The sequence below is a fragment of the Sturnira hondurensis genome, unplaced genomic scaffold (genome assembly GCF_014824575.4).
Source record: "Sturnira hondurensis isolate 20B ecotype Veracruz unplaced genomic scaffold, ASM1482457v3 Scaffold0015596, whole genome shotgun sequence".
NCBI classification, from domain to species: domain Eukaryota; kingdom Metazoa; phylum Chordata; class Mammalia; order Chiroptera; family Phyllostomidae; genus Sturnira; species Sturnira hondurensis.
Window position 1 is genome coordinate 24,753,385 of NW_028088227.1, and position 138,320 is coordinate 24,891,704.

General features: G+C 51.7%; 9 protein-coding genes across 15 annotated transcripts; 3 read left to right on the forward strand and 6 right to left on the reverse strand.

The window, feature by feature from the left end:
• Positions 1 to 6,735: 6,735 nt before the first annotated feature.
• On the forward strand, positions 6,736 to 21,669 carry SUMO3 (small ubiquitin like modifier 3). The gene is made up of 4 exons (XM_037065229.1): positions 6,736 to 6,889; positions 12,548 to 12,676; positions 17,955 to 18,026; positions 20,269 to 21,669. The coding sequence occupies exons 1-4, from the start codon at positions 6,869 to 6,871 to the stop codon at positions 20,359 to 20,361; spliced, it is 315 nt and encodes a 104-aa protein (XP_036921124.1). The 5' UTR covers positions 6,736 to 6,868; the 3' UTR covers positions 20,362 to 21,669.
• A 1,926-nt stretch (positions 21,670 to 23,595) lies between these two features.
• UBE2G2 (ubiquitin conjugating enzyme E2 G2) lies at positions 23,596 to 53,208 on the forward strand. Its single transcript, XM_037065230.1, has 6 exons — positions 23,596 to 23,708; positions 36,452 to 36,487; positions 36,580 to 36,625; positions 45,075 to 45,193; positions 49,214 to 49,354; positions 51,926 to 53,208. The coding sequence occupies exons 1-6, from the start codon at positions 23,666 to 23,668 to the stop codon at positions 52,036 to 52,038; spliced, it is 498 nt and encodes a 165-aa protein (XP_036921125.1). The 5' UTR covers positions 23,596 to 23,665; the 3' UTR covers positions 52,039 to 53,208.
• A 33,374-nt stretch (positions 53,209 to 86,582) lies between these two features.
• LOC119000259 (keratin-associated protein 10-7-like) lies at positions 86,583 to 87,404 on the reverse strand. Its single transcript, XM_037065238.1, has one exon. The coding sequence runs from the start codon at positions 87,402 to 87,404 to the stop codon at positions 86,583 to 86,585; it is 822 nt and encodes a 273-aa protein (XP_036921133.1).
• A 3,532-nt stretch (positions 87,405 to 90,936) lies between these two features.
• On the reverse strand, positions 90,937 to 91,632 carry LOC119000263 (keratin-associated protein 10-8-like). The gene has a single exon (XM_037065246.1). The coding sequence runs from the start codon at positions 91,630 to 91,632 to the stop codon at positions 90,937 to 90,939; it is 696 nt and encodes a 231-aa protein (XP_036921141.1).
• Positions 91,633 to 96,968: 5,336 nt separating this feature from the next.
• On the reverse strand, positions 96,969 to 97,515 carry LOC119000264 (keratin-associated protein 12-1-like). The gene has a single exon (XM_037065247.1). It carries the CDS (start codon positions 97,513 to 97,515, stop codon positions 97,195 to 97,197), a length of 321 nt encoding a protein of 106 aa, XP_036921142.1. The 3' UTR covers positions 96,969 to 97,194.
• A 4,512-nt stretch (positions 97,516 to 102,027) lies between these two features.
• Positions 102,028 to 102,813, reverse strand: LOC119000071 (keratin-associated protein 10-3-like). Its single transcript, XM_037064843.1, has one exon. The coding sequence runs from the start codon at positions 102,808 to 102,810 to the stop codon at positions 102,028 to 102,030; it is 783 nt and encodes a 260-aa protein (XP_036920738.1). The 5' UTR covers positions 102,811 to 102,813.
• A 6,135-nt stretch (positions 102,814 to 108,948) lies between these two features.
• On the reverse strand, positions 108,949 to 109,767 carry LOC119000260 (keratin-associated protein 10-3-like). Of its 3 annotated transcripts, none has more exons than XM_037065241.1 (2): positions 109,620 to 109,767; positions 108,949 to 109,514 (listed from the first exon to the last, which is right to left on the reverse strand). In XM_037065241.1, exons 1-2 carry the CDS (start codon positions 109,765 to 109,767, stop codon positions 108,949 to 108,951), a joined length of 714 nt encoding a protein of 237 aa, XP_036921136.1. The 3 variants fall into 3 exon arrangements, with proteins under 3 accessions (XP_036921136.1, XP_036921135.1, XP_036921134.1); XM_037065240.1 differs by having other exon boundaries at positions 108,949 to 109,528; positions 109,610 to 109,767; XM_037065239.1 differs by having other exon boundaries at positions 109,590 to 109,767.
• A 10,672-nt stretch (positions 109,768 to 120,439) lies between these two features.
• On the reverse strand, positions 120,440 to 121,697 carry LOC119000258 (keratin-associated protein 10-12-like). Of its 5 annotated transcripts, XM_037065236.1 has the most exons (5): positions 121,544 to 121,697; positions 121,274 to 121,459; positions 121,147 to 121,218; positions 120,939 to 121,047; positions 120,440 to 120,866 (listed from the first exon to the last, which is right to left on the reverse strand). In XM_037065236.1, exons 1-5 carry the CDS (start codon positions 121,680 to 121,682, stop codon positions 120,440 to 120,442), a joined length of 933 nt encoding a protein of 310 aa, XP_036921131.1. In that variant the 5' UTR covers positions 121,683 to 121,697. The 5 variants fall into 5 exon arrangements, with proteins under 5 accessions (XP_036921131.1, XP_036921132.1, XP_036921130.1 ...); XM_037065237.1 differs by lacking the exon at positions 120,939 to 121,047 and having other exon boundaries at positions 120,440 to 120,853; positions 121,139 to 121,218; positions 121,301 to 121,459; positions 121,535 to 121,697; XM_037065235.1 differs by having other exon boundaries at positions 120,440 to 120,822; positions 120,943 to 121,047; positions 121,132 to 121,218; positions 121,301 to 121,697.
• A 3,431-nt stretch (positions 121,698 to 125,128) lies between these two features.
• On the forward strand, positions 125,129 to 125,869 carry LOC119000262 (keratin-associated protein 10-4-like). Its single transcript, XM_037065245.1, has one exon. The coding sequence runs from the start codon at positions 125,129 to 125,131 to the stop codon at positions 125,867 to 125,869; it is 741 nt and encodes a 246-aa protein (XP_036921140.1).
• Positions 125,870 to 138,320: the final 12,451 nt, after the last annotated feature.

Consider the following 138,320-nt stretch of genomic DNA (forward strand, 5'->3'; position numbering starts at 1 on the left):
GTGGAGACGTGACACTGTCACTTCCACTTGATTCCATTGGCAGGAGGGCACTCCTGGCTGGGCAGCTGCCTGCCTCACCAGGGCCGCACTGGGAGCACGTGCAGGCTGTCGGGGAACTGCGTCCACTTGAGATGATTCCAGTCTACCAGCACCTCCGCTCCCTTGGGAAAGCTGGTCACAGAGGCCAGGTGCGGGCCCCTCCCTGTGCAGAGAGGCTGGCCTTGCCAATTCAACGGGGACTTGGCTTGGTTTGATGGGCTTTCTCTCCAGAGCTAAAAAACATCAATCTGTAGTAGTGGAGAAGTCTCATTGTTCTAAGCCTGAGTGTTAAGGACAATGCCTGTCTACAGGTGAGTCGCAAAATACAGTCAATGTAACATCCTCACACAATTCTACAAGTTCCCATTCTCTAAGGTTAGGGGTAACGGTACTGAGTCCACAAAATGAAGTTTCTTTGACAGTGGGAGTGGCCACGGGGCTTTTGCACTGACTCGGAGGGAGGCTGGGGTGCTGGCCTGGCCAGAGGCAGCACTTAACCCCGACATTTCCAAGACGACGCTGCCCACCTCCCGGCTCTCGGTGAGAGGCAATGGTCGACCCTGCCCCTGTCCTCCACTCCCCGCTGCCCAGCTGGGGTGGGGTGAGTCCTGTCCCGCTCCGGGGCTCTCCACCAGCCGGCTGGCCTTTCTGGACACTAACTCTCAGTCATCGCTGGCACTTGTCTCCAGCACTGCCCCTCTTGGGACTTCATCTCATGTTTTGTGTGTTCTGCGTGTTTGTTCCTCTCGACTACTTTACAAGGGATCACATTTGGCCCAACTAAGTCGACAGGTATCTCATACTGAGGGTGAAGTGTAGCATTTTCTTCATGCCTCATGATTTTCAACTTTGTCCTAGTGAACAGCGCCGCCCTTTTTGTTTATTCAACATTTTTACGAGATCACGGTGGCCACCTCCAGTTACTCACACAGTCTTAGGGACCCACGTGCAGAGGGCGACAGTAGGGAGGGGGCTGCCCCTGTGTCAGCTCAGGTGCTGGGGCCCAACACAGAGAAACCAGACTGGTTTCTCTGACTGGAACCCGATCTGAAGAGTTGTTAAGTTGGCATAAAAGGGAGTTAATTTGGTCAATGTAAACAGTAGTGAACCCAGTACTAAGAATTGTTAAGTCGGCATAATGACTAATTAACATGGTATACAGAGAATTTAACCAGCCATAAAAGTAGCTAACCAGGGCCCTGGCCAGTGGGGCGCAGTTGGTTGGTGTGTCACCCCATAACTGCGAGGGGTGGGTCTGATTCCCAGTGGGGCCACGTGCCTGGGTGTCAGGTTCGATCCCTGGTCCAGGTGGAAGCACGGGCAACCCCCGGTCTGGGTGTGTACGAGCCCAGTTTGGTACCTGTGAGAGGCGACCAGTTGATGCTTCTCTCTTGCACTGAAGTTCCTCTCTCTCCCTCTCTCTGAAAGCGATGGAAAAAACAAAGTGTCCTTGGGTGAGCATTAAAAAAAAATTAAGTTAACCAGGCATGAAGAATAGTTAACCAGGTATACAGAATAGTTAACCAGGCGTGAAGAATAGTTAACCAGGCATAAAGAGTAGTTAACTCTGCTTGCCACAGAGATCCCAGCTGCACCCAGGAGGAGGTTGGGTGACTCACACCGAGGACCAGAGGGGTGAGCCCAGCCCCAAGCAGGAGGCGCCCCGTCCTGGAGCTGGCTCCAAAGCCTCACCACGCCAAGTTCTTCAGAACGGAAACTGCAGGGTGGGTGCGTGCATGCAGTTGGGTGGCTTGCTCAGGAGACCTAGGCCCGATTCCCAAGAATGGTGCCATGGCCTGCCCCTCCCCAAGTGGACACTGACCCAGGGAGGCGGGAAGGGCAGGGAGAAGTAGGGCCAGCCCTCGAGAAGCCTACCACAGGGCTGGGATAGGCAACTGAATCCCAGGAATCCAGACACCAAAATCAGGAGAGGCTATTTCAGAGGGCACAGGGAGCTCGGTGCTGTGCTTTGAAAGCGTATAGTGATGTGTTCTGGGATCCTGACTGTTCCCTCTATGTCAGGTGTGTGAACTTATCCTAGCCACCTACCCAAAGAGCCCTCCATTGCTATGATCTGTTCCCTAACCCAGATCTACTATTCTGCTCTGGCCACCAAATGCAGCAGGGTTTAACCACAGAAGCAGAACCAGTAGGCTGTCTGTCCAACCATCCACTCATCCATCCGTCCACCAACTACCTCCCACCCATCTGTCTATCCCTCTTTCCATTCATGCACCTGTCCATCCATCCATTTTCTATGGATCTCTTACAGGGAATTGGCTTCCACAATCATGGGGTTATAAGTCCCATGAAGTCCCTGTAAAGCTCTCTCCTCATCTGATGCTAGGGCTTCAAGTCCACAGGGTGGGCAGACAGAAGGGGCCTCTCAAGAAAGGGTTGAGCCCCAGGACAGCATAAGCCCCTGCTATGAGCTCACCAAGCACTTGTGAAATGGATTAATAGTTGGGTGGATGGATGGGTGGATAATGAATGGTTGGGTAAATGGGTGGATGGCGGGTGGATAGATGGGTAGATGGATGGGTGGATAAGTGGTTGGATGAATGGGTGGATGGGCGGGTGGGTAGTGGGATGAGTAGTTGGATGGATGGATGGGTTGGACGGAGGGATGGGTGAATGGGGAGGGGGATGTATGGGTAAACGGGTGGATAAATGGATGAGTGGGTGGATTCCATTCACAAGACATTTTTGTTATTGTACAAAGTCGGTATTTATTTAGACTTCTCTATAAATGTGTGCTCTTTATTGTGTTTCCATGCTTTCTTCTCCCTTCATTCCCTCCTATTTTTTTTCTTTATGTTTTTTTTTCTTTTTTTTTTATTTTAGCAGCATAAGCTTTAATTCAATGGCCAGAGAATGGAGAGGCAGGTGTTAAATTCACAGATCAATTTCTCATTCTAGAGAAGTCTGGGGGAGATCATAGGGGTAACGCAATGAGGGGGAGGCATATGCGTTAGTTTTCCAGGAACGGGTGGGTCCCTTCCCAGAACTGGGGCACCATCCCTTTTCTCCTCTCACATTCCAAGTCGGATCTGTCACGGCGCCAGTGGGTGTGGCAGTTAGCAGGCAGGGAATAATGGGCTTCAGGGTCTCCTGGGGGTCAGACTGTCTTGGTTCAGGCTGGCTTTAGTCAGTTTGTTATGCTAGTCCTCTTCCTTTGTGTTATCCCAGTAAGAACAACCAACACAGGCAAAACATGGTGGTAGGAGTCCCAATTGGGAGTGTTGCTTGTTTGGGTGGCTGACAGCCCAGTGAGTGGGAACAGGCATCATGACGACTACATGACAATATATAACTTAATTATATCTTGGCCTTTATCTGTTCATCATAATGTTCCTATTTCCCTTGGTTTTGGATCATTTGTCTTTGGTTTTCTATGTAAACTTGTATTCAATTCTGGGTATAGGTTATGACAATATTTTTGTTAATTTGAGAAGCTGGACGATGCCTTTTTCCTCCAGAAACAAAAGTAGACTTTGTTTTCACGCTGTTAATAGGAAGGAGAGCCGATGAGCTTCACCTAACTCGGGAGCGAGCTGTGTGGATGCTGGGTTTCAGTCTTCGTGAGGACTGACCTCTTTACACCTCAGCCTGACTCCTTTGCTCTGGGCCTCAGCACTTTAAGTCAAGGTCCAGGTTATTTATCAGAGCCACCACCCCACAAGTTTATCCTGTTGTTGGCCATGCCCATTCTGTGAGACTCAAAAGCAGCATTCAGTGTCTTAATTTCTTGTCCACTGCATGTATTTATGGGCTGCATCATATGTCTCTCTCCCCCTCTCTTCCTCTTCCTCCCTCTCCCTCTCTCCACGCACACACAGAGGAAGACACAGGGATGTGGTGGCCATCTACAAGCCAGGGAGAGGGGCCTCACCTGAAACCAAACCTGCTGGTGCCTTGATCTCAGACTTCCAGCCTCCAGCACTGTGAGAAAAAGTGTCTGCTGTTTAAGCCACCCAGTCTGTGTATTTTCTTATGGCAGCCCCAGCTGACTAACACATCATACTAATCACCAAATGTATCTAAGGGAAAAATCACTTCCCTCCTTTCTGGGATCTTCGCTCCTCAGAGAAAGTGTTCTGTGTTTTGGTAGCTATCTAATGCCTTCAGATCTTCCAAATATTTCATACAGTTCTTCTGGTTGCTCAAAACCACAGAAGAAACTTGCTTTAAGAAACTTACTAACATCATATGAGCATCTTTTCTTATCAACTATTCTTTTTTAAAAATCCTCACTCAAGGATGTGTTTATTGATTTTAGAGAGAGGGTAAAGAGAGAAAGAGAGAGAAAGAGACAGGGAGACAGAGAGAGAGAGAGAGGGAGAGAGAGGGAGAGAGAGAGGCATCGACATGAGAGAGACACCCAGCAGCTTCCCATTCGCACTGACTAGGGATTTAACCTGCAACCTAGGTATGTTCCCTGACTGGGAATCAAACCACAACCTTTCGGTGTACGAGACAATGCTCCAACCAATCAAGCCATCAGGCCAGGGCCATTTTTTTAGACATTTAATAGTGACATAACCTTTCATTATATGAGTAGACCATAGTTCAATTAATTTATTGTAACACATTTAAATGCGGTATTTCATCAATTCTAAGTTACATATTTTTCACACTTTAAGTCAGAAACCAAGATGTGTCTTCCATCCGTAGCCCATCACAGTTTAATGTGTATGTGGCTCATACGTTATCTTTTAAAACTGAGGCTGTCTTAGAGTTGTCGATGGATCGGAGCACTGCTACCCCCAGTCACACCACAGCCAACAATCTGGGGTTTGATTCCCATCTTCCATCTCTGTCTTAGAAGAGGCTGGTTCTCAAAGGCTGCCCTCTTTTAGAAGCACAGCTTGAGCTGGCCATTCTGCCTGGGGATCCGCTGGCAGAGGAGGGTCACTGTCCAGGATGAAAAGGACCTAACCCTCTGACCTGGCTGAGATGGGAGGTTGGCTCTTAGTCTTTTCATGGAGAGACTTGTCAACATGTGAAATGACAGCCCTATTTGGGGGAGCCCCCTCTCCTCTCCTAAATGTCCCTCTGGTCAAGAAGGGAATTTTTAAGAGTCAGAGATGGTTTGTGAAACTAGAGCCCATAAAAACTTGGCACCATGGCTTGCGATGTGAACAGGAAATAAGTGGAACCCAGTTGGCTGGGTCTTAGGATGGACATTGTTCTGTCACTTAGGTTCAAATTCAAACCCTGCTATTTCTTAGCTGTGTGATCCTATACAGCCCACCCTCCCTCTAAACCTTAGTTTCTTAATCGGCAAAATAGGGATCATGAGGGTCCCTGCTTCTGTTTTGTGATGCTAGAGTGGTACTATGCTTGGCACACTTTTGAGTGATAGATAAACGTTGGCCATCACCTGTCCATTTCATCTGAAGGCATTAGGATTGCAGACAGGGAGAGCAGGAAGAGCCAGGGCTTTCTAAGAATGTGCACCTCAAAGTAGTGAAAGGACATACTGACTGTGGCCCCCATTCTCTGGCACATTTTTGGTGTCCACTGGAGCATTCCTGTAGCCCATCTTGGTGGGGTCTAACCCTGAGTTTGCCCTGAGGGGCAATAGGGCACATCAGTCAATCTCATTGACCAACTGCCTGTTTTCATATCTCAGTCATACCACTTACAAACTCTGGGACCTCAGGGTATGGAACTTAATTTCAGAGTACCTCAATTTCCTCTCCTGTGAAATGGGTTGCTGTGAGAATTAGGTTCAGAGTACTAGCATCTGGCGCAGGGTATGCACTCCAGCAATGTCAGCTAGCTAGTTACAACAAGGTCTCCTACTCCCATTGCCTCACCTCCCCAGGTGCTCAGCTTCCACTTGCCAGGTTCAGAAGCCTCAAGTGGGGACCAGAAAAAAGAAGAGGAAGCCTCAGAGGAAAGCCCAACTAAGCTCAGAGTGAGACATGGACAGGAAAAAGACATGCTATGTCCCTGATCCTTGTTTATGCATGTCCACTTGCAGCTCTGGGTGGAGGTCTGACCTGAGTTTTTGTGGGTTTCAAAATGAATAAATGCCATGTGTCTTTGGTGGATGGAACTGATGCGAGGGTCAGCTTTGGCCTGCCTTCTAGTTCCGGAGTTCCTCATGACCTGACCTTTGGCACCTGGGTGAAGGCTCCTTTTCCAGTAGGCACCCTGGCATACCCAGGTCCTCTGTGGCCACTGAAGGTGGTTCACCAGACTGGCCTTATTTTCCTTGGAGAAATGCATTCTCCATGTGGATATTGAGTGGCGGTACTGGGGCTTCGCTGGCTGAGTTCAAGCAGGCGGGGACTAGGTCTGTGGATCAGGGCACCGAGGCAGGCAGACCCCAAAGTATTGCATCAGTCGTCGTCCCTGAGGCTGCATCCGACCCAGCTTTCTGCCTAGGTCTTTGTGTGCCACTCCCATTCCCACGCCCCGCCCCCGTCACCCCCAACCTCGGAGTTCAGAACGATTCCGCCTTGGGTGCCCTGTGCAGCTCTAAAGTCCCAGCACGCCGCACCCCCACCCCTCGGTGCCCCGAGCGCCCCCGGGTGTTGGGGTGCTGAGATGGCGCGGAGCCCCGCCCCGTGACGCATTCCTAATCATCGGGAACCTCAGCCCAACCAGGCGCGCGCTCGACGCCCCGGGCGCGCGCTTCGTGCACGCGCGCCCCCACGTGACCTCGCCCGGGCCAACCGGTGCGCGGGGATTTGGGGGGCAAAGCGCGGTCCCGCGAGCAGTTGCGGCGGGAGAGCGGCGGGCCGAGAGCGTGACTTGCCCGCTCCCGCGCAGCCTAATTCCTCTCCTCCGCTCAGCCACCCCGCCACCGCTCGCAATCATGTCTGAGGAGAAGCCCAAGGTAAGTGCTGGTGGGCGCGGGCCATCCTTCACTCGACCCCTTCCCGCCCCGTTCTGCTTCTGCCGCGCAATGGAGGCCCTCCGGGTCTTGGCACTGCCTCCCGGGCCAGGGTACAGCAGCGTATTCTGGGCCAGCCCGAGCCCGGGCCTCCCGCCCCTCCCCCCCAGGTCGAGCTGCTCTGCTCCCCTCCCCCAGCCCGCCTGCCCCGCCCTCCGCCCAAGCTCCGCCCCACCTTCAGCCCAGGCTCCGCCCCACCCTCCACCCCCACAGCCCAGCCTGTCCTCTGCTCAGGCTCCACCCCTACATCCCAGGCGGGTCCTCACACCCTTTGCCCAGGCTCTGCCCCAACTGCTCGAGCCTCGCCCCACGGCGTGGCCCTTAGGGTCTTGCGCCCACTTCCACTAGGTTCAGGTCCACCACTAGGACGGGGGTGGGTCCTACACGGAACTCGGAAATACCGCGGGGAGACTCGTCACAACCCTCTTGGCTCCAATATCCCGTTGTTGCCGCCCCTTACCTGCCGGGCTATATACCATGTCCTAGACCACCTGCCGCATCCAGACTGCCCCTTCCAGACCCCCCTCTCCCTCCTGGGTTCCTTCTACTGACATTGCTCCCACCACCTCTGGAAAACCAGCACCCCTTCGAACCCCATCTCGAACCCCAGTTGCGGGAATCTGGGACCCTGCCACCCCCTTTCACGGAGAAACACTCTTCCCTCGCCACGACCCTTCTCCTGGACCTTCTCCAAGACAGCGGCCCTTCACCCACTAGCGCCTTCGCTCAGCGATCTGTATGGCTACGGAACCTGTCTGGGCGAACCTGTCTGGGCGCGCTGCCGACCTTTACCTTACAGCGCTTCCTGCCTCACCCTCAGGCGTGCGCTCACCCTTTCGCGCCAGGCCCTGCGGGTGTGCGCCCCTCCTCCCCACGTTGTCCCCACTAGTCCCCATGGCGCCCTCTGCTGTGTGTTCCTCCAGGGCAGTGATTTTCCTTTCCTTTTTCCTTTCCTTTTCCTTTTCCTTTTCTTTTAAATTTATTGATTTTAGAGGGAGACAGAGAGTAGGGGAGAGAGAAAGGAAAACGTCAATTTGTTTTTCCACTTATTTATGCATTTGATTGGTTGATTCTTGTATGTGCTCTGACTCGGGATGGAACCTGCAACCTTGGCTATGGGGAGGATGTTCTGACCAACTGAGATACCCTGCCAGGGCCTGGGGCAGCGATTTTCAACCTTTTTCATCTGATGGTGCACATAAACTAACTAATGAAATTCTGTGGCACGCCCCAAAATATATTTTTTGCTGATCTGACAAAAAATAGGTGTAATTTTGATTCATTTACATCTGACGGCTATTATGTTGGCTGTGTCATTTTTTTATTTGACAATCGAAGGGACAAGAGGTGAGTGCCCTGACCAAATAGTCAAGTATTGCGTATTTTAAAAATTCTTGTGGCACACTGGTTGAAAATCACTTTTCCAGGGTATTGGCTGTCGGTCCACAGCGGTTGTGTAACTGCTCTTACTAAAAACAGGTTTCCAAAGTTTTTGGTCTGCACTGTCAGAGTTTGTTTTTCTGACCGAAAGGAAGCACTGCTGTTGAGTTGAATGCTCTGCACACAAGCTTCCTCTGATGCCAGCCTAGGGCTGGAGATTGCAGCCCTCAATACCGTGGGTGTGGAAGCCAGCCCCCCTCTGCCCTGCTTTGAGGCAGGATGCGTTCTAGGCAGACTTCCTCTTTCCGTGTTCGGTTGGAGCTGCCTTCACCTTTTGTACCACCCCTCCCAGCCTGGTCATTTGGCCAAATATAAATGCCTTTCTTTGTTTTCTGGGTGGCTTCCCCTTACTGAAGTTTACAATGAAGTACACACAGTACTCGTTTCTTCACTGGGTTTAAACTTAACTCTCCCACATGGTCAACTTCCATGGCCCTTTAGTTGAATAAACGTGTTTGGATTGTGTACAAGATGACTAAGTGGTTTGCAGTGCTTTTGGTGCCAGCCGAGGAGCCCTCTCTGCTCTGGATCTGGCCAGGAGGGGCAGAGGCGCACTCCCAGGCCATCGAACCGGCGGGAAGAAAACCTTGTGGGTCAGCAGGGAAAGCAGCTTCTCCTCGGTGTAGCTGAAGCAGGGAGCTGACTACAATGAATTGTGAATTGTGTTAGTTGTTTTTAGGAGTTTTTTTCTTTTTCCTTTTTTTTAAAGACTGTATTTTATTTTAGAGAGAGTGGGAGGGACAGAGAGGGAGAGAAACATTGATGTGTGAGAGAAATATCGATTGGTTGCCTCGTGCACACCGCTACTGGTAGAGAGTGGGGAGACCTGGCCCAAAACCCAGGCATGTGCCCTGACCAGGAATCGAACCAGAGAATTCTGATTCACAGATGAGCACTCAGTCTACTGAGCCATGCCAGCCAGGGCTGTTTTTCTTTCTTCTACTCCTTGTTTATTAGGAGCTCCCCAGGGGTCTGGTACAGGCCATTATTCTTGGCCTCCCTCCTTTGGAGGAGAGAGGTACCTGGGGCCTTCCCTGGCTGTACTAGCCCCACCCCCACCGCCACCCCCCTGCCGTCCCCCTAGGGAACCGGTGCCCACCTCATCCCTGGTGAGGAGGCCCACTGCCCAGTCCTGCTGCCTTTCTCTGCCTGGTCTGCAGCTGCTGCCCTGTGTTTCTGTTTGTTTTCTATTTTGGTTCCTGCATCTGTTTGTTTGAACACATCCATAATTTTTCATTATAAAAACGAAGGTTTCCTCTGTCCACATGCACAAGAATTAAGTTGGACTCTTCTTAACACCACATACAAAAATAAACTCAATGGATTAAGGACCTAAATGGAAGACCTAAAACAATAAAACTCTTGGGAGAAAACAGGACAAACACTTCTCAGCATTGAACGTGGCAACGATTTCTTGGGTATGATGCCATAGGCACAGGCAACAAGAGTAAAAACAGACAAACTGGACTTCGTGAAAATTTAAAAATCTGTGCATCAAAGGATACTATCAACAGTAAAAAGGCAACCTACGGAAGGGGAGAGGATATGTGCGAATCATCTACATATAGTAGTAAAGGGGTAATGTGTGGAATATGTACAGAACTTGTAAAACTCAACAAATGAAAAACAGTCCCATTCAAAAATGGGCGAAGGATTTGAGTAGACATTTCTCAAAAGAAGATATACAAAAAGTCAATAGAGTTCTGGCTTTGCCCAGGTGGTTAGATCGTCCTCCTAATACACCAAGGCTGCGGGTTCAATTCTTGGTCAGGGTACATACAAGAATCAACCAATGAATACATAGTTAAGTGGAACAATAAATTGATGTTTCTGTCTCTTTCTCTCTGGCTCCCTTTCTCTAAAATCAGCACATACAAAAATTTAAAAAACCACCAATGTTCAGTAAGGACATGAAAACATGCTTAAAATCACCAATCATTGGGGAAATACAAATTGAGACCTCACACCCGATGGGATGGTTACTATCAAAAACCCAGAAAACGAGTGCTGGTGGGGACATGGAGCAGTCGGAACCCTTGTGCAGTGGGGGTTGGAATGTAAAATGGTGCAGCAGCTGGGAAAACAGTATGGAACTTCCCCCCAACATTAATATAGGACCACCCTATGACCCAGCAATGCCACTTCTGGGTATGTACTCAAAAGAATTGAAAGCAGTTTCTCAAGAGGTACACTCGTACTTGCTGCAGCAGCGTGTGCATCGATGGATGAGTAGACTACAGAATGTGGTCCATGCATACCATGGAATGTTATTCAGCCTTAAAAAGGAGAGAGGTTCTGACATATACTATGGTATGGATAAACCTTGAAGACATATGCCAAGTTAAATAAGCCAGTCACAAATAGGTGATTACTGTGTGATTCCACTTATATGAGGGACCTGGAGTCATCAAATTCAGAGGAAGAAAGTATATGGTCGGTGCCAGGGGCTGGGGGAGGGGAGTTAGTGTTTAATGGCGACGGACTTTCAGTTCTGCAAGATGAAGAGAGTTCTGGAGATAGATGTTGGTGATACTCCCACAACATTATGAATGTGTTTCATACCACTGACAATGGTTCAAATAGCAAATTTCACGTTATGTGTTTTTTAACAATAAAAAATGGAACATTTTTCTAAGTGCAGTGTGGTGCCCTGGACTGGATCCTGGACCAGAAAAAGGACACTGATGAAAAAACTGGTGAAATAGCAGTGAAGCGTGGAGCGTTGTCGCCGATGATGTGTCAGCCAGCATTGGTTTCTTAGGTGTAGCAGGTGCTATGAGTGCCAGATGCTAATATTGGGGAGATGGAGCGGTGTATAGGAGCTCTCTCTGTTTTGCAACTTTTCTGTAAACGTAAAAATTGTTCCAAAACAAAAACTTTATTTGAAAAAAAAACCCAAATGCATGTTTAATCTTTAGGGGATGAGGGGTACTCCTAGAGGGGACCCCACAGCCCATCCTGGCCTCGGGTCCCTGAGCATTCCCGGCTTGTGTTGCTGGGTTTGCCCGCACTGGAGTCCATGCTGTAGATGGGGGTGTGTGGTGTCTGGCCAAGCCGCCACCCAAGGCTGCAGTGGGGTAGGCACCACGACAGGGTGACCCTCTTCAGGCTCCTTGCTGGGGACTTGCCTCCTAGAGGCACTCCAAGCTCCCTAGATAGCTGCACCGCCATTCAGCCTCAAGCCAGAGTGTGGGATGTTGCTGCTTGCCCCCCCGCCACCAGCACACCCTCTGTTAGGACAGAGGGGAGCAGGACCCCAGCCCTCCCAGTAGGGAGGGAAGGATAGCAGATATGACCCCACAAGACTGGCCAGTAGCCCTGGCCCAGAGCCCCGTTGTGGAGGTCAGCTCTTCTGGGGATGCGCTGACAAGGGACACATGGGGAAAAGAGCGTGTATGCCAGCCTGAGAAAGTACAGTCACTTGGAGTTCCCTCAAATCTTTTTATTTTCAGATTGACTCGGGTCAGCTTCATCATTTTGTTCAGAAATAACACCTTTATTCCCAAACAGTGCCAGATAAATGAGGTGGCCCTGTGCCTGCAGGACCCTTACTGCGCCCTGCAAGCGTGTCACTCTGGTTCTCAGGAAATGCCTCTCAGACTGAGCTGCCGCTCCAGGACACAGACTTGGGCATCCATTTTATGTGCGATTGCTCGGGCTGTGAGCAAGTCAATGATCAAGCATCTCTTGAGTGTCCGCCCAATCAAACAGGGCAGACCGAGCCACACGAGGGAGGGCTGGTGCCCTACGCCGTGTCAGCGCGCAGGTGGAAGCTGCCGCACACACTGCTGCCCCAGAAAGACTAGCACGCGATGGCTCGTCTTTCCCTCGGCTTCACAGAGCAGTCTGTGGCAGACATGGGCTTTGTCTCAGTTTTTTCTAGATTGAACAGATTTTTTTCTTTGAAGGACCAATCTGTGAGCTCTGTATATTTGTATTGAATTTCCTTACACATGGATGCTTCACAAGTAGAAGTTAAAAATAAATTCTTTGTAAAAATAAAACCATCACATGAGTGACTGGATTGCTGGAGAACTTTAAGAAATAGGTTGCTTTTAATGACTTAATAAAAACCTCCAGCAATCACCTAAAAGGCTTGCCCTTTAAAACGGTGGTTCTTTTGGGACACGGTGTTGAGGCCCAGTGTCATATCTTTTGCAGGAGGGAGTGAAGACAGAGAATGACCACATCAACCTGAAAGTGGCCGGGCAGGACGGCTCTGTGGTCCAGTTCAAGATCAAGAGACACACCCCACTGAGCAAGCTGATGAAGGCCTACTGTGAGCGGCAGGTGCGCTGGTGGGCTGGGTGCGACTGCTGTCACCACATGTGCAGGCTGTTCAGGGCTCCGCTGTCCTAGAAGAGTGTGTACCCATGTGTGTATCTGCACATGTATGCATTGATATGTGTGTTGTGTTTGCATGTATGTGTGCATGTTTGTGCATGTGTGCGTTGCATGTGTGTCTGTGCAAAGTGCACGCTCTGTGGTTGTCATCTCTCTTCAGCCCTCTTAATCTCCAGGTCATGCCCATTAGCTCTTGTCTCAGCATGCAAGATGGAAGGCCGCCCCTCCCCCTGGGGGCTGAGGGTGGTGGCACATCGCTGTTGGAGTCAGTGCATCTGTGGCCGCTTCCTTGGAGGCCACGGAACGGCGGAATGTGTGCAGGGCCGTTGCTCCTTCACACGGTAGCTGGAACGTGCTTTGGAGACACAGCCCTCATCACAGTTTATTTTTATTTTACTTATTTTTTTATTGTTTATGCTACTACAGATATCCCATTTTTCCCCTTTCACTTCCATCCTCATCAGTGTAGATTCCACAACGTTTGATTCCTTTTTTTTTTACCAGTTTTCAAAATAAGAAGCCGACTCACTTGCATCTTCCCACAGTGACCAGTTAAGCTGAGCACTTAAACATTTTTTTATATTTATTGATTTGAGAGAGAGAGGGGAAGGGTAGGCGGGGGAGTGGGGTAGGGGTAGAGAGAAAGAAAAAGGAAGAAGGAAACATTGGTCTGTAGTTCCATGTATTTCCTTCTTATATGGTTCACATATAAAAGGAAGGTTCACCATCACATGCTTTGAGGTGTGTGATTTTATCACTCGTTTCTCAGGCTCTTTCAGTCTAGAAACTTTAGTTCAGGAGGTATATCTTCTGTTAGTCCTTTATAGGATGTGCCCTCTCTGTCTCTGCTCTCTTGGAATTCCTGTCTGTAGTGCATGTGCCGTTGTAGAATGTTAGCTGTGACCACCTCCACTGTTCTGCATCAGGTTTCGTCATTGCCGTTGGTTTCCTATCTGGGAGCTTTTTTCAACTTTATGTGGACAACTTTGTCATGATTTCCAGTTTCCAAAAGTTCTGGTTCTTTGAGGCTCCTTCTTCCCTAGTGGCAACATACTATTGTTTACTAACTCCCGAAGAATTCCATATATGTGCATGCATGTGTGCATGTGCATGCATGTGTGCATGTGCACGCATGTGAGTATCCATACATGCACGTGCATTTGTGCATGCCTGTGTGTGAAGTGTCCTTGGATCCCACTCCCTCTCTCGCCTTCCATGTTTCTCCATCTTAGGTTTGGTTTCTCACTTATTTGAGTCTTTCCTTAAATACCCTCTGACCCTTGGTTAACTACTCATATTTAAGACTGAAGCACTGAAAAGCTGATGGAAAACTGCACACACAGGTGTGTAGACAGGGCTCACACATGGTGGGGCTGGCGACCTGCCAGGGTGGTGGTTCTGTGAGGGGCTTCCAGATGAGTCTCTGAGTTTTCTGGAAGTTGAGCCCTGCCCCTCCACACTCCCTGTCTGTGCTCTGGGAGTGCAGGGGAATCGGGGAGGGGGCTCAGAGGTGGCCTGGGGTGTACCTGCTGCTCCTTACCTCATCACTCAAGCCCGGGGCTCCCTCTTCCTGTGGAAGGCACAGTGCCTGGCCTCTTGGGCTTGGTGGCCCTAACTTGGGGAGCTAATAGGAACTTTCAGGCATTATCCAAAATCAGCTGCTTTCTGCATCTCTGCCACCCCAACCTTGCTGCCTGTGCCTGTGCCTTGCCTCTTGGGGCTGTGTCTTGTTGCCCCCACCCATCTGGACCTTGGGGTCCCGCATCCAGGACTTTGCAGCTCCCAGCCCATTGGTGACACCCCTTTTCTGCTGTTGCCTTCCTGTTCTTTGTCCTGATGTTCATACTTTTTATTTCTTTATGTCTTTTCAGTAGAGTTTCAGGAGCAGCAGAGATGCGTGTTTTAATCCTGTTTCTCCTGTTTAAGCAAAATCAAAGCTGCTTTTAAAAAGGCTGGTGTGGCTCAGTGGATGGAACGCCGGCCTGCAAACCAGGGGCGTTGCCTGTTCCGGTCAGGGTACATGCCTGGGTTGTGGCCAGGTCCCCAGGTGGGGTGAGTGAGAGGCAACCACACGTTGTTTCTCTCCCTCTCTTTCTCCCTCCCTTCTTTTCTCTAAAAATAAATAAATAAACACTTTTTTAAAAAAGGTAGTGCCTTTGCCCTGACTGGTATGGCTCCGCTGGGCGTCGTTCCACAAAGTGAAAAGTCCCTCGTCCTGTTCCCCGTGGTTGGGGTATTTGTGAGTGGCACAGGTTGATGTTTCTCATGTCAATGTTTCTCTCCCTCTCTTTCTCACTCCTTTCCCTCCCCTCTCTCTAAACAAATAAAGTTGAAAAACTACAAAGGCACTGTCCTTGCACCCTGACCATGTCACCATCCCCTCAGGATGCAGAACATCAGCAAGTGCTCCTTTTGGGAGGGAAAATGCCCTCCCTTCTGTCTTTCTCAAGGCCATAGCCATCAGGACTGTGTCCCAGTTTTATGCAGTCTTCTTGTCATGTGACTCCTGTCATCTGACCTGTTTTCAAGAATGTTTTTTAAAATATATTTTATTGATTATGCTATTACAATGTTCCAGTTCCCTCCCCCTTTTTATTGCCCTCCACCCTGCACACCCCCTCCCACCCACATTCCCCCACTTGAGGTCATATCCATGGGTTGTACATGTAAGTTCTTCAGTTTCTGCATTTCCTATACTATCCTTAACCTCCCCCTGTCTATTATCTCCCTACCATTTATGCTACTTATTCCCTGTACCTTCCCCCCCTCTGCCTCCCACTTCCCTGCTGATAACCCTCCATGAGATCTCCATTTCTGTAATTCTGTTCCTGTTGAAGTTGTTTGCTTAATTTGCTTTTGTTTTCCATATTTTTAATCTTCTTTTTCTTAGATAAATCCCTTTAACATTTCATAAAGTAAGGGCTTGGTGATGATGAACTCCTTTAACATGACCTTATCTGAGAAGCACTTTATCTGTCCTTCCATTTTAAATGAAAGCTTTGCTGGATAGAGTAATCTTGGATGTAGGTCTTTGGATTTCATGACTTGGAATACTTCTTTCCAGCCCCTTGCCTGTAAGGTCTCTTTTGAGAAATCAGCTGACAGTGATGGGAACTCCTTTGTAGGTGACTGTCCCCTTATCTCTTGCTGCTTCTAGGATTCTCTCCTTCATTTTAATCTTGGCTAATGTAATTATGATGTGCCTTGGTGTGTTCCTTCTTGGGTTCACTTTCTTTGGGACTCTCTGAGCTTCCTGGACTTACTGGAAGGTTTTTTTTGTTTTTTGTTTTTTTTTGCTAGTTGGAGGAGTTCCCCTTCATTATTTATTCAGATAAGTTTTCAGTTTCTTGCTCTTCCTCTTCTCCTTCTGGCACGCCTATGATTTGGATATTGGAACGTTTATAGATGTCCTGGAGGTTCCTAAGCATCTCCTCATATATTTGGATTCTTGTTTCTTCATCCTGTTCTGGTTGACTGTTTCTTTCTTCCCTCTGGTCCAAACCATTGATTTGAGTCCCAGTTTCCTTCCTGTCATGGTTTGTTCCCTGTACTATTTCCTTTATTTCACTTAGCATAGTTTTCATTTTTCCCTCTAATTTGTGACCATATTCAACCAATTCTGTGAGCATCCTGATTACCAGTATTTTGAACTCTGCATCTGATAGGTTGGCTGTTTCTTCATCCCTTAGTTGTATTTTTTTCTGGAGCTTTGATCTGTCCTTTCAGTTGGGCTATATTTCTTTGTCTTGGCGCACCTGTTATGAAGCAAGGGGTGGAGCCTTAGGTGTTCACCAGGGCAGGGCAACCCATGTCACTGTGTTGTGACACTGTATGTGGGGAAGGGGCAGAGAGGAAACAATGGCACTTGCTCTGCTCTCTGCCAGATTTCAGTCACTTCCCCTGCTTCCCACGTGCAAAGTGGGCCCTTCTCATGCTGATTCCCAGGTGGACTTGTGTACATCCTGGGACCCTGTGAGTCTCTCCAACAAACTCTCCTGTGAGGCTGGGAGTTTCTCCTGCTGCTGCCTCAACCCCCACAGGTTTATTCAGTCAAGAGGCTTTGAAGCCCTGGCTGGTGTAGCTCAGTGGATTGAGCGCGGGCCTGCGAACCACATGATCGCGGTTGGATTCCCAGTCAGGGCACATGCCTGGATTGCAGGCCAGTTCCCAGCAGGGGACTCACGAGAGTCAACCATACATTGATATTTCTCTCCTCTTCTTCCCTTCCTCTCTAAAGATAAATAAATAAAATCTTTAAAAAAAAAGAGAGAGGCTTTGAGGCTTTATTTCCCTGTACTGGAGTCCTGGGTTGCACAGTCTGTGTTGCTCCCCAGTTATTACTCCTGGTTTATCCTCACGCAAATTTGGGACTGTGCAGTCCGCCAACCGCCACCTTGCTGAAAGCCTCTCCGCCCTGGCTGCCCAACTCTGCCCCTCCTACCAGTCTGTTTGAATGTTTTTTGTTTGTTTGTTTATTTATATTGATTTTAAGGCGAGAGAGAGGGAGACATCGAATTGTTGTTTTACCTATTTATGCATTCAGTAGTTGATTTTTTTTTTAAAGATTTTATTTATTTATCTTTAGAGGGGAAGGGAAGGAGAGAGAGAGAGAAATATCAGTGTATGGTTGCCTCTCATGAGTCCCCTGCTGGGAACTGGCCTGCAACCCAGGCATGTGCCCTAACTGGGAATCGAACCACAATCCTCTGGTTCACAGGCCTGCACTCAATCCAATGAGCTATACCAGCCAGGGCTGAATGTTTTTTCTTTAACTCCTTGGTTGTCGGACTTCCATACAGTTCAACTTTGTCAGTTCTGGTGTTTCTTGTTTTTTAAGTTTTTTGTTGTCCTTCCTTTGTTTGTACGAGGAGGCATAGTGTGTCTACCTACACCTCCATCCTGGCCAGAAGTCCAAACCCAGCTTTTCCCGAGAATGTTTTAAAGGGGGAAAGTGGTGGTGTCAGCAGTAGAAATCCTGTTTGGCCTCTAAAGGAAGTGGGAAGGATGAGTGAGGGCAAGTTCCTGGGGCTACATTCGCTGGAGTAGTGCTCTCTGAAGGTGCTGGTGCACAGGAAATGGACTGCAAGCCACCGGTAGGTTTGCAGTCTGCTGGGTCATCAGTCTGCATATTCAGAATCCTGGCATTTTGATGTAAAATATTTTATGTGTTTTAGTTTAATGACATATTTAATGACGTTTAATAACATTTGCCTTTTCTTTTTAGGGCTTGTCAATGAGACAGATCAGATTCCGGTTTGATGGTCAGCCAATTAATGAAGCAGACACCCCGGCCCAGGTAAGAAAGCGGTCAGGTGCTCTGGGCTGTTTCCCACCTGCACTTTGACAAAATGCTGTTCAAGATGCTCTTGTTGAGGAGCTACTGACTGGTGTTTATATTAGATATGTATGTTTTCTTAATGTTCTTACTTATTGGGTTATTTACCTTTCTGATTGGGCAGTTCAGTGTTTCAAATGGGAATGATGCCGCTTTGTCGGTCATCCTCCTCCAGGCTGGGAGGTGCAGCGGGTGGGCCGGGGTCTCAGCAGAGGAGGTCCAGGACAGATGGGCTGAGTACTCACACCCACTGGTGGTCTGGACATTAGTCAATTTGTAGCTTAGTGGTTTGCTTCTTATGCCCTGTAAACATTTGCGCATAAAGGATATGAGTAGAAAGGAGTGAGTTTTTATCAGTCAGGAAGTTAGTTTTTGCTAAGCACACCACCTCCCACCCCACAACCCTCCTAGCACTGGCCCAGCATGTTGCTGTGCATAGTCCCACAGTGGAAGAGCTTCGGATGGAGGAGGCTGAGGGTTGATCTGTCGGTCTTGTCATTCATCATCTGGATGACCTTGTGATGCAGTAACTTACTTGTGGGGAGGCTTTGCCTGCAGAGGCCCCCCATCCACCACAGAGGAGAATAAGTCTACCAAGACATGATCTGCTTGGTAGATAAGGTGGCCAATCTCAAAGGAGAAGGGCCAGGAGCGTGTTCCTCATTGGGCTTTTCTTGGGTTCAGTTTGCACAGGAATATGGGTAAAGCTCATCAATCATTGTCAGGCAGTAAGGATCAAACAATAGATAACATACAAAGAACTATGAGGGCTTATTCTGAGTCAAGGTCAGTTAGCTAAAGGTCTATAAAGCTTTGGGAAATAAGCTCATTTTATGCTTGGACCCTTATCAGAAAACCGAGGACATTCTTAGCAAAGCAGGTTTCATAGGATTTTATGTATTCTTTCTTAGGCCGGATCACCCCAGGGAACCCGCCCTTTCCAGCACAGGGCTGCACTGACCTTTGTCATTGTTTCAGGTTTAAGTCAGGCATGGGAAGTAAGGCAGCCAAGAAATTAGGAGACTTCTTGCATTTAGAATGAGGACTCAGGCTATGTCAAAGCCAAGGGGTGAGGGTCCATCACCTCCTTTTCTATAGCCCCCCATGTCCTTCCCTGAAGGCCCCTTTGTGACCATGCCTGTCTTAGGTTGTCCCTCCCTTGAGGAATCTTACCAGTCTCTGGCTAACTAGTTATCTACTTGGGGCCAAGCAGGGTGAAGTAAAAGGGGCAGGGGCAGAGGTAGTGCCCCTTCCAGGAGATAAGCTTTGTGTCCTTAGTGGCTTATGGTGCCTGGTCTCTCACTCAGCCTTAGCCATGGCAGAGGTTACAGCTTCTGAAACCAGGCAGGGTGGTTCCCAACACTTAATTCTGTTGGGAGTCTTATTAGGCTTGTCCTTTAGGGAGGGAGAATCAGAGTGAGAATCATGTAGAAGGGCTGCATGTTTCTGCCCATTTGAGGAACTCTTCTGCTGTGGAGATGGTGGTTGGCTTTGTGAAGATTTCTGGGAGGCCTGCCCTAGGCGGGGGCTGGAAAGCCCTCCACCCACCTGTCATTTGGCTCCTGCACAGGTAGTGTCTGCAGCAGGACAGGACTCTCCAACCCTATTTAGTGTATGATTTGCAGAAGCTTTCTTTTGTTTTGAGAATGGACAAAGGTCAGGGCAGATGTCCATGCCCGCAGTGTAAGTGGAGCAGGTGGAGAGGAGCATTTGCCCATCCTTGGCCTGGTCTTGAAGGGGAGGGATGGGGAGCAATGGTGCCACTAGCAGCAGGTCCCTGACTGAGAGGGTTCTTTTTTGACTGGGTTTGCCTTGGAATCCACAGGCACCATCCAGGCCTTGGTGCTGCTCACTGGATGTTCCTAATTGGAACATTTAAGAAGTAATTTTAGATACTTGTTCATATTTGAACAGGACTTAGTTTTTCTCTCTGTCAGTTAAAGTTAGTTTTAACTTTTGTTTTGTTAGGGGAATGTTGGTGAATATGCAGTTTATTGGAAGTCCTACACAAAGCCTCTTCTCCCTGCATATGACCCAGGAGGAAGGGCCACAGAGCAAAGGTGTGACAGGGTGGTGTGCACCAGTGCAAGGGAGACAGTGCAGTGGACGGGTGTGGTCAGTTAACAGTTTCTGTTCTTGTGATGGTGAGAAAACTAACAGCCTTCCCCTCTCTCACTGTGCCCTGTCATGTTGATCCCGCCAGCTGGAAATGGAGGACGAAGACACCATCGACGTGTTCCAGCAGCAGACAGGAGGCTCGCGGGTGACTGGCTGCCTCTTGGGATGTTGTCTCTAGAGGGACCAGCCCCACTTTGTCACTGTCCTTGCATTTGCTGTCAAATAGTGAACACGTGACCATGCCAATCACAAAGGAGTCTGCAGGAACCAAGGACATCCACCAAAATTCCTTTCCTCTCTGACATGCTGCAGGTGCAACTCAAAACCGTCTGCAGGGACAAATCCTCGCCTGAAACCGGGCCAGCCGCAGTGTCATGTTTGTTTAGGAAAATGAGTTGCAAAGTTTCTGGGGTTTGTTTTTGCTTTCATTTTTGTCTTTCCCCTCCTATGACATTTCCCTGAAGCTTGTGGTGTGAATGTCCTCTTAGTCTAGATGGGGATCATATCCTAGGTATTGAGTAAGCCCTCCTGCTTATTTTATCACATAGAGAGCTCATATCACCAAAGTGGGGGTGCTTCTGTGGGACACATTTTGGGGGCATTATGGGGATGGTAGACAAACTTCCACTTACTGTTTCTTGTAGGTTTTTTAAATACTAACTATTACAAGTTTAAGTTTTGTGGGAATACAGTAAAATTGAAGGGAGAATACTGGAATGCTTTTTAGAAGGTGAAAAGAAAATAACCAAGTCCCTCCATAGCATGGCCCTGGACGCTCTGTTTCTCTGGTGTCTGCTTGGGCAGAGGTGGGCCTAGGGCCCCCCACAGTGCACAGGCAAAGCGGGGTGCAGCAGAAATAGGCTTTTCCCCTTTTCTTTTAAAAAAAATTTCACTTACCGTTTACATTCAATATGATTTTGTATTAATTTCAGGTTTCCTCTTTTGTTAATACAGAGGAAAGTAATTCCCACGTTTCTCACCTGGTAGTATACTGTGGCCTCAGAGTTCTTCCAGTATTTGCTTCTGATGAGTACTTATGGTCTCTACATAAAAAAGTACGATTAGGTATTTCTAACTTTACAGTGACATTTTTGTGTAAAAGAGCTACTTCAAAGTGCAGTTACAAGTGGGCCCCGGGGCAAAGACGACTTCACGTCCTCATGGACTGTGCTCTGCCGCTTTCCAACCTTAGCTGCGATTTCACTTCGGTGAAACATTTTGGAACCCGTACCTATGACACGTTCAGTTCTCCTCCTGCCCTTCTGTGTGGAGCCCCTGCTGCCTGGTGGCCCTGCTCTGCCTCATTCTGGCACCTGGACAGTGCGACCTCGACCATCTCTTGCTTGCCTGGAATCTTGCCTTTCCTTTGTGTTTCGCTGTTGGGGTGTGGATGTGGTGTCTGCTGGCTCTGCTGTTTGTTCACAATTTGTACATTCTTTGTTGTCCTTTACTACTGTACACAGTAAATATAGTTTGGTATTCTGTCTCTTGTATTAAATACTGCATTTGGAGGTTGCGGCCAACTGCCCCAATGCAACACTTGTAATGACCACTTAGTGAGGTCACTCAGATTCTGATTTAAAGGCTAGTTGATGAAAAGTAAGTATTCACCTGCTGCCTCACCCCCAACACCCCCTCCACCCCAGAGAGGTCACTCGTTTTGGGCTGGCATGTTCTTGCTGAGGAGTCCACCCTCTCACGCCACCCAGAATTTTCCCATTCAGTAAGCTGAACTGGCACTGTGACAACACTCACTGGCTTGGGTGCCACATGTAAAGAGAGAATGGGTTTTGGAGGCAGCAGAGTTGGGCATCAGTCTGGCGTCTCAAGTTGTTTGGTGCCTCGTGCCTTCCTATCTTACTCATGTTCCTCTGTGTGGTTGACAACCTACTCACCTGCTTTGAAGCTGAGTGAGCTGCTACTAATTTGACAGAACTTCCCAGTGGACTCTGCTGTGCCAAAACCAGGGTTGAAAGTGACTGAGCTGTTTTAGTCCATCCAGTGAGGTGAACACAAGCTGAAAGGTCAAGGGCAGCCAGGATACAGCATGTCCACTGTCGCACCTGATCATTTACACTAGCCAAAGTAGTAGGTGGGCTCAAGAACATTACAGGGACTGAGTCATTTGCTAGATGCCCTGGAGGCTGGAGGTTCAGGTGGGCTTACATCTGCAGAGGAGAGCCTGCACTCCTCCCTCAAGTTAGGAGAGTGGAGCTAAGAATTTGGCACGTCAGAGCAGTGCTGCGTAATTCCCACCCACAGCGCTGACTTAGGAGAACTGCATGTCTTGGAGGTTGTGCCTTTGGATAATACCCTCTTGGTCTAACTCCCAGGATCTTTGAATTGATTCTTCAGGTGTAGAAGAATGCCCTATTTATCCTATCAGTGGAGCCCAGGTCCCAGCTAGCAGTGAAAGCCCCACTTTCCAGGAACCCTCCCAGGAAAACCTGGCGGGTGTCACCCTGCTGTGCTGGGCTAGCTCACAGCTGGGGAAGCAAGATACTATTAAAGTGCTACCTTAACCCGGGTTCAGCTGTGAGATACCCTTTATACTTAAGATCTTGAGTTTTTAAAGATAAAAAAGACATTTCATTCTGTACTTGCTGGGTTCCTCTGATTGCTTAGAAAGCCCTCATATACCTGCTACTCAGCACCCAGGTCATGCTGGTGAGCGGGTTGGCTGCGGCTTGGGCCCCCCGAACTCTCAGGTTCCTCGGTGGGGACGAGTCTGGGGCACCCCGAGTTCTGGCCACGCTGGCAGAATAACCCCACTACCATCGCCGACTCCCTCTTTCCAAACTTATCCCCCGTCGGAAGGTAGTTGGAGTGTCACTACCTAGGAGATGGTCGCCTGGCTGCGGTTGAGCCCAGAGAAAGTAACTGGCTCTTTGTGGTGGGAGTGACGTCGCGGCCACGCGTGATGGATACCACCGACCGCAAATGCTTCTTTCTTCATCTCTCCGACGGTGTCTTTAAAAAAAGCAAAACTATCTGAATGACGTCTGCCCAATTCGCCATGTCGTCGCCCCCACCCACGTTCATCCGACCATCGTGGGGCCGCTGTGACAGAATAGGTGGTTACCACGCACCCAACCCGGGAACCTACTGCGCAGAATCTTCGGGAAGACCGGGTCCTACAGAAACTGGAGCTGGGGCGGGGAAGACCGGGTCCTACAGAAACTGGAGCTGGGGCTGGAAGCGACTTTAACCCCACAAAGTGGCGGAAGGGCCTACCTACTCCCGGACTACTTCCATCCCGATCCTGGCGGTGCTCAGGTCCCCGCCCCCTCACCGCCCCGGCCCGGCCCACGCTCCGCCCCATTCTACTCACTGTCACCGGCGCGGTGCCGGCCTTGCCACTGCGCACGCGCGCCTCGCTGGCCGGATGAGCTTCTGCGCCCTAGCGGCGACCCGGAAGCAACTGCGTCGTCGGGCGGGCGGATACGTGCTCTGAGGACGAACGGCACTGTTTTGCCTAGAAGATGGCAGGGACGGCACTCAAGAGGCTTATGGCAGAGTACAAACGTGAGTCCCAGGCCCCTCCGCCGCTGACCCTCACATGGGGCGGCGCCCCTTCCTCCCTCCTCCCGCCCAGATCCCCGCGCCCTCGGCCCCGCCCTGGTCCCTGGTCCATCCGATGCTCCTTGAGGCCTGGGCGGAGTGCGAGGTTAAGAAAGCCGCTTGCAGAGCGTGGACTCCTCTCACCCACGGTGCCTGCCTCCCCATTTGTTTACAATTAGCAGCGAGTGAGCCGCAGTGGTCTCCTCCAGTCGCCCTGCTCCGCTGTGCCCGCCTCGGCCGCCTCCTCCTCTTCCGTGCGTCCGTGAACTTGTACGGAGGATGCGTTAATGGGTAGAAATGAACGTTACTGCTGCGCTGGTTCAGAAATGTTGACAGTTACATTCTTTCATCACTTGCTGTTTGTCTTCGAAGCTCTTTGGCCATTTTAGTAATTTAGACAGTTCCCTAGTTCCACCTTTGCCTACGTGCAGTGAGAGGAGGGGAGGAAAGCCTCAATTGCCTACCGAGAATTTAAAGTATTTTAAGAGAAGAAACGCACTGTGAAGAGTCTGAGGTGACAGTTTAACTTTTGGTTTCCTCTTTAATAAGGGAATGGCAGTCTCGAACAGTGCCACCACCTGTTACTGTTCCTGGGTGGTGTTCGGAAAACCTCAGCGCTTTCTTAGCCAGTAGATTTTTCTAACATTTGCGGGGAGCAAAGGAAGACATGAGACCTAGAAACGTTCCTTATTCTCCATTTTCATAGCAGAGTACTCCCTTGGGAGAATCGCCTGTGACAAGTCCTGGCATCACCATCGCATAGCTGGTGAGACAAGGTGGCAGCCCCCTCCTGGTTAAGGACAGGGCCTCTGGAGCTTCTACTTATTAGCATTCTGACCTTGGCCTTAGCCTTTAACCCCTGCATTTTCTTTCCCTGGAAAGACTAGTGCTTCACAGGATACCTGATAGGTAGCTCTTGATAATGTTAGCGGGTTTTGTTATAATTATATGGACAGTACCTTCAGAAGAAAGTTGAAAGTAAACTGACATAATGAAGTCGTAAAAATAATGGTAGATATGCATACAGTTCCATTTCCTGAACCATATCAGTGGCGCTGTGCAGGAATGTCAATGTTGGGTGGGAGCCAACCAGAGTGTTACAGGTGCAGGGTCATTAAAATGTATAAACAATGCTCACCACCTAGTGTCCTCCATAGTAGGAACATGTATTTAAGAGAGAAATGGGAGGGGACCGTGCAGAGAGATGGTTCACTCTGAACAGAGGTTGGGGGAGAGGCTGGTGCCCTTGTCTCTGTATGGGAAAGATGCTGGCTGCTAGGGGATGGGTATCAATGTGTAGGTATCAATGGATGGGTATCAATCATTTAGCATTTCCTGTCATCCTGGTTTCTGTTTCTGGATCTGTGTTTGTTTGGCCCAGTTTCTAGACTTCAAGCAGGTATTAGTTTCTCATTTATGTAGAGAAGGAATTATATTAAGTCCAGGCTTCTGCTTCAACCTAGTCTTTGCATTGTTCAACTTTACTCAAGAATAGCCCTAGAACTACAGAAATTTAGAGATAGTAAGGAGCTCAAATATGATTCTGTTTGAGCTTCTGATTTTATAGGAAATTGAACTAACAGAAGCAAAGTGATTTGCCTACGTTCTTAAAACCAGAAAAAAAAGAGAGCTGGGGAAAAAAACCCAAATGTTTTTAGCTGGTATCCTTTCTTGAGGTTTTATCTTCATACATCATCTAGCTTTTCCTAGGGATATCAGTGGTAGACTTAGGTATGAGTTTCTTGGGATGGCCGAAATAAAGCAGCGCAACTGGATGGCTTATTGCAACAGAAATCTATTCTTTCACACTTTTGATGGCCAGAAATCCCAGATCAAGGTGTCAGGAGGGCCACCCTCCCCGCCTTCCACGGCTCTGGAGAAGAATCCCTTCTTGCCAACTCCAGCTTCTGGTGGTCGCTGCAATCCTTTGTGCTCCTTGGCCTTTCCTAGTGTAACTCCAATCTCTGCTTCTGTCTTCATGTGGGTGGCTGTCTTCCCTTTGCCAGTCGTTGGTTTAAGCCCCACCCCAGACTGGTATGACCTCATTTTACTGAGTACATTTGCAAGGTCCCCATTTCCAGATAAGGTCACTTTCACATATTCTGGGGGACATTATTCTACCCACCACAGTATCTAATAGGAACCCCAAACTTACATGTGTAAAACTGAGTCCCTGTTCTTGCATCATTGTTGGACCGCAACCCCATCTCAAGTATTGGCAGCCTCATTCTTCCTGTTTGGGGGCTCAAAACATTGTGTCCATCCTGACTCTCACTTTCTTATACCCGTCCACAAGTAAGTTGATGTTCCACTTCAGACTTCATCCGGAGTCCCATGTGGGACTGAGCCAGTCCCCAGGCCTGGGTGACCTCAGTCTTGACCAGTCTTCTGCTTCTGTTCTTGCCTCACTTGGTTCTAGTTTTAAAACAGCAGAAAGTCAGATCATGTCACTCTGCTTAGCACCCTTGGCTATAGTAAGAACCAAAGTCCTTGCTGTGACCTGTCATGCCCAGGCCCTTCTCTTGCCTCTCTGACCTCATCTACTCCTCCGCCCTGGCACCTTGCTTTCCAGCCCCATTGGCCTTACAGCACACTCCTGTCTGGGCGCCGGCACTTTCTTTTGGGTATCTTCATCGCTTGTGCTCTGCTGCGCTGGAGAAGCTGTCCCTGAACCATCAGCCTTGACCCGACCTTCCTGGAACTGTCGTTTCTTGTCATTAACCCTTTTTAGCTTTTTACAACTTTTTTTTGTTGTGAAACGTATTAAATATGTAGAAGTACGTAAAATGTGTGTGTTCAGGTGACGAGTAAAATGAACATCCGTAGCCAAGACACCAAGCCTAAGAAACAGAAGGCTAGCAGTGACTTAGGAATCTTTGTGCACCTTCCACTGCCACAACGAGTTACTGCCAATGAATTTTGTGTAAATAATTATTCTTCAGCTTTACCACTTAATATACTTATACACATTGAATCACCTACCTTTGTCTCTTTGTGCTTAATAGAAACGTAATTTTACCGTATATGTTCTGCAGATCCAATCTTGTGCTTGGCACTGTTTCCGAGATTCATATATGTTGAAGCATATAGCTGGAGTTCATTTTCACTGCTAAGTGGTGTTTTCTTTGACAGATAAGCCAAAATTTATTACGCCATTGGTGGGCATTTAGGTTATTTCCAGCATTTCATGAATACGTAGATGGTGCTTCTAGGAATGTTTTGGTGCACGTGTGCGGGGCGTGATGTATTCCTGGAGCTCTCACGTGAGCAGCTCGACTGGTTCTCAGCACGTTGTTCCCACGCACGGTGCGTCGGATGCTCACTAACACCTCACAGTTGTGCGGTGTCTGTTTTCATCAGCCCAGTAGGTGTGCTTTGATTTGTATGTCGTAATTATGAATGAAGTTGAATATCCTGTCATGTTTGTAGAATGTTTGTCATGTCTTTCACCAGATTTCCATAGACTGGTTTACCTTTTTCTTACTGGTTTGTGGGAGTTCTTTATACATTTCCTGTCCTTGTGTATATCTCCAGCCCTTTTTTTTGGTTATTCATGTTACAGTTATCTTATCCCTGTCTGTGATTTGTCCTTTCAGTCTTAGTAGTGGTGTTTTTTACAGCCACACTTTTTTTAAAAGTAGTTCATTAAAGTATGATGGATATACATTAGGCTGGTACATTTGGAGTGTACGTGCAGTGGGTTCAGAGGTACACACACTGGTGAAGCTGTCACCACAGTCAGGATGAGGAGCCCTCTGAAGTCCCTCCCGCCTCTTCATAGCCCAGCTCTCCTTTCTCCCTTCCAGCCTCCAGGTCCCATCTGGTCTGTTATCTGTCACTATGGGTCATTTTTGCCAGGCACCTTTCTTTTTTTTTTAATTTAATTTATTTATCTTTAGAGGGGAAGGGAAGGAGAGAAATATCAACGTATGGTTGCCTCTCGTGTGTCCCCTGCTGGGAACTTGGCCTACAACCCAGGCATGTGTCCTGACTGGAAATCGAACCGCAATCGTGTGGTTCACAGGCCCGCGCTCAATCCACTGAGCTACACCAGCCAGGCCTGCCAGGCACCTTTCATTCAGCATAATTATATCGTGATCCATCCAAGTTGTCAGGGTGTAGTTGTTCATAGTGTGGTGTATTATTCCTTATATTTCTGTGGTATCAATTGTGACATCTTTTATTTCCAGTTTTATTTATTGAGTTGTCCTTTTTTTTTCTCCCTTGGTGAGTCTGGCCAAAGGTTTGCCAATTTCACGTTTTCAAAGACTCAGTCCTTAGTTTTACTGATATTTTCTATTGTCTTTTTAGTTTCTTTCATTTATTTCCCCTCTAATCTTTGTTATTTCCTTCCTTCTACTAATTTTGGGCTTAATTTGGTTCTTTTCCTAATTCTTTGAGATGTTAATAAATGCTAGGTTGTTTAGTTGAGATTTTTCTTGCTGCTTAAAGTAGGCATTTTATTGCATTTTATTGCAAAATTCCCTCTTAGAACTCCTCATGCTGCATCCCATGAATTTTGGAAGGTTCATTTCCATTTTCATTTGTCTCGGTATTTTTTGATTTCTCTTTTCATTTCTTCTTTGACCCATTGGTTGTTCAGTTGCATGTTGTTTAATTGCCACATATTTGTGAATTTTCCAGTTTTCTTAGTGTAATCAATATTTAGTTTTATACCACTGTGGGTGGAAAAGATGCTTCCTAAGATTTGAATTCTCTTGTTTTGTGGCCTAACACATAATCTATCTTGGGGAATACTGTATGGCACTTAAGAAGATTGTGTATCCTTTTGCTTTTGGGTGGAGTGTTATGTAAATATTGACTAAGCTCATCTATTTAATGCTGGTGTTTCCTTATTGATTTTCTGATGGTCTATCCATTGGTGCAAGTGGGATATTGAAGTCCCTACTATTGTTGTATTGTGATGTCTCCCTTTAGGTCTCTTGATACTCCTTTTACGTATTTAGGTTTTCCAATGTTGGATGCATAAAATATCTTTTTGTTGGGTTGCCCTGTTTATCGTTATCTACCGCCCCTCTTTGTCTCTTATTAGAGCCTTTCCCCCTCTTTTTTAAAGTCTGTTTTGTCTGATACAAGCCGAGCTTCTCCAGCTTTCTTCTGCTTTCCTCTCCAGCTTTCTGTTTGCATGGAACATCTCGTCCTAGCCCTTCACTTTCAGCCTGTGTGTTCCTTACATTAAGTTGAGTCTGTTGTAGGCAGCACAGAGATGGACCTGGATTTTCGTATCCACCTGGCCACTCCCCGTCTTTTGGTTAGGTGATTTAGTCCATACACTTTTAGAGTAGTTATTGATAGCCACATGCTTATGGCCACTTTATTGATTGTTTTCTGGCTGTTTTTGTATTGTAGTCTTTTCTGTTCCTTCTTTTGTTCTCTTCCTTGGTAGTTTGATGATTTTCGTTAGTGGTATGTTTAGATTTCTTTCTCTTTATTTTGGTAGATTTCTTACAGGTTTTTGCTTTATGGTTGCCATAGGGCTTATATATAACAGCCTATATTTCTAACAATATGTTTTATGTTGATAAGTTTTATCACATTTTAAAGCTCAACATTAGTTCTCACTGCCATGTTTTTGTTTTTGATGTCATATTTTACATCTTTTATCTTGTGTATCCTTTAACTGGTTATTCTAATCATAGTTTTTCCACTGCTTTTGTTGTTTAGCCTTTATACTAGTTTTATAAGTGATTATTATAATGCCTTCCAATAAAAATATTAATTTTTTCATACATGTTCTTCTTACTAACACCTTTTCTTTTTCAGTTTGAAAGAGTTCTTTTATTTCTTATAACATCTGACTTGGTGGTGATGAATTTCTTCAGCTTTTATGTGTCTTGGTACTACTTCTCCTTCTCTTATGAATAATAACTTTGCTGGGTAGATTATGCTTGGTTTTCAGTTTTTTTGTTTCAGCCTTTTGAATATATCATGCCACTCCCTTCTGGTCTGCAAAGTTTCTACTGAAAAATCTGCTGTTAGTCTTACAGGGGGGCCCCCTTGTATGCAAGAAGTTTTCTCTTGCTCTTAATAGTCTTCTTGATTTAACTTTTTACACTTTAATTATAGTGTGTCTTGGTGTGTTTCTTTGGGTTTCTCTTATTTGGAACTCTCTGGGCTTCCTGGACCAGGGTGTCTGTTTTCTTTTCAGGGTTAGAGGAGTTTTTAGCCTTTACTTCTTTTTATTTTCTTTTCCTTTATTTTTATTGTCGACACTGTTGCGAATGTCCCCAGTATTCCTCCCTCCCTTGTTTGCCCACCTCTACTCCACCCCCACCACCATTATTTCTTCAAATAAACTTCACTTTTTTCATTCTTTTTGCTGCTCTGGCTGGGTGGGTTTCACTACCTTGTCTTAAAGTTGACTTATCTTTTCTTCCACTCTGTCTACTCTGCTGTTGAGCCCTTCCAGTGTATTTTTTGAGGGCAGTTATTGTGTGTGTGTGTGTGTGTGTGTGTGTGTGTGTGTGTGTGTTTAGCTCTGTGACTTCTGTTTGGTGTTTTCTATGTTTCTCATCTCTTTGTTGAAGTTCATTCTTTGTTCATCCATTTTCCTCCCCAGTTTGGCGAGCATCTTTATGACCATTACTTTGAACTCATTATCAGGTAGATTACTTACCTCTGTTTAATTAAGGTTTTTTTCCTGAAGTTTATCTTGTTTTTTCATTTGCAGCATATTTCTCTGTTTTTCATTTGGCTTGACTGTGTTAGTTTTGATACAGTAGATGAAACAATCACCTCTCCCGTCTTGAAGGGGCGTGGCCTCACGTGAAAGGTGAATGTTGTCATTCAGCCCTGCCTCAGCTCTTGGTTGTCTCTCAAATTTCTGTGCTTGTACAAGCCACAGTTGAGGGCGTGCCAAGACCTATCAGTGTCCCAAAGGGGAAGGTCTCACCTCCTGGATCCGGGTTGATTGTAAGCCAGACCCTCAGGCAGCAGCTTTTAGAAATATGCAGATGTTTAAAGTTCTGTGGAACTGCAAGTGTTAGCCTCCCCGGCCACCAGAGCCAGGCATTCCGGACGTGTCCCTTGGCTGGAAGTCACAGAGATTGTGGCTCCGACATGTATCATGCACCAAGGCTCCAGGCGAGTGTAACTGGAGCTGGAGCAAGGCAGAGGGAGATGCCAAGATGGCATCTACAGCCTAGGTTCCTTGAGAGCAGCTACCGTATTTTGCCATGTATAATGCGCACCCATGTTTTAGTACTAATTCCCATGTCTAATTGGAATTAGTACTACCCATGTATAATGCACATCCTTACTTTTTCCTTAAAAATGTGGGCAAAAAGTGCACATTATACATGGCAAAGTACAGTATGGAGGCCACTAAATGTGTGCCAGACCTGAAGGCTGCCCCCTCAGGCTAAAGCTCCAGGATGAGCAAAGAAGCCTCCTTCATGGCTGGGGGGTGTGCCTCTGTCCATGGTCTCGGCAGTGCCCCGGGGCACCTTGGGGGTTATACGAATCATAAAGGAATAGGGTAGCCTGCCCAGGATCATCTCTTTGATTGCCAGTCTTGTGGAACCCAAGAATGCAGCTCCTGCCACCACAGCAAAGTGACCAAGTGGCAGCCCTTTGCAGCCACAAGAACCAGAGCACCAAGCATGCATAAAGCTCCCCTCCGAGAGACACTGGCATGCTGGAGCTCAGCGGGGAGTGAGTGCGATGTTAGCGCCTGCCTTCTGCGGTCTCCAGGAAGGAGTGCAACTCAGTTAGAAGCCTGCCCCAGGGGCTGTAGCTGTGATGACTTGCCAGTAGTTCTTTGCAGGAAGACCAACCTCTTGGGTCTGTTCCTCTTGCTGTGCTCAGGGGCGGTAGCGGTTCGAGAACTCTTTCTCTGTTGTTACACTCCAAGGGACCCATAAGTGTAAGCCCCACTGGCCACCAGAGCTAGGTGATACAGAGGTATCACCTGGCAGCATTTGCAAAAATTGGGGTGCCAGATTAGGGTATGAACTCTTTTCTGGGTGACTCTGATTATTATAGTCCCGTGTGACCAGGAACACAAGGTCCCTTGGCTTCCAGAGTCAGGAGGCATCCTCTGTGTGGCAGCTGCAAAAATTGGGGCACCAGACATGTGGGGCTCCCTTCCGGGAGATGCTGGTGTTCTGGAGCAGGGCAGTTTTTCTCTGTTTGCCCGTGTGTAGTTACCACTCAGCTAGCCTTTAAGGGTTTTTTTTTTTAAAGAGGAAATTGTTTATATGTGTTAAATGTGTGTCTGTTCAGGGTAGTGAGCTGAAGATTTTTCTAAGTCATCACCCTTTTATTGTGGTTTTAATTTACATTTTCATAGTTACTAGTGACACTGAGTATCATTTTATGTGTCTGTACGCCATCCATAATATCTTTTTGAAGATGTGTCTTGAGTTTTTTGCTCATGTTTCAGTTTGTTTTATGAAGTTGTAAGAATTATTTGTATAATGTAACTGCCTGAGGCCTGATCTTCTTTTAAGGACACCAGTCAGATTGCATTAGAGTTCCTCCAATAACTTCAGTTGTTAGACTGAATCCACGTTACACACTTTCCTCCACTTGGCTTTTTCATTTGATGTCCTGTGCCACTGCACAGAGGAGTTCATCATTCCCTTTTACAGCTGCAGGTGTTCTCTTGGTAGATGGGACATGTTTTGATGGGTCCTTTATGCATAGTATTTGGGTTGTTTCCAGTTTTTGCTATTACAAATGGTCCTGAAATGAATAGCCTTATGCGTGTATCTTTCCTTGTTTTTACCAGTGTTTCTGTGGGATAGATTCTGAGACATGAGATTGCTGGGCCAGAGGGTAAATTTGTGTTTCACTTTTTGTGGCAGCTATTTTTTAAGGTACTTTTTAAAAATGCTTTTAACAACTCAACATTGTCAAGGAATCAGTGGCATGGTGTTTTCAATTTCTCTGACGTTGTTAAGATCTTGATTCCCTTTTTGAAGTTTTTTTAATCTGTAAACATGAAACTATGGTTGTGTGTGTAGTCCAGAGCTTTCCCTCCACTGGCGAATTTCCCTCCCTCCAGTTCTGCAGCGACCAGCAGATGCCGCTGTTGCATAAGAATGCTGGTGGGAAGGCTGCTAGACGGAGGACCAAGTTCAGGCAGTCCTGTGCCTCTCTCTAAAGGGAGGGAGGCACAGAGGGAAGTTCCAAGGGGAAACTCCACAAATGAAGAAGAAAGCCAGATCCTTTTGGGGTATGATTCCATTAAAATGATTGGTGTAATTATTTCTCTGTGTTGCTTTTAGGGTACCCTACTCCCATTCTTATTCACATCATCCCCCACCGGCCTTTCTGGCTCCCCAGTGCTCCTGTTCCTCTTAGCAAGTTATAACCATCTGCCTTAATCTGTTGTTTACTTTTTGTTCTTACAAAAAGGCGATTTGACTTAGAGAAATCAGGTGAGATTTTGGATGGGTAGGGGTATAAAGCCTCAAGAGTTGGGTCCTGGGGTTACTTCTCCCATTCTGCTACAGTGAAGAGATACAGAGAGTGGCCTGTGGAGTCTGTCTTGCCAAATCCAAGGGTCTCAGCCCTGTTGGTAATTGACCTCATTTGCGCTTGGTTTTTCCCTCCTTGAAGTACTTAATGCACTTGGCATTTGGGACCAACACTCGTTGGTGTTACTTCACTGGCCTCCCCTAACATCTGCTGTCTCTTCCTCTTCCCCTTCTTGCGTACTTGTGCACAAAGTAATATGTGTAGGTGTGTGTCAGTTTTGTTTCTTCCCCCTCCCCCCTGATGCTTAGAGAGGGAGGGAGCGAGAGAAACATCGATGTGAGAGAGAAGCATCAGTTTGGTTGCCTCCTATACTTGCCAGGACCAGGGCTTGAACCCATAATTTGGGTATGTGCCCTGGCCAGGAATTGAACCAGCAACCATTTGGTTATGGGACGCCACTCCAACCAACTGAGCCACACCAGCCAAGGCTCTTCTATAAGATATTTGGGTTGATTTTTTGGCCATTATGAACAATGCTGCTGTAAATATACAGTATGTATCCAATGGAATAATACTGAGCCACAAAAAGGAGGAAATCTTACTCTTTGCTCCAACATGAGTGGAGCTTGAAGAACATTCTGCTCAGTGAAATAAATCAGAGAAAGACAGATGCTGTATGATCTTATTTATATGTGGAATCTTAAGGAAACCCAAAAGTGAACTAGATACAGAGAACAGATCGCTGGTTGCTATAGGTGGGGGGCGGGGGGGTGGAATGGGTGAAGCGGAGTCAAAAGGTACAAATTTGCCATTATAAAATAAGTTCTTGGTGTAATGTACTGAATTACATGTAATGACCTTAGTTGTTAATACAGTACTGCAGCTTTGAAAGTTGCTGAGAGAGTAGATATTAAAAAATTGTAACTGTGAGTGTGGATGGGTGTTTACTAGAGTTACTTCATTTATCCCTTTCTAATATATATAAGTATTGACTCACTCTGTTGTACCTCCAAAACTAACGACCCTGTTACATCTTATGCATCTCAGTTTAAAAAAAAAGAAAAGAGAGCGAACTCCCCTCCAATATCATTTCCCCAGCAAGGCCTGTCTTGGCCACTTTGGTGTAGTGACACTTACTCTGTCACATTCTTCACTACACTCATATCTGAAACTCGTTTTATTTGTGTTTTCTTGTTCATTACCTGTCTGTCTTCACTAGAACGAAAACTCGTTTAAGGCGGGGGACCTTGTCTGTATCTTCCACCACTACATCTCCACTGGCTAGAGTAGTGCTTGGTGGAGAAAGAGTATACTGGTAATTGATAATATGTTGGTTGATATTTGATATGTGGTTGGCCAGTTCTAGTCCTGTTGGCCAAGGAGCTATACCTGGCTTTGTGTAGCTCCTCAAAGCTTCAGCTGTGACCGAGATGCAAATGTAAAGAGAAGAAATATCATCTGGAATTGAGTGCTGTTGTGATTAGAATTGTTAACTATGTACTTTTCAATACATAAAATTATATAGCAAAATAGAGACACACACAGTCTTCTGAACCAGTTAGAGCACTATTTCCAGGGCAGTGGTAAAATATGTAAATTGTTTTTTGCTTATAAGATTTAGGGCTATTGAATGCTCACTTGCTTGAACTAGTATCCTTGGTTCTCATCTTGGTCCATCATCTGTTAAATATCAAACTCTGTAATTATTCCAGTGACATTTTACCTATTATTTTCCCATATTTTTTCAGAGGTGGATTCATAGGGGGTTATTGTAAGTTGCTCTGCACAAAAGCATGTTGTTTGCTGCTTAGAATCTGAAGCTTTTCTGAGTGATGATGTCAGCAAGTGAATAAAAAGGTTATTAGACATGTCTCTTGGTACATGTGTGCTCACATATGTATTTGTACTCCTGTGAGGAGTTGCTGGTTCATAGTAGGTGACAGCACTCTCGTTTCCAGAATAGCAATCTGCACTCCTCCCAGCAGTGTGTTTCCGTGGCTCCGTCCAGTGGACGCTTCTTAGCGTCAGTTTTCTAAACATGGGTGACTGGGTTATTCTGGTGGGGCGGCACTGCCTCACAAGGTTTTAGTTTGCATTTCCCTTTAGTTAATGGGGTGGGTGCCTTCTCAGGTTTACTGACCTGTGTGTGTGTGTGTGAGAGAGAGAGAGAGAGAGAGAGAGAGAGGTGCCTGTTCAGTTCTTATGCTTGACTCTTCTTTTGGATTATTTCTATATTTTTTTTGATTTGTAAGGTGTTCTTTAGAAGTTCAGGTGTTTGCCCTTTGTTGGTTATTATCTGTTGCAAATATCATCTTCCCCTGGGGCTCACCTTTTTGCTGTCTTAAATGTGCCTTGTAAGTTCAAATGACCTTTCTTCGTGGCAGTTTCTGTGTGGCGGAGCTGGGTCTCGAGTTTTTCATCAAGTGCTAATCTTCCGTTGCTGAGCAGTGCCGCTGCTGCAGGCTGGTTTCGAACTGTTCCTGCCGTCAGTGCTCGGGCCGGGGATTCTGTGGAGTCTCACCTTCGTGGGGCTCGGAGATTGCAGTGATGACCGCGCTGGCAGCTGGGCCGCCCGGTGCTCCATGCACTTGATTCAGAGTCAGGCTTTTGAAGCCTCAGCTCTGGTCACGTGTCTAATTTGTCTCAGAGTGACAGGCGATCCCTTTCAGTTGGGAAATAATATACTGTGTTTGAGTTACGGGCTTTAATCAGAATAACCAGCAGCAGCCCTGACTGGCATGGCTCAGTCAGCTGAGTGTCGTCCTACAAAACCAAAGGCACTGGTTCAGTTCCCGGTCAGGCACACGCCTGGGTTGCGGGCCAGTCCCCAGTTGGGGAGCTGATTCAAGAGGCAGCTGATTGAAGTTTCTCTCACACACTGATGTTTCTCTCTCTCTCTTTGTCCCCACCCTTACCTCTCTCCGAAAAGAAATAAATAAAATATTTTTAAAAATATCTGGAAAAAAAATAACCAGCAGGAGTACATTGGAAAGATGGTTAAATCTTTTTGTTTGTTTCTTCATTTGTAAAATGAAGGGATTTCTAGCTCTAAAATCCTGCTTTTTTGCTGGTATAAAGAACTGTCCACATAGTCTTTATCAGAAATGTAACTGGAGCAGGAATCCACTTCCTACAAAGAATTTTGATCTGCTGATATGTATACTATGTAATTTATAATTTGTATACTTTTTATAGTTGTTTTCTTAAAATTTCAATATAATATTCAATTCTGTTTCATAATGGTTTTACTTTTAATTTTATAGAATTAACACTGAATCCTCCGGAAGGAATTGTGGCAGGTGAGGTACTAAAATTACTCTTTTTCTAATTTACTTCTAATAGCTAAAGTTGCCTTCAGAGTGACAATGTGGATATTTTTCTTTTCCTGCAGGCCCCATGAATGAAGAGAATTTTTTTGAATGGGAGGCATTGATCATGTAAGTTAATCGTACATGTTGTTAGTCTTAAGACTCTGCTGGAAATTCGATCTGTGCATCGCATTTGGCAGTGCGGCTGTGCCCAGAGGTGTCGATTAGAAAAAAGGCGTGTCTTAAGTTCAGCTCTTCCCTGGTCCACTGCTCTCAGGGCCACAGATAACACACACGTCCATCCGGAAGACGTGAAAGTGCTTCCTTAGCACCAGTAAAAGGTTAGTGAGCGTTGTGTGTTTGTAGAGTTTTGAAATAACAAATGTTGGATGTTGTGGGCTGTGCTGAGTTAGCCTCCTACAGCAGGCGTGGCCTCAGCTTCAGGAAGTTCTGAGAGCTGCATCTTTGAGGTGGGAAAGGCTCCTTCATGCGGGGTCACCACCCTGCCTGTGCACCAGGACTGGAACCCCTCCACCCCCTACCCACTGCCTCTCCTTCCTCTGTGTGTCTGGTGTAGGCCGACCAGTGCTGTTCCTCCTACCCCATTCTAGAAAGACTGTGACTGGATTGCATGGTGTGTCCCCTGCAGTGATGATCAGTCCCTCAGTTTTCGCATTGGGGAGGTGAGGTCCCATTGGATGCAGTGCCCCAGTGGGGAGGGACTGGCAGAGGGGTGAAGTTACTGCCACAAGTGCGAACTCTGGTTTCAGGATGTGTTCTCACTGGCATCAGACTTGCTGGATTTGCCCAGTGCTGGTACACCGTTAGTTCCTAGTCCTCACCTGTTAGTCTGAGAAACAAGTTGCTGCCAGCTGTTGCCTGTAAGGTGAGATTAATGTGTGGAAGTTGATGTGAAGGTGAGTTGTTTGAAAAGCAAAACATTTTAAAAGTCAGTAAACATGCTCCAGAGAGAGTATAGCATGCTAACATTTTCCTGATCACTTGTGATACCGTCATGGCTCGGGTCCGTGATACCCACAGTTTCCTGGCTTTCGGTGTTTCTGGCGTGAGGGCCTCTGCCAGCCTGTGTCTGCATCCATGCGGGGTTGAGTCTTTCACCCACCGCAATGAGAAGTGGCTTGAGGGCTTCCTGTCAGAGGTGTCCTGCATGCAGTGGACTGCAGCACTGTGTGCTACGGTTAGCGTAGCTTTTTAAATTTTTAGAAAGATTTTATTTACTTATTTTTAGGGGGGGAAGGAAAGGAGAAAGAGAGGGAGAGAAAAATCACTGTGTGATTGCCTCTTATGTGTGACCCCCACTAGGGGCCTGGCTTGCAACCCAGGCATGAGCCCTGACTAAGAATTGAACCAGTGACCCTTTGGTTCGCAGCCCGGCACAGTCCACTGAGCTGCACCAGCAGGGGCTGTATTTTTGAAGAAACAGGAGATCGCGCTATAGGAACTTGCTGTGTACCCCGCTTTTCTCACTTACTGTGCCACACGAACTCCTTGGTCCTCACACGGACGCATACAGTGTCACCCAGTGGCAGGCTGGGTCACAGGGACAGATTTTTGGAAGGCCTTTCTGAGTGTGGAGGTCCCTGGGCACCTGATAGGCTTTTTGTCTCTGCAAGATAATGGCTACGCACAGCCAAGAGACTATTTAAAAGCCCGTAAAGGGACACATGTTTTTCACTTTGTTTTTTTAATAGTATTTATTGTTAAAAATCTGTTAGGGTAACTATTACTAATTTTAGGCAAACAGTATAAAATTAAATCAATATTTTGAGAACCTGTCTTAAAAAGTTATTAGAGCTATATTTTAGGTAGAGCACTTTTGTGTTTGAATAAGGCTTTTGCTTTAGTGTGGAATTCCCCGGCTGCGGGATCTGGTGAGTTTGTGGGTTTTGGTCCCGTTCCAGACCCTTTCACAAACAAGAGGCCGTCACCAGTGTGCTGAAAACATCTATTAAGGAATTAACTGTCCTCTCACTGGTTCGGCTCGCCCTCTTGTCTTGGCAGACAGCTGGCTGAGTTTCCCCATTTAGTGACAGGTTCTCTTTTCTTTCTTTTTATTTGACCATTCCCAGAGTTTCTAGTATTTATAAAAGCCACGCTTGTCTCATTTTCTAGAGTCTACAGCTTACCTTTAGGGCCTCCATTTAGCTGTGCCAGGAAGAAAACACCATTTCACACGTCCCAGACACAAATGCTGAGCGCCTGTTACAGGGGCCCTGTCTGCTGATACAGGCCTGCCAAGAGTGACCCCACGTCTCTACCCTGAAAGAACAAGAGTGAGGAACTGGGGTGGGAGCGCAGCACACTATGAACAGGGAAGAATTAAATAACAGGAGCGCCACAGCCTTTTCTCTAAAGCACTCTCAGGACTCTCTGCTGAGCTGATGTTGGTGTTGGAGCCTGCCACTCAGTAGGAAGGGTGGGGGCTTCCTGGCAGCCCCAGGGAGGTGGGCTGGAAAGGCTGTATGGCTGCCATGGCTTTATGGTCTTGAGCCAGTCACTGCCTCTCTGACCTTCACTTATCTGGGTCAAAACATAGCAATCCAGCATACTCATAGACTTGCAGTTTGATGTTTCAGAGTCTCTGGCTTCGTGACCTCGCTGGCCCCAGCCGTGGTGTGGGAGCTGTCTGAGTCCTTTACTGTGGGGCGCAGACATGCTCTTTCAGGGCCCTTTGGCAGGACAGAGCTCTGTGGAGCAGGACGGCTGTTTATCCTCATTGGCTGGAAAAAGCATGAAGTCCCTTGGAATTTTGCTGCCTTGTTTCTGTCTGGCCCCAGCATCCTCGAAGCAGCTGGCAATGTGACCTCCTTGCCTGGTCTATGGCCTAGCTGCTGCTCCCTGTCCAGACCAGGGGGATCTGTTGACTGGTAAAATGACACGGTCTTCCCCTTCCTGAATTGTCAGGGACCTCAGCTGACTTGCCCCCATGTTACCGTGGCACATTCGGGGCCAAGCTGCATTAGGGTGGGTGTAAGGATTCCCAGGCTGTCGTTTCTCTAGGGCTATGCTTGGCTCACACTAGGTGTGAACATCATGGTCACAGCAGCCACCCTTACTCAGGCTTTCTTGTGTCCAGAGCACTGTCACAGAGCGTCTCTCATGGGTATTGTGCCCACTGAAATAAACTGAGATGCCAAAATAGGCGCTCACAGTGTGTATCTCATGCTCTGACCCAGAAGTCCCAATCCCAGGAATTTCTTCCTCAGAGGCGCTGTGCAGGTCTCATGTGAGTACGTTCCCTGCAGCACCACCACAGTGATGCGGGCACATCGAGGTTTGGTGTGACTCACGGCCACCCATATAGTGGATGCCACGTGGCTCCGCAGAGGTTCAGGCAGAATGACACACTGGCCTAGAGCGGTGTCCCCGGAGGTTGTAGACAGAAGAAGCAAATTAGGGAAGAGCAGGCCTATATCGGTGTTGTCCACCGGGGTTGGTTTTTCCCCTGTGGGACAGGTGGCAGTGTATGGAGACACTGTGGGTTATCACAGCTGGGGAGTAGGGAGTCCACTGCTGGCGTCTGACGGGACACTGCTGAGCCCCCTGCAGTGCACACAGTGGCTCCTGCACTCGGTATGGGGGTGTCTGGCCCAAGACGCCACCATGCCAAGGTTGAGGTGCCCTGTTATGGCATGCGGCCCTGTCCCCCAAAGCCAGGCTTTCTACAGCTTTGTTGATATGTAATTTACATGACATTAATTGCCCCGTACTAAGTGTACAAGTCAGTGACATTCGTAAACATATGTGTCTCGTGGTCATCCCCATAATCCAGTTTCAGAGCATTTCCGAGAAGGTCCTCACGCCCACCTGTAGTCAGTCCCCACCCCCACCTCAACCGCAGGCAGCTCTGCTCTCCTTGCAGACTCGACAGGTGGGTCTGCCCGTTCTGGATTTCCACCGTGGTCGGAGGCATAAAACATCTTGCCCTTTGCGTCTGACTTCTGGTACTCGGTGTCGTGCATGGATTGAGTTCTTCCTCTGTGTTGCAGGGTATTAGTAGTTCTTCCCTTTGTGTTGCCAAGTTGTGTCCCGCTGTGTGATGGGCCACACCTGGTGTGTCCACTCGCCAGCTGACGGACACTTGGGTGTCACCGAGTTTGGGCTGCAGTGCTGCTCTGAAGTGTCTGTGGACCTGCATTTCCATTTCTCTTGGCCAGACACACAAGAGTGTAGTTGCTGGAGGGCAGAATGGCTCTGTGTTCAGTGTTTTAAGAAATGGTTAAACTTCCACAGTAGCTCACTCACCATTTTACGTTCCCACCAGCAGCACATGAGGGTTTTTATTTCTCTACTTTTCCCCCGACTTGGTGTCTGGTTCCAGCAGCCCTGTTGGCTATGAAGTGGGGCCTCACTGTGGATTTGATCTGCTGGTCCTTGGGGAATAAATGCATTAACTGTGCTGTGACATTGGCATCCTCACACCTGCCAGGCTCTGTTGGGGACCCTTCTGGAAGCAGAGAGTGTTTATGAAGTGGTGTGCCTTTCTTCTCTGTGCCCCAGGTGGTTATAGAGCAGAACTGTCCCTCAGTGATCCAGTTCAAGTTTAAGTACTAATGAATGGGTTTACAATCTGTTATTTAAACCTTTGTCCTATGTACGAGGCATTTTGTACGTGAGCTGTGTCAAACCTGAAAAGGGAATAGCAAAGACAGTTTCTTCACGACCTGCTGCAGCTGGAGAGTCGTGTGGGCCGAGGTGCTGGGACACGCCTGAGTGCAGGTGGCTCACACCAGGTGTGCTGAGCTCTATCGGAGATCAGTTGTCATGGATGGCGTGGAATTGGGGTACCGGGGCTCTTTGTGGTGGCAGCAGGCAGCTGTCCCCTGCACGGAGCAGGCACTGTGAACAGTGTTTAGAGTTAGACTTTGGTATTGCCTTCAGTTTTTGCTCCTTAGTATCCGACTCACCTGAGCCAGTCCTCAGAGGGAGGGATTTGGAACAATTTCCTTTGCAGAATGGAGCACAGATATTTTGTTTTAATACCAATCTCAACAAATAGATAAATACTGGTCTCAGAGCTCTGCATAATTCAGCCCATTATTTTAATCAATAAGATGGAAAATAGGCCCTGGCTGGTGTAGCTCAGTGGATTGAGTGCAGGCCTTGCGAACCACATGATCGTGGTTCGATTCCCAGTCAGGGCACATGCCTGGGTTGCAGGCCATTTCCCAGCGGGGGACTCATGAGAGGCATCCACACATTGATGTTTCTCTCCTTCTCCCCTTCCCCTTTAAAGATAAATAAGTAAAATCTTTTTTAAAAAGAAGGAAAATAATTTTCTGGCTTTGAAGATTATGTATGTGTCTCAGATAAATGTTTTGTTACCTTTTTCTTGTAAATTTTTTTTCCCTGAAGATTTTGAGATGAGGCCTCCAGTGAATGAGAAGTGAGGCTCTCGCTTCTTTATCACTTGGAGGACGGCACCAAAACTTGTCCAAAAATAACACTAATTATGTCTCCCTCTCTCGGTTCAGGAATGTACTCGCTGGTGTTTCCACTGTCAGCTGGCATGCTACTGCCCACATGGGCCCGGTTGCAGGCTGCTCCCCGGCACCCGGGCCTCTGGAAGAGACAGGAAGCCTGGTTTTAAACCCGTAGCCAACCAGAGCGATTGAAAATGGCTTTGATATTTAAGATGTGGGAGCACTTTAGGAAATGTTTGATCATGTTTATGAGGCTGCAGACGACCCAGGTTTTTTTTTTTAAAGAAAGCACTGTTATGAGAAACAAAGAACTGTTATCAAAGTATTGAGCAAGTACCATTTGGCTCATTCCAAAAACATTACCCAGACAGACTTTTCTCTACTGAATCAGAGGTGCCAGAAGGATTGAAGCACTGGCACACATTCCTGACATAGTAACACTGTTGCTTTTAGAGATAGCATCTCTGTTTGCCCAGCCTCTGGGTTAGCAGTTCGAACTGTGTTCTCCTAACTCCCGGACTGAACTGATTTAGAGCCCGGGCCAGTCACTTTATCCCAGCCTTGCTTAAGTGAAAGCAGCACTCCTTACACCTTTCATCAGAAGGACAGGTGGAGTAAGGATGGAAAGGCGCTTACCATCTGCTTTGAGTTCTCCTGCTGGAAAGGAAGTGTGGGTTGATTGGAAATCTCACACATGTGTGGGCCATGCTGACCCTGTGTGCAGAGGGAAGGGCTTCCGGGGCATTCATTGTTCGGGAAGAGCACAGCAGGGCTGGAGTGCCGGTGGTGGCCTGCAGCCCTGTCCCAGGCTGGACACCCTTCCCTGCAGTGCAGCTGGGCCACCCCTCTTCCTAGAACCCCGCCCCCCATGCTCGCCTCTTCATGTGGCTTTCCTGTCCTGGTTTTAAGCCAAGGCTCTGGGTACTGTTGTGCTGTGACACCCTCTGAAACAAAGTAGTTATTCACTGTGGCTTCTCCCAAAGTAGCAAAGACACAGTTTTCAGAACCAAGATTTGTCTCTTAAATTGAAAATAGTTACCTCCACTGAACACTTCCTGCCCTGTTCCCATTTTGACCATTTTACTGCAGCCCCGCCTCCCAGGCTAGTGACTCGTCCTGGCTCTGCCGTGGCGGTGTCATCGAGAGCCCGAGTGTCAACACCAAATGAAAATAGAGCTCTGTTTAGTTTCTTTTTGAAATTTTTGTCTTTTTCCTTTAATTGTGGAAATAAATACTGTTTCTACTATTTGCAAATTCATATAAATTTTTAAAATTTCACTGAATCAAAATAATTTTATTAAGACAGAATAAACTTGTACTTTAAAAAAACAACTCTAAAAATGTATGTAGATTGTTTTAGAATTAATATATTTTAATTTTGTTCCTGTGCCATGTCTTGTATTTATTTATTGCGTTGACCAAAAAGTCCGTTTAGTTTTTTTCCCTTAAAATAAAAGACATATTTTTCATTTTCACTGGTAACTTTATTGATTTTGATATTCCGAGTATGTCAGCCGTCTCCCACGTGGTATGACGGCAGTTGTTCTCAGTTAATGTCTCGGTGTGATCGCTGTCGACTTCAACTGGTCTTCCTGACTGTGGAGCATCGTCTGGTGAGAAATCTCTAGAGTGAAACTTCACAAAGTACTTTTGACATGTTCGATCACTCGCAGCACCTTCTCTATCCACTGCACAAATCGTTTTTTTGCGTTTCAGTTGCATTTTTATCTTTCTTGAAACAATAAACCATAATATGCCGACAATGTTGCATATTTTCTTCCATCTTTGATGTTTATATGGCTACACAAAAATTCACCAGTTTTGGTGTGTTTTTTTTTTAAATGCATGCTGATTTGACAGTTGTCACAATACTATCTAACAAAATTGTTTTGAATGAAGTTAAAGACAACTAAACCGTCATGCGGGAAAAAAACCAAACCACCTTTTTGGCCAACCCAGCATTTTGAGAAGCGGCAGGCCTGGGCAGCCGAGGCCGTGGGCCCTGTGGCGGCCCTCTCTGTGTGCAGAGTTAGTATGTTCAGGCCGTGGCGTGGACAGAGGCAGGCAGTCCTGTGGGGACTTCCCCTCAGTTCACAGGAATTTTGTGGGATTTCTTTTGTTACTGAATTGATGGGTCACAGCCAACATGGTTGCTGCTCTTGTAAGTCTGTAGCTGTCGTTTGGCAGTTCTGTTTTCTGTCAGAGTTTACACAGGAAGGATGGTTTGAGATGGGTTCGCTACCTTAATGCAGATTTTATAGACGTCCTTTGTGTGGGGTGGGGGAGCTTATCTCTGTTAGGGTGTGAGCTGGTGGCTCTCACTCCCCTTCTCCTGCTGGCCAGTGTTACTGTACATGGAGCAAGAGGGCACTTATTTGTGCTTGTAGAATTTTGAAATGTGGTAGGACTTTGAGAAGTGGTTTAGTCCATTTCTGCCACTTTCCACATGAGTTGGTAAACCCAGGCAGCCGAGGCATACACGTGCCTGGCGACAGTGAGTGCTTAGGTGACCGTGTGGGTGCAGGGTGTGGCCCTGAGCTTAGGTCTGCAGGTCGGGGCACGCTTGCAGCACTGCTGCGTGTGTGCACGTCTGGGCTTCTGCAGGGAACCCGGCAGGGACCACGCGTGTGCTCTTTACCTGTTTCCGGAAGATTACAGAAATTTTTTCTGAGGTGCATTTAAAAATAAAAAAATAGCTTTTGGAAAACAACTCTCAACTCCTTATTTATTTGCAACAATAGAATCTTGCTGTGACGTGCGCCATAGTTTATATCCTTCTCCTAAAATGTAATCGCACCACATGCACAGAAAGGCAAAGTCCTTGTATCCTGCAGTGCTGGCCTTAGTTTTTCCTCTGATCCTATGAGGGTGGAGGTTCTGCTGCTCCCGTTACCTCTGTTTATGTAAAACCATCCTGTAACTATGTCTGTGTGCTTGTACCTAAGATTTAAACCAGATTGGAACAGGACAGCGAAACATTATTTTCCATTCAGAAATAAGGAGCTGTTCATCATTAGTATTTAGATAATCTTTTCCTGTGCAACAATGCACTAAAAATTCCCCAAACTCATTTTTGAGTGTGAAAGACGTTGGGACGCTCTGCCTTTAAGTCCTGTGTGTCTTGCATCTTCCAGGGGCCCAGAAGACACTTGCTTTGAGTTTGGAGTGTTTCCTGCCATCCTGAGTTTTCCGCTCGATTACCCGCTGAGTCCCCCAAAGATGAGATTCACCTGTGAGATGTTCCACCCCAACAGTAAGTGCTTTCAGGAGTCATCATCCCCAGTGATGTGGGAGGGGCCCAGAGAACGCGTGACTACACTCGAGATGGTGTCCGTGAGCAACCCAGGCTGTCAGAAATGTTCTGCATTTTAGCCACTTAATCATGGTGGTGTTGGTCGGTAGTTTCAGTTTAGGGCAGTTTGATGTGGATGAAAGAGAATGTGGCCCTCCAATGAGATGCTGTGCGAGCCGGCGCCCCGCTGGTGGTACAGGAGTGGGAGGCCCCGCTGGTCCTCTCCGCAGCACTGTGTTTGCGGTGGGGAAGCGGACAGCAGCCTAGGTGTTCAACAACAGAGCCTGAGTTGGGTTGTACTGATTCGTATGCTAGAGTACGACATAGACGTTTAAATGATCTGGGGAATATTTAATGATGAGGGATGGTATTTGTGCTGATTCAATGAGAAAAACAGGTTATAATCTGTAAGTTTGTTATAATTTAACTGGAAATGTAACCCAAGAATGATAAAAATTATTGTCTTTTAGTGGTAGGATGAGTTTTTCTTTTTGTAAATTTTTTTCCTAAAGTATGTATTTTAAAAAGAAGAAAAAATAAGGTCATTTAAATAAACTTTCTATCCTTTTGTTGAAAAAGTGTCTAGTAGCAGGGATCAGAATTTTTGAATGGCCGCAGTTTTTATTTCTCCCTTGTACAGGTAAGGATTATAGATAAGAGAATTGCTAAGGAAATATGTTGTTTTCAGTGATCGTGTTTAAAATAATGTTCCTTTTTATAAATGATTATTATTGCCATTAATCATGTTCTTAATAGTTGTGGCAACACAAATACTTCATTTTGTATCAATGAAATATTTACCTATTTGAAACCTGTTCCTTTTCCTGTACTTTTTTACATATCATTAGATAATTTAGAGAATGTTCCTAGCTTTTGACTTCTCTCTCCGTTTACAAATGAACTCACGTGACACACCATCTCTCAAGACGGGCCCAGAATTGCCCACGTGGTGGGCATGCTCTCTCCTGTGGGACTTGCTGCTCAGACCCCCATTAGGGATTTGTCCTTTACTGCTGATGACAGTGGCCAGTCTCTACCTTTTCTTAGCCCACCGTCAGCTTGGCTCTGTATGGGGTGGGAGCTTGCAAGCATTGTCGGCGGGGACAGCTGGCCGGAGCCGCTGGGCGTGGCGGTTGAACGAGGTGTGCGCGCAGTGCTCCTTATGCCACCACCACCCTTGGTGTTCGAAATAATACAAGGTGGTGGAGGTTTTTTGTTTAGTTTTCAGATATATTTTTATTGTACCAGTAGTGAGTCACATTTTGCTTAGAGATCTAACAGGCATTTTTCCAGGAGACAACGTAAGGAAGGGAGGGGCACAGGTGAAGGAGACCTCGAGGGGGCTCAGAGGTAACTCACCCAGCAGTTTAAAAATCTATCATGGTTGACGGAATGGAGTTTGAAGTTGATTAGTGGTAAAATGCAACTTATGAAGAGGACTGTGGGTAATTAAAAATAAAACTTTACAAAAGATAAGTCGTCTTTAGAACACTGCTTACGACATAGTGTTAGAAACAAATATGGCCGATGAACTGATGAAACTATTAATCTATGTGAATGTACAGGAGGAACAGTCTGATAATACTATTTTAATGTTCAGATAATTAATACAAACAGCTTTTTAAAAAAGACTTTATTTATTTATTTTAGAGAGAGGATAAGGGAGGGAGAAAGAAGGAGAGAAACATCAATGTGCGAGAAAGGCATCAGTCAGTCAGTTGCCTTCACGCCCCCAACTGGGGACCTGGCCTGCAATCCAGGCACATGCTCTGACTGGGAATCGAACTGGTTACCTTTCAGTTTGCAGGCCAGGGCGCAGTCCGCAGAGCCACGCTAGCCAGGGCACAAGTAGCTTTTAAATTTGGCCTTACTGTAAGTGGATGTGTGCTGTTTTTATTTTATAAAAATTATTTTTGAGTAGAGCTATTAGGTAGGTCTCACTGTAATAAAACCGATCAGTCCATAAATACTTTAAAAAATAGTTGAACGCATTTACTGAGTTGCTGGGAAACTGGTGAGCACATACTAAAAGGTCGGGGGCTGGACCATCAGTGAGGTAGGGTTGTGCCCTGCAGAGGTGGTGGCCAGGCTCAGTCTACAGGGAAGAGCAGTGAGGTTCCTGGGCATCCATCAGACGGGAGGGGGCCGAGCGGAGGAAGGAGTGAGGGGGCAGGAGAGTAGGAGCCAAACTAGTTGAGGCCTTTGAGCAATGATTCACATTTGGGTGTTTATTTGAGGAGCATGGCTGACTGCTGGGGGATGCTTATGCGGGCTGGCGAGGTCAGTGTGTTCTTAGAGGGGTCCCTCTGGAGTGGTGTCAAGTACAGTTGGACAGCATGGCTAGGACACAGGTGTGGTGGGCCAGGGGAAAGGGTTGTGGATGTGGATGTGGATGTGGATGTGGGTTTGGGAGATGAAACTGATGGGACTTTGTGAGAGGGAGGAGGTGGCAAGGGATACAGTTGCTTCAGGGTCACGCGTAGTGCTGTCACCTTGAAGAAGTGACTATTAAGTTGAAAACTCCTTGACACCTACTCTGCTTTTATGGCAGAGAGAGTCGTTCAAAGCATTCTGGGCACCCAGGTCCTGTGCATGCGGCCTGCAGAGGAATGTCCTGACCATTGTACAGTTTCCTGAGCCTTGTCCTTTGGCCGGAGTTTGCGTTTGGATAGCCAGAGAGCTGGAAGCTCTGGAACAGGGGTGATGGGAAGAGTGAGGGGCTCTGTGTGAGGGAAAGGCTGTTTGGAACAACTCACAATTCTGAATGCTCATGAAGGAGAATTAGATGCACTTTATTTTTATTAAACTTAATAGTCTTATAATTTTACAATTGAGTCTATCCCGATGGATTCCTGGGTAATTTGAGCATATGCCGAACGCTCTGAAAATCTCTCCGAGTATGTATAAGAGGGGGAAAAAAGCAGATGGTTATAACTTTGTCAGTAGGACCGATTACAGACTGAACTGAAAATTTATTGTTCTCTAATCAGGCCTCAGTGACTCATTAATGATGCCGCTTCTTGGGGGACAGATTAGATTTAGAAACGGCTGATTTCCAGAGAGTGCAGATGGTCATTTTTGTATTAAAATAACTTACAAAGAGAAATGCCAGTGCCTGTCCTCTTTTTGCTTTTTCCTTTTTTTAGTATAATTCCAGTTGCTTTTGTCCTAGCCATGTGAACATACATTTTTCAGGGATATAATGGTAGAATTAGGGATATCTAAGAAACTCACTCTGAAAAGTGTTGTGAATAATTCTAATTCTATGGGATATTTTGGTGAAATATGCCAGATGACCTTTCATTTACTCTTTTGGATGTAATATAAAAAACACATGGAGCCCTGGCTGGTGTAGCTCAGTGGACTGAGCACAGGCTGATAACCAAAGGGTCGCCAGTTCGATTCCCAGTCAGGGCACATGCCTCGGTTGCGGGCCAGGTCCCCAGTGGAGGCCACGTGAGAGGCAACCACACATTGATGTTCCTCTCCCTCTCCTTCTTCCTCCCTTCCCCTCTCTCTAAAAATAAATAAATAAAATCTTAAAAAAAAACACATGGAGGAAAATTGGGGAAGGGCTGTCAAAGAACATGTATGAAGGACACATGGACAAAACCAAAGGCAGGTAGAATCGAGGGTGGGAGGGGGGGATGGAGACAACTTTATTTGAACAGCAATTTAAGAAAACCAAATACACTGGCCCCAGGAAGTGGGGGGCTATTTAAATATAATCAATGGATGAAGAAAAATGATACTCTTAATATTTTTTTAAAAATATATGAGGGTGAGTTTTCCCATGATGACTAGAACTGGACAGGTCAGCCCGGAGCCCTGTCAGGGTGAGCAGTGCCCTTGAGGGGCCTGCATAGGCTCCCCAGGATGCGGTGCAGACAGTTCGGCTGTGCAGACAGTTCGCTGTGTTGGCATCTCCTGCTCCCTTCCTGCCTGGGTCCTGACCACCTGCCGTGTCACTGGTCCCTGCAGTCTACCCTGATGGGAGAGTCTGCATTTCCATCCTCCATGCGCCGGGAGACGACCCCATGGGCTACGAGAGCAGCGCTGAGAGGTGGAGCCCCGTGCAGAGCGTGGAGAAGATCCTCCTGTCGGTGGTGAGCATGCTGGCAGGTGAGTGAGGCCTTGGTTGGCTCTATTGGCTTGCCGCTAGTCGTAGGAGCCAGACAGCTCGACGGCTGTGCCTCCTCCCTCTTTTGTCCTTGTCTTCATAATTCATTTTACTGTTTGTGATGTTTTCCGTAATTTTGAACTTCAGGGATGGCCTCGTGCAGTGCAGGCCGTGTTGTGCAGACCAGCAGTGCGTGTGTGTCACGGTGCACATTGGGCATAGCCGTGCTGTGACCACGGGCATCCCCTTTATTTCAGTCATTCGTTGGGGCCTGCTGTGTTGCTGCAGACACCGTGCTAGGGGCGTAAAGCCCAGTACGAAGTGTGGACCCCAGCTTTAAGGCCCCGCTTTCTAAGGAAATGTTCCGGATTCACCAGCCATGGCAGGCCACCCTGATAAATCCTGTGGTCATGACACACCTGGGACTCCCAGGTCAGGTCCCAAGCTGGGACCGTGTGGGATCAGTTTAGGACACTTAGGAGTTTAGAGGGTGAGGGAGAGGGAGAGGCCACTGACTCTGGCAGGGGCACTGCCAGGACCCCTTATGTCTGGAACCCAGCTGGGGCAGGGAGCCCTGCACTGGTACACGCCCTCGGAGCTGGTCCCCCACAGATGTCAAATCATGTGTGCTGAGCCTTAGGAAGAAGGTCCCGTGGCCTCGGGGCCAACTTGGAGGAGAGGTGGTCAGGCGTGGCTGTGGTTATAGCAGGGCATGATGTCCTGGGGCTTAGGGACTGGGAGTGGGAGACGCAGGCTGTGGAACTTGGGCTAACTAGGGGGTGGGTGACACAAGTGCCTGAGCAAAAAGGTGCTGTCTTTGGGGACAGATATCCAAAGGGAGCAGGATTTGGGGAAGGGATCAGTTTGGGCTGTGACTATATATCCTCCTCCAGGGCCTGCCCAGAAGCCACTCAGCCGAGGGCAGGCAGTGGAAGCGAGGGTGTGGAATCACCTGTGGGTAAGACAAAGGGGGGTAGTACAGAGGGGGTGGTAAAGGGCACGTGGAAGGAGAGGGGTCCTCAGAGGAGCGTGGGTGGGGCGCTCTGGGAGAGCCAGAGGAGATGGAGGCTTGCCACAAGGTGCACGTGGACAGTGCTGCAGAAGGCCCCTGGGTGGGTGGGGGACGCCCAGCTGCAGGCCAGCCTGAGTGGCCCTGGGTTTAGGCCGTGGAGGTCCTCAGCTGACTGTTTGGGATGTGGTGAGGTCTGGGATTTCAGTGCGTGCGTGGTTTGAACTGGAAGCACTCCCCATTCATCCACTAAGTGGTTGGAATCAGGGGAAGGGGTCTGAGATGGGAGGAAGGCAGTGATTTGGCTGTTTTCATATGTCAGCTATAAATTCTTTTTAAAAAATTTTAATGCAGTCTTTATACACTCCTCTCGGAATACCAGTCCCCTGCTCTGAGTGGCTTTTCCAGCTATCACCATGCTCAGGCTGGCCAGGCCGCCTCCCCTGTGCGGCTGTGTGTGCCCTCTGTTCTGGGGCTGCCTTAGGGCCACTGCATGCCCTTGGGGCCCTGGGGTTCCCTCAGTCAGAGGGAACCTGCAGCCTGGCCCAGTCAGGAGTCCCTTAAGTGCCACATTCCCCAGGGGGCCAGCGCACCCCTGTCATTCTGCCTGCTGCTGTCCTGTTCTCCCCTCTGTAGCACTTAGTTTGAAATGAGGCATTTGTGGGTCCTCTAGGCGGTGCATCTCTGAGGGCGCAGGTGGTGGGGTTGGCTGCATAGGCAGTGCTCAGAATGAGGCCTTGTACTCATGACCTGGTGAGGAGGGGCTTGTGAGTAAATGGAAGGAGGGGAAACACTCCTGTTGATTGGGTTGATCAACATGGGGCAGGAGGGCTGGAGTGGGAGGGAGTGGCCCAGGGCTGGACCCAAGGCTGATCTCAGGGCTGTGCTCGCTGCCCTCTTGGCCTCTAGGCAGCCTTCTCTGTTCTGATCTAGCCACTTCTCAGTTCTGACCACCAGCACCGGGCTCACTGCCTGTTCGTCTGTGACTGGTGACTGACCGACCATTCTCCTGTCCGGTTCCCGCAGGCTCCAGTCCCCTCTCTGTGTCTCCGGATTCCACCCTGGAGCCACTGCTGGCCCAGTCTGGCCAACTCAGGGACTAGCTGCCCTGGGGCCAGGTGTCCACGTGGGCCCAGTGCCCACAAGCATGGAGGCAACTGTACTGACAAGGGCTCTGAGAGAGACGCGGTCTGCGCAGGGTGCTCCCAGGGACTAAGCGGGCTGGTGGCTTGTCTGTGGCCTACTTTCTGGGTGCCCAGAGTGAGGTGGATGACTTCTGTGGGCACTTTTAGACTCTCAGAAGGAAGGAGTCATGAGAGTGGATTTCACCCCAAGAGGCGTCTTTCCACTGAGGTCACACTGCTGCTCAGGCACGGGGCTCTCGTGTGCTTCTTAAAGAACAGACTTCCTCCCCCAGCGTTTCAGTTGTCAGCATCTTTACTTATTTCTGGGACACATCTCTGGAAAGCTCCGTCAGTGATTTTGGATGAATTGAAGGTCTTGCCAGTCGAGACCTTACTTTAACAGCCCCTTTCAAGTGGGCGATGTCTGCCTTCTCTTTCAGAGCCCAATGACGAAAGTGGAGCTAATGTGGATGCCTCCAAAATGTGGCGGGACGACCGGGAGCAGTTTTACAAGATCGCCAAGCAGATCGTGCAGAAGTCTCTGGGGCTCTAGGGCCCCACCCGTGCATGTGCACGCACGTGCCACCGAGCAGTCTCCAGTGTTTCTCCTCCAGGACACTCAGTGACAGTGACACTCTGTGCTGGTACCAAAAAAGGCAAGCTTGCAGAACTGCAGCTCTGGTCTTCTTTGCCACCTCTCCCACCCCAAACAGGCTTCTCTTCTGAAATTACAACTTATGTAGAATAATGACAATTGAATGCAGCTTTAGAGTGTTCCGGCAAGGTGATACAGGCAGATTGCCAAGCCGGCACCACTACCTCTCCCAGCTGAGGCGCCTGTGCACTGCACAGTTACTGGCTTCCCGCCCCTCCTGAGGGCTGGGGAGGGTGCGCGCTAGCCTTCCGGGGACTGGAACCAGTAATGCTCCCTCCGAAGGACCGGGGCCTGGCGCCGAGGCAGAGGCCAGGCAGGCGCCCCTGCAGGTCCCCCCAGCTCCCCGTGCGCCCAGGAGCAATGTGCCACTGTTGCAGCGTGTTCTCTTACCAGCAGGTGTTTTTCTTATGACCCAGTCCCATCTTCTTCATTTGTTCCAAATTACAACCTACCACAGATAGAAATACTTCCAGGAAATAAATACTTTTCAGTTGTGGACTAATGAACAGTGGGCATGTGCAAAAGCTCGCTGCTAACCACACAGACTAGTGGTCTTTCCTGGTCACATTTATCAAAGAACAGTCATGTCTCAGTTACCAATGCAGGAAAGATGTGAGACTGAAAGGTGTAGTCACACTTTCTTCTGGAACTACAGGAGTTCATCTTTCCCATTCTCGAAACCGGGGCGTTCTAGGCTTTTGGACATGCTTGGTCGCAGCAGGAACTTTAACTACTAGGGCAGAATTGTTCTTTGCAACTTGGAGTTGGAAGGGGTCCATTGTTAGTGCAGGGCAGAGGCGTGCCTTACCTCCGAACTTGACTGGTGCCGTGGAGGTGTGGCACGCCAGGCCCGGGCCCTGTGGGCACAAACCACGTGCTTGTGGTTTGTGGTTTTAATGTGGTCAGTCTTCGATGTGGGCGGCTCAGCAGCGTGACGCCGGGGCCCACTCTGAGCAATAACAGATTTGTTGCATGCAGAATCACACATTCGGCCTGCTTCAAACAGGTTACATTTAAATAGGATTTATATTTTTGAAATAAGGGACGGCCTCCAAGACATAGAATAGATTTTACTGTAATTTCTCCTTTCCTTCCCTTTCATGATGCGTCTGGCGGACAGGTGTGGCTTCTGCTGTGCTGCTGCCTCACATAATTTCTTGGGTTAGCGAGTTCTGGCTGAAGGGCTCCGTATTGGGCCTCGGTGGAAACCAGGGTCTCTCCTCAGAGGGCATCTTTTAAGATTGGGAATTCAGTACAGGACCTGCGTTTGGAAGGAGAGGAGAGGAGACATATTCACCTAAGTCATATTTGCAGGCCCATTTGTAGGAGGCAGAGCCCTCTCCACAGAGAGGAAGAGCCACGTGCGGATGTGGTGTGTGGACACAGCTAGAGGGGGCATTGCAGCCACATCAGTAGTGGCCACAGAGGCTTCCATGAAATCTGGAGGAAGAAGGGAGGCGGTCTCTTTGCAAAACAAAGTATTTTTATTAGTTTGTATTTATTAAATGGAAAAGAGAGAATCCCCTGGTTAAAAATAAAGTTATATATTTTTCCCCATTCTACACTGTATTTTTCTTTGTTGCACTATTACATAATCATATAGAGACCATGTGGAATGTGCCAGAAGCCCCTCAGTGGGGCTGTCCTCTGTGGGCAGTGTGCCCGGGCACCGGGACCCCATGCCCAGGACTGTCCAGAGGTCAATTTATCCTGAAGGCCTGTGTGAGTGTTGCAGGGTTCATTTTCTTTAGTTCCTTCTCTCCGTTCTCTATGTCTTCCTTCTGGAATTCTCAGGTTCCACGCTGGGGTCTGCAACAGCACTCAGGGCTGTGAGCCCAGGCAGAGGAGATGTCTGTGTTTCTAGCCTCTTACTGTGGACACGGGTTGCAAAGCGCAGTCATTTGAGGGGGAAGCAACAGGAAGCCAGGACCGTGCTTGGATTCTTCCCTGGACTCCAAGTCACAGTCTCTGTCAGACCTGCCTCCGAAGCTCCTTACTCAGTGTGTGAAGAAGTGAAGAGGCGCCAGCTTCACTGGCCTGCGGTGCTGTTGTTGACTGTCACGGTTGGCTTTTCTCCGTCGTCCCCAGACTTCTCTGGAGTCCCAGCTGGCCCTCCTTTCCCACCCCGGGCCCTGTGCCACCTTCCCTTGAGAGGCTTTCACTGTTCCATTTAATGTCTGAGATCTCTGACATGATTTGAATTGGGGTGCCAAAACCACCACCCCAGGTTTGGTGATTTGCTGAGCTTAGCCGTGATACAGGATGGTGAAAGGATTTGGTGCCCAGTCAGCACAGGGAAAAGCCACATGGGTGGGAGTCGGGACACCAGGCGCAGCCAGCATTCAGAGCCTGTCCTTGTGGAATCGTGCAGGACACACTTAACTGCTCAACCAGGAGTATGAGATGCCCACCAGGGAGCTCGTTAGAGACCAGAGCCCAGGGCTCTTACCGGGGCTGGGCATGCAGCACCTCTGCCCAGCACATCCCTAAAACTCCAGACCCCCAGAGGGAGAGAGGTGTTAGCATGGCCGTCGTGTCTGCACAGATGGTTTAGGCCCAGTGCGGCACTCCCGTCACACGTGCTGAGGGCCCTCCTGAAGTCCCTGTTCCCAGGTGCCGGCCCAAGGCCAGCTTGGGGCAGGCAGAAGAGGATCGCTGGCTGGTCCTGCTGAGCACTCAGGCCAGGGGTCTGGTGCCTTGGGCAAGTCCCAGGAAGTCTGGTTGCAGGGAAGGCACCTACGTGGACCCTATACCACATACCCCCTTCAACACAGGGAATGGTGTTCTGGGCTGAGCAGTGGCCAGGGGCCTAGTATTACAGCTCCCCAAGTACATTCAGGTCAAACTCCCCCGCTTCCATTGCTGGGAACAGCACTCCCTCAGAGGCCAGTCTCACCGTGAATGCAGAACTCCGGCCCAGCAGCACCTTCAAGATCCCCTGCCACCCAGGCCTCTGTGGCATCAGGCCCTGGGTCCTACGTGTGAACCACCCCATGCCCACTGCCTCCCCACTCAACTGAAACCCAGCTCCGGCAGATCCTGGCCTCAACCCAGTCACCATGAGCCTGTTCCTCTGTACTCCACAGTGTGAGGTGTGCCACCCGCCCCTCAAGCCCATCTGACTTGGCCACCCATACCTGTTACCCTGAGCCTCGGGAACCTCGGTTTTAGGGGTGGCTTGGACATTTGCCGAGGCTTCCACTCCACTTGGCACCTGCGCAGGCTGCTCTGGGTGCACAGATGCCTGCAGGTGCTCCCAGGTGTTCCGCCCAGGAAAGCTGGGCATGGCTGTGCAGATGCATCCACGGCAGCATGGGGCTGGCAGCCACTCAGCTCTGCGGGGTTCCTAGCCCTGCCTGGCCGGAGCACTGCTCACTGTTGTTGGGTGGCTCAAGTGGGTCGTGCTCTGGGTCCAGAAGTCCCCTGATGGTCTCACTGGCAAGAACCAAGGCTCTGGCCTTGGGGGTGAGACGTGGGCTTCGGCCTTCACGCTCTTGTCTGTGAAATGGACTCATCGTGAGGTGGGCTGCTCCCTGGCTGCCTGAGGCCCATCCTGTACAGCTGGGGCCCGGGTTCCTCTCTGCCCAGGGACCTGCCTGGCAGCTTCTGGCTTCTTCACCCCGTTTCTGCCACAGGCCCTCAGTGACACTCTCACCCTTTTACCAGTCACCAGCCACTGTGAGGCTTGCCAGTCCCAGCTACTGCTGGCAAAGCCTGGGGCAGGGGCAGGGGTGGGCCTTTTGGAAGCAGGACCAGAGCTTGAATCCTGTGGAGTGTAGGTTGGCGGGTGCTCAGAGCCCACCTCTGCGGCCCCTGCAGTGCAGACGCAGCTAGTATGTGTGACTGTACTGAGGCCACTGACCTCACGTATCTGCCACACTCCCGGTTCCAGGCAAATGGTGGTGACAAAGTTCTTTTCAAGTTGTGTGTGTGTGCACACCACATATGTGTGCGTGTACCTGCGCGTGCGGGTTTACCTGCCTGGCAGAGGACCTGACGTTGGCCCAGATGCAGGGGAAACCAGGGACTGAGGGATTGTCTCGCTAATGGCTCTTTGAAATCCTGGATAATACACTAAATGAGTTGGAACCACATGAAACAGTTGCAGCTTCAGGGCAGAGCAGGCTGGGGGTTCTCACGGGGTTTCTCCCTCTTGGACCAGTTCCCACCCACTGGAGTGGCTAAGCTGGAACGAGGCAGCAGCAAGGTCCCACCCACCAGACCTCCGGGCGCCACCTCGCCCAGCATGACCCCTTCTCAAAGACCTGTGCCCTCATTCACACATGTGCACATGCACAAGCATTACACACACCACCACCACTCAGGGCAAGAAGCCCTATGGCTTTGGGGCTGGCCTGGGCCTGGCCACCTAATTGTTGCCTGACCCCCATTTTCCCGTCAGTGCAGTCCCAGGAGGCTATGGGTACCTGCGGTCTGGCCCTGTGGTGTGGGGTGGGTCTTGGCTTTCCACCATTCACAACTGCAAATCTCTGGGCACAGCTGGGACTCTGCCTGGCTAGCAGGTCCTGGAAGGACAGACTGACGTTCAACAGGGTCCTTGGAGTTTGTGGGCAGAGCATGGGCAGGTTTTGGGGCACCTGTGCTGCAGGGACAAGGGTGGAAGAGTGTTCCAGACCTGCTGACCTGGAGCTAGAAGTGGGAGCTCCTGTTGGGTGCAGGTGACAGCTGCAGGGGAGGGACCAGCCCCCACCAACTAGAGCCCAGCCATTGGGGGTGGCAGGGGTGAACTTAGTGTCCACTCTCCTCTCTGGACCCAGGAATGCAGGGCCTGACGAAGCTGGCGATGTGGGCCCCAGGGCTCTGAGCACGTAGCCCGTGGGGCCCGCAGTGACATGGCAGGGTGGTCTTACGGCCTGGGGCCCATGGGCAGCTGAGGGAGAGGCCCTGGGGTCCCTGGGCTCTCTTGGAACAACCTCCCACAAGTGCAGATCTCTGTCCCTCTCTGTAAACTCTCTCCCCCTCCTCTCCCCAACCCTTCATCTGCGTGGGCCTGGTTCTGACTGTTGTGGAGGTGGTTGGGGAGGATGGGCTGAATGGCTCCCAGGGCCTGTCCCCGTGAGCTCCCGGTTCCGTTACCGTTTGTGAATGGTAGAGACAGCTGGTCCAGGTGCCCCACCAGGTGACCTCTCACTGGGGACCCCTGCCAGCACAGCCCGGTGACCCACTATTGGAACTTGTTCCTTTCTTCTGCAGTGGCTGCCAGGATGCCCGTGGCGAGAACTCAACCACTGAGACCAGTGTGGGGAGGGGGTCCCAACACATGTGTCTCCGCAGGTCCCTGTGGGCCTACAGAGTTACCCTGTGGGCCTACAGAGTTACGCTCTGGGCCTCGCCTCGCAGTAGACATGGGAGTAAGGGCTCTGCCCTCCAGAGAGCACTGAGAGCACAGAGCACCGAGAGCACTGGGCGCTGGGCCCCAGAGGGGCCCGGTGGGTCTTCCAGGAGCCTTCAGGGCTCTGCTGAAGCAAGGCCCTTGGAGCATCTGCCCTGCCCGGCCTGCAGGCCTGCAGGCCTGCAGCCAGGACGCCCCTGCCACCTGTCCAAGTGAGTCACGGTTCCGCACTCCTGCCTTCACACCCTTCCCTTGTTTCTGGGTCACCCAGTTTGTGTGGTGTGTTTTTGAAGTCACTCGGTTCAGTTTGACCTGCTGTGTCTGTTGAGGGTTTGCATCCAGATTCGGGAGTGAGTGGGGAGCTGACGTCCCCTCTCCTCATGTCTTTTGGGTCTGCACACCAGTTCTACAGGCCTCAGGGAAGGACTTGGAGTCTTTTTTCTTTTTCTTAAAGGGTTACCTGTTCCTGAAAGTCTGGTACAGTTTACCTGTCAGACCACTTGGGCCTGCTGGTCTCTTTAGGGGAAAACTCTCTGTCATTAACATTTCACCCTTCTACAGCGTGGTCTTTACAGCGGATTTCTTCACTGAGACCTTTGGACCCAGTCCGTGATCCCACTGTTTGCTCTCTGTTGTCCGTCTGGTTTTTGTTACTTTGCTCCCATTCTCGTGCCTTCTGGATTATTTGAATATGGTTTAGCATTCCATTTACTTTATTAGCTTTTAAAATATATTTCTTTGTATTGATTTTTTAGTGACCACTAGAGGGATTTTAGTACATGGGCCCAACTCCCACACTCTACGTATAGTTAACATTTTATTTCATATGTTGTGTTTTCTTAGTTCTGAAGGTCGGTCTTGCTAAGGCTTTCCATTTCTCTGCTGGGACCGGTTTGCACTCAGTCCTGGTGTGATCACCTCACCTCGTGAAGGGCGCTGGCAAGAACCCCTCCTCCGTGGCTGGCATCTGTTCGTTGTCTTTTCCCTTGGGAATTCTTTTTTTTAATGTATGTTGGGTCATTGTTTAAAATTCATTAGGGCATTTCGATTTTCCAGCAGGCTGCCGAGTCTGTTTATTTCGCTTTAAGTTCCTTTTCTCTTCTCCTTGAGTTCGTTAAATTCTGTTAATGTTACCTTCCAGTTAATCCCATTTGGTGGATTATTCGCTCTGGATATTCCAGAACCAAGAAGCATGGTTTGTGTTTGTTACCGTTTCTGTCTGCTGAGGCTCCTCCCCCATCAGTCCTCCACTTTCCCTCATTCTGTTTCCCGGAGCCTATTAGCCACACCCCCCTGCAGTCTCTAGGAGACCCACGCATGCATGTGCCTTCCCTGGCTGTTACGGTGACTTCCTTGTGCCCTCCGGTCCTTTTCCCCTCCTCCCCCCACCTCCGATCTGCGCTGAACTTGGCTGCTGAGGCCTTGGAGACCCTGGGTTCCTATCTTCCTCTGAGGAGTGTTGAGTTTTGATCTAATTGGCCCTGAATTTGTATGAGTTTGGTTTTACGCTTTGTTGTGCTGGCTCTGAAGCGTGTCCTAGGTGTTTCCCAAAAGCTCCTGCAACTCGGCTGACTCCACAGGCAGCACCTTGCCCATGCTGCTGTCAGGGCTTTATGCTGGGCTGTGCTGGGGTGGGTGTCTCGCATGGGCCTCACTTAAGGATGTTGTCCCCACTACAAGGCATGACCTTCCTGATGTCCCAGGCATGGCCTTCCTGGTGTCTTGGCTGAATGCCTGGAGGCTGAGTGAGGTGCTTTCTCCACACTGCTGGGCTGGCACCGCTTGGCTTCTCAGTGTCTGTGCCCTCTGGCAATGCCCTGCACGCTCATGCAGGTAGGTGCCAGACAGTCCTCAGCCAAGGACTTGGGGGCCCTGGACCCGGGGGCCGTCTCTGTGTGGCTTCTCTCCAGTGCCTTCCCTGCACATTCCCCTCCGAACTCTACCTGTCGTGCTTTGCCTGGAGCCCAGCTCCATGCTGCCGGGGAAACTGCCCAGGGAGGGATCCCTGGCTCCCGCAGCCTGCCGCTCCCTTCCCTGGGGTCCCAGTCTCGCCCAAGTCCTCACCCACCGCCCAGAGGCAGGTCTCTGCGTTCTGTCCAGTGTGGTGCTAATTTAGGGCAGAAGTGCTGCTCAGGGCCAGTTGCCGTCGTGGCTGCAGTGGGGCTGAGGCAGGTGATTACCACCTGTGCTTCGTACTGGTCCCCTCGCTACAGCCAATACGTGCTGCTTTTATAATTTGAGTAACATGAAGATTAAACATTGGTGAAGTTGGTACCTGCCCTGTGCAGGTGGTCTCTGAGGGGTTTCTGGCTGTTCAGTGGCCCTCTGGGAGGTAATGAGGTGAAGCAGAGGTATTCGGTCATTGATCCTCCAGACCACTGCAGTGACAAGTCCCGACTGGGGAGGGACATGGAAATAGAGCAGTTTGTTTGATGCCAGTGCATCAGCCTTCGCAGACAGTCTTTGCGGTGACTTCCCGCTACCTTTGGCTTTATACCCGCCTCTATATGAATCACCCTCCATTTGGGCCTCACCCGGGCCTAGTCGGGCCCGTCCAAAGCCACGTGAACTAGAACCCTGACACTGGAGGCTGCTCTGCAGGGGTGCCTGGCCTCACCGGATCAGGGGTCGTGGTCAGTGGACTTTAGGCAGGAGGATGCCCTGCTGGGAGGCACAATCCCTTGGGAGCGGGCGGGGGTTTGCAGCCATACCTCTGGCATGGTGTTCACAGGGGCAGCCACAGGGCAGCAGGAGTCCCCTCAGCTTCTAGAGTATTCCAAGTTTATGCGTGGGAAGAGTTTGGAGGGAGTGCTGGCATGGCCAGCGCTCTCTGACCGTGGCTGTGCTGGCCACGAGCCCCTTGGAGCTGGGGGCAGGCCCCTTATTTCTATGGTTGGCTGGGGAGCCAGACAGTTCTGCCGGCAACTATGAGCCAAGTGATGGCTGAGCCTTAGGTGGCCCAGAGGGCTCCAACTGAGGCAGGGGTCAGAGCGGCTGGAGTCTCAATGGAGGGAGCCAGGGGAGGGTGCCAGGGTGGCCTAGGAAACAGCAGCTGTTCTAGAATGAGGGTGGAGCTCAGGGAAAGGCGGGGCTTCAGAGTCCCGAATGGTGGGCCTGGGGTTTGGGGGTTGGGCGATGTGGTGGGAGGCGCTGGCGGCACAGCTGGGCAGGCTTTACATTCCTGCGTTTGCAGAGTGACTTTCTGGATAGTTCAGTTGTGTTGTTGTGGGAGTGTGGATGAGGAGACCAGGCAGAAGGGTCTGGGGTGAGAACCCAGCTGCAGTGACAGTGCACAGGGGCCACTGGTGACATGTGAGGAGGGTCCCCAGGTCTCAGTATGTGGACTTCTAAGGAGCTGAAAAGTCACATGGCCACCGGAGGGGATGGGCTGCAGGACTGGGCAAGCTGACAAACTGCCCTGTGTACACAGTTGTGTCTCAGTGTCCAAAACCCACAGTGGCCACCAGTTTGCATGCTGGACAGTGACGCATGAGGTTCTCACCAGCTGGTTGCCCCCTCCCCCGCCCAGCAGGGTAGAGCCCCACGCCTCCGGGTTGGCACGTGGCCCATCAGATAACAGCCGCAGAGCCTGTGGACTGTCTTCAAGTACCTTCTTGTACCCTTGGGAGAATGGTTAGAAAGTAATTAACCTAAATTTAGCCCGATTGTCATAGAGAAGTTAGTCACATGAGTCATCTGTGACTGCCAGCCTGCACATGCTGGCTTCCAGGGGAGTGTCACCTGGGGCAGACAGCTGCCCGCCACTCGGAGCTCGGGGCTGCTGCTCCAGTCAGGGGTCCACGGACCCTCTCACATACCTGCTGACTTCTTGTCAAACCCTATTTGGCAAAGCAGGTCACCAGGCTGCCGTCGTACCCGGGCTGCCTTGGTGGACTTGACCGTGGCTCTGGCCTGGAGCCCCTGCATGCCCACAGTGAGCAGAGCCCCCTGGGTTTGCCTGGGTGCTGGCCAGCCCTCTGTCTGGCTGAGGCCAAGGGGAGCCCACTCCAGGGGGCAGCCCTCTGGCACAAGACCCAGGGATCTCAGGATCCAGCCTGGGAGGCTGCCTGGGCTGCTGCAGACATTTTGGACATGACATGGCTCTGTGGGAACCCAGAAGGGGACACTTCTCTTAGCCTGGAGGGGCCTGGCTTGCACTGCAAAGATGCCTCCAGAACTCAGGGCTGAAGGAGGCTGACTCCCTGCTCTTCCACTGTCCAGGTGGTCTGCAGGGGTCTGCCCCTCACTGAGCTGCTTGTCCTGCTGCATGCTCCCGCCTGCCACCTCCCTGCCACCACCTGGCCACAGAGGCTCAGAGTGATTGTACAAGGGAGGGCGCAGCCAGGTCTGCACATGGAAATGACAAGACCCAAGCTAAGACACCGCAGCATAAAGCAGGTTCTGTCCCCTGTCCGCTTAAAGATGCATAAAGCTGGCACTTCTCCCAACAGTAAAGCACAAACACACAGCAAGCCCAGTTGTTACTGTGCGGGGCGGCGTCTGTGGGTGGGCTGTGGCGCTGGCGTGGGTCAGCGCGCATGCATCATCCACACGTCATGACGTGGGTGCCCCACAAAATTTATATTCTTTTGTTTTAACGAAATCCCTGATTATGATAGTCAAGATTTTCAGTAAATTAATATTTATAATAGTGTTGTTCTAAAATATTTTTAAAGACTGCAGTTTTATTTAAAGTGTACAAAATTTGAATGCATTTCCATAAAATATATAAAGTTAAATATAAAAATATTAAGTTGAAAGTAATTTTTAGTGTTTTCAAAAGGTTATTTGCTGCTAAGGTATTTAAAGGTATATAATAAAATACAAAGTATAATTGATAAATAATAATTTGCAAAATAAAAATAATGAACATACAGTGTAAATCCAAGATATTAAAATTAGGCTTTTAAAAAATTCTTTTGAAAATGCAATTAAATCTTATTGAAGAGGCTTTAAAGAAACAATCTGCGATCCGAACGTTCATGTGAAGTCATGTGGCAGGCATGCCTGCCCAGACCTCTGTCTGTAGGGTGATTCATAGTATGGAATATTCCTGGGTGACAATAGCACCCTGCAAATTCTGCACGAGCACCTGAGGACCCGAGGCCACCAATTAGGACAGGAAGAGAAGTGGGACAACACTGGTTGTGTGCCGCTGTGCTGCCAGGAGCTGACAAGTTAATTCACTGGTATCTTCTCACCTACTCTTGTCCTCCCATCCAGTCAGGCTCATGTCCAGCTCTGCAGCTGAACAAGCCGCAGGCCCACCCCTGTTTCAGGACGTGCTGAGATCCCAGCTGGGCCCAGCTGGTGCCAAGAGCCCCCACCCGCATGCCTCAGTAAGTGCGTAGCTCAGCATGTGTGACGTGCAGGCACCTGAAGTGTGGCCCAGGGCAAGCAGCCTGGCCTGGGCGGAGTACACAGAGATCTCATGTCTGCCCCTCTGGGGTGCAAGTCACTTCACTCACAGAGCCCACTGGCCAGGAGCAGTCACTCACTGAGCCTGGGAGGAGGTAGGGCGCCCTCCCCAGGCCCAGAGGGATCAGGGAAAGGGCATCCACATAGCTTCCCTGCAAGCATCTTAGGTCAGGGTCTACCTCACAACCTGCCCTCGCCCAGCCCGTCTCCCTGCTCCTGAGAACTGTGGGCTCACCTGAGATTTGTGCGATCCTCCAGGTAGGAACCACCAGCCAAGGTTTTGTTCAGTTGTTTTATGTTTTTTAAATTTACTGTTTCCTTTTAAATTTTGCAAATACGTATAATAAATGTGACTGCAAACCCCCTCCACGTCCTCTAGCCCAGAAGTTGGATGTGGGTATTGAGTAGAAGGACCCATGAGAGAGCACACCCGTCCCTGAGGGGACCCTGCTGGTGCTCAGGGGTGGCTCCTTCTGCATCTGGGGCTTTCAAAAAAATAACTGTTTCCCACCCTGTTTTCAAATGCAGTGAGCACAAGTGTTTACAGTGTGTGTCTGAAGTCTCAGCTGGTCTGCCCTGACGTTTGTTTTCTCTGCTGGCTCTTGTTCTCATTCCTCCTTGGACTCAGTTCTTTTTGACCTTAAGCCTGTCGTTGGCTGTTGCCCATCATTGCCCTCCTCCAGGGGGCATTTGCCTTTGCTTCTGCCAGGCGCAGGGAAACCCCCGTCACAGACCTCTTTAAACTACCTGCCCTGCCGAGGGTTGGGTTGGGTCGGGTTGGATTGGTTCTGCTCACCCAAGGACGGGATGAGGCTGCATGCCTGCCGGGCTCGCCTCACCTTCAGGTTGGGTCTCTAACTCTGCTCAGTGCTGGGGCCACTTTCCTGGACACCCCTCAGGTGGAGCCCTTGGGGGGATCCCAGCTTGAGATCTGTGAGACACCCTTTCTTGGGAGCCCTGGGATCTATCTCCTGTCCCATGAGCTGGGTCCTGCCAGAAACCAAAGCCCAAGTGCACAGAGCAGCCAGCGCCCTCAGCAGCAGGCGGGTTTCACCTTGGGGTGCTTGTCTCCTTTCCATCTGTGCCTTGGCTGCCCTAGGAAGGCGTTTTTCCTATTTCATCCGCCAGGGTTCTCATTTCAGTGTTCAGGGCTTCTGTCACGGCACCCAGCCAGCGGGGCTCCTGTAACAAGAGTCCCCGCACAATCCCTCTCCTTAGAGTCTCAGACTGACATGCCACTGTCCCGTGGGCTTCTGTCTATTGTCTTCATGTGCTGGTTATTTTATTTGACAATTTATTTGTAAAAATGATTGAGGCCCAGGATGATGCTATTTCCTCCTAGATAGGATTGTAAATTGCGTCTGCTGGCTGTGCACCAGCCGTGGCCTTTGGGCATCGTAATCCCTGGGCTGCTGTGGCCCAGGGAAGGCTGGGTGGGCCTCCCTGCCATTAGGTCGACCCTTCTGGGGCAGGCCCAGCCTCCTGTCCTCAGAGCCTTCGGGGGCTCCCAGCTGCCTCCCCCAGGCTGGCCAGTACCCACAGAGCAGAATGGCTCCAAGTGCCAGCCCTCTCTCTGCTCCGTCTTCTCTGGAGCCTGGGCCTCACTCATGCCCAATGGCTCGCTCCCCCCTGACTGCCATTGATGGGGGTGCACAGAACACTTTCCTGGCCTTATGGGTGGCCTTCAGCCTGAGGAGCTGGTCTGCACTGCCCAAGGCTGATGGGGGTCTCTTCACCTAGTTCCTCCTGGGCACGCTGTCCTTACCTGCTTGTTCCTGCTTGTTCCTGCCCACGGATTCCCTGAACAGCTGCCTTGCCAGTTGTGAGCTGGCCTCTGAAGAGCTACAGTGACGAAAACTAACCCTAAGCCCACTCATTCTAAGGTCGGACCACAGGGTCCCTATCAAGGGCCTTGCCAAGTGGCCTAGGAGCTAGTTAAGAACTTGGCTTAGGAACTGGATAGACTTGACTTTGGTCCTGGATCTGTCTCCAGAAAGCTAGAGCCCAGCACTTAGCGGGTGTGCGATCCAACAGAACCCGTCACTGTTTTCATTACTGTCACCCTTATGGTCATTTCTGCCCTTGCAGCCCACTGTGGCTGCCCCAGGAGTCCTTGGGGGCTCAGGCACTTTGACACTTTCTATTAAGGTGCCTTCCAAGTACTGTTTTCCCCCAGATGACTACACGGCAACAGGCCCCTCCGGCCTGGGACAGCGGCACCGGGGCCTGGGCTCTGAGCGGCACCGATGGCGGAGGGCACATGCTCCACGGGGAGCTCTCCTTTCCTCCTTTATGGGCACAGACACGTGTTGAGACGAGCCGTGAGCCAGCTCATTAGCGGTGGTGCGGCCAATGTTGCTCCCAGTGCTTTACCCTCCGAACTGGGAGTCACGGTCGGAATGCGTCCAGCTTCCTCCCCTTCAGCCGCCTGGAGGTGCGATCACTCACTGTCTGCCAGATCCTGTCTCCCCGTCAGACCCACGGGCCTGCCCCCGGCACTCAGTCCCTGACTCACAGCCTCAGATTCCGTGAGGCTGGTGTCTTTATTGGTTAAATGGCCACACACACATGCACGCACTCACGCACATGGGGGGCCTGTGACCAGGGGCTTCCCCAGGTGAGGATGGTGGGGGAGCAGCCCAGCCATAGGCCTCAAGGGCAACATGTGGAGCTTGGCTGTCACCCGCAGGTAGCAGGGCCATTGGAGATGTAAAGAGCCTCACGTTTGGAGCAGCCTCTTTAAACAGCCCCTCCTGCTGGTGGGGGACAAAGTGGAGAGGGGCGTGGAGGCGGAGGTCATTTGGAGGTCGCCATGGGTGGCTGAGGGGCCCTATGAAGACGGAGATAGTGGCTGCCCATGAGATCAGTCTCGGAGTAGGATGGACAGGGTCTGTCAATGGATCCGAGGACAGAGAACAAGGGACTAAGGCTGGCTGGCTGGAGCCACAGGGGGGTGGTCAGGAGGACTTCAGGGTCGGGTGACAGGCTGGACAGTGTGATCTGTGTGATGCCCCAAGGACGGGATCTGGTTTGGGTTCTGTGATCTCTCCCTTGTTTTGGCCCTGCACCCCCCAACCCCCCACACACACCTTTTGGGAATTGCCCCTCCACAGTGTGCAGTCAGGTAGGGCAGGGAGGGTGTAAACCAGGCCCTCACTGCAGCTGCACCTCCCGGGAGTGGAGCCCAGAGCCGGTGTCCCAGGGACAGACACCCACAGCACGCCGCCCTCTCAGATGGTGTCCTGGCAGCTCTGTGACTGGAGCCTCCCACCCAGTTCAGTCCCCCAGGGACCCCATGCTGGCTCCGTGAAAAACATTCACCCCAATAGGTGCACCACACACGTGCCCTGAACTCCAAGAACGACAGCGGGTAAGAGGAGCAAGTGCAGGCGAGGAGATGCACAGAATGTGTGAAGTCACTGCAGGAAACGGTTGGAGCTTAAATGGGATATTCCTGTCTTTGATGTTCACCTCTAAGTGGCCCTAAAGTGTCCTCCTGAGTTCTGTGAGGATGTTTTCTGCATTGTGAATCCCTCCCTGTCCTCAAGGCCCTGCACCATTCAGAAGAATGGCCCCAGCCTGGGTCATTTGGCCACAAGGAAGAGCATTTGGTCACCTCTATTTGCTCCTGCACTCCCACACTCCGTGCCCTTGCCCCGATGTGAGTCACGACCTCGTTTGTCTGGTGAATGCACACCTGGCATTTAACTCACCTTTACACCACCCCACCCAACCACTGTGGGATGAAGAATTAGGCTCCTCTGTAAATCACCTTGGTACTGAGAAAAGAAGCCAGCCAGCCAGCACCACGTGTCTTGCCTCCTAAGCAATGGGTCTGGGCGGAGGCTCATCATTGCACGGACCGAGCACCGAGCACAGCGAGACATGGCTCTGAGTCATGGCTGGTTCACGCTCAGATCCTGAGTGGGCACATATGGGCTAAAGCTGTGTCAGGCAGTTTGGCCCTCGGAGCCACATGGGCTCTGGCGAGGTCTCTGAATTGTGAGGTTGGGAAGCCTGAGTCCTTCCTCAGTCTGCTGCCCAGCCTGGGCTCTGGTGCCTGGAGGCTGCTGGGGTCCAGCAGGGCTGCAGCAAGGCCTCATGGGGCTCAGGGAGCCCCAAACCCAAAGCAGGCTGGCTGTCTTCCCCAGGCGTCACCGGCTTATCAGTAAGGCCTCTGTGGGGTCATTGCCAATGCGGTCAAGCTGGGGCAGGTGAAGACTCAGCTGCAGGGAGCAGTCGCGTCATGACAGAAGCAGAGGTTGGGGTGATGCCGGAAGAAGCCGGGGAACACCAAGGATGCTGGCAGCCCAGGAGCTGGAAGAGGCAGGAGGATCCTCCCCAGGCCTGGGGGCAGGGAGCATGGCCCTGGCTGCCCCAGGATCTCTAACTCCTGGCTTCCAAACCGTGAGAGGATGGATTTCTGTTCTTTTAGGCCCCTGAGTTTGTGTTCAATTTTTCTGGCCACCCCAGGAAGCAAATAATACCTGTCATCTCATGTCTTGTCCCTGCCTACCTGGCCAGCACCTCCCTCCCTGTTGTGCCCACCATGTAGGTAGGGCCCCTAGAACCCTGTAGGGGATGAGGACACTGCGTTTCCTGAGAGCGCACAATGCCTGAAACATCCGACTGCACAGCAATCAAGTCACCCGTCACCTCGGCTGGCGATCCCAACTCCAGCTTTGCAGCTTTGAACCAGCTGAGCGGAGCTGTCCAAGTGGGAAAGTCCTCCCTCCAGGCCCTGCCGTGCTGTCGGTCCTGGCTCAGAGCCAACACACATGGTGTGGTTTTCCTGCCCCCAGCATTCAGTCTCTAAGTGGGGGCAGAGTCTCCACTTGGTGAACACCCTGGGAGCCGCGGGGCCCTGGAACAGCCGTTTGCTCAGCAGGGCTGGCTGGGCAGGAGGTCCTGGAGCCCCCAATGCCCCAAGCAGCAGGGCAGGACCTAGACACGGAGACCATTGCCCACTCTTCCTCTGACCCAGAACACACTTTCAGACTGTACCTGAGGTCCCATCCTTCAGATAACTTCATTGGCAATCGTCAGTGGGCCTCTCTCAGGGCTCCTTGGGTTCCGCAGACAGTTCCTGGACCCTGTTTCCACGAGCACTCATCTGCCACCCTGGGATGTGAACTCTTCCTCACTGAGAAGTCAGAGAAAGAGCCACAGCTGTGGCCCCTCCGGGACTGGCAAGCCTGTGCTGGGCTCTGCACAGGATGGCCGAGATAGCGAAGCCCTGCCTATTCCTCCCCTGTCCCTCCTTGATCCCTGCTGCCCCTGCTGCTCCAAGGCAGCCGACGCACCCCCCGCCCCGCCCTGTAGCCTTTCTGCTTAGGAGGGGCCCTGTAGCCCCGACAGTGTCCTAGTGGCTCCCGGAGGGGCTCCTGAGCATTTGCTTCTGGGGTTGAGGTCTTGAGACCCCAGGACCCTCTCCTAGCACTGCACAGCCAGGCCAGGGCCAGGTGAGAGAGGCCAGGCCAGCAGGGAGTGTTCCAGCTTTGGTTAGAGGGGAGGCTCAGGGGACAGGCCCTGAGGGAAGGCTGGAAGGGGGAGAGAAATTGGAGGGATGGGTGGGAGAGGGGGGGGGTGCACGAGCCCCAGGAGTCCACTCTCTGCCCACATTCCTGCCCACTCCACCCTGCCTGGGGAAGTCCTGGAGTAAATGAGCACCCTACAGGCCTGGACCATGAAGTACCCTTGATGTGTGGGTTAGAAACTATCACACAAGACAACAAATCCAAGTGCTGGGCTGAGGGAAAAGGACAACACCCAGCTGAGGGGAGGGCGGGGGGTGGACCGTTTTCTGCTCTGGGGACTCCAGGATGAAATGGGTGAGTTTCCAGGAGCTGCATGGCATCTGAAAGTATCTGCTACCCTTTGTACTGATGGAATCAGCCCGTTCCTTTTGGGTGATTGCTGTCTCCGGGACCCTGGAGGGGGCTGGGCAAAGACCCTCCCCCAGGGCGCCCAGGTCACCTGATCTGCACCAACCCGAGGAGGCAGGGGGGCAGATACCACTGGTGTTCCCCTCCAGGACCAGCAAATGGAATCTCAGCAGAGCAAAGGGACACACCCTCCCACCCTTGGGTGGTGGTTCCCAGGCCAGAGGTCTGACCTCAGACAGAGCCACAGGGCACAGCAGGGAGGCCAGCTTTAGACCCAGTGGGCACTGCCCCTTTCATGAAATACCCTGTCCCCTGCAGGGAGGGTGGAGGAGGGGGATTGGGTGGCAGGGAGCATCTGCTTGGACTGAGGAGCGGACCCACGGGGGCCCAGGGCCAGCTCAGAACTGCTGCTCCAGCTCTGCTTGGCCACACAGGAGGGGCCGCAGCTCCCACACCCAGGTCCCTGGAGGAAAGGGGCCCACTCGATCCTGCACGGGGACCGGAGCTGTTTACACGGTTGGCCTCGGGGCTCGAGTTGACTCGTGCCGTCAGCTATGCTGTCAGCTGAGAAGAGAGGGCACGGCGGAGTGTGGTGTGTGCCTGTGCCCCGGTGGTGTGTACTTAGTACACTATGTGTGTAATAATACGTGATTCTTGCTTCGATACACTGAGATGCTGAGCGACTGCCCTTGACAGTCGGATTAGGGGCAATTTTCATTTCCTTCTTTTTGTCACCAGCACATGACGAGGTTTCAACAACGATCCTAATTCAACTTGTGTGATAAGAAAAATAAAGTTATTTTCAAAAGCACGTGTATGTCTAGGTGAGGTCATCTGTTTGCAAACTGCAGTGGAGTAGGACCGTCCTAGGCTCCCGCGGAGTCCTTCCCAGCTGACAGCGCTGTTCACATCTGTCAGCGGGGAGTAAAGCTGTTAGTGCTCCGTGGCCTTTCTGTCGTTGTTATTTTAACAAATTACACAAAGAAGACATGAGCACATTCTTGTTGAACCACACAGAAGTTGTATCGCTGGTGTGGGCAGACCCTGCGCTTTGAACTCACTTCGATTCCAGGAGTCTAGCTGAGAAAAAAGCCGCAGTTCCCACCCCAGCCCAGTGCTCGTGTCTTTCTGACTCACCGAGTACGATGTGGTGAGGGGAGGGGCCTGTGAGCCATGGGGCCTGCGTGCTCCCGCCGGCGTGCCCCCCACAAGGACCCCACTCAGCAAAGACAGCTATTGCGTTGCCGTGCTGCATTTCTGTCCCTGACCCTGAGGAGAGGACTGACACCACATTGTACTTTTAGGCGCTTACTTCAGTCTGAAGTTAGTGATGGCGTGAGCTCTCTCCGCTACAATGATGGTATTTGTGGGCTGAGTTGTGTCCCCAGAATTCACACGTTGACGCACTGACCCCCAGCACAGCAGAGTGTGAGTGTGTTTGGAGACGGGGCCGTTCGAGAGGCGATCAAGGTAGAATGGGGTCTTTCGGGTGGGCCCCACTCCACCATGACTGGCGTCCTCCTAAGAAGAGGGTATGAGGATGCAGACACAAGGAGGGACAAGCCCTCGAGGACCCGAAGAGGACGGCTGTCAGCCAGACACTGCTTTACCTGTGCCCCCAGCTGTCCCAGGGGCTATGGCCTCTGGTGGCACATGCTTGCCCTGAAGCCTCCTGTCCGGTGGCCCTCGCTGCCCTCCACTGTCTCCTGCTTCTCTCCCTGCCTCCTATTCTGGGGGTCCGGCTCTTTCCGGGCCCCTCCAGCCCTGCCAAGGCTTTCCACTCGGCCTGCACTGCCTGGGCAGCACAGGGAAGCTCCCGCCCAGTCTGCAGAGGGCTGGCACTCATGAGTGAGCTAGCGGAGGGCCGACTCTCACGCCGCTGTCTCCACATCTGCTCTCTCTCCCTGCTGGGCTCCACACGCAGGCGCCCCTCTTCCAGCCCCACCCCTCATCACCAGCAAGCAGCTCAGGGCCAAACCCAGGGCTGGCATGGAGTGCCCCATTAAGGGTTATTGAGTTTGGGAATGACCTGGGATTTCAGAAATTAGCAGCAATAACTTGAATTCCCACCGAGGCATCTGTTTCTTTAGGGAAACCCACGGGGCCCTGTGACAGGAAGGTCTTAGTCATCTTTCACCTCCTGTGGCCCAAGCACTGTGCTTCGGCCCCACTGAGCATCCAGGCACGGACATCCTGTGTTTACTGAACCCCTCCTGGATGCCATGGGCTGGGGAACAGGAACCTCACAGTCTTTCGGAATGGCTGGCGAAGCTGAGAGTGAAGGTGCCGAGAGTAAAGGGCGAGGCCTCCACAGGATGGAGGAGCCCAGAGGGAACCTGCACTTCCCGCAGAGCATGGAGCCGGAGCAGTTTTCCACATGCTACCAGGGCGATCCTGGTCCAAGCTGGCACCCCCAGGGGTCCTGTGCATGGGCCTTTCAGACCCAGTCTCCTGGAGCAGTCATTGAACAGCTGGAATAACTGGTCCTCAGAGGGAAGGGTGGCAGGGCTGAGGAGGGAGGGGGCACCCTAGGAATGAGGCCATGGAGAGGAGGATGGGATGGACCACCCAAATGGCTGCAGTGGCCACGGGTGGGAACAGGGACATGGCCTGATCCACAGCACCAGGGGGCGATGCAGAGCTGGGCAGGTATGTGGACCCGGCAGGGAAGAAGTAAGCATGGCTGCTGGTAGATTTCCCACTTCCCATTGAAAGTGAGGCCCCTCCGCTGCAGGAGAAGTGAGAGCAGAAGTCACCAGGGAAGGCTCATGAGCCTCTGATCACAGGTGCCCCCCAAGTCAGACGGTGGGTGCACAGCAGGCGGGGCTGTGAGGTCTGCAGGAGAGTCCAGGGAGGAGGCCACTGGTGGGGTGCAGCTGGAGGAGCACACTCTGACCCTCACGGCCCCCGGGGCAGGTTCCATCGTGACCTCCTATCTCAGTGCTCAGGCGAGTTGAGTCACCCAAGCCCGCACAGGCACGAAGATGTTGCCACAGGAGATTGTCACACAGGATTAAGAGAGTCCCCAAGTTCCCCTACCCTCTATCTCTGTTGAAGCTAAGAGCTGGTGGGGACTGCCTGCAGGTCCTTGCTGCCACTGTCTGCCACTTAACATTTTAGAGTGAACGCACGCGTGCCTTGGTGACAGCATTTGAACATCCTGTGTCCTTGGGAAATGTGGTTTTAAAAATGTCTTAAATAACAGGGATAGACACCAACACAGAGGCCAAAACACTCTGATTTGGGGCTAGTCTTGGGGGCCAGCTGGCTACTAGGCAAGTGGCCAGTGGGAGGCCGTGAGTCCCACGCTTCCTTCTCTCCATGTGGGCCCTTCAGGAGGCATTCCAAGCCGAAGTGTCCCCTCTCCAGCTCTCTCTAAGTCCCTGTGGCAGGAAGGGTGGGGCCCCTGCTCGTTGGGCCCCTTCCCACGCAGGCACCCAGGATGCGTCCTGACCAGTGAGGATGCGCGTTTCTGCCTGCAACGTGTGGCTGGGGTGTGGACCCGCCCTACTCCAGCCTGTGCTGGAGGGCTGGCCACGTGTGTCTCCGACCTGCTTCAGGGGGCTCCTGGGAGTGCTGGCAAGCAGCAGATTTGTCTGGTCCATCCCCCCAAAGCCTAGCATCCCCCAGTGTGCAGGGGCCAGGCAGAGGGCCCCTGAGGGGGGGCCCGCGGGGGTCCCAGGTGCAGGGTGGAGGTGCGGCCCCACTCCCGGACTCTGGGTGATTCACATCAAACACTGGGCACCTTTGTTCATGCCGGTTGTGCGTGCGCACGCGGGGCTTTGCTGCTCCTCGGCGGTGCAGGCCCGCGGTGCCCGGCGGCCTCCCTAATTACAGTTCTGCCCGCGCCCGCCCCCCATGCCTTTGAAGTGGGTGCTGCTGCCCGCCGGCCTCGCACCCCGGCGGTAATTGCAGCTTCCCTCCAGGCCGGCTGCCGGTTGCTAAGTTTCCCTGGGTCTTTTCAGCAGGTTGTTGGGGAAATTACAATGCAGCTCCAAGCAGAAGGGAAAACCTATGCTTTTATCAGGGTTAGATTAATGTAGGTTAAGCTGTAAAGAATTTTAAGAACATGCTTTGTGTGCTAAGGATAGGTTTTGCCTGGAGGTGAGACTGGTGCCCCACGCAAGCTGAAAATGACAGGCTTGGTAAGCCAGGCACAGGAAGCAGCCCAGTGGCCTCAGTGTGAGGCTGAGGTAGTGCCATTTGTCCCCCACGGAGCAAGAGTGGCCAACATCCCTGTCCTGCCTTTGGAGCCCAGGAGCCAGGCGAGCAGCGCAGGGCAGGAAGCCTCTCTGCCCGACCACTTGCACATGAATGAAACCAACTTGAGTGATGGAACCGATGTGGTTTTGGTATTTGAAATAAGCTAAAATCCAGTTAGGGGAGAAAATGGGGGCAATATTCCCTTCTCATGCCCTGCCCCAAGTCTTGCCATTTAGTTCTCCCCGAGGAAACAGCATGGGTGAGCCCTCGGAGACGGCTCCTTTGGCGCTAAGTGTGCCTGTGGATGCCACTGACTGGGGTTGAGACAGAGGTGTTTGCATCCAGACGGCTTCCTTCAGCCCATTCATTCCACACCGGGTCCCTGCACGCACCCGGGAGGCCCACGGTGAGCGGGCCTGGTTGAGCCTTTGGAGGAAAATCCCTGGGGCCTCCTTGAACCACAAGCGTGACACAAATTCTGAGCCTGGGACAGGGCTCGCCTGGGTGCGGGAGGCCATAGAGGGGCAGCTGGTGCGGGAAAACAGCAAACAAATGCTTCAGGCCTGTCATCGCCTCCTCAGTGGGGAGGCGGCCTGTTTGAAAGAGATCTCCCTGCCAGAACCCACATAAATGAGCCATGTTTAAATTCCCGGAACAGAGGTTTCTAGACTTCGGTTTTAATCTAGGGGAAGCTCTCTCCCCTGAAGTGACATTAGAAAGGACTGCAATTGACAGGACTAGGAAAAACGCTCCCTTCGCTGGCAGAGTGGCCAGCGTCACCTTCTGAAGAGCTCTCCCTCTGCTCAGCTTCCTCTGCCTCCCTCGCTCAGCTCTTCCCTCCCCACCCCGGGGTGTGCCTTGGGAGATAATGCCTTTGCTACAGCAGCCAGGGTTCTATGGAGAAGTAGCACCAACAGGAGATACAGTTATAAACAGATAAATCCGTCTACCTGCCTACCATCTGTCTGTCTCAGTGTCAGGAGACACAGTGGAGGGAATCGGTCCCGGTGATCGTGGGGACTAGCAATCATTGAGTCCAAAATCTGCAGGGCGGGCTGGCAGGCTGGACACCCTGGAGAGTGGGCATGGCAGCTGAGTCCCTCCTGGAGGCACCTGTCTTTTCCTGAAGGCCTTCACCTGAGGGGGATGGAAGCACACTCCCGCCACCTGCAGAGAAGAGGAGACCCTGGCCTGGAGCCTGACCCCCATGAACCCTTGAATTCTGGGTCAGCACTGGGCTCTCTACTCCGTCCCTACCCGTTCTTCGGTGAAGTTCCTCTTCCAAAGCCGAAGGACACAGAAAGGATTCCGGTTATTTTCATAGTTTCCTAAACCCCACGTTATTTTCCTTGTTTTTGCCGCTCCTGATGTTGCAGAGGGATTTTTTTTGCCAACCGCTGTCTCTGGGCCCTAACGGTGCTCCCCTCAGACCTCTGTGCGGATGCCTCTTCCTCTTTTCCTGCGGCACGAGTAAGGCTCAGGGGCTGTCCGTCTTTCTCTTATCGCCATGTTTTCTTCAGGGGGCGTCAGTTTCTTCGACTTTGCACGCTTTGTCCCTGTTAGAGAAAGCGCCAACACTGAGCAGCCAACAGAGGTGCACATTTTGCAACAATACAAAAGAAAAAGGCACCACAGCCAAAGCAGCAACATGCATCCAACGCACTTCTGGAAATAGAAGACCTTTGGGATGAACAGCAGTGTTCGATACCAGCCTGGAAAACAGTGACTCGGGAGCGTGTTTGCAGACGTGTGCACCTAACGCACGACGTCGGAATTTCCGGCACAGCACTGGGCAGAGTGACAGGGAGACATGGGACGGCAAAGAGAGCTCAGAAACACACACATTCACACACTCTCTGAGAACATAATCTATCAATAAATATATAGGATATTTACAGGATATTTGCAACTTTGCAGAAAAAGTGGATGACCTCCATAGTCAAAACGCTAAAAAAAATTTGATGAACTTAATTCAGGAGTGGAATAGACAGAGAGATATTTGTATTCCTGAGTTGGGAGGTGTCATGTCATAAAAATGTCCATTATTCTGAAATTAACCTACAGGTTTGTGCCATTCCAATTTGTGCCATTCCTATATCATTTTTATTGTTTGCTTTATTTTGGTTTTGGACGTAAAGATGAGAACCAGGAAGTTTTAAAGTTCATAGGGAACAGAAAATACGTGAGCGCCGCTAACACATTTGTGAAAAGGGAAACTGAGTGCACGTGAACACTTACCATCGAGACGTTGTCAAGACGGCCTGCTGGCCGAGGGACGAGACCAGGGGACTTTAAAGCAGAGGTTAATAGACTGGATCCCAGCACATGCGGGCACCCAGTCCATCGTGAATGTGACTTTCCGAGGTGGCGGGGAAGGGGAGGCATTTGGTCAACGGTGCCGAACCGCTCCTGCCCACAGTCTCACCCACCGAGTTGCCACAGGCCCACTCACACTTGGGACGGAGCGGAGGGCTGAACGTAAACCCACAATGTGGCAGCAGAGACATTCAAAAATTGTGTTTCAGGATGCATGAGTTTTACAGAAGATGTTACTGACTAAATAAAAGGTTAAAATACCTGGCAAAACACAAAGGCATCCGAGAGCATTCTTTTTATTAATAAGCCATGAAACCAAAGCATCGAAAAAGAGGTGACAGGGAGGCACTATATGCACCAGACATTCGGCAGACAAAGGGTTAACAGCCCGAAGATCCAAAGACCCAGCTCCTGCTGATAAGAGAAACAAACTAGTTCTCTCCTGGGATAACCTCACCAGATCTCTCCTACTAGATCGCAACCTCACATGCCCGCCGGTCAGTGACTGATGGACCAATGCTGGGTGTCAGGCGAGAGAGAGCCCACCCAGGCACAGGCCGAGAGCAGCGAGCCCAGGGAGGTGGCCACTGCGCATTGTCCAAGCCTGTCTGCTATTCCTGTCCATCTAGGCCCGTGGTCACATGTCAGGTACCCTCTTTATTCCCCAGTATTTCACGTAAGTGACAGATTAGCTTCGTAGCATCTGAAACGGGGAGGGGAGGCGGGGAATCACATGGTATTCGCATCTTATTTCTGTAACACGGACTTATCATTTCAAATTTCTCCTTTAGCTGCCCACCTCATTTTCCTGGGGAAAGCTTCATTCTGTGGTTGGGACGTATTGAGCAGCCCCTGAAGAGATGGGGACATCCAGAGGGTCACCCTAGGCTATAGGGTGATGCTCTCAGGGTTATTGTTGCAATGCAAGGAAGCCCCCGGGGCAGCTGCGTGTGGCGCATGGCCCGCCCATCTGCGTGATAACCACGTCTGGGCAGAGTCTCTGTAGCCCCCTCTCCCTCGGTGCTCGGGCAGTGGCGGGCGACAAAGGTCTGCAGCAGAGGCAAACCGGCTGTGCTGAGGGGACACACTTGGGAGAGTCTCTGTTTTCTCATTTGGAGGTAGTTGGCGGACCAGGATGGGCTGGTTCTCTGGTCTGATGTCGGGGCTGCTTGGGGCTGTGTCTGGCTCCCAATGGGACACCAAGACAGCCTGCTTCCTGGAAGTGACACCCAGTGACGGAAGGTCTGGGCAGGTTCTGAGCAGTTGTGGAAGCAGCTCTGGTCGTGACGCAGTGGCAGGGCCACCCTCTGCCCTTTACACCTGTGCTGGTCCAGCAGGTCCCTGGGACATGGGTCCACGGCCTCAGTGTGTGTGACTTAGGGAAAGTGATTTCGGCGCAGAGAAACTGGGGCAGAAAACGAAGCAGGTGTTTTGTTGCTGGTGCCTCAGGACCTTCATCTCTCGGGTGTGCTGGTGCGTCCCCAGGGAGGTGGCCTGGAGGAAGCCCACACCCGAGGCTCCAGTTCCCACGTCACACCGCAGAGCCCAGGTGCGGGGGTCGTGCCTGCAGAAATGCTGCATCGCGTAAATCACACCCTTCACTTAATTCGCAGGCTCCTTCTCCTCGTGGCGCCCCACCCTGGCACGTTTTGTAAGTGGGGAATCAACGTTCAGAGCATTTCTGCGACTTGTCCAGGGCCATGAGGGGCTCAGTCTAGAGAAGGCAATTCTGAGCTTTTTCCTGCGTTCAGGCACGTATTTCTGTGGTTTAAACTGTGAAGAAGATCCCACTAATTACCCCGATTGTCATCATGAGCATTACCAGCATTACTGGGTCGGATGTAACTGAAGGAAACCTTTCCTGGGAGGGTTCAAGGCAACACAATTCTGATTCCTCAAATCTAGTTAAGAGATGACACACAATCTCACTTTTTATCAGCCGATTAAAGGACAGAGAGTCTTAGGGTCAGAGGGGAAGGGTCACCTGGCCAGGTTAACAGGAGGCTCAGTGACACAGCCTGGGTTTGTGGTCTGCAGGAGTGACCTCTACCAACCTGTGGGAAGTCCTCCCGACCTGCTTCAGCCTCACCTGGGGCTAAATGACCCACCAAGTTTCATTAATCAGGAAAGAAAAGAGGGAATCTCGATTAATCTGACTTAAACAGCTGGCTCTCCCCCAAACATCAGGCCTTTCATGGTCTGGGGGGCGGTGACCTTCCTTCTATCAGATAGTGGTCACGATGCATTGTCCTGGGTGTGTGGCGTTTCACAGCTCCTCGTATGCACTGTGGTCAGAAAGCCTCTGACCCCACAGGGCGTGCCTGGCCAGGCATGGGCTGCCGGGGGGACCTGGAGTGGAGGTGACGGGGGCCCCACCAGGGGTGCACCTGGTGCTGGAAATGGGGTCCTGTGTAAAAAGAGCCACTTCCAGGTTTTCTTCATACGACTCCAGATAACAGACCGTGTGCCCAGGTCAAAAACCGTCTCTTAGTGTCTGCTGGAGATACACACGCACACGCACACACCCTATCATTTGTCTCTGTCGTCTATTGAGAGAGAGACACAGAGATAGAGAGAATCTTCCCAGGCACAGAGGTTGTTTTACAGAAAGAGCCCGTGACACGCACTCTCTCCCCCTCCATCTCCCTCTTCCTCTGTCTGGGCAGCCCGCCCTGCCAGCCGCAGCCCCGGGCATTTGCTCTTCACACACACCTGGAGCTGGGGTTCCCCAGGAGAGCTTGGGGCTCACGTCCACTGCACTGTCCTATGGAAATGTGCAGCTTAGGGGCTGCAGAGAGGGGTCCTGCTGACCTAGGGATGGCTCCCAGTGCGGGGTGGAATGCCAGGGGTCTCCTACAAGGGCATAATCCCCTTGCCAACTGCTGGGAGCTCTTTCCTGTCCTGTCCCTGAGCGCTGATGGGAGGGGCAGGCGGGGATTTAAACAGAACAGTCACGCTTAACGGCTGCCCGGAGTGGCACTTCACGGCAACTGTGGTTTTGAGAGGTCAAGCTGGAGTGACCCTGGGCCTTGAAGATGTGAGCCACCCGCCGCACACGCATGTGCTCACTCCCCTCCCCCGGGCGACTCTTCTCTCTTCTCATTAGCTGTTCCCTTGAAGGACTGACTTCCCTCCGGAGGGAAATTCCTGAAACCCAACAGTTGACAAACCCACACACCCTCCCGAGGGCCAGGCACCAGATAAAAGTGGGGCGTCCACTGCCCAGAGCGGGACCTGCCGCTGCCACCAGGGGACCCAGCAGAGCGTGGGGATCTGCCACTGGGACCCCAGGAGAGTGTGGGGACCTGTCATCCGAACCCCAGCAGAGGGGGACCTGCAGCTGGGAGTCCAGCTAGCACCCTCGGGGACCTGCTCCCAGCCGCACCCCCAGCAGTTGGTGGCTGAGCTCAGACCTAAAAGGCTCCCAGCACAGAGTCTACACGCGAGGAAAACAGGTTCTCTGAGTTTTTCTGGTTTGCTCTGAGCTCTCTGCTGGACGATCTATTTCTGTCTTTCCTTTGGGAAAAACGCTCTTTGCCAATGACTAATCGAGGCCCGTGCGGAGATGTTATCAGCTGTCACCTGCGGGGCAGGACCCGCGCCCAGGAGGAAGTGAGGAGATAGACAGACAGGCAGGCAGCTGCAGCCCCGACCTGCCAGCACCACCTGCCTCCCCCGGCAGAGCTGCTAGAAGCTGGCTGCCGCCAGGGTCACCTCTGTCCCTGCCCCAGGCCCTGGGCATGTGGCCATCCCAGTGACTGCCAGGGCCTCCCCGAGAAGGGCTGACCCTGGTGTCTGAGGAGCAGCTGCCTCCCCTCGGGCCAAGTGCGAGCCCTGGATGGAGCTTGGGACCCAGACCCCTCATGTCTGTCCTGCTGACGCTGTGTGTCGTGCTCCTGCCCCTGGCGACTCTGGGCCGAGGTGGCCGGCAATGGGAGCCCTGCACAGGTAAGGGGGCTGCTGCCCGGGGAGCCAGAGCGGGTGTTGCTACTCACTAAAATGCCACTTTCTGGTGCGATTCCGCAACCCTGGTGCACTTGGACAGGCAGGGGTGGGACCGGCCGAGGAGGAGAAGATGAAAGGGAACAGGGAGGCAATCCCAATCGAAACCTGGTCTTTAAATGCTAACAGGGTGGGGACTCCGTTCAAAGAGTTAAGCAGCCGCCATCCGAGGCCCTTCGCATGTATTTACCTGCATGGCCTCCTGGGCAAAAAGGCCTTACACCTGCTTCAGGAATGAAGCCCTCGAAGGAGGCAGAGAGCCCCAGGTCTGCACTTGGCGAAGTGCAGAGCTGCCCCGAAGCCTGGTGGTTGTGTCCCGTGAGGAGTGACAAAGACGGGGACAGCCCCAGACACATCTTTTGGGATGGCCTCCAGCAGAGGGGGGAGCCACGCTGGCCAGCTCCCCAGGGAAGCTGCGGGACGGGGGTGGGGCGAAGCGGGAGGGCAGATCATGCTCCCTGGTTTGCAGCAAGGCCAAGTGGGCTTGCTAAAGCCCATGACCTTGTCATACTTTTCTGGGTTTTGTACCAAGAGATTTTATTTATCAAGCCCAACATTAAAAAGCAAGGTGACAGGGAAACGAGGCCTGGTACCTAGAAACCCAGTTGCTGGACTGTGAGCAAGTGATATAGGCACATGCGGCCTCAGTGACAGTGGCAGTGTGGGTGTCACAGGGAGAGGGTTTGCTAGGTGGCACTGGTGTTATTTGCAAATTACTCAATCCTTGGTTCCCTGAAACTGGCTGAGTCCCCTCTATGTTATGGCTCTTTGCTCTGATGGCACTTGGTCCCCAGTGATGTGACCGGGAGATGCCCACGATGTTCCAAGTCAGAACACAGACTGACATGGGCAGGGGTGTCCTTTAAAGTCCCCAGTCTCCACCCCTGAACCGCCAGGGCCCCTTGGCAGAGAAGAGCAGCTCATGGGGTGCTGGGGCAGCCGCTGCATCGGGTGTAAGGGAGGTCTGAGCTCCCACTGGGCTCCTGAGTCGGCTGCACCTGCCCCCATCCGTGACTGTCTCGGGACATGAGATTTGAAAACCACACAGGAGCCAGGCCACCGAGTCAGAAATCCCTGGCCCCAAGTGACTGAAGGCTTCATTCCCTCCCCAACACACACAAGCGGCCCCGGCCAGCCCCAGAAGGGCCCTACACAGCTCAGGTGCCCAAGCCATCCCGAGTTCGTGGCTGTGTCCCTCCGGGTGGGGGGTGAGTCACTGACATGTATGTTCACGTTCCCTTCAGCGCCGGGAACGGAATCAACCTGCATAATAATAATAAAGGTTATTTATAAAGCCGCCCCCTCTTCCCTGAAGGTACGTTGCAAATAGTTAAAAGATGACCCAGTTCTAAATACCACAAACGAGGGAGGAAAGATAAAAGTCACATAAATAATATTGAACTGCATTTGGAATGCTCCCAACACACTTGCATGAGGGCCAGCCAGGATTTGGGAGAGGAAAAAACACCACTGGGACCGCATTCCGTTTTGCAAAGTGCATGAGTTCCGCTGTAAGGCTGTGTGTGTGTGTGTGTGTGTGTGTGTGTGTGTGTGTGTAGGTAGACTTCACTCTCCTTTGGGCCTTGTTCACGGTTCTGTCATTGTGTGTGTGTGAAACACGGGGGCCTTGGCCGCGACGCCCGATATCTGAAGTCCTGGCTCTGACCCTGTCCGGGTCGGAGTGGTGACCGGCAGCTGACGTGCAGGTCACAGGGCAGTGGTGCCGGTTTCAGGCCTGCGCACCCCTCTCTTGTGCTGGGGAGAAGGCTGCTCTGCTTGCCGCTGCCGTGCCACCTCTCTGCCCTGGTCACACTCTCTTCCTAGTGTCGGGTTGCAATTAAGGTCACTGTCAGGCTGTGGGGGGCTTCTGGGTCAGGATTTTCAGGGATCCCTGTCCAGTGGGGCAGCAGAGGGGAGAGGAGCTGTACCCTAGAAAGTCTGGGTGAAGGTGGGAGGCTGGGGTGGCCCAGGAGTTGGGAAGACAGGGGACGATGGCTCAGTGGGACTTGGTGTCTGTATGGCTTCAGGTTCAACATCTAGGTGGTGTACGGGGGGGCAGTCCAGGAGGCCTGGGGGGTGGGGAGGGAGGGCCTTGTGGGGACAGGAAGCAGGCTACTTCAACTGGCTTTCGTAAGGATGGGACAGCAGGAGCGGTGTCCTGGACAGTTAAAGTGGGCATTGGGTCTGGGCAGTGAGACAGGCAGGGATCGCTGGGAAACTATGGACAGGACCACGAAGGTGTGCAGATTGGCCAGCTGCTTCCCAGCTGATTGGCATACTGGCCAGCAGCAGGGTACCAAGGCCCTACTTGGGTGAGCTCATGGCTGCGGGACACCACCTACAGGAATGTGATGTGGCAGGGACCCTTCTCTGAAGGGTGGGGCCTGGGGATGGGCTGGCCCTTCTGCACAGTGCGTCTCACAATCAAGAGTGAGTCTCAGCCAAGCCAGAGATGACCCAGCAGGGGGTCGGCTGGACCCAATGCCCGGGATCACTGGCAGGTTCAGTAGGGGGTGGGGGGTGGGCAGAGAGAAGGGATGAAGTGGGGACTTGGAGGGGGAACCCACCTGAAAACAGTCAGAGGTGGGCCCTCACCCAGGACTCAGAGCCCAATGTACATGGCATCCACCCCCTCACTGTCTCTTGCCTTCCCTGGCTCAATACCCAGGCAGGAAAGGCGCTGTGCCCACCGCTCAGGCGGTGCATCCCTGCAGGCGGGGAGTGCCCTTCCCTCAGATTGCAGCTCTGCAGAGTAAGGAGCTGTTGGAGTCTCAGGAGGGAATCTTCAGGGCCTCAGGAGCTCCACAGGCTAAGGCTTCCAGCAGGTGTGGGGGACCCCAGGGTGGGCCCAGTGCAGGGTGGGTGGAGTGGTGAGACCCGGGGTGCCCTGTGTCACTGTAGCTGGAGAAAGTGCCCAGGAAATGCCTGGTGACAGATTTGCATTTTAAAGCAAGCTGGGGTGTGGAGGCCCCAGAGGCAGCCCAATGGAAGGCTGGGGGCATCTTGCCTCCTTTGCACCTGGTACAGTAAGGGGTAGGGGGGATTCTCTCACAGCCTTTGTCCTTAGACTTCTTTAACCAGAGCTCTGCAGTCGGTCATTGGTGCTTCTGTGCTCGTGGGGTGATTATTCGTGTGAGTTCTGGGGAATCCTGGCCCTAAGTCCAGGCCCTGGAGGCCAGTTCCTGGGAGACGCCCCCTGCTGGTGGTTCACACTTTTGCAGTTAGGAAGCCCGTTGCTTCTGTTCCCTGGTCATGGGCTTTTTGCCGGCTCAGAGCGGAGCGCACAGGCCCAGGGGAATCCCGACAGCCAACCCTCGGCAGGGCTGCGGGCGGGGTCAGGCCGTTCCAGACCAGCCCCAGGTCGGCCCCGGGAAGTCCGGGAGGCCGAGGGGGAGACGGGGCTGCCGCCTTACCTGCCTGACACTTCTGCACGTCTGGGGAGTGGTTGGCGATTGGGCGCACATGGTCTCAACACTTTAGTGCTGAGGCTTTTCACTTTTGTCACTTTTAGCAAAAGTACACGTGACATTAAGTGAATGACCCCCTATTAGTACAGGCGCAGCGACCTATTCTCTGGAGGAGACCCCAGCACACCCCTCACCCTCGTCTCTGCAAATACAAGTCTGCGGGCCCACCTCCCTTCACCCCCCTTCACCCCCAGTCACCCACCAGCACAGAGAAGGCCACGCTCTAAACCAGGGCGCCCTGTCACCCTGACACCTGTTTTCCTTTGAAAAAGTTCTCAGCTTACAGGACAGGTTTTATTATTATACTCCCCCCCCCGGAAGTCAGGAAACAAAGAATATTCATTTTTATAATGGAACCTCATACACTATGCTCTTAAGTGGTTTCGACTGTTGACAGTAAATCATGGGTTTCCGGGCAGCCTTTTTCCGCAGTGAAGGCGCGCGATTCCAGGTCTGGACTGGTCTCCGGCTGGACGTCCCCACCGTGCCCCCACGCCCCACCCTCCCAGCTGGACTCTGAGCCCGGGCTTAGAGAGCTCTGTGTTGGGGCGAGAGAGGGGCGGGGGCGCCCCCTTCTCCTCCCATCCCGACAGTCCGGGGACCCCGAAGGTGGGAGGATGGGGAAGAGGGAGTGAGGTCCTCGGTTATCACCCTTGGTGTCCCAGCCAGGCCTCTACGTTTGCAAGCGCACCCCGAACCGCGTCTGCTCTGGTATCACGTGCCCAGCGCTGCTCAGAAAGCGGGGTGGAGGGCATCGGACTTTAAAGCCACTCCCTTCCCTCGCAGTGTGTTGGGGTGGGGGCCCCGTCTGTTAATGCTTCGTTTTTCATCCCAGCCCCAGGTCGGGGCTTGGAGCCGCCAGGGCCCAGGTGCCTCTGCCCTGGGGTGAAAATCTTGAGGGGGGATCTCAGGCGAATCTAACGAGTATCTCCGGGACTTACCGGCCACCGTGGTGGGGCAGGGGCAGAAGAAATGCCAGCCTCTCTACCAAGATGACTCCGGGGTCGGCATGCAGCCCAGGAGTCCCCTCCACTCCCGCTTAAGGAAGGGGGTGGGCGCGGGGGGGCCTGGAAGGAGAGAGCTTCCACTTCTGGGCGGGGGAGGGGTGGGGCGGTGTGGGGTGGCGGGGCGCGGCCGGCCCCGTCCTGGGGTCTACAGGCTGGGCCCAGTTGGCGGGGAGCCCTAGGGACGCCGAAGGAAAGGCTGCGAGCGCGTGAATGTGCACACAGGTGCGCCGCAGAGAAAAACAGGAGGATATCCACCCAGATGATAAAACTTGTGTCGTGGTCTTCTTTCCGTGGCGTGCACGTGGCTGTGCCGCAGGTCTCGTGCGTGGAGGTGGTTGAGAAGCCTCCCAAGGCTCGGGCACCGCTCCACAGCCCCACCTGGCTAGGTGTGTGGGCGGGAGTCCGGGCTCCCGCGCAGTCTGCGGAGACGCTGCTCGCTGCTGGGGGTGGCTGCTGGGGGTGGGGGCCACTCTGGGAACCGTGCACTGTGTAACAACCTTTCCCGGGAAGTCCGCGAGTGGATAGAGTCCCCTGTCCTGGGGCTCGAGGCTGAGCTTAGGGCAACTCAGAGGAGAGTCACCAGTGTTGGTGACAGGTTGTGTGGGCGTCCCTGAAGAGCAGAACAGAATGGCACTCAGGCAGGTGGCTCACCTGGCTCCTTCTGGTTAAACCAGGGCGCTCTCCACCAGGATGCCTTGCCCAACGCCACTGGGCTCCTTCCGGGGTTGGAGGGATGGAATTCGGGGCCTTGAACTTGTGTGGGAACCACTGCATCTGTGGGTCATGACTCCAACCCAGACGCAACAGTCCTGCGGGATGTGCAGTGTGCACCCTGCGGTAAGCACCTGGACTGTCGCCAGCATCCTTGCGCCCCCTGCGGATTTGTGGGAACATCTGACCCTCATCTGAGTGAGGCCGCGTTTCCTTTTGTGTTAATACCTCAATGAAAAGGGCACCTCACTGCCACATTTGTTTAAAAAATATTTAGTAACTATATTTTCAGACAATTGTTTTCCCTAGGAATCTAGAGTACTATATTTTATGCATTTAAATAATGTTTCTGAGAAGGGGTCTATGGGTTCACCATCCACCCAGAGAAGCCCAGACCCACAAAAGATTGGGGTCCCCAGTTCAGTGGTCTTTGTGGGTGCAGGTGAAGTTGTCTAGAGGGAGACCACTAGAAGCTTAGGGGAGACTGCAGTGGACGGAAGTCCCGGGCATTTTCTGGCTTCATAACACCTGGGAGAATTGATTTCTCATCCCCCCCTTTCATAATGGGTCCCAGAACAGAGGGCCAGGGTGCCCCAGGAGAGTGGTGGGGGAGGGGCAGGGTCCCCAGGGGAAGGAGCCCCAGGATGTGGGAGGAAGGACTGTGAGTGCTAATCTGCGGGAATTTACACCATCCAAGTCTAGTTCCACTGAGAGATTCCGGGCACCCCCATTTCGTGAGCGTGGTTCTGGAAATGCCAGCCTGGCTGAGGGGGGGGTCTGGACCAGGTTCTCGGGGGGGGGGGACATTGCCTGACAGTCAGATGATCTGCTAAACCAGCTCTGAGGGTGGGGAGCTCACTGTTGACCCCCCTCCCTTCAAAGAGTGCCTCGCTCGCTGCATTTCATGGCCTCCTGGGGGGAGGGGGTGCTGTGGCAGGAGCAGGGGAGGATGAAGAGTGAGAGGTGGCACTGGCGGAGTGTGGAGGAGGGGACCTCAGTTAGGATGTGGCTCTGTCCAGGAGCGAGGGCTGGCCTTGGAGAGTCTGTTAAATGTAGGGGCTCTATCCAGACCAGCAACGAGGGAAAATCCTCTGGAGACAGCAAGCCTGGGGCCCAGAATGTGGGCCCTTGAAGTCACCCACCCCGGCCTCTGCCCTCTGACTTTGCCATACCCAGGTGAAACCTGGAGTCAGGGGTCTGCCTGACCTCAGTCACACCTGGACTGGACCTGGGGTCAAGGAAAGGGTGTTGTCATCGACCTATGGAGGCACCGACAGGGGACATTTGAATAAAATGAGGAGGTTCAGGGAGAGATGGAGGGACAGATCCAGTCTGTAGAAACCACTGTGTCAGCTCTGCCCCAGGAGCATCCTGGTCCCTTTGCCTCCTGGCCCTGAAGCCAGTTTGGGCCCTGCACCCAGGTACCCTTGGACTGACTGGGGAGAGCAAAGCCTGGGAAAACAGGACCCTCTCACCAAAGGCCTGCTGGCCAGGTGGCTGTTGGCCACCTGGGTCCCAGACACTCAGCACGGCCAGGCAGCATGGCCACCCCAGACATGTCTAGCAGTGCAGACGCAGGAGCAGGGGCCCCAGACTGCCCTGGGTGGGCCTCAGAAGTCAATGTAGGAAAAGCTGCCCAAATGTGACTTGTGCCTAAAGACACAGGAGCCAGGGCTATACTTCCCTGGGGGATGGGAGAAAACCTGCAACTAGACTCATAAAGAGGACGTCAGGGGCCAGGACAGCACATTTATTCAATCAACTCGAGACACAGTATGGAGGGGCAGACAGCATCTGGGGGGCAGGGGTCGAGATAGGCAGGGGCCCCAGTAAGGCTATGGGACAAGGCCCAGGGGCCACTTCTGTCAGAAAAAGGCTGAGGACCCCCCCATAATAGGGGAGGGATGTCTTAGCTTTATCAGGGCCGCATGTGGAGGCTGCAGACAGGCTCAGTGTGGTGGCTAGGGTCGGGGGTCAGCAAGTGTTCCTGTGGAGGTCTGTACCAACGCATGTGCTGGGGAAAACCCTGTGGGTAGTTGTGAGGAGGGAGGGGCTGGCTGTGGCGGGACTGGACATGTGGTCAGCAGCAGGCCTTCTGGGCTGAGGCAGGGATGCAGCAGGCCGGGCGGGAGCACACGGGGCGGCAGATGAGGGACACACAGGAGGCCGGGCGGCAGCAGCTGGGCCGGCAGCAGAAGGAGGTGGGGGCACAGCAGGAGGAGATGGGCACACAGCAGGAGGGTCTGCACACAGGGCGGCAGATGACAGACACACAGGAGGAGGGTTTGCAGCAGGACGAGGGGCAGGGGGTGCAGCAGACAGGCTTGCAGCAGACAGGTGTGCTGCAAACGGGCTTGCAACAGAGAGGGACAGAGCAGGCCTGCTGGCAGGGGGAGGAGGTGCAGCAGGAGGGCTGGCAGCTAGACTGCTGGCAGCACAAGGGTGTGCAGGAGCTGGTGCAGGCTGATTGGCAGAGGCTGGGCCCACAAGTCACAGGGGTGCAGAGGAGGGTCTGAGTGGGGACCAGGGTACAGCAGTGAGGGATGCAGCAGGAGGGCTGGCAGCTAGACTGCTGGCAGCACAAAGGTGTGCAGGAGCTGGTGCAGGCTGATTGGCAGAAGCTGGGCCCACAGCTCACTGGGGTGCAGACGAGGGTCTGGCAGGGGGCTGGGGCACAGCAGCTGGGGATACAGCAGCTGGGGATACAGCAGCTGGGGACACAGCAGGTGGACTGGCAGCAGCTGGGGACACAGCAGGAGGGCTGGCAGCAGTTCTCTGGACAGTCGTCCACCTGCCAGGAGGAGTCACATGCATTGGTGCAAGAGTCACTGGAACCGGGCAGGCAGACATGGCTGCCATAGCTTGGGTCACTAGAGCAGACGGACAGGGTGGAGGTGGCCATGGTGGACGGTGGGGCTGGAGGTGAGCGGGGAGGAGTGTGTGAGTGTGAGTGTGAGTGTGTGAGGTGCCTGTGGCTGTCAGCCTTTATACCCCTCCTCTGTGTTGTGTGTTGCTCCAGCAGGAGGCCCCCACGCCCTCCCTTCCTTGTTGGTGTTTGGAGTTGGTTCCCGAGGAACCCTCATTAGGGCTTGTTTATTTTCCCAGGAGCTGCTGCCCAGCTCATAAAAGTCCCGCATGGGTGTCGGGGCTGGGCAGACGGGTGTCCTGACCGAGTCTGCTGGGTGGGCCTGAGAGTCAGGGTTGGGGTGGAGTTGAGGCAGGTGAATCGAGTGGGTGAATGCTGGGTGCTCATTGCTGGGATCTGGTGATGGGGGAGGGAACCTTGGATTCTGGGTCCCAGAAATGGTTCCTCATATGGGTGTTTGCCCCTGAGGCATGCTGTCCTCTTTCTTTTGCATTGTCACCAAGTTCCTGTAGGTGATTGGGTAGGGAGTCAAAATCCCAGGCCATTCTGCCTGGGGTTGGGGCCAGCTGTCGCTGCCTCAGGTTGTGGTCTGATAGGCACAGCCTGGGGATGAGCGCTTTGTGCTGGTGTCTCTCCAGACACACCTCTGGGTGGAGGGTCACACGGTGGGCAGGGAGGGGCAAGGTGGTCCTGTGCCCAGCTGAGCAGCAGCCACCAAGCTGACACATGTCTCCTCTGTGACCTCTGGGCTCCCAGGGCCCCTGTGGCTCTGGTCAGGGAGGCAGACAGAGCCTCACAGGCCCTGCCCAGGTGAGCAGGTCTGAGCATCACCTGCAAGGGTTTGGCGGTGGCTGGACTGGCCTCCTTAGAAGGCTGAGGTTCACTGTTATTATTCCTATATTGCGGCTGTCTCGGTGATGGTTTAAACCGGCACACTCAGACTCAGGAAGCATGGCAGCCGGATTTTCCATGTGAAGTTTACCACGCACAGCAGGCCCTCGAATAACAGTGTTTCTCCTTATGACGTTGATGAGATGCCAGAGGACCTTACCTCCTGTTGGTGTCAGCGCCTATGGTCGAGTCGGCTCAGTCGTCTGTTCTGTCTCTTGAAGTTGCAGAATCTTCCTCACTGCTAAGTGAAGGCTGGCTGTACATCTGACTTTGTGTCTTGGGGTGGCTGTGACGACCAACCACGTGCTCGGTGGTTAAAACAACCAAAACGAACCCTCCCAGGTCCTGGAGGCCTCAAGCCTGAGAGCAGTTCCTGAGCCGAGACCCAGGTGTCGCCGGACCCTCGGGAGGCTCCAGGGGCGACCTTCCTGCCTCTTCCAGCTTCTGTGGCGCCACTCTGGCCCTGGGCTGTGTCCCCCAGCCCCGCAAGCTCTGCCTCTATGGTTAGGTGCCCTGTCCTCATCTGTGGGATCGTGGAGTCTCGGCCTCGCTGTGAGGGGCACTCGTGAGGCCACTCAGGGCCCACCTGGCTGCCCCGCGACTGGCTCCCCTCTGGAGACTGTTCATCTAATCAGCCCTGCATTCAGTCTGCAGGGCCTTTTCTCCTGCTCATGTTTGGGGTTGGGATGAGGCTGCCGTTGGGGACGTTTTCTGGCCCCCTGCAGCATTCCTGGCAAACAGGCCGTGTTTTACCTGCCCCACGTGGTCTCTCCCCTTCTCCGTTCACCCCTCCCTCCCACTGCCTGACCCGGTGTGTACGGCCTGGGCCGGTCACTGGGGGCCTCCGTCTCCTCTTCCGCGTGATGGGGGTGGGGGTCACAGTGCACCCAGGCCTTCGTGGGATTTAAACATGTTCAGTTGACACCGTCACTGGTCTCACCACGATTTTATTGGCCATGTGGCAGCATCATGCTTAACAAGGCGACGTGGATTTCTACCAAGCCTAGAAGAGCCGCAAGGCATTGAGCTGGAAGGTCAGCCACTGCCAGTTCGGCACCAGTGGGTCTGCCCAGGACATGTGTGACTGGCCCCAGGCCTCAGGTTTCTTTCCAAAATGCGTTCGGTAGAAGAACGGGCATGTGGCACTGGGAGGTCTCAGGACAGTGGCCTCTGCTAGGAAGGTCTTGCCCCATGAACTTGTCTTGGGGTCTCTGGGGCTGGAACCAGGGACCTGTCTTAAGCTGCTCAGAGTAGCTTAGCAAGAAGGAAAATGGTGATGAGTGGCAGGGAAAGACCCATAGACCTACTGGAAGTACCACAGGCTCAGTGGCAGGACCAGGGTGTGTGTGGTGGGGTGTGGAGGGGTGGAGTCCAGGGTGCTGGGCAGGGGTTCCACCCTTGGGGGATAGGTGGGCTGGGAGAGGCAAGTTAGGAAGAAGGTCCTATTGGGAAGTGTAAGTGGTCTGAATCCAGGAGAAACTCTGGGGACGTATCAGGAGAGAGAGTCAAGGTCCCCATGCCTTAGTGAAGTGCAGGGCGACAGACACGGAAGTCAGAGAATGAAGGAGCAGGAGAGCCGCGTCCTGAAGCTGAGGGCCAAGCTCTGCGGGGACAGGTCCCAGGAGAGGGGATGGGAGGGAGACTGATCTCAGCTGGGGTCCGACAGGGTCCACAGCATGGCGGTGGGGGGGTGGGGGAGGGTAGAGGAGAGGATGTCCCAGTGGAGGGGTGAGTAGGGGAGAAATGGGGCCATCCAGAGCTGCCAGGCAGCTCTGCTCTGGAGGGGTGCAGGCAGAGCTGAGGGGAGGACAGCTGGGTCTTATTTGTCATTGTTACACGAGAGAAGACTTCGGGGCATGTGTGGTCCCGGCGGAATGCTCCAGAGAGAGGAGGGTTTAGGAGCCGGAGGAGGCAGGTGGGCCAGGAGGCTGGGGCGGCCAAGTGCAGGTGCTTGCCCGACTCTAATCCTCTGGGTGTGGGCAGAGGGGCTGCTGCATCTGCCCGTCCTCACTCCCAGGGAGAGACGCTGAACCCCATGTCCTGCCAGGCCCCTTCGGCAGGGGGCTTTCCCCCAAGGGGGCCTCTCAGGAAGATGCCCAGGGCTGCATGATAATTGTGCCTGGGACTGGCCACAGCCAAGTCCCTGAGGGCCTGCCACCAGATGGGTCCCTGAGAAGGGAGCCGCCCACACCAAAGCCCCCATTCCTGGGACTGGGGCCCAGATCCTGTGGGATGGGAGCTAGGTGCCAGCTCAGCATGGGCAGGGGCCCTGAGAAAGGGCCAGTGCAGCTGGGGTCGGGCAGGGCTTCAAGGGCACTGGGCCCTTCCTCTGTGAGGACTGGCTGGCAATTCAACTAGAAATGGCCAAAAGAACCAAGTGCCACTGAGGTTAAATGCAGGTGAGTTTATTAGGTTTTTCCAAGCAGCCTCTGAGGAGGTGAGACCACTGAGACTTGCATCGTGGACATGGTCCCCAAGCTGGCCACAGGGACACAAGGAGGAGTGAGCCAGTGAGCATGGACAGGTTCATCCTGAGTTTGACGGGACTTCCTCCCAAGCTGAGAGGAGGGGGCACTGTCGGTGCATCTCAGGAGTTCCTGAGAGACAGACCCTAAAGGCAGCTGCAAAGCCAGCAGTGCCCCATTGTGCCCAGCTGGCCCTGGAGGGACATGCCTGGTCAGCAGCAGGCCTTCTGGGCTGAGGCAGGGATGCAGCAGGCCGGGCGGGAGCACATGGGGCGGCAGATGAGGGACACACAGGAAGCCGGGCGGCAGCAGCTGGGCTGGCAGCAGGAGGAGGAGGGGGCACAGCAGGAGGAGGTGGGCACACAGCAGGAGGGTCTGCACACAGGGCGGCAGATGACAGACACACAGGAGGAGGGTTTGCAGCAGGACGAGAGGCAGGGGGTGGGCTGGCAGCAGGAGGGGGCTGAGCAGGGGACAGCACCAGAACAGATGGGCACACAGCACACGGGCTTGCAGCAGACAGGTGTGCAGCAGGTGGGCTTGCAGCAGACGGGTGTGCAGCAGATGGGTGTGCAACAGACAGGTGTGCAGCAGGTGGGCTTGCAGCAGCTGGGGACACAGCAGGAGGGCTGGCAGCAGCTGGGGACACAGCAGGAGGGCTGGCAGCAGCTGGGGACACAGCAGGAGGGCTGACAGCAGCTGGGAGCACAGCAGGTGGATGGGCAGCAGCTAGGGATGCAGCAGCTGGGGATACAGCAGCTGGGGGCGCAGCAGGAGGGCTGGCAGCAGCTCTCTGGACAGTCATCCACCTGACAGGAGTCGGTGCAAGAGTCACTGGAACCAGGCAGGCAGATGCGGCTGCTGTAGCCCAGGTCGCTGGAGCAGACGGACAGGGTGGAGGCGGCCATGGTGGGGTGGTGGGGCTGGAAGATGGTGTGTGTGTGTGTGTTTGAATGGGTGTGAGGTTGTGTGAGCTGCTTGGGGTGACTGGGCTTATATACAGCACAGAGGTGCGTATGTTGTCCCATCACGAGGGCACGGAAGAGCCTGTTTCCTTGTTGTTCTTGGATCAGGTCCCTGAGGACGCTGTGCATCATGACAGATAGTTTAGCTCATTAAACTCCTGAGAGGTCAGAGCCCAGGGCCTATAGAGCTGGGGTGCAGGGGAGGCATCCATAGCGGGGACTGGACCTGGGCGTGGACCCGGGAGGGCCAGTAATTCTCAACAGCCCCTCTGGGCACCTTTCTGGGGCTGCTTACTATTATTTCTCCTATTTCTTGATGCTCAGTTGAATCATAAGCATATTTTGTTCTTTTTTCTATTCTCTTTATTTTGGGGTGTAATGCTTTCCTGAATTCATAAGCCAGTGAATAGTTTGGAGCTATGTTTATTTTTATTGTATTTGCAAACACCTAAATAATAGCTCTTGCTATGCCAGCAACTACTCTGAGCAACTTAATAAATGTGAACTCTGCAATGCTCACAGCAGTCTGGTGAAGTAGGAGTTGTTGTTCCCACTTTACAGATGGGGAGACTGAGGCACAGCTAAGAACTTGCACCAAAACCACACTGGCAAGCAGAAGAGCCAGGATTGGAATCTGGTGGGCCTGGTTCTCAACCAGAGAGCAGAGAGACATGGAAAGACACGAGAAATCTGGACTCTGTGGCGGGGGAGGGGACAGGGTGAAGTTGTATTAGAAACTGTGGAGTGAGGTTCACGCGGAAAGGTACAGTGGGTTCCCGGAGACTGGAAGCTTAGCTCGAGAAAGGGGCTTGCTCTACGGAAAGTGAGAAAACAGCATTCATTTACCTGCAGGAGGGAAGGTGGATGAGGTGACGTGACGGTGAAGGGAGCCTAGGAGGCTGGGAGGTTCCTTTGGGGAGGCAAGGGGTTTTTAAAGTCAAGAACAAAGACTGCTGTCAACTGTAACTGAAAAATAAAACGTTTAAAAAAGAGCAAAGACATTCTACATGCAGGGGTGTCCAACCTGCGGCCCATGGGCTGCGTGCAGCCCAGGATGGCTGTGACTTCAGCCCAATGCAAGAGTGTATATTTACTTAAAACATGATGAAATTTTTTGATTACATGTCATAATGTATTTAATGTGTGGTCCAAGACAACTCTTCTTCCAGTGTGGCCAGAGATGCCAAAAGGCTGGACATCCTGGCCACGTCCTTCTCTGTTGAGTGCTCTGCGCTAGGGCCTGGGCTAGGAGGGGATTGAAGTAAAGGGGGGCTGCTTGGCTAGACCCAAGGAGCCAGAGGGAGCCTGACACTCCCAGGCAGTGGGAGAGGTGAGGGCTGATGGAGTGGGGTGCTCTCTGCAATGAAGGCCCAGCCTGGCAGGCTTGCCAATGGCGGGGGTTGAGTATGCCCACCGAGGCTGATTCCAGGCCGTCGGCAGTTTAACAACCGGCTCGAGGAAGTCCTGGCCGGGGCACAGCGGGCTCTCATGAGCTGCAGGAGCTGGCGCGCCTAGGGCAGGGACTCCGAGAAGAAAGGGGTCTCTGGTGGTCAGGGTCCTGGCCACGCGAGGGAGTCTGAGCCAAGTTGGGGCATGGCACATGGGAGTCCCCTGGCATGTGGCCTTAGCTTAGTGTCTCGACCTTCATCTATGTGGCAGCGTGGATCAGAACTTCCTGTATTTTCATGATTGTATCGTAGCCCATTGTTCTGACCCACTCACTGTGTTTACCCACTCGCCCGGTTGTTTGCACCTCTCGGGTTCTGTGAATGAGGCTGCAAAGGACATCGGAGTCTCCTTTCTGGTTCTAGTGGGTGTATTCTGAGGAGAGGAAGTTCTGGGTCACATGGTAAGTCTCTGTTCAGCTTTTTGAGGAACCGACAAAAATGTTTCCACAGTGGCTGTGCCGTTTTACATTCCCACTGGAAATGTGTGAGGGTTTGGATTCCTCTGTATCCTCAATGACACCTGTTAATTTCCTTCTTTAAAAAAATACAGCTATTCTAAGAGGTATGAAACAGTATCTCATTGTGGTTTTGATCTGCATTTCCTTAGTGACCAATGTGGACTCCCTTTTCACCTGCCTTTGGCCATCTCTTCATTGGAGAGATGCCTAGTTGAGTCCTTTACCATTTTTCAGTTCAGGTGTTTGTCTTCTTGTTGGGTAGTAGGAGTTCTTTACATGGTCTTTGTATTAAACTCTTATTAGGCATATGATTTGCAAATATTTTCTCCCATTCTCTACATTGTCTTTTTCCTTTTTTTTTGATAACGTCCTTTGAGTCACACAAGATTTATATTTTGATCAAGTCCAATTTATTTACTTTTTCCTTTGCTCTCCTTGCTTTTGGTGTCAAATCTAAGAATCCATTGTCAAATTCAAGGTTATGAAGCATTATTTCCTCTATGTTTTCTTTTAAGACTTTTTTGGTTTACCTCTTTTTAAATATATTTTATTGATTATACCATTACAGTTGTTCTATTCCCCCCTTCATTCCCCTCCACCCACACACTTCCTCCCCCACCATTCTCCCCCCCTTAGTTTATAACCATGTGTCTCAAGTTCTTTAGATTCTATATTTCCCCTACTATTCTTGCCCTCCCCCCTATCTATTTTCTACCTACCATCTATGCTATTTTCTGTGCCTTCTCCCCCCTTCTCCTCCTTCCTCTCCCCTGTTGCTAACCCTCCATGTGTTCTTCATTTCTATGGTTCCACTCCTGATCTAGCTGTCCTCTTGGTTTGTTTTTGTTTTAAGTGTGGTTGTTAATAACTGTGAGTTTGCTGTCCTTTCATTGTTAATATTTTTCATCTTCTTTTTCTTATATAAGTCCCTTTAGCATTTCATATAATAAGGGCTTGGTGACGATGAACTCATTTAACTTGACTTATCTGGGAAGCACTTTATCTGTCCTTCCATTCTAAATGAAAGTTTTGCTGGATAGAGCAGTCTTGGATGTAGGTCTTTGGATTTCATGACTTGGAATACTTCTTTCCAGCCCCTTCTTGCCTGTAAGGTCTCTTTTGGGAAATTCACTGATAGTCTAATGGGTACTCCTTTGTAGGTAACTGTCCCCTTATCTCTTGCTGCTTCTAGGATTCTCTCCTTCATTTTAATCTTGGCTGGTGTAATTATGATATGCCTTAGTGTGTTCCTTCTTGGGTCCAGCTTCTTTGGGACTCTCTGAGCTTCCTGGATTTCCTGGAAGTCTATTTCCTTTGCCAGACTGGGGAAGTTCTTCTTTATTATTTGTTCAAATAAGTTTTCCACTCGTGGCTGTTTCTTTCCCCATTCCGGTACCCCTATAATTTGGATGTTGGAATGTTTAAAGGTGTCCTGGAAGTTCCTAAGCCTCTCCTCATTTTTTTGAATTCTCATTTCTTCATTCCTTTCTGGTTGGATGTTTCGTTCTTCCTTCTGGTCCATTCCATTGATTTGAGTCCCAGTTTCCTTTCCATCACTATTTGTTTCCTGGACAGCTCCCTTCATTTCAATTAGTTTCACCTTCATATGTTCCTCTAATTTGTGACTATAATCAACCAGTTCTGTGAGCATCCTGATAAATGATGTCTTGAATTGTGCTTCTGAGAGGCTGGCAATCTCTCGGTCGCTTAGAGTTATAGGCTCTGGGACTTTGAGCTCTTCTTGCACCCTCTTTTGGGCTGTTCATGCCTGTTAGGTAGCAGGATCAGAGCCCTAGGTGTTCACCAGAGCAGGGCAACTCAGTCGCTGGGTTGTGACGCTGTGTGTGGGGGCGGGGTCAATGAGGAGCAATGGCGTCCCGTCTGCCGCCTCCCGCCACGGCCCCCACAGGTGGCCGGTGCCGCAGCTGCCAATGTCACCTGGGCCTGCGTGTTTCGTCCCACTGCACGTGAGTGCGCCACCGCCGTTAGCCCTCCACTGGGTTCGCCCCCTGGGGCCTGCGTGGTCCGTCTCACTGTGCGCGAATGTGCGACTACGGTCAGTCTGCCCCGCACCCCAACTGGTTCCGGGCTGCCTTTGCGCCCAGGTCGGGGGATCTGTCTTGCCCGACCCTGCTCCGCTGCTGGCTCCGCCCCTCTTACCGTCCCTGTTGAACGGTTCGTTGTTGTCGGACTTCCGTATAATTCAATTTTCTGTTCTTTGGCTGTGTCTTTGTTCTCCAAACCTTTGTTGTATTCAAACTTGGTTGTGGGAGAAGGCACAGTGTTTCCACCTATGCCTCCATCTTGGCGGAAGTCTTGGTTTACCTCTTACATTCTAGTTGTTGATCCTTTTGAGTTCCTTTTTGTGTATAGGGTGAGGCAGGGGGTCCAGCTACATTCTTCTTGCCCATGGAAATCTAGTTTTCTCAGTATCTTTCACTGAAAAGATAATTTTTACCCCAATAAATGGTCTTGAAACTCTTGTCAAAATCAACTGACCATAAACGCATAGGTTTATTTCTGGTATCTCAATTTTGTTCTATTAGTCTGATATAAAAATATTTTTGGATCCAGCTGAAATTTTTCTTGGACAGAAGTAAAGGCAAATATGTAAATATGCCATGAGCATAATTTTTTTAGGCCACAAATTGACATTTCCTCATACATTTAGGAATCCTTTGCCAGCACCTTGTTTAGGGCAAGAACTGGGCGGGGGGGGGGGGCAGTGTTCTGCCTTAGGGCTCTGCCCTAAGTTTCCAGCTGCCCCTCGGTGCCCTGCACACGAAGGGGCCCTTTACGTGCCCCTGCCTGTCCCCAGTGGAGAGCGGTGCTCTGTGTGCAGCGACGCTGGTTGAGCTGGGTAAAGGGCAGGAGGGCTCGCTGTCACCCTGGCCCAGTGCTGTCTGCCTGGAGAGCCCTGTTCACCTGGGACTTGGAGGGCAAGGTTTCCTCGGACTTCCTGCCACTCCCCCTGGGACAGCCAGACTCCGTTTTGCATGAGTCGGGGTTCGGTGAGAGTGTCCTGCCCGCCCGGTTGCAGTGACCCTTCAGGGAGCCGTGGGCCCTGGGGTCCAGTCCTGTTTTCCGCCCTCCACTCAGCTTCAGGGAGGTTTTCCTTCTGCCTTTTTCCACCCACAATGTTTTGAGTGGCAGATGTGGGGACAGCGCCTTCCCCCACCCCTCCACCCTCCAAGGTACCCCCACCTTCAGCTGAGCTCTCTGGAAACAGCCGTTTGAGGAGGGGCTGCTGTGCTTAGGCAGGTAGCCACCTTCAGGGGAAGAATTTCGGAAAACATGTGAAGGTTAAACAGAGGGACAAGCTGCATTGAGAAGGTGCATTTTATTAGCCTCACACAGGGTGAGGTTTCCTGTTGGAGACAGAGGAGGACCCTGAGCACCAGGGCTTCCCCGAGGGGATGCATGGGGTCACGTGGGATCCAGATCACCCTGCCACACTCTCGTCCCGGAGTTCAGGGCGCTTGTTAGACATGCTTTTCATCCCCCACCTTCACAACTGGAGGGCTGAGGAGGACTCAGGGTGGGAGAGGTGCAGGTGCGGTCCCATCCACACTGGGAGTGGCCGGGTAGGAGGCTCGGGGTCAGCAGCAGGAAGGGGTGCCACAGGAGATGGGTCTGCAGACCAGGGTGGGGCAGGAGGGCTGGATGCACCCAGAGGACTGGCAGGAGGAGGCCACGCACACGGCGGGCCTGCAGCTCACAGGCAGGCACACGGAGGACTGGCAGGAGGGGGCCACGCACACGACGGGCCTGCAGCTCACGGGCACAGAGCAGGTGGTCTGGCAGCTCACGGGCACATACACAGCTGGCTTGCAGCCCACGGGCAGGCACACGGAGGACAGGCAGGGGCTGGGCGAGCAGCAGCCAGCCTGGCAGCCTGTGGAGCAGCTGGTGTGGCACATGTCGTCGTGTGGCTGGCTGGTGTGGCGTGGAGGGCGGTGGTGACTGCAGGCTCCTTCCCTGGCGGCCTTTATACCCAGGCTGTGGCCGCCCTGGCCTGACTGTGCTTCCCCCATTGCCGTTTACAGGTGTTTCCCCAGCATCCTCTTTCCTGGGACGCACTGTCCTGTGTTGGGCTCTCCATGAATAAGCTTGGCTTGGAAGCCCAGTTCCCTTTCTGTAAACAGGGTGATCTGGTTTGACAACATGGCCCTGCGTGGTTTCTGTGACCCTACGTGGTTTCCCCAGGCCATTGTTGCGCACCGACCCCCCACCCCCCCACCCCCGGCTCGGCGCCGAGTGCTGTGTCCTAGTCACTTTTGTCTCGTGCCATTAGGGAAGACTTGAGGCAATAACGTAGTTTGAGCTTTTATTCGGCACTAAAGCAGGAGTTTGCAAACTGCGGTCTGTGATGTGAGTCCGGCCTGCTGCCCTTTGTTAATAAAAGTTCCACTGGTTGCAGCCCCGTCTGTGTCTCTGCGGCCATCTAGGGCTGCTTTCGCACAAGCCTGCCGAGCACTCACGGGAGAGACCGTGGGACAGCAAAGCCTGAGATGCTTACTGTCTGCCCTTCACAGGGCAGACAATATCTGAATCCACACAGAATACCCAATACCCAGAATCCACACAGAAGGTGACTTGTTTATGCAACAAGGGGTGCACGCCTTGTGCTGGTGGTGGAGACGTGCTGGCCTCGTGAGCCTGCCTGGGCGATAAATAAATGTGTGACTGAAGAAACAAATGCCTGACATCCCAGGGCTGAGCCCCAGACAGAGTCAGGGGGTGCTGGGGGGCGGCTGGGGGCCTCTGTGAGGAGAAGCTGCTGAGCCGCACCAGGTGCTGTGCAGGGTCAGGGCCAGTGTCGCAGGCAGAGGGTCCATGGGGTGCGAGGGCCCTGCAGCAGAAAGCGGCACAATCCAGGAGCGGGGGGTGGGGGGGGGCAATCCCACAGTCTGGGGTGCTGGGGCATAGGCGCAGGGGGACAGATTAAGGCCCCACCACCTGAGCTGGTAGAAAAGGAAAGAGTCAATGAACTCGACACATCAGTAGAAATGATCCAATCTGAAGAAGAAGGAAAAAGAACTAAGAAAAGTGAAAAGGGCCCCTGAGACATCAAAAAGACAAGTAATTTTAACTCAAGAAGAAGAAGAGAATGACACTGAAACATAAGAATATCTTGAAGAAATATGGATGAAATTCCCAAAGTGGATTAAACATAGTCTAACTTATAGATGGGAGATTCTCAGAACCCCAAGCTCCAGCACAGGTTGGCACAGTGGCAGAGAGCACGGATCCGGAGGAAACCGGGCAGCGGCACATGCCCGCGCTCTGTCTGCTGTGGCAGGACAGGCACCTGCCCCGTCTGGGAATGGGGCCGGGATTGGAACACAGTCAGTTACGAGACGGTCGGTGCAAACACTTAGCATGTGGCCCCGAGCTAGATCTGTGTGATTGTTTGCATTGGCCATGTCGTGAGCTCCCTGCAGGAGTCCGCCGCAGCGTGGCTCTCATTGTTTGGAAAACCTGGATCTCGAAATCGAATTGGGGGACCCCCAGTGCAGTGAGTGGGACCATGCTGTGTGGCCAGAGGATGGGTATTTAATATCAGGGTGGACTTTGAAAATCATGAAGTATCAATCCCCTGTCCTCAACTGAGGGCCCTTCGCTGTTCAACCTGGGCTTTGGTTCCAGAGCTCACAAGGCCACTGGGTCCCAGTGACTTCCAGCCAAGAAGGAGCTTCCTGAACTGGGTCACTTCAACCAAGAAGAGAGCCATGGAGAGGGGAGAGGAGGGAAACCCAGCCAGGCAGCCACGAGGCAGGCACAGGAGGCTCGTTAGCTGGGACGCTGTGGCCTGGTGAAAAGACTGCGGGGGGGGGGGGGGGGAAGGAGCCTGCGGACCACCTCTGTCTGCTGCCCAGACCCCACTCCAGGCCCACACCACCATGTGCCACGCCAGCTGCTACACCAGTCCTGTGGGGTGTGCCACCCCTGCTGACCTCCCTTGGGCTGTGGGAGTTTCTGTCATGCCCCCTGCGTGGCTCTGTTGTGGTGGCCTGTGTGTGGCTCAGAAGCCTCTTGCTGGCCAGCCTGCAGCTGCCGGTCCCTGTTCTGCCCAGCAGTCTGTGGCCAGGCCTCTTCCTGCAGCCTCATGCCCGGCCCCTGCCAGGCGACCGTCCCTGAGCCACAGGTCAGGTGGCCTGCTGTGTGCCCGTGAGCTGCGGGCCCATTGTGTGTGGCCCCCTGCTGCCACACCCTCCTCTGCAGACTGGCCCCTACTGCACACCTTCCTGATGCTGAGCCTGTGACGTCCAGGACCCCTCCTCGTAGGGTCAGGAGCAGCCCAATGTGTGATCTCCTGCGGGGCTATCCGGACGTCCACTTCAGACCTTCTGGACCCAACCAGGCCACTTCCTGGCAAGGCCGTCTGATCCCTGCCCCCAGGGCCCCTGGCTGGGCCTGGTTCATGCCACCCTGGCAGGTGCCAGCATCCAAGGCCTAATAAATATCAGTGTATGATGCTCACCCGACTGTGGCGACATCTCTCCTTCAGAGTGTCTCCCTAAACAGCTCCTGTGGAAGTAATTTCCCAAGGATTCTGGAAAGTTCCTTCTACAGAGAAGGTCTGGGTTGCCACAGCTATGGCCAATACTGACCACTCAAAGGCCACCTCTGAGGTGACAGGCATGCTCCTAAGGCCCAGCCACGTGGGAATTCCAGGGCCTCCTTTGCCCCACGCCATCCCTTGAACTTACCAGGTCAGTTCTTAGCCTGCTGTGGGTGGGGCTGAGGGCAAACCACCATCTTCCTGGGCTGAGGGCAAACCACCATCTTCCTTCACCTTTCAGGTGAAAGGTCTCCTGCTCCTACTCTATCTAAAGTCAAAACCGCATGCGCCAGCATCCAAGTATGGCTGGAAAAGTATGGCTCCTCCTTCTCGAATTCGGCAGGAGAGAGCCTGGGGGACAGCTTCTGTGCTTCCCCAGAGATGTCGTGTCCTAGTCCCAGAGCCTGTGAATATGTTCCTTACAGGGAAAGTGACTTTGAAGATGGGAGTCAGTTAAGAATCGGTGGTGGGAGATGATCCTGGGTCACCCAGGGGCCCGATGTTATCACAGCAACTTATAAGGGACACAAGGCGGGGGACTGGGCTACAGAAGAGGAGTCTCCAGGAAGATGAGGCTTGGAGCACGTGGACGTGGAATGAGGCGGGGACCTCTAGAAGCTGAAAGGGACAAGGAACAGATTCTGTCCCGGAGCCTCCAGAAGGGCCCGGCCCTGCCCCGGCCTTGACTGTGGCCCACAGAGCCCCACGTCGGGTTCCAGCCTCCACAGCTGGGAGACAGTGCATTTGTGTTGTTTCAGCCACTGTGTTCATGGGCATGTGTTCTGGCCACAGGACAGATGTAATTGTTCTGTCGTATAGCTTCTGATGTCCACTCTTCCTCCATGATGCTCCTGACCGCAGCATGACTGTTGGACGGGCGAGGCGCAGGGGAGAGCAGGTGGTGTCCGCACTGTTACAGCCACCCCAGCCTGCCCTGCTGCGCAGGCGTTGAGCCCCTCATTCCCCTGTGGGCTCCTCCTGCCAAGCCCTCTGCCCCAGGCCCACTAGCCGGGGGAGGAGGCCCATTCCGTTCTCCGGTGCTTGGCAGCAGGGTTCCTTCTGCCCAGGTCTGTCCTGCTTGGACTGTCACCTTGTCCCCATCCCCAAGGGCCCACCTGGACAGTGGTGTCTCTCAGGCAGCATCACCTTTAGCCCTCTGACCTGTGGGGCATGCAGCACAGATTCTGGCTCTGTTGCTCCTCCTTGCAGGCAACATTGTCACACACACCCTGACCCACAGAGCCTTTTCTGCTCCCCAAACCACCCTTAACACAGACAGACAGGCAGGGGGACAGGGGTGGGCAGGAGCCCACACCCACTCAGGGTCCCTGCCTCCAGCACCCACACCTACCTCCCGGGCCCAACCTGGAAGGGCTGTCCGCTGTGGGGAGGGTGGGCTGCTGGGGTCGGGAAGGGAAATGAGCAGGCAGAGGGCATCACTGCCAGATCTGTCACCCAGCTGCTCTAAACTCAGACTGGAGAACAAGACTTTATTGTCTGGCTTCCGCTGCCAGAGCACACAGATTTGGGGTGGTCAGGGGCCTCGAGAGAGGAGGAAAAAGCAAACACATATTTCCTGGCACAAACGTCTTATTTATTATACCAATTGGCTTTTGTCACATAGAGAGCAAGCAATAGGTCCTGCAGAGAAGAGTCCTGGGGTCCTGCATGCTACCCTCTGGTGAGGGATTTGTGGTCATCTTTTGTCAAAAAGGGATGGGCAGCACATTCAGATGTGCGTCAGGCAGCAATTGTGTGTCCCCTGGTGGGAGAGGGGAGGTTCGGGCACCAGCCGAGGGGCCCCAGGGGCTCCCAGAAAGAAAGGGCTGTGCTCGGGAGAGAAGGCAGCAGTTTGAGATCAAGCTGGTCAGCAGCAGGATGGCTGGGCCACCAAGGCAGGGACACAGCATGCAGGTCTGCACACAGGGCGGCAGATGAGGGACCCACAGGAGGCTGGGCGGCAGCAGGAGGAGGTGGGCACACAGCAAGGGGGTCTGCACACAGGGCGGCAGATGAGGGACACACAGGAGGCTGGGCGGCAGCAGCTGGGCTGGCAGCAGGAGGAGGTGGGGGCACCGCAGGAGGAGACAGGCACGCAGCAGGCGGGTCTGCACACAGGACGGCAGATGACAGACACAGAGGAGGAGGGTCTGCAGCAGGATGAGAGGCAGGGGGTGGGCTGGCAGCAGGAGGGGGCTGAGCAGGGGGAAGCCCCAGAGCAGATGGGCACAGAGCACACAGGTGTGCAGCAGACTGGCTTGCAACAGACAGGTACACAGCAGGCCTGCTGGCAGGGGGAGGAGGTGCAGCAGGAGGGCTGGCAGCTAGACTGCTGGCAGCACAAGGGTGTGCAGCAGCTGGTGCAGGCTGATTGGCAGAGGCTGGGCCCACAAGTCACAGGGGTGCAGAGGAGGGTCTGAGTGGGGACCAGGGTACAGCAGCTGGGGACACAGCAGGAGGGCTGGCAGCAGCTGGGGGCACAGCAGGAGGGCTGGCAGCAGCTGGGGGCACAGCAGGAGGGCTGGCAGCAGCTCTCTGGACAGTCATCCACCTGCCAGGAGTCAGTGCAAGAGTCACTGGAACCAGGCAGGCAGACTCGGCTGCTGTAGCTCAGGTCACTGGAGCAGACGGACAGGGTGGAGGCGGCCATGGTGGGTGGTGGGACTGGAGGTGAGCTGGGAGGAGTATGTGAGTGTGTGAAGGTGAGTGAGTGTGTGAGGTGCCCAGACTGTTGGCTTTTATACCCTCCCTGGGTTGTGTTGTCCCACTGCCCAGCTGCCCACGCCCTTCTTTCCTTGTTGGGGCTAAGTGCCTGTTGCTGGAGAGCCCTCATTAGTGCCTGTGTATTTCCTGCCACCAGTTTCTACTCATTCGGCTTGTGAGCATGTTGCAGGATGAGCTTCCCACCTCTCCTTGTTTGGCTCCAGAAAACTTATGGAGAATATCTGAGGCAAGTTTTTGCTGAGTTGATATTAAGCTGTGATTACTCTCCAGTAATGAATTCTGGTTCCATCTCTTCCATGTTTGTAGTGGTTTATTATTTTTTATGCATGTGAACATTCTAAAATATAAGTATAAGATGAAACTTGCTGATGATTGGGTCGTAGGAATCTCTTGTTCCAATCACCCTGCCCCTGTGAGGAGTTTCAGGGTCCTGTGAATTAGCTCCTTCTCTTTCCCCTTTGCTTTCCCTCATGACACACTTGGACATCTCCTTTGTCAGACTGCAAGCAATGCTCTGGGGTTTTTTCCATTTCCACTTTGTCGTGGAAAACGATCAAAGACTTTTTCACATGTGTTGGTGGATTTAAGGTTTGAAAATGCCTTGAGTGTCTGCAGATGCATCAAGTTACCACCACATTCATCATGATAGTTTGGCTGGGTATAGAATTCTGTTTGTTTGTTTTTTTTTTAAATCTTCACCTGAGGACATTTTTTCCATTTGTTTTACGGTGGGAAGGGGTGGGGGGGAGAAAGAAAGGGAGAGAGAGAGGGACATCTCTGAGAGAGAGAAACATTGGTTGGCTGCCTTCTCATGTGCGCCCTGACTGGGGGCCAAACATGCCGCACCCCAAGTGTGTTCCATGACCAGAAATCGAACCAGGGACGTTTCGGTCTGTGGGAGGATGCTGCAACCAACTGAGCCACACCGGCCAGGGTGAGAATTCAGGTTCTAAGTAATAGCTTCCTCAAAATAACAAAGATGTATTTGCATTCCTCACGGGGTCCCGTGTTCCTGATGAGAGTGAGGCTGTCACTTGTCATTTATAGTTTGTTTTGTTTGTTTACTTATTTAATTATTGACATCCATGAGAGCATCTGCCCTCCTCCCTGTCCTTGTCTGCAACATCCTGCTGTGGCTCTCAGGCTTGTGTGTTGCTTTGTGTCCTGGGCTGAGAGCTCCTTGCGTCTCTCTCCGCCGGAAGGCCCACCCAGGCCCTATTTGTATGTTTATACTGTTTTTACTTTTATACTTAAATGGGGGTCCGCTTTCTGTTTCCAGAGTCCTCTGCCGCAGGGACTCTGTGAGACGTCAGATCTCCTGGACTTGCCTTCACGGCTCCCCATTTTCCTCTCATTTTCTTATGTTTCTTGGTTGCCTATTTCTCTGGGAGATCTTTCTTGATTTTGTCTTTCAGACCACAGTTCAGTCTTTCATTTCTTGTCTATTATTAGGCCTTTACATTGATTTTTCCCTAATTTTTAAAAATCTGAAAAAAATTTTTCAGATTTTCTGTTTTCAGTTAAAGTCGACTTCCATCACTATGTTAGTTTTAGGTGTGCAGCCCAGGGATTTGCTATTGCATAACTTACTAGGTGGACATCCTGATAAATCTTGTTCCCCTAACTTTTATTTTTAAGCATTGTTTGATTATTTTTTCTGTAGCAGCTGGATTTTGTCGTGTGATGTGAATGAGATACGCTCTCCATAGCTCTGACGATGTCAGTGTGCGTCGGTACAAGCTTTCCGTCGTTTCCTAAGTGATCTGTTTGTTTCACTGGACGCCAGATAAGGCTGCTCCTTGGTGTCAGGCATCTGACTTTTCGTGTCAAAGACTGAGCGATTTTATTCGTATGCACTGGGGGGCTGTTCCAATTTACACTAGTCTGTTTCCCTCTGCTTCTTTTTTTTAAACTTGTAGAGAGTCCTGGTGGGCCCTCTTCTTGTCCTGTTTGGTCTGGTCTTCCTCATAACTTTTGCAATGTCCTTCTGGTGGGTCCTGAGGGGCCGTGCGAGAACCTCGCGCCTCCTCCACCTTCCAGAGCGAAAGGAGCTCGTGTTGCTTTAGGGAAATGATGGAAACACTGATGACAACCTAGGGCTACGTAGCACCACGGGCCTTTACCCTTAGACATGCTCCATGTCAGCCTGAGCGCTTTCCAAAGGTGACCAGCATGCGGCAATCCACTTTATAGACATAAAAATGCTGCCAGAAGGAGAGTGTCCTGTGAAAGAGGACAGTGATCGGTGGGAAACCTGAGAACCCCAGGTGTGACATTTCTCTCTTGGCCATAAGGGGCTCTGCTTCATCCCCCGCTGCACCTCCTCGCTCCTGCCCTGGGCAGCCTTGGGTTTTGTGGGTGGGAATGGGGAGGGAATGTGGGCTCGAGGCTAGGGGGCTTTGGGAGGCCTGACGTGGACTTCAGGGATGAGTTAAAGGCTTCCCCTTTTGTCCCCTAACCTGTCCCAGGGTCCAGCTCAATGGCATGGGTGTCAGGACTCTCCATGTCTCCTGGGTGTCACCTGTGACCCATGCCCTTTCATGTAGCTCCCTTCTCGGTGGCCTGTGGACTATCTGTGTCGCTGGCCGAGGTGTCTTCCTGCTGTCACTGCCTCAAGCACAACTCTTCAATGGGGTGAGTCAGCCTCCTGGATCAGGGAGCCTTTGGTTGGGGCTGGCGGGGCAGGTGCAGCGAAAGAGCAAATGACCAGCGATCTTTGAAAACAGGAAGAAGTCTCTGGGCATCCGAGGGAGCGCCACAGTGCGTGGGTCACTGTTTCTGGCCAGGCCATGAATGGGGGGGACGGCTCGGAGGGGAGAGGGTGCAGAGGGCCGTGGGACAGAAGCTGCACCCACGCATGTTTCCTCCTCCCTCCCCGAAGTGTGTGTGTTTTCCCTTCCCTCTGCTCTTCATTGGATGGGAGGACTCTTCCTTCTGCTCTCCCATCACGGATGGGAGGACGGCACCGGGGCAGGGCCGACCACGAGGCCGCTGCGTCTTGCTCCTGGAGCTGGTGGCAGCGCCGCCTGCGGCTCATGGCTCAATGGGAATTTCTGGGTGTAGCAGGGCTCTCGCTGTGTTCAAGAAGCTTCTTCCTGCCCCTGGTTTACCCAGAGTTCTGCTTTGGGCTTTTATGCAAGGAATGAGTTGAGTCCTCTGTGAGTGTGTATTAACCTATGACAAGTCCTAATGGCTTTTCTGCTTCCACTCATCAGGACAATTAATTATACCCTTTCTAAGTTGCATCCTGGGATGCACTCTACTCAATAAAGGCTTTTGACGTAGTTTTATATTGAATTTTTTAACACTGCAGTTAGAATCCCCTAGTTTATTTTCTTAAATGAGATTGGTCCAGTTAGGTTCTCTCTCTTTTTACCCCTGTCTCCCTCTTGTTGCTGGTTTGGCATGTAAACTGGTGGTCACTGGGGCCGATTCAGCCCCAACAGGAATCCCTGGTGTGGGGTGCGGTGAAGAAGGAAACGTTCTCCAGTGAGAACAGCGAGCCTGTGACCCAGCAGAATGTGAGTGGCCCCGGGCCAGGCCCATCTGCACAGCTCCTCTCTGCTCCGCTCCCGTGAGGGGCATTGGGGTGCTGCCAGTCCTGTTAGGTGAACCCAGGAAACCTCTGGCTAGTCTTAAGCTCTCGGATGTTTTAAACATCGTAAGGAATAGCTCTGTGTTGAAGGTGGATGGTATGCACCTTTACAACTTCCCAAGCCTGTGCCTTTGAAATAATTAGATCTTTCCATCTACTTCTAACACTTTCTTTGGGTCTCCTTGCATTACAGGTTTTATTTTGTTAGTCAATGCAGGTAATTAGCCCTTTTAAGAACATGGTATATTTCACTTCTATTTTCAAATTGGAAACGGAACGAGGTTTTTTCTTTCAAACAGATTTACTAAGATGTAATTCATATGCCATAACGTTCACCCACGTAGAGTGCACAACCCACGGCCTTTAGTGCGTCTACAGAGCTGGGCAGCCATCGCCATTGTCTCATTTTAGAACGCCCCCCCAACCCCAGACCCATTAGCCACCACTCCCCATTTCCCCTCCACGCAGCTGCTGGCAACCAGCCATCCAGTTTCCTCCTCCGTGGATCCTCCTCGTCTGGACCTTTCTTACAAATGGAACCAGCTTGGGCCTTTCCTGTCTGGCGTCTGTCACTCAGCATGACATCCTCAAGGTTCACCCACGGTGTGGCGTGTCAGAGCCTTGCTCCCGTTCACGGCTCAGGAATATTCCAGTGGGTGGCCAGACCATGTTCTGGTTGTCTTCTCTTCGTGGTCATCGTGAACCGTGTGGCTGTGCACTTGGCGTGTGGGTTTTTGGTTGAGCACTGTTTTTTGATTCCGACTGGTAGATGCCTAGAAGTGGACTAGTTGGGTCATATTGTGACTCCGAGTCTGAGGAACTGTCCCAAAGTGGCTGCATCTAGAACTGAGGTTCTGAGGCGGCAGAAAAAGGAACCTACTGGAACATTAAACGAGGGTGGGGCCGAGACGCCGTGAGGAGCGCAGCCAGGAAAACAGGGCAGGCTGGGTCCTGCCTGTGACTTTGACGACGGTGCACAGAGGTGATGGGACCCAGTGGGAGGGGTCAGGGAATGAGCCCTGGGTCCCCCTGCCACTGTCTGCTCCGACCCTAGGTGGCAGAGGGCACAGAAGAGAGGTGATCGGGACCACTGTGTATTGAAGCCTAGGACAAAAATTTGGGCTCCAGCAGCCACCCTGGACCTACAGCAAGAAGACTGACATTTCTGTCCTTGGTGCCCTCACTCTGTCCCTTTGCAGGGACCTGGCTTTCCTTCCAGGAAGGTGGCTACCTTTGGAGCTTGTTTCGAGCTGGTCTCTGGCCCCTGCTGCCTGTCCTGGGGGTTCTGACTCAGGGAGGAGTAAGGGAGATGGCTGTCGGACCCTCTGCGAGCACAGTGGGTTGGGACCGGGGCAGGGGGCTGGATACTGTCTGCCCTGCTGCCTATGCCTGGTAATGCAGCTGGTTGCATGGGCCTGTTTACCAGGACAGGGCGAGGTGGAGGGTCCTGGATGGGCACAACTGCCCGGCAGGAGTGTCTGAGCCCAGACCGGAGGGCAGAAGGCAGATTCCAAGGGGCTGTCCAGAAGAGTCCTGGGGGCCCCAGGAGTGTGGGATGTACAGGTGAGACCACTCGTGTGAGGCACACACACCAGGGGGCCTGACACAGCGAGAGCAGGATGGGGATCGGGGAGCAAGCGTATATGGGGGTGCCAGACAGGGGTGCAGGTTCAGGAGGCAGCCACAAGCTCTAAGGGAGGCTGCGTGGGGCTGGCTCCTCAGTCCATGGGCACTGTTAACCTTGCTGTGTTTCTATCCCCACTGGCCGCACCTGAGAAAGGGCAAGGAAGACCCCAGGGCTGCTGGGTTGTCCTTCCTGGGCGGGGCACCCCTTTCACATCTCACTGGGGTGGGGGTGGGGTCGGGGAGAGCTGGAGCAAAGGCAGCCTTGCCAGGCTGCACCTCGGGGTGACCACAGAGCTGCAAAGGCCAGTGTGGCTCAGGGGCCCATGGCTACTGCCAGGGGTTGGAGGAGGTGACCACCGTGCCCCACAGCCCTGGGACTTGGTTCCAGAGGCAGCTTTACAGAGATAGGTCTGGGGGCTGTGTGCTGGGGTTGGAGTCCTACAGGGCTTAGTAGGGGCCTGGCTTATGAGGTTCACAGAGACCAGCACCAGGTGCCCCTCATCACTGGCCCCACTGAGTCCACAGACAAACAGAAGGTCAGAATGAAACAGGTTGCTTTATTAGGGCTCAGAGGTGACGTTACTGCCTGGGGTGGGAGCAGATCTGCTGGGGCAACAGGGCTCAAACAGGGGCTCAGGGGGCAGGGGTGGAGCTATGTGGGGGGTGCATCTGTTCACCAACATCAGGAAGGATTTGGTGGTTACTGAGGGGCCCCAAAGGAGGGTCCAGGTGAGGAGAAGAAGCTTGTCCTGTCCCTTGCTGTTGTGAAAGCCACAGAGGGTGTAGCTGGCTGGGAAGTCACTCTACTACTGGGGAAGGACCCTGGATGAGGCCTAGAAAGAGTTAGCAGCAGGATTTCTGGGCTGAAGCAGGGACACAGCAGGCCGGGCGGGAGCACACGGGGCGGCAGATGAGGGACACACAGGAGGCTGGGCGGCAGCAGCTGGGCTGACAGCAGGAGGGGGCACAGCAGGAGGAGGCAGGCACACAGCAGACGGGTCTGCACACAGGGCGGCAGATGACGGACATGCAGGACGAGGGTCTGCAGCAGGACGAGGGACAGGGGGTGGGCTGGCAGCAGGAGGAGGCTGAGCAGGGGGAAGCCCCAGAGCAGAGAGGCACACAGCACACGGGCTTGCAGCAGACGGGTGTGCAGCAGGTGGGCTTGCAGCAGATGGGTGTGCAACAGACAGGTGTGCAGCAGACAGGCTTGCAACAGAGAGGGACACAGCAGGCCGGCTGGCAGGGGGAGGAGGTGCAGCAGGAGGGCTGGCAGCTAGACTGTTGGCAGCACAAGGGTATGCAGGAGCTGGTGCAGGCTGATTGGCAGGGGCTAGGCCCACAGGTTGTCTGGCAGCAGGGACTGGACACACAGCTCACTGGGGCACAGATGAGGGTCTGGCAGGGGGCTGGGGCACAGCAGCTGGGGACACAGCAGGAGGGCTGGCAGCAGCTGGGGATACAGCAGGAGGGCTGGCAGCAGCTGGGGACACAGCAGGAGGGCTGGCAGCAGCTGGGGGCACAGCAGGAGGGCTGGCAGCAGCTCTCTGGACAGTCATCCACCTGACAGGAGTCGGTGCAAGAGTCACTGGAACCAGGCAGGCAGACTCGGCCACTGTAGCTCAGGTCACTGGAGCAGACGGACAGGGTGGAGGCGGCCATGGTGGGTGGTGGGACTGGAGGTGAGCTGGGAGGAGTGTGTGAGTGTGTGAAGGTGAGTGAGTGTGTGAGGTGCCCAGGGCTGTGGGCTTTTATACTCCTCTCTCAGTGTATGTTGCCCCAGCAGGAGGCCCCCACGCCCTCCCTTCCTTGTTTGTGTTTGCCCTGTGAACACCTTTATTATGGTCAGTCCTGTTGTCATGAGGTGTCCTTGGTCATATCATCAATTTTAGACTGCCCTGAGCAGGGCTGGCTGTCTCTGGCCTGAGTCTGACCCTGGCAGGGACACCTTGAAGGAAGCTGCAACTTCTCTTTGGCTGACCCTGCAGTTTCCCCCTGATGAGTCATGTGCCAGGGCACCGGGTGACATCTGGTCCCACGAGGACACATGCTGTGTGGGCTAGCTTCTTTGCACAGGCCCTCCCTGGGGCCAGGAGCCTGACCCGAATTGGTAAAGAAGTGGAAGAAGGTACGTGTTTTGGAGAAAAGACAACGTGAGGACAGGCCCCTCCTGGGCGGTCTCTGTGAACTTCTATGGTGTCGGCCCAGGGCTGTGAGGACAATGAGGCTGGGGACAGGCAAGGGCTCCCCTCCCCAGGAAGGAAAGGCGAACTTGCAGTGGGTCTGGCTCCCTGGAGTGTTGGGAGGACCCATTCAGGAACCTTTGGGTCCTAAAGCACATCCCTGAAGCCCATGCATGTATGGTCAGTTGTCCTGGGAGAGCAAGTCCCGGTGGGGACCTGATGGAGGGGTGGGCCTATCCTGGAGGAGGCGGGCACTGACGAGGCTGGAGTGGAGAGGCTGGGGCACAACTGGTCGTTGATGTCATTTCAACCACGACCCGAAGGGAACTTTTATGGGGTATAAATTGAGGACTTGAGCCTGTGTAAAATATTTGTTATATCCACAATAAATGAAAGTTTAGTATGAACATTAAAAAGTACTTAGAACTAAAACAGAGAATAATACAAAAGAATCAAATACAAAATTCAGATCATTTAAGTGATCAATAACCATAGGCAAAGCTATTGGATCTCATTAATAGTTAAAGTTTCTCAAATTAAAACGCAGATGTCCCACCGTAAGATCAACCGAGATGCACTCACTATGCAGATCAGACCCAGGGCTGACGAGTGGGGGGGCCTCCCCCTCAGCCGCTGGTAGCAGGGGTGTTTTGAATGTGTGGGTGATAACACAAATATAAATATAACATAAATGATAACATGATAACATAAATATAGAATTCACCATTTCCACCACTTTAAAGTGCATAATTCTGGGGCATTTAGTACAGTCACACTGTTGTGCAACCGTGACCACGCTCCAGTTCCAGAACATCCCCCACCACGAAGGAAATCCTGTGCTGTTCAGCAGCCCCTCCCTGTGCCTGTCCCTCGCTGCTCTGCTTTCTGTCTCTATGGGTTTGCCCGTCTGCACATTTCACGTGAAAACCCACACAGCATGTGGCCTTTCGTGTCTGGCTCATTTTGTCCATCACGGAGTTTCAAGTTCATTGCACTTCGGCATGTGTCTGCACCCCGCTCCTGCGTGTGGGTGAGTGAAGTTCCGTGGTGTGGGTGGACCATGTTTCATTTATCCACTGATCCTCTGACAGGCATTTGAGTTGTTTCCACCTTTTGGCTAATGTGAATAGTGCTGCTATGAACATTTTTTGCGTAGGTTTTTGTTTGAATGTCTCTTTTCCATTCTTCTGGCTGTACACGCAGCAGTGGAGTTGCCAGGTCACGTGGTAAATCTGTGTTTAACTTTTGAGGACCTGCCAGGTCCACAGCAGCCGTACAAGTGCACATGCTCAGCAGCAGCATGTGCGGGCTCCCTTTCTTCGCAGGCTTGCCAACACCTGTCATCTATTTACTTTTTCATTGTGGCATCTGTCCTGGGTGTGAAGTGACATTGTGTTGAAGTTTTGGTTTGTACTTTCCAAATGACCAGTGATGCCGGGCTTCCTTTCATGTGCTGGTGGCCATTTGTGTATCTTCTTTGGAGAACTATTCTTTTTAATTAATTTGTCTTTTTATTGTTGAGTTGTAGGAGTTCTTTATGTACGATGTATACTAGACCCTTATCAGAATTAAATTTTTCAAATATTATCTTCCATTCTGTGGGTTGTCTTTTCGCTCTGGAGGCTGTCCTTTAATATACAAAACTTTAAAATCTTGATGAAGTCCCACTTACCTATTTTTTAAAATTATATTTTAGTGATTATGCTATCACAGTTGTCCTGATTTTTCCCCTTTGCCTACTCCACCATGCCCCACTCCCTTGGGCAATCCCCCCACCATTGTTCATGTCCATGGGCCATGCACGGACACGTAAGTTCTTTGGCTACTCCATTTCCTATTGTGTACTTTACATCCCCAGAGCTATTCTGTAACTACCTGTTTGTACTTCTCCCTCTTTTTTAAACAACTAGGTATTCTTTTTAAAAATATTTTATTTATTTTTAGAAAGGGGAAGGGAAGGAGAGAGGGAGAAAAACATCAATGTGTGGTTGCCTCTAATGTGGCCCCCACTGGGGACCTGGCCCCCAACCCAGGCATGTGCTCTGACTGGGAATCGAACCAGTGACCCTTTGGTTCACAGCCTGCACTCAATCCACTGAGCTACACCAGCCAGGGCGCCTGTTTGTACTTCTCAATCCCCTCACCTCTTCACCCATTTCCCCATGCTCCCTTCCCATCTGGCAACCATCAAAAGACTCTCCATATCCATGATTTTATCTCTGTTCCTCTTGTTTGCTTAGTTTGTTTTTTAGATTTAGTTGTTCATGGATATATATTTTTGCCATTTTAGTGTTCATAATTTTGATCTTCTTTTTCTTAGATAAGTCCCTTTAACATTTTATATAATGATGGTTTGGTGATAATGAACTCCTTTTAGTTTTTTTCTTGTCTGGGAAGCTCTTTATCTGCCCTTCAATTCTAAATGATAACTTTGCTGGGTAGGGCAATCTTGGCTGTAGATCCCTGCTTTTCATGTTTGAGTATTTCTTGCCAATCCCTTCTAGTCTGCAAAGTTTCTTTTAATAAATCAGCTGACAATCTTATGGGAACTTCTCTGTAGGTAACTATTTTTTTTTCTCTTGCTGCTTTTAAGATTATCTCTTTCTTTTTAACCTTTGGCATTTTAATTATGATGTGTTTTGGAGTGGGCCTCTTTGCATCCACCTTGTTTGGGACTCTCTGTGCTTCCTGGACTTGCATGTTTATTTCCTCCACCAAATTAGGGAAGTTTTCTTTCATTATTATTTCAAACAGATTTCCAGTTCCTTGCTCTTCCTTTTCTCTTTCTGGCACTCCTATGATGTGAATGTTGGACCTCTTGAAGTTGTCCCAGAAGCTGTTTATACTATCCTCATTTTCTTGGATTCTTTTTTCTTGTTATGACTGGTCATTTTTTTCTTCCTTGTGTTTCAAATCATTACTTTGATTCTCCACTTCATCCACTCTACTATTGTTTCCCTGTAAATTGTTCTTTATTTTGATTAGTGTATGCTTCGTTTCTGACTGGATCTTTCTTATGTTGCTGAGATCCTCACTAAGTTCCCTGAGCATCCTTATAAATAGTGTTTTGAGCTCTGCATCTGACATATTGCTTATCTACATTTCAGTTAGCTCTTTTTCTGGAGTTTTGATCTATTCTTTCATCTGGGCCATGTTTCTTTGTTTCCTCATTTTTGTAGCCTCCCTGTGTTTGTTTCTATATATTAAGTAGAGCTACTTTTACTCTGTCTTTGTAGTGTGGCCTAATATAGTAGGTGTCCTGTAGGATCCAGTGGCACAGCCTTCCCTATCACCTAAGCTGGGTACTCAAGGTGAGCCCTTTATGTGGGCTGAGTACACCCTCATTTTGTAGTTGAGCCTTGGTTGCTTTTGGCAGATCAATGGGAGGGATTTACCCAGGCCAGTCAGCTTCAAGGATTGGCTATAACCACTTACACCAAACTCTGCCCTCCATGGAGGATCAGCTGTGCAGGGACAGAGTAGAGGTTCTCCGGTGTTATCTGTAGCTGTCCACTGGATATACTGGCTCTAGGGCTTCTCCAGGTAGTGTAGGTCAAGGTCATCCCCCACCTGTGTTTTGCCCAGGGCCACCCTGCCTGAGCTATAAAGCAATCTGAGATGGCTGCTACTTGTGCTGGGCTTGGAAATTCCCAGGTTAAAGCAAGCTATGAATCTAGGCTGGCTGCTGCTAGTGCTGGGCCTGGGGTTCACTGAAGCCAGCTGTTGTTTGTTTCAGAGGATTTAGGAAGTTGGGCAGTTGAGCCAAGACCAGCCATTCATATGGAAAAGCAGCTTGGATGGCCCATAAGTTAGGCGGGGCAGAGTCTCTGGGGGTCTCCCAGGCACATCAGTGTTAGCCAGGTTGATGGAGTCTCAGATATGGCACCAGCTTGCTGGCTCTGTGACTCTGTGGGTGGAGGGTTTATGAATGGGACAGTGGCCTCTGCGCACCTTGATGCCAGACATTTCAGTTTCTCCTAGTATGCCACTGGTGCCTTTCAGTCTGCTGGAGCTCAGAGGGAGTGAGTGAGTAGATGAGTCCATGTGTGGGTTCTTTAAGAGGAACTGCTGGGGCTCCAGAACTTTCTTCCACCGACTCAATCCCTGCTGGTTTTTGCAGCCAGGAGTTGTGGGGACTCATCTTCATGGCACTGGAATCCTGGACTGGGGGGCCCAGTGTGGGGCTGGGACTCCTCACTCCTGATATATCCCTTCTGAATTTTTATCCACCACACGTGGGTAAGGGACCAGTTCGTTCCATGTCTGCACCCCTCCTACCAGTCTGAGTGGATGTGGTTTCTTCAATTCCGCAGTTGTCAGACTTCCGTTCAGCTCGATTTCTGATGGTTTTAAGTGATGGTTTTCTCTATTTTAGTTGCAATTTTGATGTGGCTGTGCGAAGAGGCAAGGCATGTCTGACTACGCTGCCATCTTGACCTGAGTCCTTGTCTACTTTTTTTGTTGTTGTTGATTGTGCCTTTGGTGTCATATCTAAGAACCCGCTGCCAGATCTCAGGTCTGACAGATTGACTCCTCTGTTTTCTTCTAATACTTATAGGTTTAGCTCTTATATCAGTCTATTTGAGGGGGGGTTTGTCATCAAATGATCTTTAAGTGAAATATTTTTCTTTGTAGTTCTTCACTAGGTGGGCACCCCGCTGCACCCCTGCTGCCGTCATCTGTGATGTCACAAGGGCGGCGGCCACCAGCAGTGCTGAAGCGGTGTAGCCTGGGCCGTCCCCAGGGTCTCTTTAAGGGTTCCAGAGAGTTCTTTAGCTAAAGATCTGTGAGGCAGTGCTGCAATCTCATCAGAAGTGACATTTCCACTGTGTGTAATTTTTTTTGCTCCTTTCTGTCTCGTGGTGATTCTTCGGGGGCTTTGCTGATCAGGGCGGAGGCAGAAGCCACTACCTCAGTCTGGGCCTGTCTGTTCTGATGGTCAGTTTCACTGTGAGCCTCAGACCTTCCCAATTACTGGTTGCTTGGCAGTGTCATCACCAGACTTTTTTAGAGACAGGCCCAGGGGGCTGATCTTGGAGACCAGGGCAGACATGGCACTGACTTGCCCTCCGGTGTGCCTCAGGTATACAACTTTGATCTTATTGGGGTCAAACTTTGGCGACTTGGTAGAGGTGGTTGCTGTTAGATGAACCCATGTTCAGGATGAGCAAAGAAAGTTGCAACTAAGCCTCCTCCGAGCCAAAAGCTGAAAGTGAGTTAATTTTTATATATGGTGTGAGGTAGGGTTCAGCTTCATTCTTTTGCATGGAAATATTCAGGTGACTCAGAACCGTCTATTGAAGAGACTATTCTTCCTCCATTGAATGGTCTCAACACTCCTGTTAGAAATCAATTGACCATATATTTGTGGGTTTATTTCTGGACTCTCAATTTTAGTCCGTTGATCTATTTGTCTACCCTTATGCCGGTGGCTCTGTTTTGATTACTGAAGCTTTGTACTAAGTTTTCTTTTGTTCTTTCTTTCTTTCTAATTTGAATGTCTTTCCTTTTCTTGCCCAGTTGCTCTGTCTATAAATTCTAGTACAGCGTTGAGTAGAAGAGGTGCAAGTGAATGTCCTTGTCTCGTTCTTTGTCTTAGAGAGGAAAGCTTTCAGTCTTTCACCATTGAATCTTTTGTTAGGTGTGGCTTTTTCATAATGCCCTCCACTATGTGGAGGAAGTTTCCTTTTATTCCTAGTTTGTTGAGTGTTTTTTTTTTATCATGAAAGAGGCCTTTTTTTTAATCAAATGCTTTTTCTACATCAATTGAGATCATGAGTGGTTTCCCCTTCATTCCATCAGTATCACACTGATGGGTTCTCATATGGGAATCACTCTTTCGTTCTTGGGATAAATCCCAGTTGTTTCTTGGATATAATCCCTTGAATACGGTGTTGGACTTGGTTTGACTATATTTTGTTGAAGATTTTAAACCTTTCTCTATAAAGAATATTGCTCTGTAGTGTTCATTTGTTGTGTTCCTTTGGCTTTGGAATCAGGATAATGCTGACCTACCTCGCAGAATGCGTTAGAAAGTATGCGTTCTCGGACTGCATTCTTTGGAAGTGTTTGACAAGGCTTGGTGTCAAGTGTTTTGGAAATGTTTTGTAGAATTCAGCATTGAAGCCCTCTGGCCCCAGGCTTTTCATTTAGAGGAGGTTTTTAATGACTGATTCAATCTCACTACTTGTTTCAGGTCTCTTCAGTTTGTCTATGTATTCCCAAGTCAGTTTACTCACTTTAGATCCAAAAATACAAATATATTGGAAATGAAAGAATTGAAAAAGATACTTAAGGAAATAGTAACCAGAAAAAAGCTGGATGGCTACAATAAAATCATAAAAACAGACTTTAAGTTAAAAATTATTGTAAGAGACAAATGAAGACTTCAAATATTACTAAAAGGGTCAGTATGTCAAGACTATAGGACCATTATAAGCATATATGCACCTACCAACAGACCTCCAAAATGCATAAAGAAAAAAACTGACTGAACTGAAGAAAGAAATAGACAATTCCAGTCCTACAATAACACATGGCGACTTCAATAAGTCATTTCTGCTAGTTAAAAAAATTAAACGATAGGAAAACTAGATCCAAGATCAATAGTGAAATAGAACGTGAAGCCCCGGCTGGTGTAGCTCAGTGGATTGAGCGTGGGCCTGCAAACCACACGATTGCAGTTCAATTCCCAGTCAGGGCACATGCCTGGGTTACAGGCCAGTTCCCAGCAGGGGAACATGAGGGGCAACCATACATTGATATTTCTCTCCTTCTCCCCTTTCCTTCCTCTCTAAAGATAAATAAATAAAATCTTTAAAAAAAAAAGAACTTGAAGAACACTGTTAAGCAACTGGGGCATAATGGACCTATACACACTGTTCAACTCAGCAGCAGCAGAATATACACATTTTTCTCAAGTGGACGCAGAATATTCTCCAGTTGGACCATATGTTAAACCACAAAACAAATCTCAATACATTTAAAAATGTTGAAATCCCACAAAGCACCTTATCTGACCACAATGGAATGAAACTAGAAATCAGTTACAGAAGGAAAACTGAAAAAAATCATGAATATGTAGAAATTAAACAACACAGACTTAAACAACAGGTAGGTCAAAGAAGAAATCAAAAGGGAAGTTAGAAAGTACTTTGAAATGAATGTGAATAAAAACACGATAAACCAGCTCTTCAGGTCTCGTGGGCCGTGTGGGGACAGTCACATCCCCAGTGTCTCTTGCTGTTCTCTGTAGTTCTGGGTCCGGGAGTCTGTTCTAGGAGTCTTTGATCAGCCATGAGTGAACCTGCATCTGAGCACATCTGCACATGTGTGTTCACATGTGTCTCCCACTCCACAGTCTGGACTCGTTCTCCCATGTTCTGGGCTTTCTGCACCACAGCTCCCCGGGATCTTCCCTTTGCCACCTGCTCTCCCTCAGCCCGCCCAGCAGGTGGAGCTCCGAAAGCTGTGTGCTGGTCTCTGCCCTCTGCATATCCCAGCAGCTGGCTCAGTGCTGGGCCACCAAGTGTCCCAGTGTCTGAGTCTGTGTGTTCAGGGTTCCCGAGCATCCCAAGAGGACAGTCAGTGCCAGGCCAGGCAGAGCCCACAGGACTTGTCCTAGAACAAAGCTTCTATTACCCTGCAGGATACCTGTGATGGTGGTCAAACAGCGAATGACAGTATGAAGAAGACATGAGCTTCCCGCTGCTGTATGCAGGAGCCCCACAAATTTCCCCAAATTGGCGATAGCGAGGCATCCGAGGGGCCCAGGCCTCACAGCTGCCCCTCCCACCCCCAGATATGTGCAGTCAGCATGAAGGGCTGGTGGGGGAAGCGGAGTTTTGATTGGTGCTCAGAGGTTGAGAGTGACACTGCTTTGTGCAGCACTGGGGTCAGACAGCGCCCATTCTTGGCCAAAGGAGGGATGTGGCCTGGAGCAGAGAAGTACACTGTGGTGCAGCCAGAGCACCCATGGGTCCCAGTCAGGAGAAAAGCTCCGTGAACATTTCAGGCTTCCAGACCGGGGCTGGGCTGGGCTGGAGGAAGTCGGGTCCAAGCTCTACCTGGATTGGTGAGGCCAAGGAAGGTGGGAAGTCAGGGGCTTCCAGGGGCTGATGGGTAGGGAGAATCCTCGGGGCATGGGGCCCTACGGGGATATGGCCCTCAGCAGCAGGACTTCTGTGCTGAGGCAGGGACGCAGCAGGTGGGAAGGGAGCACATGGGGCGGCAGAGTAGAAATATGCTTCCCTTATATGTCTGGTTAAGCGCACACTGCCCAACAAATTTCTAAAGTAATTTACATTCCCGTTAGTCAATTCCAGTCACTGCACAGTCTCTGTGAAACGAGGTGTCAACGGTTGTTCAGGATCTTCTCAGTTTCGGAAAGTGTGCAGGGGTGTGGCGTTGTTGTGTTAATTTGCCTTCCCTGCTGAGTAAAGCTGCTCACGGAACATCTGGGCATCTCTTACTTTTGATAGTTTTCATTAAATAGTGTTATTTGTATTTCTTCTGGATTTGTAGAAAATTATCATACATATCCCAATATAAGTTCTTTGTCATATATGTGCAACAGTGCGCTGGTAAATGGTCAAGTCATTAAACATTTCACATGGATACTTGTGAAACAAAGACAAAACAAGTCCTGATTTGTGGTGTTTGCCAATCACCACGGTGTAACTACTCCCCCAGCCGCCATCAGCGTGGTGTCACTGAACACGGAGCCAGGAAGCAAGGGGCCCTGTCAGCTCTCAGGGGCTGGGCCAGTCAGCTTCAGCGCAGCACCTGGGACAGATGCGCGGCAAACCTCTCATCCAAGTCTGGGGCTGGTGTTTCTCATCCTCTTGACTGTATTCCTTTAAAAAGTCAATGCTATTTAGGTGAGATGTACAGACTGACATGTGCCTGTTCTCACTCTAGGCTCTGTTTGTTATGAACAGACTTGAACATTTTGTTCATTCTGATGGGTGTTGGGGTCCCCAGCACCCCGAGTTTCGATGACTCTGTACAACTCCTGGGAGTCAGTATGCAGAGCTAAATCACCGTAAGGAAAAGCCATGTGGGCAGGAGTCGGGACACGAGGCGCGGCCAGCGCTCGGAGCCCGCCCTTGTCAGTCCTGCAGGACGCACTTAACTGCTCAGCCAGGGGTAGGAGATGCCCACCAGGGAGCTCGTCAGAGCCCAGAGCCCAGGGCTCTTATTGGGGCTGGTCACATGGCACCTCTGCCCAGCACATCCCCCAAACTCCAGACCCCCAGAGGGAGAGAGGTGTCAGCACGACCATCGTGTCTGCACAGATGGTTTAGGCCCAGTGTGGCACTCCCATCACACGTGCTGAGGGCCCTCCCGAAGTTCCTGTTCCCAGGCACTGGCCCAGGGCCAGCCTTACGAGCAGGCCTAAGGATGGCCACCCCAGGCCTCTCCTGCTAACGCCTTCCTGAACAGGCCCTTCTGGAGTGGGGATGCTGAAGGGAGTCTGAGTCACCCCTAAAGGGTGGCCCCTCTCAGGGCAGGGACTGCTGTCAGATTATTCACCCTTCATGTCCAGAAGGTGGGTTCATCTCTTGGACATACATATGGCCTGAGTGATGGGGGACTTCCTGGACACCACTGAAGGGGCAGGAACATGATGGCCCTGGGGAACCACCTGGGACCAACCTTACCTGGGGGAATGTCAAGTAGGGGTCGTTGTTAAAGAACAAAAATGAATGCTGGTTACAGGCATCAGGAAAGGAATTTATTGGATGGGATGGACAGCACACAGGACAGGGGCTTGGGTCGGGGAGGATGAAGACACCAGCAAAGCACGCAGTAGAGATGCATGGGGGATGGGGAGCAGTGAGGAGAGACCCGCTTCTCTCCCTTCATTCTGTTCAAAGCGCCGGGGCCTGGGAGAGTCCAGCTGGCCTTGCTGGGGCCACTGCCAGCCTGGGCTGGATGGCAGGACACGTGCATGGGGGAAGTCTCTACTTGGAAAAATGGGTAAGCTCTTCCTAGAGGGAGAGATGCACAGTGGTGGCCAGATGACCACAAATACCCAGTGCAGGGACCTATGAAGGGGACTTGACAGCTGTCTTGGCTCTTAGTAAAGAATTCTGGGGGTGCAGATGGCAGTGAGCTGTTGAGTTTTGGGGTGCCTGTAAGAAGACCACTTAGCAGCAGGACTTCTGGGCTGAGGCAGTGACACAGCAGGCTGGGCGAGAGCACACGGGGCGGCAGATGACAGACACGCAGGAGGCTGGACGGCAGCAGCTGGGCCGGCAGCAGGAGGAGGAGGGGGCACAGCAGGAGGAGACAGGCACACAGCAGGAGGGTCTGCACACAGGACGGCAGATGACAGACACACAGGAGGAGGGTTTGCAGCAGGATGAGGGGCAGGGGGTGCAGCAGACAGGCTTGCAGCAGACGGGTGTGCCGCAAATGGGCTTGCAGCAGAGAGGGACACAGCAGGCCTGCTGGCAGGGGGAGGAGGTGCAGCAGGAGGGCTGGCAGCTAGACTGCTGGCAGCACAAGGGTGTGCAGGAGCTGGTGCAGGCTGATTGGCAGAGGCTGGGCCCACAGGCCACCTGGCAGCAGGGACTGGACACACAGCTCACTGGGGTGCAGATGAGGGTCTGGGCGGGGATGAGGGCACAGCAGCTGGGGGTGGACTGGCAGCAGCTGGGGGCATAGCAGGTGGACTGGCAGCAGCTGGGGGCACAGCAGGAGGGCTGGCAGCTAGACTGCTGGCAGCACAAGGGTGTGCAGGAGCTGATGCAGGCTGATTGGCAGGGGCTGGGCCCGCAGGTTGTCTGGCAGCAGGGACTGGACACACAGCTCACTGGGGCACAGACGAGGGTCTGGCAGGAAGCTGGGGCACAGCAGCTGGGGACACAGCAGGTGGACTGGCAGCAGCTAGGGACACAGCAGGAGGGCTGGCAGCNAGCAGGGACTGGACACACAGCTCACTGGGGTGCAGATGAGGGTCTGGGTGGGAATGAGGGCACAGCAGCTGGGGGTGGACTGGCAGCAGCTGGGGACACAGCAGGAGGGCTGGCAGCTAGACTGCTGGCAGCACAAGGGTGTGCAGGAGCTGATGCAGGCTGATTGGCAGGGGCTGGGCCCGCAGGTTGTCTGGCAGCAGGGACTGGACACACAGCTCACTGGGGCACAGACGAGGGTCTGGCAGGAAGCTGGGGCACAGCAGCTGGGGACACAGCAGGTGGACTGGCAGCAGCTAGGGACACAGCAGGAGGGCTGGCAGCAGCTGGGGGCACAGCAGGAGGGCTGGCAGCAGCTCTCTGGACAGTCATCCACCTGCCAGGAGTCGGTGCAAGAGTCACTGGAACCGGGCAGGCAGACACGGCTGCTGTAGCTCAGGTCGCTGGAGCAGACAGACAGAGTGGAGGTGGCCATGGTGGGGCAGTGCGGCTGGAGGTGAGCTGAGAGGAGGTGTGAGTGTGAGTGTGTGAGTGTGGGAGGTACCTGAACTGTCAGCTTTTATACCCTGTGTGGCTTGTGTTTCCCCACAGGATGCTCATTTACCTTCTTCCTTGTTTCTGCTTGGGCCCAGAGAGCTCTCATTAGTGCTGGTGTTATGCTTCCGTTCTGCAAGAAGTCGCTCAGCTGAGAAGCTCTTGTATACTCTGTGGTCTGTGCGTGCATCCGTCTTAGGCTGCCTTTGGTTAGTAACACTGAGGTACGAAGTCCTGTTTGCCTGTAGATAGCGAGTCCTGGGGTCTGTGTTCACTTTGACAGAGAGACACTCACATTCTTTCATGTCCAACCTCCCTTCTGCTGACACCTGAGACAGGTCCTGTGACCACCTGGGGACTCTGTCCGTTGGGGTCCCACGTCTTCCCAAGTGTCTGGCTGGAGAAGCCTGGGCCAAGAAGGGCCAGAGGCTGGACTGTCTCTCACTGTGGTTCCCCAGCATGCCCTCTGGGGCAAGGGCTCCCCTGGTGTGGGTGGCAGGCAGCCTCAGGTACATTGTCTGGCAGCGGTGCCCCAGTGTCCCCAATGGGCAGTGCACACCCCGGTGACCCACCCAACTGCTCAGTGAGGCACAGACCCCACGCCTGTCCACGGCCTTCCCATGCCTTCCGCATGTATTTGACACTGAAAGCTGTGCGTGTGACCCAGAGGTCCCTGTACACCACCCTGCAGAGAGCACAGCCACTGCAACAACCTTCTGAGCCTCTGCAACCAGAGAGTAGATCTAACATTGTAGGTATGCACGATGCTGACAGAGGTTGGAAGTAAAACCACGGATAAGAATACACGTAAACACCAACTCTGAAAGGCTGGTGCAGCTTGTTACTCCAAGCAAAGTAGATCTTAAAGTAAGAAGCGTTATCTGAGATAAAGACATTCGGTAAAGCAAAAAGGGCCAATCCACCAGGAAGCCATAACCATTCCGTATGTGTATGTACCTAATTATACAGGCTGAAACAGGAATCGAAAACTGTCGGGACCAGAAGTAGAAATAGAGAAAGATAACATCACAGTTGGGGACATTAATACACCTCCCTCAATAGCTGAAGGAAAAGGGGACAAAGATAATCTCAGCGTGGGAGGGGCTCTTCTAAGTTTGGAGTAAAACGCGGGCATCCTCTGTGCTGTGTGGCCCCGGCCGCCTGAGAATGGTCAGGACCCTTGACTTGGGTCAGGCACGTTCCTTCACAGCGAAGGTGACGGGATGTGCGTGTTTACATTACACACGTAAGACTGTAGACTGGTCTTGGGAGGAGACACCGTCCTGTGCTGGCTGTGAAGGAGCCAGCTGTCCCTTGTGAGCTGCCCATGGAGGGGGCCACATGGCAAGACAAGAGTGTGGCCCTCAGTCGAACTACCTGCAAGGACCTGAATTCTGAGGAGAACCGCGTGAGCTGGGAAGCACCTCCTCCCCCAGTCGAGATGAGACCCCATGGTTTGAACCCAGGGCAAACTCAGTGCAGCTCAACCCCCAGGGACTGTGAGTGACATGTGCATTTTTTAAAGCCACTAAGCTTGTGGCAATTCGTGACACAGCTACAGAAATCACACACATGGACCAGTGTGGAATTCTACCCAGTCATCAGTGAGAAAGAGAAATCTTCATGTACTTATAGGAGAGGAGCTCCATGTTAAGATTAAAAAAACCATAGTGGGTAAAATATGGTACAGTGTGTATTTAAAAAATTTGTATACAAAGACATTGTATCTAAGCCTAGACGGACAGCTCCTCATTATTCAGGGACCCCTTATTTGTGAACTCACTGGCTCGCTGCGATTCATTTGTAGCCCTGTTAACCCTCGCAGTGTCTGTCTTGTACTGTGGGCCCGTGTGGGGCAGCCAAGGCTCTGAGTCCCCCAAGGCGCACGTTCCCTGCTGAGGTCGCACAGGTAACACGGCCTCTTGTTTCAGCTCACGATCTGTAGATGCGTCCTTTCCGGGTCTCTTCAGCACCGTGTTTTTCACATTTTGGGGCCTTATACTTGTGACTTTGCTGGTGAGAATGGCCCACAGCATGGAACTGAAGGTCTCTCTGGTGCTGTGAACACAGGAAGGCTGCAGTGTGCCTCCCAGAGAAAACAGACATCAAGTAACCCGGTTCGGGCGAGAGTTACAGTGCAGGTAGCTATAACCTGATGTTAACCAAGATGCTCATTAAATACATACATTAAATCAAATGCCCTCACATAGAAGCACACACCAAACAAGGCTACGTATTGATTGGTTATGAAAATACATTGCCCAGAGGATCGCAGGGACCCTACCTTGCATTTCCCCAGGATCATGGTATTTGATAATTCAGGGTTTGTGGCAACTTTATAGAACGTAACAACTGTGAATGAAAATGGACTGAGTGTAAATTGTGTGTGTGGAGAGAGACAGAGACAGAGAAAATAAAGGGGTGCAGGCGCTGGCAGACAGTGAGGGAGGCGCTCTCCTTGGCCACGTTTTGCATCTTTTTGTTGTGCCCAGTGGCCCTCTGCTGCTGAGTGACCCCGCAGGTGGTCTGAGTAGGCGGGCTGGGTGTCCAGCCATCAGAGGGCTGGGGAGAGGCCAGGCATCCCTGCAGAGAAGGCACCTGCGAGGGAGATGAGGGCTGGGGCCCATCCATGGTTCAGCCCAGATGCTCTGCGTGGGTCACACATGGGAACCAAGGGCCCAGAAATCTGTTGCTGTTCTGCGTGGAAGGGAGCGCATGATTTGCCCTAGAATGTAGAGTCCTGCGATCTTCCAAGCTCCAGGATGGGTGGAAAGAGGGCACACAGACAGCTGGCCAGAGAGAGGTCTTTGGCAATGAGAAACCCCCTGAGCCCCGACCGAGGGGCCCAGGTCCTGTTGAACCCCATGCAGCCCTGGGAAGTCACCAAATGCCCCTGGCTCTCGGTTCCTCCCACATAAGGTGGCAACAGTTCTGCAGCCCCATGGGATGAGGTGTTGAACTGCAGGGAAACCTTCCCAAAGCTGGCTGCCTGCAAGGTGAGCCGGGCACAGAGGCTGTCCGGGTCTCTAAAGGGACGACGACCCACACACCCAGGATGGCTTGAGGCAGAACCTCAGCCCCACTCCACCTGCACCTTCCCCTGCTCTGAGGACCCAGGCTGGGACCTGCCCACCCACTCCTGTTCCCCTGGAGACACAATGGGACAGGCTCCTGAGCTAGACAATCTAGATTTACAAGCCAGACAACATGCCAGGCAAACAAACATTTCCAATGCTTCTGGGAAGCGGAAATGGCAGCTATAGGGCTTGGGACACCCAGCCAGGAAAGTATAAAAGCCAATAGCCCAGATACCACACACATCCACACACTCACACGCTCACACACTCACACCTCCTACCAGCTCACCTCCAGCTCCACCTCCACACCATGGCCACCTCCACCCTGTCCATCTGCTCCAGTGACCTGAGCTATGGAAGCCGAGTCTGCCTGCCTGGTTCCAGTGACTCTTGCACTGACTCCTGGCAGGTGGACGACTGTCCAGAGAGCTGCTGTGAGCCCTCCTGCTGTGTCCCCAGCTGCTGCCAGTCCACCTGCTATGCCCCCAGCTGCTGCCAGTCCACCCCCAGCTGCTGCACCCTCATCCCCACCCAGACCCTCATCTGCACCCCAGTGAGCTGTGTGTCCAGTCCCTGCCAATCAGCCTGCACCAGCTCCTGCACACCTTTGTGCTGCCAGCAGTCTAGCTGCCAGCCCTCCTGCTGCACCTCCTCCCCCTGCCAGCAGGCCTGCTGTGTCCCTCTCTGTTGCAAGCCCGTTTGCAGCACACCCGTCTGCTGCAAGCCTGTCTGCTGCACCCCCTGCCCCTCATCCTGCTGCAAACCCTCCTCCTGTGTGTCTGTCATCTGCCGCCCTGTGTGCAGACCCTCCTGCTGTGTGCCCATCTCCTCCTGCTGTGCCCCCTCCTCCTCCTGCTGCCGGCCCAGCTGCTGCCGCCCTGTGTGCAGACCCCCCTGCTACGTGCCCATCTCCTCCTGCTGTGCCACCTCCTCCTCCTGCTGCCGGCCCAGCTGCTACCGGCCCAGCTGCTGCCGCCCGGCCTCCTGTGTGTCCCTCATCTGCCGCCCTGTGTGCTCCCGCCCAGCCTGCTGTGTCAATGCCTGCTGTTGACCAGGCATGTCCCCCCAGGGCCAGCTGGGTTCAGGTCTCACCTCGTGACTGTGGCCCTCCCAGCCACCCCTCAGTCCGCCCCTGACCCATATTATATGGCTGACCTCACCCAAGATGGGGTCCTCCAGATCCTCACTGTCCTCATCTGACCTCTGCTCCCAGGAACCCCTGACCTTGCTGCTTCCCCAGCCTCTTGCCTGCCAGGAGGCACCTCCACCTGCCCCTGGGTTCCCTGTCTTTCCCTCCACGTTTCTCTGTCAAGTCACTGGACCTCCACTCTCATCTTGTCAGCATCTCCTCGGGCACCCCAATAAACTCACTTCATCACCTGATTGCTTGCTTCATTTGATTTCATGGTGAGGGGGGGAGGGGAGGGACAGGTGGTTTTCACCAGACACCAGTCTGCAGCCCCAAGTATTTCTGGGAATGAGTGGCTGACAGATCACAAAGCTCAGTGGCCTAACTGCCCTGGGAAAGATGACTGGGTAGGACTCTTGTCCTTGCTGAGGAAGGTCAGTGCCTGCTAGGCTCATGCCCTGGCCTTCCCTGGGGCTGGTCACCTGCAGACACATCATGGTCTAGGACTGTTTCCACCCACTGTCCCATCTGGGCAAACCCACCCCCCAGGGTCACTCATCAGGAAGCTGGTGTGGGGGCTGCACGCAGCACAGCCTCTGTGGGCCTGGACCCACCTCCATCATCTACTTGCAGAGCCACACCATTGGCAGAGGCCTGGTGGAGTGATGGGGGAGGGGCTGCTCCCAGCTTACAGAAAACAGCAAGGGTAGAAGTAGAACGTGGAGGAGCAGGAGGCAAGACCTACAGGTCCCTTGTCTGCATGCCCTTGGGGCCTTTCTCTGGCAGCTCTGGGCTTGGGCTGGGAGTGTGAGGGACACTGAGTTGTGATGCAGGGCCTCCCCTGAGAGTTGAGCGTCCCTACCAGGCCTCCGTGTACCAAAGGGCTGTGGACAACAGCCTCCTCTGACGTCAGGATGACATCAGCCCCACACAAGGGCACGGGTTGACAAAAGTGCAAGTACCCCAGTGAGATCACCCACTAGGAGCAGCAGCCAGAACTGCTGCAGGAAGTGGACCGCTGTCCCTGAGCTCGAAAGGACCACATAGTGTTTGGCTCACCGTGCAAACAAGGTGCCGGTCGTGAGCTCCTCACTCCTCCTGTGGCCATCGTCCATGGCCTGCTGTCCCCGGAGGGTCTCAGCCTCCTTCCCTGAAATGCTGGCCACCTCCCAGCCCCCGCACACACCCCACCTGCTGTGCATTCCTCGTCCAAACTTCCGTCTTCTCCCCCTGACCATTTCTGCTTAAAATCTGCTTTGTTGCGATACAACCTTCACGTAATCAAATGCACCCAGTGTAATTGTGCAGTTTGATGAGTTTTTTAAAAGGTCGCCATCCCGTTGCCTCCACCATGGTCAAGATGTAGAACATTTCCTTCAGGCCACAGGTTCCTTGCCTCCCTTCCCAGTGGCCACCCCCTGCTCGGAGCCTGGCCACCCCTGCCCTGCAGTCTCATTAAAAGTAGGTCACATGAAGGCACTGTGCGGCATGTGCTCTCCGCGTCTGGCTCCCTGTCTTGTCCCTGTTGCCGTGTGTGTCAGCAGGGCGTTCCCTTTCATGGCGGAGCCATGCTGTACTGGAAGGCTGCAGCATGCCTCATCCACTCACCTGCTGACGTGCAGGGGCTGCCTCCAGGTGTGGGCAATTACGAATGGAGCCTCTGTAAACGCTGGCCCTTGGTGCATTTCCATGTTGCTTGGGTAAATGCCCCGGGGCAGTGTTGCCGGTCACCCGGTGGGTCAGTGGGTCATGAGGTGCTTATTTCCCTGGTGACTGGTGACAGTGACTGTCTCATGTGCTCGTTTGCTATTTGTGTGCCTTCCTCAGTGCAGCGTCTGTCCCAAACTCTGCCCGATTTGATGGAATCTACTGGTTCATCCTTATTATTGAGTTGTAAGTGTTCTTCATATAGTGTGGGTCCCACTCATGTGTCATACATAGAAGTGGAAAAGCCCTCTGTGACGAAGCTTCTTATCTTCTTAGTTGTGTTTTTTAAAGAGCTGACATTTTTAATTTTGATTAAATTCAATTGATCTTTTTTTCTTTAACGGTTCTATCTTAAGAAATCTTTGTCTAAACCCAAGGTCACAAAGATTTTGTCTGATGCTTACTTCTAAGTATCTTATGGTTGTTCTATGATCCATTTCACATTAATTTTTTAATGTACTGTGAGTTGTTACAGCATCATTTGTTAAGACTGTCCTTTCTCCATTGAATTATCCTTGCCAAAAAAACTTATTGATGGTACATATGAAGACCCGTCTCTGCGCTTTCTTACCTGTTCTATTCTTCTATGTTTATTATTATGCCAGCAATAAATACGTTTATTATTTTACCAATTACACACTGTCTTGATCAACACAACATAACTTTAAGTTAAGTCCCAAAATCAAGCAGTGCAAGTCCTTCGATGTTGGTTTTCTTTTTCCGAATCAGTTGGCTAATCTAGATCGTTTACATTTTCACGTAGCTTTTAGAATGTATTCTAGAATCAGCTCATTCGTTTCTACAGAAAAGCATGCTGGAGTTTTTATTGGAATTGCATTAAATTTGTAGATAAATTTGGGAAGAGTTGACATTTTAACAATGTGGAGTCTTTTAACTTATAGACCCAATATGTCTGTCCAGTCCTTCAGGGCTGCTTTTTCCAACAGTGTGTGGCCATTTTCTGGACACAGGCCATGCGCACATGCCGTTCACGTTGTGAGCTATTTCACTGTCAATGCTTCAGTTGAGGGTATATTTTTTCTCTTTTGATTATTTAGTGCTACTAGGTAGAAGTAATATTGGCTTCTCTTGTATCCTGTAACCTGTATCCTGGTCAACCTGTATCCTTCTCTTGTATCCTGTAACCTTGCTAAATGCACTGGAATTGAATAGCTTTTTTAGGTATATTCTTTCCTTAGGATTTCCAGCGGTCAAGGCATTTGGGCTCCAGGTCTTCTTCGTGAGAAAGGTATTAACTATGAATTCAACTTCTTCACTCGGCAGCTATTTCAATTCGTATGAGTTTTTATCATTTGTATCTTTCCGGTTAGTGGCCTATTTCATCTAAGTTATTGAATGTATCATCATGAAGTTGGTTGCTTTCATCCTTTTCAGTTCTTTTAGTCTACGGATCTGTGCTCGTAACCCTTCTTTCATTTATGATGTTAGAAATTCATATCTTTTCTCTTTTTTCTTGACTTTCTAGCCTTATCAGGCTAGAGAGGAATCCATTTTATCGATTTTTTCAAAAAACCAAATTTGGTTTATTGATTTTCTCTCATCTGTCTATTTTCTTTTTTTAAATATATTTTATTGATTATACCATTACAGTTGTTCTATTCCCCCCCTTCATTCCCCTCCACCCGCACACTCCCTCCCCCCTCCCCCCTTTAGTTTATGACCACATATCTCAAGTTCTTTAGATTCTATATTTCCCCTACTATTCTTGCCCTCCCCCCTATCTATTTTTAACTTACCGTCTATGCTACTTATTTTCTGTATCTTCTCCCCTCTTCTCCTCCTCCCACTCCCCTGTTGCTAACCCTCCATGTGTTCTTCATTTCTCTGGTTCCTCTCCTGGTCTAGCTGTCCTCTTAGTTTGCTTTTGTTTTAGGTGTGGTTGTTAGTAACTGTGAGTTTGCTGTCCTTTCACTGTTCACATTTTTTATCTTCTTTTTCTTAGATAAGTCCTTTTAATATTTCATATAATAAGGGCTTGGTGATGATGAACTCCTTGAATTTCATCTTATCTGAGAAGCACTTTATCTGCCCTTCCATTCTAAATGAAAGCTTTGCTGGATAGAGCAGTCTTGGATGTAGGTCTTTGGATTTCATGATTTGGAATACTTCTTTCCAGCTCCTTCTTTCCTGGAAGGTCTCTTTTGAGAAATTCACTGACAGTCTGATGGGAACTCCTTTGTAGGTAACTGTCCCCTTATCTCTTGCTGCTTCTAGGATTCTCTCTTTCATTTTAATCTTAGCTAATGTAATTATGATGTGCCTTGGTGTGTTCCTTCTTGGGTCCAACTTCTTTGGTACTCTCTGAGGTCCTGGATTTCCTGGAAGTCTATTTCCTTTGCCAGACTGGGGAAGTTCTCCTTTATTATTTGTTCAAATAAGTTTTCCACTTGTTGCTCTTTCTCTTCCCCTTCTGGTACCCCTATAATTTGGATGTTGGAATGTTTAAAGATGTCCTGGAGGTTCCTAATCCTCTCCTCATATTTTTGAATTCTTGTAACTTCACTTTTTCCTGTTTGGTCACTTCTTTCTTCCTTCTGGTCCTCCTCCTTGATTTGAGTTCCAGTTTCCTTTCCATCACTGTTAGTTTCCTGTGCATTTCCCTTCATTTCAATTAGTTTAGCCTTCATATGTTCCTCTAATTTGTGGCTGAAATCAACCAGTTCTGTGAGCATCCTAATCACCAGTATTTTGAACTGTGCATCTGAGAGGTTGGCTATTTCTTTTTCACTTAGAGTTATTGGCTCTGGGGCTTTGAGTTCTTCTTGAGCCATATTTTGGACTGTTTGTGCCTGTTATGTATGAGGAGCAGAGCCCTAAGTGTTCACCAGGGTCCGGCCACTCAGTTGCTGGATTGTGACGCTGTATGTGGGGGCGGGGCCAAAGGAAAGCAATGGCGGGCCCCCTCTGATGCCTCCCGCTGCCACCGTGGGCCCTGTGATCCGTCCCACTGTTTGAGAATGTGCGACCACAGTGAGCCTGCTGCTGGGTTTGTTGCTGGGGGCTGTGCGGTCCGTCTCACTCCCCTGCTGGTCATGTGAATGTGTGACCTCAGCCAGCCCGCCTTCCCGAGCCCTCACTGGGTCGGCCCGAGGCAGAGCTACCTGGGCCCCTGGGGTCGGGGGATCCTTCCTGCCCGTCCCCACTCCGCTGCTGGCTCCGCCCCTGGCTCTGCCCTCTTACCGGTCCGATTGAAGGGATCGTGGTTGTTGGACTTCCGTATAATTCAATTTTCTGTTCTTTGGCTGCGTCTTTGTTCTCCAAACCTTTGTTGTATTCAAACTTGGTTGTGGGAGAAGGCACAGTGTTTCCACCTACGCCTCCATCTTGGCGGAAGTCTCCTCTATTTTCTATTCAGCAGATTTCTACACTTCTGGATAATTTCCTTTCTTCTGCATATTTTGGGGTTCAACTTATATTTTTTATAGCTTCTTAAGGTAGAAACTTAGATAGTGGATTTTTGTCCTGCCTTCTTTTAAGATACATGTCCTTAAAGCTTTCCATTTCCCCCAGTGCAGTGTGTTAGCTGCATCTCATAGAGTTTACTTTCATTTTATTCAGAATATTTCCTAATTTTCACTGTGACTTCTTCTTTGACTTGGGATTATTTTGAAGCATGTTGTTTAATTTCCTGACATTGGACCATTTTCCAGATATCTTTTAGGCAGTGACTGCTGATTCTGTTGTGGTCACACAATATTCTCTGTATGATTTCAGTCCTATTAAATATATTGAGACTTGCTTAATGGCCTAGCATATAATTTATTCTGATGAATGTTCCATATGCACTAAAAATGTGAATTCTACTGTTTTGGGGGATGGTATATTATATAAACATCAATTAGTTCAGGTTAGTTTATAGTGTTTTCCCAGTTTTCTATATATTTATCAATTACATCAAATTACGAATATATTTGGCCAACATCTCTTAAAATGCCCTTTGCCCTCTCCCTCACATTTATTTATTTATTTATTTATGTATGTATGTATGTATGTACTCCATTTGTACTTATGTTAGCCCACGTAATTGTTTCCCAGCTCACTGAGGCTCTGTGAAGTTTTTCCTTTTTTTTCCCCACTGGCCACTGGTTTGGATAATTTCCATGGCTACGTCGACCCTGTTCTTTGGCAGTGTCTAAAGAACTTTTAAGCACGTCCTTATAATTTTTTACTGTTGGTGGTATACTTTTCAGTTTTGGGGGTTTCATTTTGTTTTCTTTTGAGTTGTCCATTTCTCTCTTCATTGTGTTTGTGGTTTCCTTTAAATTCCTGAACATATTTGCAGTGGCTGTTTTAACTATTTTGTCTGCGAATTCTATCAACGCTGTGGGTTCGTTTTTATAAACTGTCTTATCTCTTGGTTATGGGCGACATTTTCCTCTTTTGCGTGTGTCTACTAATCTTTTCTTGAGCGCTGGACTTCAATAAAACAAAACCGTTGGGCTGTTGAATGCTGTACTTCGTTTCCTCTTTTTAAAGGTGCGGAACTGTGTTCTGCCTGGCAGTTACGATGCGTTCGGTGCTCTTGTGCTTGTTTCCAGGTTCTGTCAGGACAGGCTGGAGGAGCTTTGCTCTCGGAGAGGTTCAGTCCTGCGGCTGAGATGCGACTCTTCCGCGATCTGTACTGAAGGCCTCCGGTGTCCGGCGCTGTCCCTCCCCTCTGGTTGTTTGGAACCCTAATGTCTCTTACTCTTGTGTTCGCCCTGGTAGTTGTTCACTGTAACTGCTCTGTGGTTGTTCTTGTCCAGCTGCATGGGGTTCTGAGCTCTGACAAAATGGATGATTCCACAGTGGACTCACAGGAAGCCTTCTCTGCATGTTTCTCCCCTCTCCTGTGTCTGCCCCGTAGATTCCAGCTGCCTCATTCTCTGTGAGCTCTGGTTCCTACCTCTTTAGCTCAGCAAAACCCCCCTGCTATTTATGATCCCTCCATGTGCTGTGGCCCAGAGACTCAGCCAGCAAGCCAGGGCAATTAAACAAGTCTCAATATGTTTAATAGGCTGGTAATCACACAGACAACATTGTTCTGACCACAGCAGAACCAGAAATCATTCACAGAGTTACCTGGAAAAGTGTCCAATGTTGGGAAATTAAATGGCAGGGCTTGTCTCCTTTGTTCCCCTCCCCTGAGGGACCCCGGGACTGTAGTCTCAGTTGTCTAGTGTCTGAAACCTGGCTTTTTATGTCTTTAGTTCCATTTTCTAATTTCGCCGGGTGGGAGGACAGGTCAGGTCCACCATGGCTCGAAGGAACACCTGACTCTCTGTTTTTAAGAACTCTGTTTCTCTTCCATCCAATCCCTTGCTTCCCTCTTTGGCTCCACAAGTTCTGTCCTGACTGAAGCTGCGTGTGCCTGCTTCCACTCTGGGAAATACTCCAGCTAACCCGAAGCTCAACCTGAGACCTACCTCCTTCCCCAAGGGCTGCCCCATGCCGCCAACATTCTCCCAGGAGGGACGGATCCTGGAGATCCTAACTGGGTCTTGTAGAGACACAAGGAATCTCAACCTAACTTTTGGGGGGCTCCAGGCTCCATAAGGAGTGTCACCAATTCCCATTCCACCCAAGGTTCAGTGGTGTCCTGTTCACACAGACTCCATGGTAATTGTGTCTGTGGGGAAGGTACAGAGTCAAATCAAGAAAAAGAACTATTCAGTGAGTAATAAATAGTAAAGGAGGGTGAAGGGCCAATCCATGATGGCCCCAAGTGGCCAAAGACCTGTGAAACCCGTCCCTCAGAAACCTGGGGGCCCCAGGAAGCCACACAGGGTCCTGCTGGATGGCAGAGTTTGATGTGCAAAGGGCAGGGGTAGACGTGCAGTCCAGCTGAGAAATGGCAATAAAGACACGTGGCCATGAATGCAGTGCTCAGTTCAAGGGTATTTATTGATCACTTGGCTCAAGTGCATCCAGACCTGAGCTTGGGCTCAGAGTCAGAGACTGATTGGGGCTCAGCTGGTTCTCTTGAGGGCGGGACATATGGAGGGGCCACTGCCATGAGGACCGCCTAGGCGCCACTCAAGGGCTGTAGCATTGAGTATGATCATTTGGTTCTTCTACGTCGTCCGGCTCAGGAAATGGTCCAAGTGCCGGAGCATTGCAGGGCATGGCAGTCAGCTTGCAAGTGGGACCTGACCCTGGCCCCAGTGAGGGCAACCTCCTGACATGGCTTAGGCCCAGACTGAGGGGTGCTGGGGAGACCCATAGTCATAGAGGTGGGGCCCGAGCCTGGCTACCCTGGGGAGATGTGCCCAGTCAGCAGCAGGACTTTAAGGCCACGGTGGGGACATAGCAGGCTGGATGAGAGTACACAGGTGGCAGATAAGGACATGCAGGAGGCCAGGCAGCGGCAGCTGGGCTAGCAGCAGGAGGAGATGGGCACACAGCAGGCGGGTCTGCACACAGGACGGCAGATGAGGGATACAGAGGAGGAGGGTCTGCAGCAGGATGAGAGGCAGGGGGTGGGCTGGCAGCAGGAGGGGGCTGAGCAGGGGGAAGCCCCAGAGCAGATGGGCACAGAGCACACAGGTGTACAGCAGACAGGTGTGCAGCAGACTGGCTTGCAACAGACAGGTACACAGCAGGCCTGCTGGCAGGGGGAGGAGGTGCAGCAGGAGGGCTGGCAGCTAGACTGCTGGCAGCACAAGGGTGTGCAGCAGCTGGTGCAGGCTGATTGGCAGGGGCTGGGCCCACAAGTCACAGGGGTGCAGAGGAGGGTCTGAGTGGGGACCAGAGTACAGCAGCTGGGGACACAGCAGGTGGACTGGCAGCAGCTGGGGACACAGCAGGTGGACTGGCAGCAGCTGGGGACACAGCAGGAGGGCTGGCAGCAGCTCTCTGGACAGTCATCCACCTGCCAGGAGTCAGTGCAAGAGTCACTGGAACCAGGCAGGCAGACTCGGCTGCTGTAGCTCAGGTCGCTGGAGCAGACGGACATGGTAGAGGTGGCCATGGTGTGGGGGTGCGGCTGGAGGTGAGCTGAGAGGAGTGTGTGAGTGTGTGAAGGTGAGTGAGTGTGTGAGGTGTGTGACAAGCTGGGGCTGTTCAGCTTTTATACCCCTCCCTGGGTGTATGTGTTGTCCCAGCCGCAGGCTCACGCACCTCTTCCTTGTTGCAGGTGAGGTCAGGCCCTGGAGAAGAAGGAGCAGGTGTTTTAGCCCCAGGAGTCATTGCTCAGCCCACAAAATTGTTAGAATTGGCCTGGGTGTGCTTGACCATTTTCCGTGCCAGAAGGAAGCCTTGGGGTGGAGTGTAGGTTGCCTTGTTTCTTAGCAGGACCCCTGGGGACTAAGGCAGAACCCGGTCTTTGTCGTCCTAGATCAAGGCCCCTGGTCATGCAGCCCTGTGGTGGGTGCCCTGCTGGAGGCACCAGGTCATGTGCCTGGTGGTTGGAAGCTTATTTGGTTTCCAAATAAAGACAATGTGAGTCACAACGTGTAGCCTGGGGCTGCCATAACAAAGCACCTTAGCTCACACACAGAAGTGTGTTTTGTCACAGTCTGGGGGCCAGAAGTCAGAGGTCAGGGTGTCAGTAGAGTTGGTTCTATGGCTGAGAGGAGAATCTTCCCCCAGCTCTGCCCACCTCTGGGTGGCTGCTGACCATCTGTGGGTTCCTTGGCTTGTAGAAGCAGCAGCCGGGTCTCGGCCTCCCTGTTCACAAGGCCCTCTCCCTGTGTGCCTCTCTGTGTCCAAATGTCCCCCCTTTATAAGGACAAAAGTCACATTGGATTAGGACCCACCCTAGTGACCTCATCATCACTTGCTTGCACCTGACAAGACCCTATTTCCAAACAAGGTCACATTCACAGGTCCCAGGGTGAGGGCCACAGCAACATTTTGGGGACAGAACTCAGCCCATCACAAGCGCCAGCTCTGAAGCAGACACACTGTCAGGGCCAGGGATGGAAGGAGAGGTTGGGCGGGGCTCCTTTCCCGGGCCCTTGGGTCTGCCGCAGGTGCAGGGTAGGGCGCAGGCAGCACGTGGCGTGGCGCATCCAGCAGCACGCACGTGACTTCTGCTTGTCCAGGAACAGCTCAATGTTTTAAACACAGTTTATTGAGCAAATAATCATAAAAGAGTACAGGGAATTTACATACACCCCTTTCCTTCTTACATAACGGTAGATCAATTACCAAATTTCAGAAAGCACATCAGTACCTTACTACTCACTAGAGGATGGACTGTACCGGGGTTCACCAGTTCCCATGAATGCCCGCCCCCTGCTCCCTAACCCCGCATGGAGGTGTTCAGGTCTTTCTCTCCTGCCTGGGGCGTCCCTCATTTCCATGTGCTTCTCCACTTCGACACTGCTGAGGAGCGCTGGTCAGGGGTACTGTGGAATGACCCTCAGTTTGGGTGTGTCTGATGTTCTTCTCACAGTTACTGGGGCTGCTCTGTTTGGGGCAGAACCTCACGGAAGTCATGTATCCAGTGAGGCAGGGGTACAGGCTGTCCATGTGTCTCATCTCTGGGAATGTGACTATTCTCCTCTTTGCAATGAACGTACATTTGGGGGAGGTTGTGTAGGGCTTTGCAAACACCCCGTTTCTACTGAAATGTCTGCTCAACGGCTTCAGCGCTGTCTGGAGTTGGTGCCTGCAGACACTGTCCCTGCAGGGACAGTTTTTAGGGCAGTTCTTCTCCCTCCTCAGTCCGTCATCACCAGTTACTAGTTACAATTCTTCTGTAAGGAAGAGTTGTCCCTTCTCCTCCATTTTTTTATTCATTCTATTATTTATTTCAATATGGACTAGAGTGTCTATTTTGCCCTGGCTGGTGTGGCTCAGTGGATTGAGTGCCAGCCTGAGAACCAAAGGGTCACCGGGAACTGGGGGCCACCACACCCTGATGTTTCTCTCCCTCTTTCTCCCTCCCCTCCCCTCTTTCAAAAATAAATAAATAAAACATTTTTTAAAAACTGTATTTTATTGAGTTTTATGATGATATTATGAGTTTCTAATTTTGTTATTCAGATTGTTTCAACTTGGACTGGCGGAAGCTTCTTCCTTAGGCTCTTGGACCCCCTGGGTGCGCCCCCTCTCACTGACATCTCACTTCTGGTGCCGGCTCACCTCGAATTTCCCTCCCTGGAATCAGCTGCTTCTGCCTGGAATGCTGGTCCCTTTTAGTGGGTGACAGCATTCAGAGACCAAATCTGGAGCCAGGGTGCTCATGACTTCTAGGGTGTCATTTCTCCCAGGCCCTCCTCGTGGACAGAAGCCTCACCCATGCCTGAACTTGGGGACACGTTTAGTCTTCCCCTTATGAACCGTGTTAGCTGCAGTGTTTTCCAGAACTTTCCTTTTATTGCTGAGAGGCCCTACCAAGCACAGATGTTGGGTTTCACGAAACGCTCTTTTTGTGTCATAGAGCGTTCTTTTTCAAGTCCGTTAATATGGAGAATTATATTAACTAATTTTTTTAATTCTTCATTTTGAAATAGTTATAGATTTACAGGAAATTGTGAAGCTATTGTACACACATTCACTGATTTCTGAGTGTGGAAACAGTGCTGAGTTCCGGAGTAAGTCCCCTGGGCGTGATGTGTTGTCCTTTTTGTATGTTGCCGGAATAGATTTGCTAGTATTGTACTCAAGATTTTCATGCCGGTATTCATGAGGGAGCTGGCCTGCGGTTTTTCTCGGCTGTGATGTCGGTGGCTGTGATGACGGTGGCTGTGATGACGGTGGCTGTGATGTCGTGGCTGTGATGTCAGAGACTGTGATGACAGTGGCTGTGATGACGGTGGCTGTGATGTCATGGCTGTGATGTTGTGGCTGTGATGTCGTGGTTGTGACGCTGCTGCCCTCGTGCAAGCGGCTGGCAAGGGGTCCCTCCTTCCCTATTTGCTACAAGAAGTGGTGTCCAGTCAGCACTTTGTCTTCTTTGAACGTTTGGTAAGATTTTCTGAGAAACTGGAGTTTCCTTCCATAGATGTCAGACACCCCAAGTATCTGATTCTTATCTAATGAGTTTTAATATTGCATGTCAGTGAGGAGTGGGTTCATTTCCTTTAAGGATTTGAATAATAAGCCTAATGCTGTGTGTAGGCTTCCCTCGTTATCCTTTTGATTTCTGAAAATGGTGAGCATTGATATTGATAAATGAACCTTTCTAGTATTTTCCCTGGTCAGCCTGGCTGGAAGTTTATCCATTACATCAATCTTCTCAAAGAACCAGCTTCGATTTCACTGACTTTTCTCTTGTTTTCAGTGACCTTGACCTTGATCTCTGCTCTTACCCTTCCTCTCCTGGGTTTTCATTTGCTCTTCTTTTCCAAGTTTCTTCAGTGGAAGCTCAGAGGGCTGACCTGGTACCTCCCTTTTCTGACAGAAGCTCTTACTACTGTAAATGGCCCCCTCCTTCGGCATGTCCCCAAGGCTGTCCTGAGGACAGTCCTGGGCTGGAGCCTGAGGCTTTGTGTGAACTGATCTCCGATATCGGGGCCCCTGCTGGCTCTGATCCTGTAATTCCCGGATTCATACTGTGTTTTAAGGGTGATAGAGTTGATGATTTGGGAGTTCACACGCGGTGGGTTTGAAGGCAGGTGAGGCTGCAAGTGCTGAGTGTGTGGACTCTCACACCCTGCAGCCTGAGGTCCTTGCAGAGGAAGTCACCCACAGTCCTCACTTGCCAGGAGGATGGCAG

Excerpts from the sequence above, each read along its gene's own strand:
- LOC119000263 (XM_037065246.1), bottom strand. The coding sequence starts at position 91,632 with ATGGCCGCCTCCACCCTGTCCGTCTGCTCCAGCGACCTGGGCTACAGC.
- SUMO3 (XM_037065229.1), top strand. The coding sequence starts at position 6,869 with ATGTCTGAGGAGAAGCCCAAG. Across the intron at positions 6,890-12,547 it reads TGTCTGAGGAGAAGCCCAAG|GAGGGAGTGAAGACAGAGAA; the intron begins GTAAGTGCTGGT and ends TATCTTTTGCAG. Across the intron at positions 12,677-17,954 it reads AGGCCTACTGTGAGCGGCAG|GGCTTGTCAATGAGACAGAT; the intron begins GTGCGCTGGTGG and ends TTTTCTTTTTAG.
- LOC119000071 (XM_037064843.1), bottom strand. The coding sequence starts at position 102,810 with ATGGCCGCCTCCACCCTGTCCGTCTGCTCCAGTGACCTGAGCTACAGC.
- UBE2G2 (XM_037065230.1), top strand. The coding sequence starts at position 23,666 with ATGGCAGGGACGGCACTCAAGAGGCTTATGGCAGAGTACAAAC. Across the intron at positions 36,488-36,579 it reads TCCGGAAGGAATTGTGGCAG|GCCCCATGAATGAAGAGAAT; the intron begins GTGAGGTACTAA and ends CTTTTCCTGCAG. Across the intron at positions 45,194-49,213 it reads TGAGATGTTCCACCCCAACA|TCTACCCTGATGGGAGAGTC; the intron begins GTAAGTGCTTTC and ends TGGTCCCTGCAG.
- LOC119000260 (XM_037065239.1), bottom strand. The coding sequence starts at position 109,767 with ATGGCCGCCTCCACCCTGTCCGTCTGCTCCAGTGACCTGAGCTACAGT. Across the intron at positions 109,515-109,589 it reads GCCCTCCTGCTGTGTCCCCA|CCCCCTGCCAGACCCTCATC; the intron begins GCTGCTGCCAGC and ends GCTGTGCCCCAG.
- LOC119000264 (XM_037065247.1), bottom strand. The coding sequence starts at position 97,515 with ATGTGCCACACCAGCTGCTCCACAGGCTGCCAGGCTGGCTGCTGCTCG.
- LOC119000259 (XM_037065238.1), bottom strand. The coding sequence starts at position 87,404 with ATGGCCACCTCCACCCTGTCCGTCTGCTCTAGTGACCCAAGCTATGGC.
- LOC119000262 (XM_037065245.1), top strand. The coding sequence starts at position 125,129 with ATGGCCACCTCCACCCTGTCCATCTGCTCCAGTGACCTGAGCTATGGA.